This window comes from Camelus dromedarius, chromosome 1 (genome assembly GCF_036321535.1).
Source record: "Camelus dromedarius isolate mCamDro1 chromosome 1, mCamDro1.pat, whole genome shotgun sequence".
Classification (NCBI taxonomy): Eukaryota; Metazoa; Chordata; class Mammalia; order Artiodactyla; family Camelidae; genus Camelus; species Camelus dromedarius.
The window spans coordinates 112,720,954-112,865,132 of record NC_087436.1 but is presented as its reverse complement, the minus strand read 5'-3'; the positions used below and the strand labels follow the sequence as shown (position 1 = coordinate 112,865,132).

General features: G+C 42.4%; 2 protein-coding genes and 1 long non-coding RNA gene across 5 annotated transcripts; 2 read left to right on the top strand and 1 right to left on the bottom strand.

The window, feature by feature from the left end:
* Positions 1-20,712: 20,712 nt before the first annotated feature.
* On the top strand, positions 20,713-43,649 carry BST1 (bone marrow stromal cell antigen 1). 3 transcript variants are annotated; one of them, XM_031437075.2, is made up of 10 exons: positions 20,713-21,116; positions 22,102-22,228; positions 23,801-23,936; positions 27,331-27,413; positions 30,251-30,327; positions 30,651-30,743; positions 33,345-33,431; positions 36,306-36,365; positions 38,275-38,333; positions 42,297-43,649. In XM_031437075.2, the coding sequence occupies exons 1-9, from the start codon at positions 20,923-20,925 to the stop codon at positions 38,297-38,299; spliced, it is 882 nt and encodes a 293-aa protein (XP_031292935.1). In that variant the 5' UTR covers positions 20,713-20,922; the 3' UTR covers positions 38,300-38,333; positions 42,297-43,649. The 3 variants fall into 3 exon arrangements, with proteins under 3 accessions (XP_031292935.1, XP_031292932.1, XP_064343993.1); XM_064487923.1 differs by lacking the exon at positions 38,275-38,333 and adding an exon at positions 21,689-21,836 and having other exon boundaries at positions 21,006-21,116; XM_031437072.2 differs by lacking the exon at positions 38,275-38,333 and having other exon boundaries at positions 20,716-21,116.
* Positions 43,650-82,344: 38,695 nt separating this feature from the next.
* On the bottom strand, positions 82,345-87,157 carry LOC116148390 (uncharacterized). Its single transcript, XR_004131867.2, has 2 exons — positions 87,022-87,157; positions 82,345-83,230 (listed from the first exon to the last, which is right to left on the bottom strand). It is a non-coding gene; the product is annotated as an uncharacterized LOC116148390 (long non-coding RNA).
* On the top strand, positions 86,948-134,895 carry CD38 (CD38 molecule). Its single transcript, XM_010991012.3, has 8 exons — positions 86,948-87,315; positions 116,753-116,882; positions 118,497-118,632; positions 123,856-123,941; positions 126,999-127,072; positions 127,179-127,271; positions 127,617-127,703; positions 131,295-134,895. The coding sequence occupies exons 1-8, from the start codon at positions 87,062-87,064 to the stop codon at positions 131,356-131,358; spliced, it is 924 nt and encodes a 307-aa protein (XP_010989314.2). The 5' UTR covers positions 86,948-87,061; the 3' UTR covers positions 131,359-134,895.
* The last annotated feature ends 9,284 nt before the right edge of the window (positions 134,896-144,179 follow it).

Sequence of the window (144,179 nt, the reverse complement as noted above, 5' to 3'; positions counted from 1 at the left end):
AAAGCATTGTTCCTAGCATCCAAAGACTGGAAATAACACAAGTGTCCATCTATAGGGGACTGGCTAAAAATTGGACTATATCCACAACATGGAATATATGACAGCTGGAGAAAAAAAAAGAATGTGGATGTTTAATTAAATGGTGATAAGGAAGAATATCCAGAATATACTGTAAAGTGAAAAAAGTAAAGTGCAGAACAATGCAGAGAATACTGAAGGAGGAATGAAGGGAAATAAGAACGTATATTTGCATTTGCTTGTATCTGGTTGAAGACCAAAAGGATGAACAAGAAACTAATCAAAAATGTTTACATGTAGAAGACTATGAGGAACAGTTACTGGATGGGGAGTGATCATCCCAGTGCATTTCTTTTTATGTCGTTTGAGCCATGTAAAACAAGTATTTACTAATAAAAAAAATAATTTTAAAAAATCCAGTAGGAGAAGCAAAAAATAAATTTAAGTGACCATTTCCTTTTTTAGTTTTTTTTTTGAGGGGGTGGTAGTAATTAGGTTTATTTATTTATTTATTTTTAGTGGAGGTACTGAGGACTTAACCCAGGACCTCATGCATGCTAAGCATGCACTCGACCACCGAGCCATACCCTCCCCACCATAAAATGGTTTTTAAAAATCTTTTTGTAATCTGCAAGTAAAAAAGGCAGTAGTTTGAATACTGACAGTCATGTGAAGTCTTAGAGTTGAAATGAAAACTTCTCTATTTAACTTTTTCTATTTCTTATACTAAATTATAATAAAAGGCAATAAATACAGGTTATCCCTTATCTGAAAGCAGAATGTTTCTATGAAACCTTTCGTAAGCCAAAATGGCATGAAATGAAGAAGCAATTACCGTTAATTTATATGGATAAATTTTGAGCATTCCCAGATCCAAAAATTAACCTACCAAATCATACCAAATAACACATAAAACCTAAAATAATACTAACGTATGATAAAAGCAAGAATGATATGATAAATACACAGCCTATATAAAGTAGAAATAGTGTACATAAGGTGCAGTTTTGTTAGAGCAAGCAGGTAGCTAGTATGAGCAGAGAAAGGGGGACAAGGGCCAAATGGCAGAAAACCATTTAAAACAGGATCCTCTGGACTGATAACAAACCATACATTCTGGGTTGACAAGTGTCCTGGAGGCAGAGGGTGGGACAAGACAGGAATCCCTACCATTTGAATGTAACCTTTTGATCATTATGACCGCTGTCCAAATGTAACTTTTGCTTATGATACCCCCATGCAAATGTAAACTTTTGTTCATTATGGCCTCATCCAACTTCCTGATCAAGACTAAATAAGGACAAAAAAATACCTCCTCCCCACTTGAGATCAGGAAAGATGACCCTAAACCCCTCCCTGACAATAAACATTCTGCCCATTCATTTTACACCCATATAACCAGCTTGCCAAGGAAACTCAGAGCAGCTCCCCACCTGGGTCTGCCTGCTCTTTCCTTGAGAGCATACTTGTCTATCCCTTGATACATTCTTGCTTTGCTTTCTTGACCTCTGAGTCTTGTTTCTGAATTCTTTCTGCGGCAAGACAAGAACCTTGGTCGACAACAGTTTCACTTACCAGAATCGAGAGGACAGTGAGCACACTGGAAGGCTGAGACCTGGTGATGTGATGTGTTAGGCTGAGTTGCAGGAGGTTGTGGTAATGGGAGGTATGGAGACAGGGCTGTAGAATAGAGATCTATTAACATCTCATCATCATGTGAATCCATCACCACAGGCAAGTCACTAAGGTCTACAGGTTCTTCTGTCTGCTTGCCTCAGTGTTGAAGGCTGAGGTTTGACATTTGCGGTGGCTGATGTGGAAGGCTTGAAATTTGACAGCATGCTTGACTGCTTAGCCTCATGTATTTTTTCTATCATACAGTTCTTCACAGGCACTCAAAACATCCTGCAAACCTGCCCTAAACTTAAGTGTCCTTTCAAAATTAAAGTCATACTTTTCTGCAACCAGTGCAGTATTGTCAATTGTAGTGAAACTCTGTCTCATGCAAGTGAGTTGCGTTCAGTTCCTGGAGGTCTTCACTTTTGAGCTGTTCACTACTATGTTCAGTTTCAATTAATATTTGATTAGTATCCTTTCCTCTTGCAATTGCATCAGCTCTTCATCTGTCAGTTCTTGGTTATGGGATGCCAAAACCTCTTCAACATCACCTATATTTGCTTATACAAATAACCACCTTCTGTAATTATTTTCTTCAGTTCTTCTGGCAGCTTTTTGGCAGCTTCAGTATCAACTGAAGCACTCTCTCCAGTAACCTTTAAGCTATGAAGCTGCTCTTGCCTCAAAAACTGATCAAACCACCCATGACTACCTTTAAATTCCACTTTCAAAACATTTTCATCACCACAGTCCAGTGCTTTCTGTTTCAGCTCGTTAGACTGACCAATTTCTGCTTAAGTATAAGATAACTTGAATACTATGCTTTGTACACCCATCAATCCACTTAAGCAATAAACTTTCCACTTTATCCGTAGCTGAATGCCAACCAAGAGACCACTTTGCTACTAGCAGAAGGCAGTAATAACTTTGGCAGCTTTCAAGAGTCTTTCTCTCTGTACGGAAATAGTGGTCCCAAGCAAGTTAAACTCACAAAATGTCCATTTCCTTCACCCTGATCAAAACATTTAAAAATTACATCATTTTATGTTAAGCTTTTCTGATACTTTGGACACATCATGCCATCAGATGCACAAAATGAATCAAGATGAAACACGATGGAACTCACAGACCCAGTTCCAGGCTTTGGGAGCTTGGTGCTTAGATGCTGAGCGTGGTTCCAAGGAAGGAACTTGGTGGTGCCACTCTGGCTGCGCATGGCCTCTGACCGCTCCCTGCAAAACAACCACTGAACACTGTGCCAAGTATTTTTGCTTTCCGTCTTTTTTGGTAAAAGTGAAAATTCTCTTCAGATTTCCTTCTGTTATCAAAAACAGATACTAATACACATGTGTTCTAAAAGCGAAGTGGCGTAAAGTGAAATTTTGAAAAGAGAATACCTGTATATCGACCTGAAAAATAGTTGGTTTGTAAGAAAAATGAACTTCTTTGCACTGACTTAGTTTGTTACTAAGAAATGTGTTTTGTTAAACTCATTACAGGACAGGAATGAAAACATATATTTAATATATTTCTTAAATTTATTTAATGAAATGCATATTTTTGTTAAAAATGGGTGAATTGCTAACCTAAGGAGACAAGAGCCTACTGCGATTATTAAATACAATTTGGTTCTCCAAGTAAGTAAACAAGGTAAAATGATACTAGATGTCAAAAATCTCTATAAACCTCTTAGAAAGGTGACACAGTTAGAGCGGGCTCCCGGGTGCACGAGCGGGGCCGGGAAGGGGCGGCAGCGCAGGCCCGGGGCCGCGCTCACCGAGAGGTAGGTGCGGCTCAGCCCGGTTCGGGTGCGGCTGCTGCGCCAGCTGGAAGGCCTCCTTAATCAACAGCAGCTTCTTTTCCGCCCCCATGGCGCCAGGACACATGCGGGACGAACCCTGTCGGCGCTCAGCTGCGGCGGGCCGGGCCGACCACGCTCAGGGTCTCCACAGCCTCCCCTCAGCGGGCAGCGGAGGGCGTCGTTACCGCCAGAGCGTTCAAATAACTCCCGCGGGAGAAGGAAACACCGCGAGATGGCCGCGGGGGCAGGGGCGGCTCCCGGCTTCGCGCATGCGCAGAGGGCTGAGTCGGCCCTTTCCCGGCTGGCCGTGGGATTTCCGTGGGTGCTGGGGTTAGGCCTGAAGTGGTGTTGTGTAGGGAATGGGGGGTGGGGGGAACTGAACCGCCGGTCCGCAGGCCAGGGGCGAGGTTTGTGGCGCTGGGCTGGAGGTGAGAAGGAAGAAAGGCAACTTCTGGTGGGAGTGGACCAAAGTCCGCTAAAGGGAGGCATTCCGGGGTTCGCTGGAGGGAGGCACGTTTCGGTTCTGCTCAGGGAACTAAAGGATGTCTCCCCGGAGAAGGGGCTGTGATCCAGGATCTGAGGGGAGATATAGTCTGTGTCAGCTGAAAGGGTCAGGCTGAGGTTCTTAGGCCTATTTAGGTCGCTAGAGGGCTTGAGGAAACAGTCAGGAATCTCCTGGGAAGAGGGTTACATTCTAATCTACCTAAATCTCATTCCTGCAAGTTCCAAACCTGAAGGCCTAAGTACTAATGACAAGGAAACAAAGGAGAGAGCGAGAGATAGAAGGTAATTTTAAGTTACTGGTTATGAGACAGATTTGCAGGACCTTCAGAAAGGAATCAAGCCTTAACCATCCCTTTAAAAAAATGAATATTTTAGACAGACAAAAGGTAGAAATAAAAATAGAACTAGCATTTGTGTATTCACCTAACAGGAGAAATAGTTATATAATTGAAGTCCTTTGTCTTCTCCGCCCGATCCCATTCTGTTCCCCCTTGCCCAAGGTAACCACCTTCCCCAAGGTAACCACCTTCCCCTTCAAGCACCTTTGATTACATATGTAGTGCTGTTTTGCATAGTTTTGACAACCAGAGATGTGTATATTCTTTGGCAGCTTTCTTTAACTTAGTGTAAGATTTCTCAGGGTTATGTGACTCTAGTTCATTCATTGTAACAGCTGAACAGGTATTCCCTTATAGGAATATATATCACTGTTTATCCATTTTCTTGCTTTATGTCCCCAGTGCCTGACACATTGTAAATACACAAATGTTGGTTGAATGGATGAATGCTGTAGCATCTGAGATGCTACATGAAGAATGAGTAGGATGTCAAATGACTTAAGAAGACAAAAAGAGTATTTCAGGCAAAGAGAATACCAGTCAGAACAAAAGCAGAAAGTGCATGAGGTTTTTCAAGAACCTCCACAGTCTTAGAGCTTAAAATGTAGAATTGCATGGAGATAGAGGATGAAGGAGAAACTGAGAGAAATAGGATGAGGCTTGAATTTAAAGGCTATTATCTTGAGTAGATAACACTAGCCCAGAGCCATTAGAGGTTTTTCAGTTATAAGGAACTGATCAGAGCTGTATTTTTAGAAGATAATACTCATAGCACCATGGAGATATGTCTAAGAAGTAAAAATGAGGGAATGTGGCAGGGAATTAAAGACCACCTATCAAGCATAACTATGATCATTGCATTAAGCATGTAAGGCAATCATGCAGACTTGCTCAAGACCCTGAAACATTATCCCAGTCCATTCATGTCTAGAAAAGTACTTGTCACTTTTCTAGACAACTGTTTCACACCTTCTGTCAAGCTGGCCACATTTTTTACTCAGACTCCCAGTTAGCTGCTACCTTGCACCCTCTTTCAGCTAGAAAAGGGCTTCCCTGTGCTTTCATCCCCATGTCTACCAGATCTTTCCTAATACACTGTGTCCACTATTACTGTAGGTTAATTGTCTGATTTAGGAGAGGGAGACTAGGCCCTTTAAGAAAACTTTTTTTAATACAACAGTCTGAAGCATAGACAATTATAAACTCTCAAGAAAGATTGGATTGAAATGGGAATAGTAAAAATATAAAAGAACAGAATGATTTAAAGAATTGTTTTTGCCTAAAAGAATACATAGTATTTCATACCTATAGTAATATAAATAAGATACCATTTTTTATGTGAATTTCTTATTTTCAGGTAGATTTAAATGTTAGTCTTTATAAGCTAAACCTAAATATAGTTTACATTTATGTTTTTATAGGACCATTATTTCTACTGCTTAACATTATAAGCATTTTATTTTGAAATAGGACTTTGTTGATGATCGAATTTTAAAGAATATGTTTTACTAACCTTCGTCTTACATATAGCCAAATTGTTCAAATATAGTTTGGTTACTTATTTTTTACTGACTAATAAAAATAGAATGTTCATGGTACAGTTTACTACAGGTGTCATTCATTCTCTCTTATCTTTCAGATACATTTATTAACGTATGACAAACACTATTCTAGAAACATGTGGATAAAAAGATTCATTAATGGAAAGTCACTAACCTGAAATCATATCACTTGACTATATTAATGCCCCTTGGTATATAAGAAATTTTTAACTACAAGTGCTTGGTTACCTTAATTGAAATTCTCTCCTAAAGAAAGGCTAAGCTAGATGCACAGCTGATTAAAGAGCATTATTGCTCTGAAATGTGGTTATATATCCACAGCAGTCAACCTTAATGCATACATCTTAAGCAGCCGTGCACACATCTATAGATTTGTGAAGTTTGGGCCAGAAGGGCTCTGTCCCAGCAGAACCCACCTGGGTTATGGAATTACACATGTACTTACTCATGTTAATGTATGTATAGGCCCTGATTTACATTGAGTTTTAATTGAGAATATCTCTGTTTAAAGTTCCAAAACTTACGTTTAGACCAAAAACCTCAGGTTTGAACCTACTCCCAAACTCCTGTGACTTCCCAGTAAGGCACGTTTCAGAGACAAAGGTAATGAAAAGAGGGCAAACAAAAGACTTTGCAGCATGTTTTGTCTAACGCCATCTTTCTTTAGCTACACAGGTGAATATCCATAAAACATCTGGAGAGAGGAGGCATATAGGATAAAATTGTAGTGGTTTGAGATCTCTTGTGGGGGAAAAGCATTAAAAACAAATGAGCATCCTTAACTATGACAGGAAGAATCAATAAATGTTCTCTTTCACTTATTAAGAGCAGTTATATGTGAGTCAGATTGCTTCAAGTCTATTGTGAATTGCCCTCCAACTCTTCTGATTCATTGAAAAGATCTATGTGCAGTTGCTTTTCCAGCAAGTTAGTTCTGGTTTAATACATTGACACTGTCCACCATGCTCTGACATCCCAGAGGAATCTGCCATTAACTCTTTAGTCCTACTAACAACTTTGGCAGACAGGCCATAAGAAGACCTCCAAAGAAAAGCATTGCCTCTTTCTCAGACCAACTTGAAATACTTAGAACATGTCATCTTTTAAGGAAACATCTAATGAAGATTAAGTCAAAGGCACCAGACCCAGAATTCTCTCCCATATGCACACTTTTTAAAGTATAACCACGTACTATGTACAGTCGCTCTCTAGCAACTGATCATAGTTTAAGAATTTATGATAAGTTGATATTTTTAAGCCCCTCCTAAGGCAACCAACACCTAAAAATGACACCACCCTAATGAATAAACCCTGACCTCTGCCCCTATTTTTAGCTCTTCCTGATGACCAGCCCTTTATATTACTAGACAGAAAACTACGCCAAGAGATTGCTAGTCTAGAAACAGGGTGATGTATTTTGCTCTCTTGCATACTACAACTTAATCCTTCTCCCTGTAGTGGTAGTTTTCTCAGATGGCACCTGCTGGCACATCCCTGAATCTGCATTCCAGCAACATTGCTCTGGGATGCGCTTTAAAGCTTTTAGAGTTTCAAATAAAGTTTCTGCCCTTAAATTTAACATTTAACATTTGTCAATGCCAAACTAACCAGATAGGAAAATATTATCTTGACAGTTTCCCACATTATTCTTTCTCACTGAATTGTGCTAAATTGAATAATCCATCTCACCAGCCACCTTTATCCCTGACTATTCAGGTGTATACCCCCAGTTCTGACTTGGTTCTGTTTTCTGACAGTTCTTATCAGAGATACCAACAGGGTAACTCATTACCAGAGTAAGGCTGTCACAACTCGTAAAATCTAAGTGCAGTCCTTTTGGCATTATTTGAAGCCTGTCAGTGTGAATGAATTACATTAACAAAAGTTGGCACCGTTGCAAAAAAAAAAAAAAAAAAAAAAAAAAACAAAAAAAAACTCGAGCAACATCTATGCTATGTCTAGAAAGCATAATGTGTGTGCATGGTTTTGGCAAGCTCTAATAACAAAAAGATACACAAACTTTGCAAGGATCCTCGGTAAAAATGTAATGTACATACAATATAGCAATCAGGGGCCTTAGTATTTACCCAAAGGAGTTGAAAACTTTTGTCCACACAAAAACCTGCAACCAATGTTTATAGCAGCTTTATTCATAATTGCCAAAATTTGGAAGCAACCAAGGTGTCTTTCAATAGATGAATGGATAAACTGTGTTATAGTCAGACAATGAAATATTTTTCATTGCTAAAGAGAAATGAGCTATCAAGCCATGAAAATACATGGAGGAACCTTAAATGCATGTTACTAAGTAAAAGAATCCAATCTGAAAAATCTGTATACTATGTAATTCCAACAGTATGACATTCTGGAAAAGGCAAAACGAGCTGAGCTGATTTAAAAAAAAAAATCAATGACTGCCAGAGATTGGGGGGATGGAGGAAGGCAGGGATGACTAGGCAGAGCAAAGGATTTTTAGGGGAGTGAAAATACTCTGATACCATGATGATGGATACATGTCATTATACACTTGTCAAAACCCATAGAATGTACAACACCAAGAGTGAATCCTAATACAAATTTTGATTATGAGGTGTCAGTGTAGGTTTATCAGTTGTAACAAATGTACCACTTTGGTGGAAGGTGTTGATAACAGAGAAGACCATGCATATGTAGGGGCAGGATATATATGGGAAACCTCTACCTTTTGCTCAATTTTGCTATGAACCTAAGTTCTTTTAAAAAGTTTATTAAATTAAAAAATGCATTATACATGGCATACTGTAAGTCTCCTTCAAGTTTACAGTTAAGAGTAAAGCCCATATAAATATAATTAATGAAGTCTCAAGGAACAATCTCACCAAGGCTATGGCTTCCTCCCTCTGGCAACATCTTTCTTGTTTCAATGTCACTATGCCCTATGATGGCTCTTTCAAAGGCTGTCTTTATTATTAAAAGACTAGCCTCCACATAAATACAGTGGTGACAGGCTGATGAAAATTGATGGCACGCAGATAATTTGTAGCACAGTTTTGAGTACTGCCTGGTATTACCGAAACCCATACTTATTTATGTACTGTACTCTGTTCACTCATGGAGGATGGGTGATAGCTAGAATGAAAAATATTTAATATGTCCCCAAAACTGAGGGATTCCAATCTTCTTATCAAGTGATTGGGGGAATTTATGCGCCAGGCAAGTAATAAAAGTAATCTCAAGATATGGGTGTTTCAGCTTCAACACTGACTTCCTAGAAGAACCCATGGAAGGCAAAATTTGTTCTAAAAAATAACAGACCTTATGGGGAAAATAGGATTAGGGCCAAACTGTACAACTTTGTAACCAGAGCAATAACAAAATAAAAATGGTTTACCCAGGATTTGTTTTAATCAGGTGTGATAATACACACAGACACAGAAATGGCTCTCATGAAGCAGGTGGTTTTTATACTTACCCCTAGATACAGAAGGAAGAGCATGCCATTGCCACGCCACACAGCGGAGGACGGGGGGCACGCTGGGGAGCCCTAAGATTGGGCAGGAGGGAGAGGGAGCAGAAGGGGAACTGTGGAAAAGCCTGTATCTGGGTTTTCTGGGGAGAGAATTGGCCAGACCCAGCAAACAGGTTTCAGATTGGCTTTTTGAATAATTTTACTGGGCTTCGGGGCATGGGGGCTGTCCCTAGTTACCTGGTGCCTGGCCCCGGGGTGACCAGGGCAGGGGAATACCTGTGGTTTGAACACTGTGTTCCTGGGCTGTGTTTACTATCAGTCAAGTTGTTTGCCCTTAGGAATTAGCTAACCTTGGAAGGAACAGTCCCTCTCTGTTTAGTGAGAACTCAGATGCCAGAGCATCAAGAATACAGAAAACAAAGAAATACAGTTAGCGCAAGTAGTCCTAATAAAAGTATTCATCGTTAAGACCTTTAATTTCTAATAAACACTACGGTAAATGTAAGACCTGTCTCCTCTCACAAACGGCATGACTTGATGGAGAGGTTTGTAAGGAAGCGCTGTGTGTTATGCTGACAGGTTCAGAGAGCAGTGCAGTGAGTACTTCCACGAGGGGCATGGCCAAACTTGAGGAAGTACATAGAGCGAGTGAGCCGTGCTTCTCCGTGGTGTGCTGGATTTAGTTTTGTCAGCGTACTTTACAACTCCTGAAACTGACTTCTGGGTCTGACTGACATCATTTTTTCTATCTACCAATCTTGGCCGAGGGGGTTTTGCCGGGAGCCATTCCACCAATGTCGATGCCCCTTGACAAAGTTGGGGCAAAATGGTCGTGCGGATGGCAAAGCAGTCGCCACTCTGGAAAATACTAGCATTTCCTTCTGTTGTTCATAGTGCCTATAATTGGATTGGGGATATCTTTGGGATACATGGGCTTTTTGAAAACTGTACAGGATGATTCTCAACCTGGGGAAATAATAGGGGCTATGATGATGACTGTGCAGGGCACATTAAGTACTTGGGAACAAATCAAAAGATCAGCGCTCCCATGGTGTGTCATGCCTTAAGCCTTAAAGACAGTGTGTGCCGCCAGCTCTGTAAAAAACATAAGATAGATATCTATAGCTTTCCTTGTAGGTAATAAGAACAATAATCAGCCCACTGTTTGGGTTCCAGGCGCCAGTTGGCTGGGACCTTTGTGACCTTTTCTTTTTGTGCTTGTTTTTATGACATAGTCTTCAGTTAAATAGAATTGAAAATAGGTTGAAAGTTAATGATTAACTAGGTAGAGGGCTAGGAGGAAAATTTAAGAAATCATAAGGGTGATGACGTTCAACCAAGTCGAAAAAGGCCCATGACCACATCCGGGTATGGAAAATAGGTCAACAATGTAAACAATGAAGGTGTAAGAGTCAACTTGGCCACAATGTGAAATCACCTGTCTGATAAAATTGTATAAATACCACAAATAAAGAAAGCCTTGCAGAGCTGCCTGCATGGTGATCAAACTTTGACTGGCTCTGTCCCTCTTTCGCCAACGCCGTCCATCCCTGGGTGCTCCTGGACCTGCTGGAACGGGACTCCGGCAGGGTTTGGCTTAGAGAAACAGGCCTAAGCCTATATGACGTGGTGTTGAGGACGCTGCAGGCTTTTTGCTTCAGCACCCATGACCTTGGATATTGTAAAAGCCTCTAAAGCTGGCAATAATATTGCTCTGTGTTGTCATGCTTAATGTCATATCTCTAGTCTTATTCCCAGGTCAAGGATGCATTCCAAGAAAATTTAAAAAATATGTCACCAGCTCCAACCTTATAGCTGACCTAACCATGGAAAACCTCATTGGATCCTCTGTAGATCAGACTATAACTGGCACTCTTAAAAATACTCCCCATCAAAAAGTATCAGGGATGAAAATCTGAGATATATATACCTTCCACTTCAAGAAACTTCCTGTAGCAGCCAACAGTTTCGCAAGTCAGCTGGTTTCTTTGATCATCAAACAGACATAGTCAAGCTACCAACACAACAGAGGAAAACATGTCTGTATGAGTGTTCTTCACATTATGTGTGTGACCCATTTAGTAGGTCATGTGATCAATTTTGTGAGTCACGACGAACATTTTGTTGAGACAAAATAAAATATAAAATATCAGAATGAATATTCTCTGCATGAATCCTTTGCCAGAATTGTGCACATTGCAAGGAATACTAAGGTCAGTTCCACTATGAGGAAAGATTTGGTCGAGGTGATAGGATGCCCAAGAAATGTTTTTTTCAGTCATTTGTCCACTGATGTCTTGTTTGGTTTTCATAATAACAAGGTCAATGTGCAGTCTAGTTTTTTATCACCATGACTTGCAACCGGATGAAAGTCTGAGATGTTCAACTGAGATTCAGTTGTAAACTGCATTTTTTAGAAAGATGTTATCCAGGCTATAAATAAATAAATAAATAAATAAATAAATAAAATTTGAGTTAGTGGCAATTAAAACATTTTTTCAAAATTGCTTTTAAAATGGATCATTTCTTTTTTAAAAGAAAGAGGAGTAATGAAGCGAAATATACAGAAGCAAATTCAAGTTCAACTGTTGGGCCTGCAAGTGTGAATAGAGACCATACTGAGAAAAATATCGACTCTACTCTGCAAACATCAACTTTGTTTGAGCCACATTTCAGAAAGAAAAAAATAAGTGCAAAATGTTATAATGAAGATTATTTAAAGCATGGTTTTATCAAACGTGAAAAATCTTTTGAAAATGACAGACCTCAGGGTGTTATTTGTAATAACATTCTTGCAAATGAAAGCTTAAACCTTTGAAATTAAAAAGACACTTAGAAACCCAGCATGCTGAACTTCTTGATAAGCCTCTTGAATATTTTCAAAGAAAGAAAAAAGATGTGAAGTTGTCAACACCATTTCTTAGTTGTCCCACTGCTGTCAGTCAGAAAGCCTTATTATCATCATATTTAGTTGCATATCGGGTGGCAAAAGAGAAAATGTCTCACACAGCTGCTGAAAAAATTATTCTTCCAGCATGTCTGGATATGGTGCGTATAATTTTTGATGATAGATCAGCCAATAAATTAAAAACTATACCTAGTGACCACACAGTATCTCTTCGAATATGTACGATTGCAGAACATTTGGAAACAATGCTTATTACTCGGTTACAGTCTGGTATAGATTTTGCAGTCCAGCTTGATGAAAGCACTGATATTGGAAGCTGCACAACACTTTTAGTCTATGTCAGATACATGTGGGAAGATGATTTTATGGAGGATTTTTTGTGTTGTTTAAATTTAACCTCACATCTAAGTGGATTAGATATTTTTACAGAATTAGAAAAGTGCATTGTTGGTCAATATAAATTAAACTGGAGAAACTGCAAAGGAATTACAAGTGACGGAACAGCAAACGTAACTGGAAAACAGAGCAGAGTAATTAAGAAATTGCTAGAAGTCACTAATAATAGCACTGTGTGGAATCACTGTTTTATACATCGTGAAGCTTTAGCATCCAGAGAAATTCCACAGAATCTCATGGAAGTATTGAAAAATGCAGTGAAAGTTGTTAATTTTATTAAAGGAAGTTCACTGTATAGCCGACTTCTTGAAATATTTTGTTTCGAGATTGGAGCTAATCGTTCGCACTTGCTGTATCATGCCAAAGCTCGCTGGTTATCTCAAGGGAGAATACTAAGCAGGGTTTACGAACTCAGGAATGAGACCCACGTGTTTCTCATTGAAAATCAATCTCATTTGGCAATTACTTTTGAAGATGATATTTGGGTAATGAAACTGGCATATTTAACTGATATTTTTGGCATTCTGAATGAACTAAGTTTAAAACTGCAGGCAAAAACAGTGATATTTTCCACCATGTCGAACGTATCCAAGGATTCTGAAAGACATTACTGTTGTGGCAAGCAAGGCTTAAGAGCCATCATCCTAGCTACTACATGTTTCCAAGACTTTTGCAGCACATTGAAGAGAATATTATTAACGGACACATTTTGGAAGAAATAAAATTAGAGATGTTGTTGCATCTCACTTCTCTGTCTCAAACTTTTAATCATTTCTTCCCAGAAGAGAAATTTGAAACATTAAGAGAAAACTGTTGGGTAAAAGATCCATTTGCTTTCCAAAACCCAGAATCAATAATTGAGTTAAACTTGTTGCCTGAAGAAGAGAATGAATTATTGCAGCTCAGTCCTTCATATGCACTGAAGAATGATTATGAGACATCAAGTTTACCAGCTTTCTGGATTAAGATAAAGGAAGACTTTCCTTTGCTAAGTAGAAAGAGCATCTTGCTATTATTACCATTCACAACAACTAGTTTGTGTGAACTGGGGTTTTCAGTCTTAACCCAGTTAAAGACAAAGGAAAGGAATGGACTGAATGGCGCAGCCGACATGCGGGTAGCGTTATCCTCCTGTGTTCCAGACTGGGATGAACTTATCAAGAGGCAAGCACACCCATCACGTTACATAAATCTTACCTGGCTTTTGTTTTTGCATTTCTTATTTTCTGATATTTTCTGTGTTGTATTTAATTGTTAATACAGCATTGTATGTGATAACTTTTTGTTTTTGTTTTTGCTATATTTGAGTATGAATAAAATCATAATGTACTTTTATGTTCATTGAACAAAAATTTAATGAACTTCTATTAGAGCTCAGGAATTGTTCTAGAGACATTTAGGATACAAAGTGAAGGAAACAGATCATTCTCTAGTGGGGCTTATGTTCTGGCAAGGAGAGCGAGAGACAGTAAACATGATAGATAAGCTTTATAATATTTAGAAGGTAATAAGTGTTTTAGAGAGTAATAAGAAAGGAGGTTGGGGAACTATTTGGGGACCACATCGTGAAGGGCTCTAGACCATTATAAGGCCTGTGAGGTTTTGTCAGTGGAATGGAGAGCAATGGAAGGGTCCTGCAGAGGAGACACAGGATGTGAATTAGGTTTTTAAAAACTCACTCTGACTTCTGTTTTGAGAATAGATTGAACTAAATGTTACCTCTTTAAAGAGATCTCACCTAAGGACCGTAGTTTGGGTACATCCTTCATTATTCTTTTATTTCTTTGTTTTCTTGGTAATTTGTAACTTACTTTTTTAAATATTTCTTGGGGAAAGTAATTAGGTTTATTTATTCATTTATTTCAGTGGAGTTACTGGGGATTGAATCCAGGACCTTGTGCATGCTAAGCACGCACTCTACCACTGAGCTATATCCACCCCTCGGTAGTATGTAATTTATTATGTTTGTATTTCTTTCATTACTAGTTCTGTCAGTCTGCCACCCTGGGATGAACGCTCCAGAGAAGCAAAGATCATGTCCACCTTGCCTGATACATATTAAGTGGATATTCAGTTTACATTTGGTGAAGAACCAGTGAATCAATGATATCTTAACACCTGTAACATGAGGTCATATTCCCAGGAACAATTGTTAAATGTATGGCAAATTTCTTTTCTCTTTTTACATTTAAAATCTCTATAAGCATCCCAGAACAGCACTGATTGAGGTTGCTTCCTCACACTATTGCTGGAAATTAAGCAACTTATATGCTTAATTTGTCTTCCACAAACTATTTCAACGTCTGCCTCTCTTTACGTATTTCCTGACTCCACTGGGTAACGTTTCTTTTGGCGTGGTCTTTCTCTAAAATCATATAGGTTAGCCTTTCAGTGTTCAAGGTCAGCCTTGTAATGTTTGATTTTTCAGATTTTTTGTTTAAAGGTAGTAGATTCCCCTCACACACACACACACTTTTTGATTCTTAAAGTGTTGGAAGACAATTCTCCATGAATAGCTTACATTTCTGCCCAGTCTAGATCCTCTGAATGGAAGTATTTGCTTCCAAGTTAAGGACGTTCGTATAAGGAGACATCCCAGGATGGTAAACTAGACATTGTTCCTAAAAACATCCCAGGGAAGTAAAGATAAAGCAGTCTCCTTCCCTCACTGGAGATATTTGCTTGCATTCCAGGAGTAATGAGTGATCTCTCTGTAGGGAAGGATGAGAAGATGGACCAGCAGCCCCATAAATACAGAGTCCCCGGGGGCATGACCACTGCGTGCAGAGGTAATGTCTGTGGGAATTGGGGTGTGGGGGGACCAAATCACAAGGCTGATCTGGGTGACTTTTTCTTTTTCTTTTTCTTTTTTTTTTTTTTCTGCTATGAGTAATAAATTTTATCTCTGACCCAAAGGTCTTGTGTCTTTCTAACAGTATATGTCACTTCTGCAAAATCCTTTTTACCATGTATGGCAATGTAGTCACAGGTTCCAGGGATTGAGACTTGGCCATCTTCAGTGGGTACCATTATTCAGTCTATCACAGTCTACCCCCAGTCCTCAAAGACTCTTATACATCCCACATGAGAAATACCTTTGCCCATTCCAAGGCCCCACAAAATCGCAGCCATTACAGCACTAACTCAAGTCTAAAATCTCATCTGAGCCTCAACTCAAGGGTCTCAAATCTCATATCTAATCATCTAAATTACCCTATGGATGCAAAGACCCTGGGGCAAAGTCCTCTGTGAACCTGTGAAACTAGAAAGCATGTCTGTGCTCCTAAAATACAGCAGTGGGACAGGCATAGGGTAACAGCTCCATTCCCGTCCAAGAAGGGAGAAAATGAAAGAGTCACCAGCAAATCACTTTCAAAGCCTACCTAGGCAAATTCCATTGCATAATTCTCATGTGGCTCATGCCTCTGCCCTCTGGACCGCTGACTCCACTCTCTGGAGCTGCGGCTCCACCCTTGGGGTCATCCTTTTCCATAAAAAGTAGCACATGTCAGTAGTTTTTATCAGCCTGTTCTCTGCCTGTAGAATTTTGTGAGTCTGACAGCCTTTTCGTTTTTGTCCTCAGTCACATTTAGTCCAACTTGACAATGTCTTTGTTGGTATAGCATTCTCAAAACTCTGCGGATCACAGGGATTCACTCCATTAGAAAAGATGCTCCTCTACAGATCTTTGCTGAATAATCTCATCTCTGTTTTTGGTTCTGAGGTGGCTGACAGGACCCCTAAGTCACACGCCCCTTCAAAGAGCCCTCTGTATACTTGAATGCTCTAAACTGTTGTACTTCCCAAGTGCTAGCAGAAGTCTATCCACACTTAAAAATACTTAAGATAATAACTTTTATGTATACTTTACCACAATTAAAATTTTTTCTAATTAAGAAAATATTGTAACCACATCACTGACTTATTCTCCAGAGCATGCTTCCCTGACAGTGGATCTGTTAAATTAAGCATCTTCTGCAATCTGGGTAGGTTGACAATTTCCCAGATCATCAAATTCCAGTTCCTTTTTGTAACAGTTCTCTCCATTACATTTCACTTTTAGCAACAAGAATAAACCAGGTCACATCTTCAGTATTTGGCTTGGAAATCTCAACCAAATATCCAAGTTTATTACTTGTATGTCCTGTTTTCTATATAATTATGGGACACAATCTAAGCTTTCTACCATTATATAACAGAATCCCCTTTCCTCCAGTTTCCAAAAACGTTTCTCATTTCCTTCTGAACCCTCACTAACAATGCTTTTAAAATCCACTTTTCTACAAACAGTGTTTATGATTTCGGTATTAAGACCATACAGGTTTTCTCTATTAAGCTCTTCACTTCCCTCCAGGACCTCACCAGAAGCATCTTTAGCACCCATATTTCTACGAACAGTTTATTAAAGGCAATCTAGGATTTTTCTATCATGTTCCTCAAAATTCTTCCAGCTTCTCTTCAACCCATTACCCACTTCCAAACCACTTTAATATTTTTAATATTTCTTACAGTAGAGTTGTCATAGTTTGGAACCAGAAAAATGTCTTTCTTCTGATGGCTGAGCTCACCTCGCCTGTTCTTCAGTCTCGCTTCTTCTTTGGGGCACACTCCTTGCCGACTCTGGCCCAGATTAACCAAGAGTAACAGTCCTGTGCTAGTGATGTCCGAACCTCAGTCTGAAGGAAAAAGGGAGGCAGAAAGAGGGATACTTCCAGATACCGAAATTTGTGCTCATTTCCTATTGCTTTTGAAAATTTTTTCATTTTATTACTTTTGACGGAGGCCCTGGGGATGGAACCCAGGACCTCATGCATGCTGGTCGTGCGCTCTACCACTGAGCTATACCCCACCCACCCCCACTTTTGCTGCTGTAACAAACCACTACAAAATTATTGGCTTAAAACAACATGAAATTATTATCTTTTGAAGATCAGAAGTCCAATGATAGTCTCCCTGGACTAAAGTCAAGGTATCCACAGAGTTTGTTCCTTCTGGAGCCTCTAGGGAAGAATCTGTTTCCTTACTTTTTCCAGCTTGTAGAGTCTGCCTGCATTCCCTGTCTCCTGGTCCCTTCCTGTGTCTTCAAAGCCAGCAGCAAAGCACTTTCAAATATCTCTCTGCTCCCAACATCACACTGCATTCTCTGTATGATCACTTCTCTATGTGATTGCCTTCACATATGATTATATTGGGGCCCATCCAGACAACCCATTATAATCTCTTCATCTCAAATCCTTAACTTAATCACATTTGCAAAGTCCCTCTTACTGTGTAACATAATATATTCACAGGTTTCAGGGGACTAGGACACGGACAGCTTTGGGGCCAGGACTCAGCTTACCACAACAGAAAATAAACACAAGAAGCAAAGAAGATGATGCTAAGTATTTAAAATATTTATTGAGAGGACACTATGAAACCTGTTCTAAGACCTTCAAATTCACGATCCTTCTTGCTTCATCCCTTAACAACTCAAAATTCCAACCCACCAACAAGACAAAATTTGAACAAGGAAGTTCAGGAATTATTGAAAGCACTTGATGTTCAAGAGAAAAAAGTCCAAATCAGTATTGTGTCCAAGGTTAAGACTGGGCCCTAGTTGTTTTTTTTTTTTTTGTTTTGTTTTGTTTTGTTTTTTTGTCAAGTGTCAGCCTGCACCCTATTTACCAGTCAAATTAAAATTTTACCTTTTTCAGGAGATGCCCCAGGCTTTCCCATTATTCTGCCTTTGCTTAGGCAGTTGGTTCCTTCTGAAATCTCTTTCCTGCCAACTCTGTATGTCAGCATCCTATTTCTTCTTCTAGAACCTCGTATATGGGGAGTGATAAACTGTGTATCTCTTCTATTTAGCTTCTTTCACTCAGTGTGTGTATTTTTTAGATTCTTCAGTATATCTGTAGCTTGTTCTTTGGATTGCTTAGTAGTATTTCATTGTAGACCATATCATAGTTCGTTTATTCTTCTCATGTTGGGCGTTTGCATTGTTTAGGGGCTATTGCGAATTAAACTGCTCTGAACATTTCGTGGATAAAGCTTTGGGTAAACACATTTTCATTTTTTCTTTGGTAAATACTTAGTAGTGGAATATCTCCTTTGGTGAATTATCTGCTCAACTGTTTTGCCCATTTTAAAATTTGGGTTTTTCTTATTTTGGAGTTGTTGAGTTCTTTCTATTTTCTGGACACAAGCTTTAAAGCAGTAATCAGCATTTACATTATTATGACTTGTGAATATTATTCATGGCTGGCTTAGAGTATTCCATGGTTACATTTTTTTTTCTTGTAAACTTCCTGCTTAACTTAGAGATAATAATTGTCTTCCTCTCCCTGACCTCCACCTTATTTGTTTGATTGGTATTCTACCTACATTTATGATTATGGTCAAATTCTCTACAAGACATACAAATCTCTCAATGCATTCAAAAGCATCAATCAATACTTCAGGTGGTATGGGTGTGACATCTTTCACTCTCTTTTTTGTTTCTTGGAAACATCCTTTCTAGAGCTGTCAGCACAATGAATGAAAACTACTCACCCTTATGTTCATCTCTGAAATTTCATACTCTTGAGGTTTGTCCTAAAAACTTCCAGAGAGAAGAAACAGGTCAAATAAACAAGATCACAAAAATGCCTTTAGATTTTTCAACAGTATCATAGTAATCAGAAAACAATGGAGCCCTGCCTTCAAATTTTTGAGAGAAAATGATTTTCAACTTAAAATTCTCTCCAACCAAACTCTCAATTGAATGTGAGGGTAGAATAATGATGTTTTGTGTTATTATGTAAATCTCAAAAAATTTAGCCCCTATGGCATCTTCTCAAGAAGATATTGGAAGATGTGCTCCATAAAACAAGAAAGAGGAAGACATGGGATCTAGGAAACAGGGCATCAGCCCAGGGGAGACAAGAAGGGGCGTTTTCCTGGGCTCCTGCAAGACAGCTATGCAGCAAGTCAAGAGAGCAGTAAGCTCAGACTGTGACAGTAAATTGGACACAAAAGAGTGTTTCCAAGAAACCAAAGAGAGAGAGAGAGGAATCACACACACCACACCTCCTGAAATATTGACTGATGCTTTAAATGCACTGAGAGATTTATATGTCTTGCAGAGAATTTGACCATAATTATAAGTGTACATATAATCCCAAGCAAACAAACAAATAAGCCAGGGATGGAGGTGAGGGAAAGGGAGAAAATTGTTACCTCTAAGGTAAGCGCGAAATTCGCAAGGAAGGAAACATAATCACAGAATACTCTAAGCTCATCCATGAATAATATGCACAAGTCATAATAATGTAAATGCTGATTATTGATTTAAAGCTTTTGATAAAACCACTTGGACAACAAAGAATACAGAAGGATGTCTTTTGAGGATGTGTGGGGTTAAAGAAAAAGTTTTCTTTTCCATAGTGGGAAGTCAAATAATATTATCCAAGATGCAAACATCAAGAAACAGCATATAGGCAATATTATTTGGAAATGTGGAAGTAAATACCAGGGGGGGAAAACCTGTTGAAAGAATTTAAAAGGCTTATTTCTGGAAAATGAACTTGAATTAGGGAGGGGCTGGACAGGAAAGTGCAGGTTTTGGTTATAAACTTTAAAATGGGGGGGGGGATTAAAATTAAAATTAAATATTATAGAACCCTCCGAACCTACTTTCACTGGCCTCCTACACTTGTCACATGTCTGCCAGGCAATCAGGTCACAGCTATCATTACTGTGGACGTTGAGGACTTGGCCCTCCACGTGGAGTTCTGTTAATCTTAGCTCTCTAAACTGATTGTCTCTAGGATTTTGCATCCATCTAGAAGGGAGACTGTGACGTCTGACAAGTGACTTCGGGTCCCTGAATGTACTCACCTGTAGTGGGGGCGATAAGCCGAGCTTGGAAGGATGTGTGAAAAGGAAATGAAAATTATGCTTGTAGAGTGCTTGGTACATAGTAACAGCTCGATATATATTAGCTTATGTGGTCATTATTTCCTGAAAACAAACACCGTCCACTCATCATTGGCCAGTGAGAAAGAGGGCGTCTCTCTGAGTGGTCGCAGTTTGAAGCCAGAAAAATCTTCCTTTTGGTGACTGAGCTCGCCCGCCCCCCCCCCCCTTCTCCAACTTCACTTCTTCTTTGGGGCTCCCTCCTCGTGGACTCCGGCCAAGATTAGCCAAGGGCAATAGTCCTGTCCCCGGTGATGTCCCAAGTCGGTCCTAGAGCTGAAGCAGAAGCGGGGGCAGGAAGTGAGCGCAGCCGGCTTTAGGGCGAGGCGGGGGGAGCCACCTTAGTGCGAGGGGAGGAGGCGAGTCCAGGAGGCACTCCAAAAGTGCCTGCGATGGCTGCCCGGGGGCGCTCGCCGGCCGGGCTGCAGCTGCCCGCGCTGCTGCTCCTCCTGCTGCTGCTGCTGCTGCCGCGGGCCGCGGGCGCTGGGGCCGCGCGGTGGAGCGGCCAGGGCACCGTCCCGCACCTGCAGAGCATCTTCCTGGGCCGCTGCGCCGAGTACTCCGCGCTGGGGAGCCCGGAGCTGCGGTGAGCGCGGCGGGCGAGGGGCCGGGGAGAGGAAGGGGAGAGGGAGCAGGGACGGGGAATCTACTGGGGAGGGGTGAACTGTGTGGGGTCTGGATGTGAGGGGTGTGTGTGTGTGTGTGTGTAACTGAACAGGAGGTTGTTGGGGGTAGCTGAGGATTGGTAGCCGTGAGTTTGGATGACCGCCAGCGTAAGCTTAACCAGAACCGTCACACCCAGAAACATGGTCTCCAGCTGGAATTCTTCGAGTCCAGGTACTCTGGGAATTAAAATTTCAGATCTTCTAATTTAGACGACTTTTAAAGTTTGAGTCTCTCTTGCCAGCACTGTGCTTCTTACTAATTTTTGTTCCTTCTTTGGCCCCACTTGTTCTGTTCTCATAAACTCCTTTCTTGTGCCAATTGTTTTTATTGTGCCTCATTTCACACAAATAAGAGCAGAGAACAATACGAGGAACTCACTGCCCAATATGAGAAATGACAAGTTACAAATGGGGTGGGGAAGTTTTTTGGAACACTAGACTGGACTTCAGGGGTGGCGGAGAGCCCTGAAAGTCATACTTTCTGCCTTAGCAGGAGGTGGAACAGCCTTTCTCAACCCTCGCTGCTCACTCCTGATTTTACAAAGTCCTGCATCACCTGCTCTCACCTGGCCCCCAGCCCCACAATGGACCTGTGTGTGAATGGAGAGGCACCCCGAGCCCGTGCATTTTCTGCTGTCTCTGTAAGCCTGTTATGAAATATGTGTAGCACTTGCTGAAGGACACGTCCACTGTCAGCCTTCTAAATGCATTACCAAAGTTGTTTTTCTTCCTCTTGGGAATTAGGGAATGCCTGAGTCATGACAATTTCCTGTCTTTTTTGTATGCCTAGTTCTGTAGAGCTGATAGTTGGGGAAATTGCTCATGAAAAACTCTTGGAGAGAGAAACAGAAATGTATTACATTGAAATGTGGTCTTTTTTTTTTTTGAACTTGTACTTTTCTGCAGGGACAAGAACTGCACAGCTATCTGGGAGGCATTTAAAGTGGTGCTGGATAAGAATCCCTGTTCCGTGGTTCCCTCAGACTACGACCTTTTTTTGAACCTCTCTTGGCACTCGATTCCCAGAGACAAGGTAAGGCTGCCTCCACCAGCTCTGTCTCCATAGAGACAGGCAGTGCCTCTGCCAACCAAGCCTCGAGCACCCAACTCACCATGTGCTCTGAGCTCTCTGGTGGGAAGGCATTTTTGTCTTCCACAGTGACCCTGGGTCTACTGCCTGTCATGGACAGAAGGAACTTTCCTAAATCAAAAAGTCAGTGCAGGAACCAGAAGTACATCAGGGCATCACCACACCTTTCCCACGGGACCCCTGCACCCGGTCAGTTTGGAATAATCTGCATCCTAACTGGCCCCAAAGACCTGAGCCTTGAGTCCTTCAGAAAACCCTCCATCTCACTATTCTTCCAGGAGACCAGTCCCTCGTTTTAATGGGCTTTGAGATTATATCCATTCAAACATGTGGTTTACATGTATATATTCTGTCTGTACTCTAAGACCTACTTTGGTAAAAGCAATTGAGAGAATGATGTAAAATGCTTTAGAACAGTACCTTGAGGCTTAAACAGTATTTAGATACTGTTTTTATTTCTCTGACATAAATTCCTTCTTTTTAATGAAGGACATCTATTTTTGACAAAAGTTCTTACCTTGATTTTTTCATTGTAAAGTCAAGTAACACTGATGTTTACAAATGAAAACATCTCAACATGGGTTGTTTTCATTTGTTAAGGCAGGTAGATGGAGCTGGGAGGTTCAAACATACCATAGACTGAAAACGTGATTTTTAAGTCTATGTTGCCTTTGGAACCTTGCAGCCTCTCTGTCAGTTAAAAGGGGGGCCATTATTTTTTGTTCTCTCTTCTCATAGACTTTGGTTGATAAACTCAGTAAATACTGAGCTGCTTCCATGTACCAGGTGTTGTTCTCAGGGTTTCAGGGAGAAAAACACCCTCTGCCCTCGGGGAGTATCCAGTCTGGGCAGAGACTGCTGGTTGGAACACTGAGGATCTGACTGCACGATTTGTATTACTATTATGTGAAAACATGGTAACTTTAGAATGGAAACTATAAAGTATAATGTAAAAGTCATGTATTTTTGAGGCATTTTACCTTTTAGGAATTCCTTTTGTGATTATATATTATCCTAACCACAGCTGTGAGAGAGATAGGGCTCATACTCTCCATTTTCCACATGTGGAAACTGAGGCACAAGGAGATGACATGCTTTGTTCAAGATCACACAATTAGTGTGTGACAGACCCAGGATCCCAACCCAGGTCCCTTGATTTCTTTTTAAAAAATCTATCTATAATTTTTTTAACTACTGGAAAAAAATCTATGTCTGTGTGTATCTATCCATCCATCCATCCATCTATCTATCTGTCTATCCATCTCTCTATATTTTTTTACGACTGGGAAAATATTTCACTAATATTTGCATGATACCCTTGGAATAAAGGAAAGAGAGTTAGTGGCGCTCTCCGAATGGGTAAATAAAGGCACAGAAAAAGAAAGTTTGGTGGTTTTGAAGCAAGTCACAGTCGAATGAGAAATGATTTGCCAGACTTGTCTTGATGATACTGTGTCCGAAGAAATCTGTATTGATTTTAGTTTATACTTTCACTTTGTGTTTGTTTTTCCTTAGTCCCTGTTCTGGGAAAACAACCACCTCCTTGTTACCAGCTACGCGGAGAATGGCCGTCGCTTTATGCCGCTGTGCAATGTTCTGTACGGCAGGGTTGGAGATTTCTTGAGCTGGTGTCGACAGGAAAATACCTCTGGTAAGAATTCTGCACGAATCACAAGAAAAGTCAGAGTTCCTATTTACTATGCATTTGCCATTTGTGCTAAATGCTTTCATATGAATTTATCTTATCTGATCCCCCCGAAATCCTCTCAGGTAAGTGATCATAATGATAACTATCATCTGCATAATAACATACAATAATAATAATAACAACAATACTAGATGGAGAGCACCTATCTTTTGCCAGGTACTGTTCTAAGCACTTTACATCTATTAGCTCATTTAATCCCTGCAGCAGCCCTGTGGGATGGGTCCTATCCTGATTCCTATTTTGACAAATGAGGAAACTGAGGCACAGCAAGGCTGAGAAGCTTGCTCGAGAGTGCACAGCACATAAGCAGCAGAGCCGGACAGCCTGACTCCAGGGATCGTCCTCCCAGTTCTGCACAGCTCTGCCTCACTATCCTCATTTTCCAGAGGGGGAAACTGAGGCTTTGGGGGGGTGAAATGATTGGAAGAACTAGGGCCAGGATTCACCCCTCTTCTGACTGATTCTGAAGCCACTCCAGGCTGCCAGCAGATGAATTGAATTTTTGACATTAAAATCATAGTGAAAGTTAAAATCTCAAGGGCTGGCCTGATGGTAGATTTTATGCTACGAGCTGGCGATTCAGTGGTCTCGATCCTCAGGGAGCTTATGGCCTTGGGAGGGGCATTTGGTCTGGAGACATGTGCTCTGAGGCAGGCAAGACTGGGAGCTAAGAGTAGCAGAGGGAGACACGGGTACAGACCAGAGCTGGGGGAGCATCCCAGTGGCTCTTGGCTCCTGGTGAGTCTTGAGCAATGCACAGGACCAAGGCCGGCAAGGAAAGGGGGTGGAGGAGGTGTTCCCTTCGTGAAGACTGGAGATTCTTCATCCCTGGGTACTGGAGTCATGTTAAAAGTTAACCTGAAAAATACCATATGATATCACTTATATGTGGAATCTAAAAAAAATGACAAAAATGAACTTATTTACAAAACAGGAAGACTCAGACACAGAAAACAAACTTACGGTTATGGGGGGCATTGGAGGGATAAATCGGAGTTCAAGATTTGCAGATACAAACTGTATATAAAATAGATAAACAACAATGACATGCTGTATAACACAGGGAACTATATTCAGTACCTTGTAATAACCTATAATGAAAAAGAATATGAAAAGGAATATATCTATGTATAACTGATTCACAGCGCTGTACACTAGAAACTAACACAACATTGTAAGCCGACTATACTTCATTTAAACAAACAAAAAACCCCACAAAATACTCTGGTACTAAAACTGTGGAGTGTAATAAAAAAAAAAAAAAACAAGTTAACCTAAGCTCAGTTCTGTTTCTTTCTCCTCCATTCATTCATTTATCTACCTAAAATTCAGAGTGCCTGCTACATGCCTGTCTTCCCTCTTCTAGGCAATGGGAACACAGATGAGAATAAAACAGGAAAATAACACCTCATCCTTACATTATAGAGTTGGGGTGGGAGTCAGGGCAGAGAGAAAACAACAAACAGGCAAGTAAAATACATAGTCTGCCATAAGATGATAAAGGACACAGAGAAACACAAAACAGGGAAAAGAGGGTAGGAAGGGCTGGAGTGGTGAGAAGTAGTGAGGAAAGCGTTGCAGTTTTACATGGGCCCAGGGAAGGCCTCACTGAGAAGCTGATATTTGAGCCAAGACCTGAAGGAGACAAGGAAGAGCATTTCCTGACAGAGGGAACAGCAAGTGCAAAGGCCCAGAGGTGGGTGTGTGTCTGGCATATTTAAGAAACAGAAAGACAGGCAGTAAGTGAAGAGGCAGTTGGTAGACTATGAGGCTAGAGGGATAAAGGAGGGCCAGCCAGCACAGGACGCTGTGAGGACTCTGGCTCTCACTCTGAGTGGGGTGGGAAGCATGGCCGAGTACAGATCAAATGGACACAGCTGTTTTTCCACTGGACTATGACTAGGAAGCTTCAGTTTGATCATCCTGCAGAGGGTGGGAGAGAATGGAGGAGAGATGTGATGGGAAGATCATGAAGGTAGGGAGACTGTGGCCAGTACAACATAAATATTTATCTTGGTCCCCTGATTCCTGGCACACAGGTCCTGACTCTGAGGAGTGATGAGTGTGTTTTGTACGGCAGTGAGAGGACCGGTGGTTGGGGGTCCCTGGATACCTTCCAATGAGGGGCTGGTCACTGAAAAGACAGAGGCCTGATTAGAGAGCTGGTACTTGCAGCCCCATCCTCTGTCCTCAGGGAAGGGGAGAGGGGCTGGACACTGAGTTAATCACCAGCAGCCAAAGTGATTTAACCAATCATACCTATCTTATGAAATCTCAAAAAAAAGGCCTCTGTGATGGGGTTCAGAGAGTCTCTGGGTTGGTGAGCACATCAGATGCTGGGAGGGTGGATGGCGGGGTGCCCAGAGGAGTAAGGAAGCTCTATGCATTTCCCTTCGGAAAGTTCACATTTATGTGGAATCTGAAAAAATGACACAATGAACTTATTTACAAAACAGAAATAGACTCATAGACATAGAACACAAACCTATGGTTACCAAAGCAGGGAGTGGAGGAGTGATAAATTAGGAGTTTGAGATTAACATATATACATACTACTGCGTATAAAATAGATAAACAACAAGGACCTACTGTATAGGGAGCTATACTCAGTATCTTGTAATAACCTATAATGGAAAAGAAGCTGAAAAAGAATATAGATTTGGTATAGCTGAATCTGCACGCCTGAAACAAACACATTGTAAATCAACTACACTTCAATTAAAAAAAAAGAACACCATAAAAAAAATTCAAAGTTTGACCTGTTTGGTTCTCCCTGGAATGACTAGTCAATTAGCAATTTCTCCCTTTTTTTAATAGACTAAATGGGGACAAATTCCATTATATATCCACTGAATTTTGTCTTTACAATTTTTTAAAATGTAATACATTTTAGCATTTTATATATTTTAAATGTTATAAAATTTCTGTTTTCTGGTTAAGGACTGTTACTTTTGTGGTCTGTTTTTCTTGAATTTACTTCCAAGATCTGGGCTAACTGAAGAAGGCGTTTGTCCCCAAAAAGCCTAAATAAATAAATAAACAAATTAATTAATTAATAACTTACTTGCTAGAGAGACAGTAGAGAAATACCCAGCTGCTTAGTTCTCCCCTTGCTCACCTTTGAGTTGAGCAAATGACAGATGTCTTGGTATCAGGGGTTGGGCGTTCCCTGGCCAGGCTCCTTGTGAAGCAGGTGAGCAGAACCATGAATGTTAAGTCTGTGCACATTATGCAGAATGAGGATCAATATATTTTGCAGAGTCAACAAATATTTCAAGTTAAGTCTTCCCTGGTATAATATTTTGAAATGAAACGTGTTTGCCTCTTTTCCCCGTAGGACTCGACTACCAATCCTGCCCTACAGCAGAAGATTGTGAAAATAATCCTGTGGATTCTTACTGGAAAAGGGCATCCGTCCAGGTAACCCTGGGATGGGTGGCTGGGTGGCCGAGCAGGCGTGGGACGTGTGAACACGGGTTCAGAGGCTGGGCCATCCGGTCATGACTTAACTCCTCTGAATCTCACTTCCTACCTCAGCAACATTCTGATTCACCCTCTCAGCTCCATGAGGGTGTGAGGATTTAAGGAGCTGAAATGCTCAATTCAGTGGCTGGTACAGAGAAAACGTTCTGAATGTCAGCTCCAGGTGAGGTCACTGAACAGTCATTATTATTACTGTCACGTCATGGTTGTTGTTAGCATTTCAAATCAGTGATTTTGACTTTGATGTGAAATGGGGTAACCCCTGCTTTACCGGAGACCCTGGGACACCTGAGACCTAGATGTGGGGGTGAGAAACATCCCGTAGATGGCTATTAGTGGGAGAGGAGGTGATAGGAGACTGGAGATAAACAGGAGACATGGAAATGGTCCCCTAAAGGTAGGTCTGTTCTTCAGAGGACATTGTCACCAGAGTTGATGATAGCTGTCCGTAGCTATAAAATGCCAGTGACTACTGCTTAAATTTCTGTCACCAGTGTCAAACCAAAGATTACAAATAAAGAGGGTGAAGTCCTTAGCCTGGGGTGGACACAGAGCAATCGACTATTAAGTGTTGTCTGTATTGACCAGGAGGCCGGTGGACACCAGGGCCTTCCACCCACCACCGCCAAGCCCTTTCCGGGCTCTCTGTGTCTCTTTTGGTCCCATTTCCTGTTCTGGACCCCAGGTGGCCACTGAGTCTACTGTTAATCAGGGTGAAGGGGACTTTCATCAAATCCTCCACCATAGCCGCAGTTTGGAACTAAGCAGCGGTCCGCACCAAAGACATTCTTATTTCTCTTATCTCCTGCCCGCTCTGGGGCCGGGTTGCAGGGGAAGGAGGGCTCCATCTGCGCCTGCTTCCCAGAGCTTCTGTCTGGAGTGCAGGCTGCCTGAGCCCCTCACTGAGGAACGGGAGGCTGCAGATACATCAACGGAGTATAGGGTCCCAACGACAACTCAGGGGTGATGTCAACAGTATACGTCAAAACCCGGATACTCTACCCAGCGAATCTGCCCGACTTCAAAGCGGCTCCAAGCCATCATCCATACTTCCTCCAGCTCTAGAGTGGGAATCCAATAATCCTGCCCATGTTTTATGAACCCTTAGAATCTGCTGGGTAGTCTGAGCACGAGGATAGGCGGTGAGAATAGTGATGAGGGCAGGGTCTGAACCACCGCAGAGACGTATTCAACAAACGTTAAATGTCATTTAAATGACTTGATCTTTACAACAATCCTGTGAGGTAGGGACTCTTGCGATCCTTGTTTCACAGATAGGAAAAATGAGGACAGAGAGGCCAGGAAACTTAACCAGACTTATCACAGAGCTGGTAAGCGCAGCAGCCGGACACCAGATTTTCAGCCACAACATTGAACAGCCGCCTTCTATCTGCGTGCATTTTTTTTTAATTAAAACTTTTTTCTTATCAAACATGTAACAGCTGCTCATGACAGAAAATGACAAATTGTAGAAAATGTAAAAAAGAAAATGAATCATCTGTATTCCTGCTACCTAAGGGGACCCTCTTCAGCAGAGCGGTCATTGGATCTTGGCATTTGCAGATTTAACCGTGACTGTTCGCGTATCTGGAAGCAGTCTGAGAGGAGCATGGCGTGGAGCAGGTTGCCGCTTTGCTGTGGCTGGTGCTGGGTTTCTCTCTGCTAAAGAACAAGCCCAGAATTTCAAGTGCTCCGTGACGCCCCTTCCTCTGCCCCTGCCTTCAGTCTAGAATAAACATTTTATCAGGGAAATTACATGTTCCAGGAGTGTTCTGAACTGGAGATTTGGAAACTTCTCGGAACCTCTCTCTCTCCCTTGGAGATTTCAGGGGTTGACTCATAGTCCCAGACTTCTGTCCCTGAATTTTTAACAAGGTAGAGTTCATGCTCTGTCCACCTAGTCTTGCATTTTGCTTTGACTATAAGCACCTTCTATGCTATTGCAAATCTTATGGCGACTTTTATCAATGGCTGGCTAGTAGTTCAGACATGTGACTGCCATGATGTGCTTACCCTTCCCTGTTGTTGACTGCTTCTTAGATTGGTTACAAACCGTGCTGCACTATCCACCTTTGTGCACATCTTTGTACACCAGATGGTCCTTAGTGCTGTTTACCAAGTATTCCTTGCTCATCTTCTGAACACGTGATTTATACACATTCTGTCTCATGAAGTTACTTCTGTGTGACTTGCACGGGCCAGTAAGCTGTGAGAAGGAAGGACTGTGTGACTTCTGGGTGGAAGCCTTTAAGGACTGGTTTGTGATTTGCCACTGTCTTCTCCCTTCGCTGATAACCAGTGACTCTGCAGATGTGGAGACTTCATTGGCTTGGGTCCCGGAAGGAGGACACGGGGAGCCACATCCAAGCCTCAAACCCCAAACCTGTGAGAAACATATAGGGAGTGCAAGAAGTAAATCTTCGCTGTTTAAAGCCACTGTGATTTTGAGGTTGCTTGTGATGGCAGCATAAGTTAGTTTTCTCCAGCTGATACAATGCTGGAATCTGATACTCATTTGCATTTTTTTCTTAGGGTAGATTCCCAGACATGGAATTACTAAGTTTATGAGTTTTTGACATTTCAAAGCAATTTGCTTTCCAGGATATACCAGTTGGCATCCCTTCTAGCTCCACAAAATACCAAATTTATCACATCCTCTCCAGTATGGAGAATTGTCAGTTGAAAAGACAATTGACCATTCCCTAGCTGAAAAAGAACGTCTTATTGTACTTGGTGTTTTGGTTTTTTTTGTTTTTTGTTTTTTGTTTTTGCAGTATGCAAAGGATAGTTCTGGGGTGATCTACGTCATGCTGAATGGTTCAGAGCCAAGAGGAGCCTATCCTGTAAAAGGGTAAGAATGAGCACTGACATAGACTACAAAGATGTCAAAATGGTTTTTAGTTGTTTTGAATGGAGACTTAAGAGAATCATCCTAACCCCAGCCTAATGTTTGTTTTGTATGTTCAGATAGAGCAAAGCATTTGAATGACCTGGAGATCAGAGCCATATCTATACATTTATACCCCTAACAGCTAATGAATGCATGAATGCAATATAAAAATGAAAGTTAAAAAGTAACCCTCAAAAGCTTTAAAATGTAAATCAACTAACAATGTGATGGGAACAGTATCATATTGCTTTAAGACTTTAGGAAATGTCTTTCCTGTTTCTCAGTTTTTTTGCAGATTTTGAAATTCCCCACTTACAGAAGGACAAAATCACACGAATTGAGATCTGGGTCATGCATGACATCGGGGGACCCATCATGTAAGTTACGGTGCTACTGGCGATGGTCATTGTGCAAACATGCTTTTCTTGGATGTGATATGATCGAGTCTGATTTACATGTTCATTTCGAGGGGAACAACGGTCGCCTATGCTTCTAATTTGGTGGGCAGAGAAAGGCAAAGGCTTGACTTTCTGGAAATACCACTAGCCAGTCCTGAGCCCAGAGGAAAGCTCCTTTATCCAGATAGTCCTCTCAGCCTTTCTGAGCGACCTGGGCAGCTCTGGAGAGGAGAGGTCCTTATGCATCTGTGTGGGTCAAAGCCAGTTTCTCTGCCTGGTCATTTGAAGCTCCAAAACCTCACCAGGAGTTCTCAAAATTGACTCATGGGCTATGTAATGAAGCGGTTCTCCTCAGAGAACAACCAGTTTCACAACTGGGTCTCAGATAGCTGGCCGAGGAAACTTTTACAATCCTTGATTTTTCTGGGTAACCACTAACTTAAGTGGTTCTAAACATGCAAGCTTAAACTCATCCTTCTCATCAACAAAGGGCACTGCTGCAAAACTAAAGCTAAAAAACTTAAATCCAGCTGGTTCAGAGACAAGCCAACGAGATCAAGGCTGGTTAAAGCTGTGCAGCCATGATGGTGCTTCAGAGGTGCTGGGGCCTCGTTCCTCAGAGCACCGAAGCTCAGTGGAGGACAGTATTGGGTAGATGTATTATTAAAAGCATGTTCTGGGAGGATCTTAGCAAATTCCCTGTTTCAGACCCCCAGGACTCCCTAAGACTCACCATATAATGAGTGATATTTTTTCCAGTCTCTTGGGTAATAGATTAAATTTACAAACGACTTATTACATAATCATACCAGAATCTGCTTTTCTCTTCCCATACGTATTGTTGCGTGAAGAACAATGTGCATTATTTTTCTTGTTTCTGGGAGAAGTTTCTTTTCATCTAGAAATTACGCTTGCCTGCTGTTCTAATGTATCTGTCAGAGGAAGCTTGTCCTCTGAGTCTACTTTTAATGAGATAAGGACATTGCAATGCTGTGTCATCTCAGCCCATCATTTCTGTGGCAGGAGAGATGATAAAAGGGGCCAGAACCCCAAGTTGTACACATTTGGGCCATAGGATGGAGATGTGGGTCATGAACTAAGAAAGTGGGTGTCCTAAACTGCTCAGATTTTAGGGGAAAAAATCATGGACAGAGAGCTAAGAACAATGCAGCTCATAACTGTGTTTAGTGCTGCTTCGGCGGCCTTTATTTTAAAACAAAACAAAACAAAAAAGCAGAATAACTCATTGACTGAACACTGTGTCTCGGTGTCTTAAAACCTCCATGTCTCTGCTCACCAAAAAAATTCAGTAGTGAGCTTGGCCCAGAGAAGGGCATCGTCCCAGATTTGGCAAGGTTCCCAAACCCCCAAACATGATGTCACTCAACACCTTGCCCTCTTCATTCCTGTAATGCCTGGAATTCCACTTTTGTGAAAACCTCCTCCAATGGCTCATTTTCCCCGTACACTCCCTGTTAATTTTACAGTGAGGGGGCTGTTTACCTCCCCAGTCCAGGGAAACTGAGCCTGGGCCTTGCCTGTGATCTGAATCCATGCCTGCTCTCCCCAGCAGGCAGCGTTGTATCCACCTCTGTTTGCCTTGATAAATCTCCCTGCTTCATTATGACCATCAGGAGGGTGATCATGATGACAATGTGGGGAGAGGAACATCTTCTACTCTGTTGGGGGTGGTCAGCATGGGGTTCAGCTTGACAGGGCCTATTAAGAGCCTTAAAATGCATTCAAAACCTTGGTGCCAGAAAACCTACTTGTAGGAATTTAATGCCAAGGAAACAATTAAGCACGGGTATGAAAATGAAGCTTCAACAAAGTTTGCTGTCATGTCAATGACGTTGAAATGTAGGAATGAACCTTGGTCTTTAACAAGAGGGGCTGCTTTTATGAATTATGTTCTGATTATGTAAAGGAGACCAGGCAGGAATCAAAAATAATGGCAGAGAGGTATATATCTGTATACACAGACATGGGCAAACACAGATTACAAAAGGCATCAGACAGCAGAACAGCATTGTTATATTTTAAAAATCTCATGAGAATAAATGTATTTAAAAAGTCTAGAATGATGTCCACCAAAATGTTAGCAGCAGTCATCTCTAGTGGTGTGCGAATTGGGGCTCTTTCCCCCTTTTGTTCATATGCATTTTCTAATATTTTTTGGTTTGCATGTTTCTGTTTCCATTTATAGCTTAACTTAATACACCGTGGGCTAAACCAGTTGGCAGGCAGCACTGGGCGGTCGGTGCACAGCACGGGGCTGTGTTGGGGGGTGGGGCTGTGATGCACCGTGTGGCGCACCGCGCATGCGCCGGCCCAGACCCTCCCAGTGAGTGACTCGCATACCTGGGACGGGTTTGAAGGCCCAGAACATCCCCTCCTGGGGAGCCGAGCGTTGACTGCTGGCGGCGCTTTTGAGTCTAAAGAACTTCCCGCATAGTTCTCCAGAGAAGAGACTATCTCTGGAGCACACAGTCAAAGTAATTTTCGCTTAACGCAGAAACAGCTTCCTCCATCCGCTTCTCCTTTTATTTTATTTTTTATATATGTATTTCTGTGTTTCAGAGAATCCTGTGGAGAAGGCAGTGTGAAAACCCTGGAGGAGAGACTGGAGAGGCTGGGTTTTCAGTACAGCTGTATCAATGATTACCAGTAGGTGGCATATGATAATCTGTGCATATATTCAAAGCAGGGGCGGTGATTTTGGAGGGCAGAGGGCAGTTGAAAGGGTTTTTCAGGGATCAGCTCCAAAGGCCTTGAACTGTGCCTTTTGGGTAGTCACTGGGTTTGGAGACCTGGAGTGCCTTCTGGCTGGAGTTCTGCCTGGCCCCCACCCACTTCTGTCCGGAGTCTTAGGGGACAGACAGCAGCTGTTTGTCATTTGTGTGTGTCTAGTTTCCTCCTTGCTTGCTTACAGCTTGGTGAGTCACCTGAGAACGGAGACTGTGCTTCCAGTATCTTTGGATGCTACACTGTCCACCATAGGTGCTAAGGTGGAGTTTGAGATACAGACAGATGCATCGTGCCTGTGGACCCATAGGAAAATCGTCACAGCTGCCATTTAAGGAGCACATTATGGGCCAGGCACTTTATGTACTTACAATCAGATATTGTTTGTAGGCGTTCCTGATTCTTGGAAATGTAAATAAGTTTGGCTCAAACCCTGGGACAGTTCAAAGCCCTCCCCGGGGCTGGGAATCCCTCGCCTAGCAACTACCTGCTTCTCTCTGTGTCGGCCCCTAGGTCTGCAGGCCTGTTTACTCCCTCAGGGTCTGGAGTCCAGTCCGGCAAGGACTTCCATTTGTGGGGTATGGCCTGGTGCAAATTACATATGCAGTCTTGTCCAGCACCTGTGACCGTCCCACAGGCTCTGCTGCCTTCTGCCTTCTCAGAAGTTCCGGGATCCTGATAACCCTCCCACCTGAGCCAAGCCCCGAAAGTGTGGGTCTCCCCTACTCAGGCCTCCCCAGGAGAACCAGCCCCTCTGAGCTGTTCTCTTTTTCCACAGCTTGAAGCTGTACCATTTCACTCATCTGTTCCTGCTAATGCTCTCAGGACACTCTAGGTGTTGTTATCACCCTCTTAAAAACAAAGCAGAGCACATTTTCTTATTTGGAAATATAACCTACGTACACAGAAATGCAGAAACCATAAGTGTACAGTTGCGTGACTGTGCATACACCCGTGCCCAGCGTGCAGATCGAGAAACGGCACAGCCAGCAACCTGGTCTCCCCTGGCCTCTCTTTCAGGCTCCCCGCCTCACACACTCTCCAGATGTGTAGGATCATAGTTTCATTTTGTCTGTTTTTAAGATTTATATAAACATCCCCTTTTTATGATTGGATAAATTAAGGGTCAGAGAGGTTAAGCAAGTTTCCCAAGGTCACCAGCCAGTGACAGAGCTGAGTTTTGAATCCAGCATTGGGTGGCCCTGAAACTTGCTCTTTTCTTTCTCCTACAGGACTCTTTTCTTAATCCAAGCACCAGATCTTAGTAAATTAGATAAAGGGTAGTTCTTATTCGAAAACAGCTCAGTGATAGAGAAAATTGTGGCTGTAAGTTATGAGCACAGTTATGATTGATTTGCTTTGGCCCAGAAACTCCCCAAGGAGGGTGTATTTTTATAAGGTGTCAGGCCAAGTGTGGGGCCCAGCCAGAGCCCAGGGTCTCCTTTCCGGCTCACAACTGTCCTCAGGGTCTCAGCCTGCTTTTCTGGCTCTGGTTGCCTCCACCAAAGCTGGCTTCAGGGCTCCTCCCTCGCACGCCCAGCTCAGTCCTCCGGTCCCGTTTCTGTGCTGCCCGTGGGCTCTCTCTGTGTTCAGGTGGGCTTCTGTGTTGCTCTGGATCCCAGAAGAGGTGACAACAGGCTTACACGGGAGAGCCACAAAGGGTGACAAATCCAGCTGCGAGCTGGATGTGAGTGAGAACCCCCTGCCTCTCAAAATCCAGGTGACACTGACCTCTGTCCTGTGGCAGTCACAAGTTCTCCCCACGATTCTTACACATTTTGGCGAGGTCTTTATTCCAGAGCCTCTCTTGTCTCCTGGTTGCTTTCTGCTTAGCGCTGTGTTGAAGCAGACTCAGTGAAACTCTGGTTTTTGTTTTTTTTTTTTTGAGGTGGGGGGACATAACAGAGCAATAACAAACTGCTCTAGTGAAAAAAAACAAAAACAAAAAAAACTGAGTAGCGTAGGCTGGACTGGAAAGTTGGCAGACGAGTCCCAGGAAGGCATCACGATAACAAGCCATAGACCGTACAACGTGTTTCCTGTTCTTCCAAAGTCCCCTCCGGTCGCCCTGCCACCAGACAGCCTCTCTTGGCCTGCCGCCCACCGACCTGGCCCCTGTCCCCACTGCTGCTTTCCCTTCTCTCCTGGCTGCCTGGAACCCCACAGCTTCTTGGTCTACTGTGCAGATCAACTTAGCTTTCTCTGCTAAAGTGTGGCCACCAGCCATCACTCATGTGCCGACGTCCAACCTTCTGCCCAAAGTTCTTATCAAGAGGTTTTTCCAAGCAAAATCGTACATCTTTACAGAAGTGGTCCCACGCTTGGGCTCTGGCATGGAGGTTCAGGTTCAGCTCCCTGGCTCGCTACTGTAAGGACTTGGGCTGGTCCTTCAGGGCAGCTTTCTCAGCTGTACACTGGAGACACAGTAGTACCCGCTCCATCTGGTGGTTGTGGAGATTGAATGCCATAATCTGTGTGAAATACCTAATTAGACTTCTTGGTACATAGTAAGTGCTCAGTAAATGCTGGCTAATATTTTGGGGGTAAAAAACCAAAACTGTGTGTTCTTTGAGGTCAGAAACTTTGTATCCGCAGTACCTTCCAGGCACTCTGTAAATGTTTTATGAATGAAAGTCATTTAAATAATCTCTTAAACATTACTTACTTTCTTTTTTTTTATTGAAGTATAGCCTGTTTACAGCGTTGTGTTAATGTCTGGTGTAAATCATAGTGATTCAGATGTATGTATGTGTGTGTGTATATATGTATATATTCCTTTTCATATTCATTTTCTAGATCAGTGAAGCTGTTACAGTGCGTGGATCACAGCACTCACCCGGACTGTGCCTTAAATTCGTAAGTAAAGGTTTTAACCCAGCTTCCCTGCTTCCCTAAGGTAGCCAGTCCTTACTATTTACAGAACACTGGTGAATTGCAATATGATTTTGCGCCCACCCCCTAAAATGCCCAGCTGCAGAGTCAGGTTGGTACTTCTGCACTGCACTTCCCTCCGGCTCTGAGCTGCTAGGTTGGCACAGCTGTGCTGAACATCTGTGCAGCTAAGCTGAACCCCTGCCTGTACTGCAGAGCAGAGGCTGCACTAGCTTCAGCACAGAGTCTGGGAGTGGAGCGGCAAGAGGACCTTCGAACATTGATTTATGTTGACCTTAAAACTAAGTTAATTTTTACTAGCAAAAATGGGTTTATTTGGGAAGAGCAGGGAATTGCAATTCGAGACAAACAAGCTATAGCAAAAGCCATAGGCAAGTCCAACAGACAAAGGAGAGGAACGTTATTTTATAGAGAAAAAGGAGGAGGTTGGGAAGGGGTGTTTTGAATGAACGTCCTTCAGAGAAAAACGGGAGTTCAGGGCGACGACGACGGTTTCCCATTGCCTGAGTTGCTGGGGTGGTCAGTTTCTCAGGGAATATGCCACGTACATGTCTCCTGCTGTGGCCTGTAACAGATGATTCATTCCTGTTGATGCTTCTTCTGCTGGGGTCTGCAAGGACCCAGTTCTTCCTGTAACTGATGTGAGTGGTCCTGCGTGAGGGCTCCCCCTTCTGGCCTCCTGACTCCATTTTAGTGGTGAGGTTTCCTTTGATCAATTTCACATTTCTTAATCTTAATATATTTTTAAGTCATGTTAACGTTTTTGAAAAGGTAGTGCATGGACATGGGGTGAAATTCAAAGTTATAAAAGGGTAGAGAAAGTGAAAAAAATCTTTCTTCCTCTATTTCTAGTCACCCGATTTCCTTACCCAGAGACAACCACGATTTCTAGTTTCTTGTGTATCCTTCTAGAATATTCTGTGTCTGTTACACACGCACACACACACACACACAGAGGCATATTTCTCTTATACCATTCGTATAAGTGGTAGTCTGCATAGGATTCTGCAACGCTCTTCTTTCACATAATGGTGTTTTGGTGCTGTGTCTCTGGAATTCTGTTATAGGTACATATGATTTATTTAACTCATTGCCCATAGGTGGACATTTGGATTGTTTCCAGTATTTAGCTACCATCAACAGTGAATGAGATGATTTCTTCTCCCTCTACTCCCATTTCCTCAAAGTAATTTCTTTCAGCATTCTGGTCCATCTCCTCCCATACGTCCTCAGTGCACTCACAGACACAGGTGTAAGTTTGTTCATCCATTTATTTTTGGTTTGGTCTTATTTTCATTTATCCCTTTGCCTTTGTTTTTGTACAAAAAGCAGTCACTGTAGACAGACTCTTCTGCTGTGGGCTTTTTTCACTGAGCAGTATAAGGATGTCATCCTTCTCAGTCTGTTCACACTTTCTGACTCGGTCTTTTTTGTGGCTGCGGAGTATCCCGTCGGAGAGCCACTTGCCATTTATTTAACCGTTTTCTAGCCGCAGGCTGACTTAGCTGTAGGTTGTGGTTGCAGTTGTTTTGTTATTATAGACTATGCTGAACTGCAGTCCTTGATTCCATACCGTGAGCCCTTGGGCAAGGATTTGTGTGGGATGGATTACCGGAAGGGGAGTTGCTGGGTCAGAGGATGTGTGTAGTTTGAGTCTTGATATGTCTCAGAAAGGCTGCCCCTTGGATGCGCTCCCGCCAGTGATGTGGGCTGGGGGCTCCCTCCGCCCCTCCTGCAGCCACCCTGGGCACTGTCTGCAGCTGTATCTGAATCTGCATCTGTGCCTGAGCTTGCACCTGTATCTGTGCCTAATTTTAGTCAGTCTTATGGATAAAACATGATGCTTTATTGCTCTTTTGATTTGCATTGGCAGGAAGATCTCTGATGCTGCTGCCTGAGTTCTCGTCCCTTCCTGTCCTATCTGCTAAAATCGTATGTACCCTTGAGGGCCCAGTGCCTCTTGTCCCTTCGTCTGCAAGGCTTTCCTGATTCCACAGGCGGATCTAAGAGTCCCCTGTTCTGTGCTCCGTGGACTTTGTCCACAGCCTGACTATAGTGCTCCCCTCTTCCCAGCCACGTTGCAACTCATTCGTCACCATCTGTCTCCAACATTCGACTCGGCGGTTGCATCAGTCTCCTCTTTACTTGTTTCATCGCAGTGGCACATAGTGGGCGCTCCATAAATGTCTGTGGGAGACAGAGGGGGAAGGAGGGGCTGCTCATCGACCCCGCCTAGTTTTGCTTCCCTTCTTCATTTAGTGATAGAAGCCTTGAGTGTTAGTTGGGCTCATGGCTGCCAGGAATAGCCAGAGTGCTCCCTCACCTCCCTTTCCTCTGTGGCCGAGTGATGTGTGTGACTTGAAAGGGAGGCACGTTCGTTCCCTCTCCTGTTGGCTGTTGTCAGGTGAGCCACCCTCCCTGGGCATGACAGGGCAACACCACAGGGGGAGCTGCATGCCCCCTACCCTGGAGCCACCAGCTCAGCCCAGACAGTTACTGAGAGAGAAATAAACACGTCTTGTCTAGACGACTGGGACTTGGGCTCATTACGACAGCAACCAGACCTGTGTCCGAACTGACGTGGGCAGTTTCTGCTACCCTCACTTCAGAGGTGAAGAAACTGGCCCAGAGAAACTGATAGAGGCCTTGCCCAAGACCACCCGGCCTGTGAGGGGGTCTGAGGCGAGTCTATGAGGTTTCCAGATTCCACAGCGGCAACCGTTAAGGCTCTTCTGACTGGAAATTAAGACGACAGATCCACCGTCACTGGGCTGTGTCTCAGGGTGGCTGGTGAGGTTAAGTCCTCTCTCATGCTCTGTACTTCACTCCCTGTGAATTAGGCAAGCGTTGTTTGTTTGTTTGTTTGTTTTGAGTCTTCTCACAGAAAATGAAGTAAGTCTATGGACCTGGGCCTTTACTTTTCTCACCTGAAAAATCAAACCCACCCTCCTGTCCCTGCTGCTCAGAACCCTTCAAATTCCCGGCTACCACGTCCAAACTTCTGGCCTGGCCTTCTGGGTTTTTCATCCTCCTTCTAAACACACCACCCACTGCACCTCACCAGGAACTTTCCCTTCAGGCCAGCTTTGATCCGCTTCCCTGAAGACACCCTGTGCTTTCCTGCCCACAGTCCTGTGGACCCTGACCCTTTGCCAAGTTCTTCTCCACTTTCATTGCCCTGGAAGGAATTTTACTAATCTCTTTTTAACAACTTAGCAAAGAATATTGGTAGATAATTTACAAAAGACGGACCACCAGTGGCAAATATAGAACATTATTTCACTGCTCTAATAAGAGTGACATACAAATTTAATAAGGTACGATTTCCACCTCAACTTCTTTGACATACCGCGGCAAAAAAACAGCTGAAAAAGATTTTAAAGATGTTAGTCAGTGCTTGCTGGCGTGGTAAACTGGGAAAATGCTTTGAGAGAACACTTTGACAACATGTACCAAGAATTATAAAATTATTCATAATCTTTGATCTAAGTCAGACCCCAGGGTACTCCTGGTACCCTATTCTAAAGAAATGATTTAAAATGTAGATGCAGTCTACATGGTCACAGGTGTTTCCCCAAAGTGTTCTTTTTAGTATTGAATCAGAAGTGCAGACACTGGGAGCTGGACCTAAATATTCAAGGAAAACTAAATGGTTACATGGAAGGGTTACGCTTATGACATGGGATAGAGTGGAGCCGCTAAAAACAATGGTAAATGGTATATGGCAGTTATATCTCCATAAAGCTGAGGGAGGGGAAATAATCATGCATCAATAGGACAAAATTCTCACAATCACAGTGAAAAATATGTAGAAAACAACTTTATATACTTACAGGTTACAATATTGGCCAAAAATTCTGATAATCTACAGAATTGATGAGGATATGAGGAAACATACTCATGCCACTCACACAAGGATGTGCTGTGTCAGTCAAGGCCAAGGCAAGACATCAGATCTCTCATCTTGGCTCAAATCCTCTGTCCAGAATGTGTCCCCTGACTGTGTCCTGGCCCTAGGCCACAGAAGTGGGACACCAAATTTCACTTGCTTAGCAATAGGGGGTAAAGGGCTTTTACTCAAAGGTTTAGAATCCAATAAAAAACAGTTTTTATATAAATCCAACTCACATTATGAATAGTTTTCTGATAAGTTTCAGGACGATCCTTTTTTGTTGTCGTTATTTAATTCATTTGCAACCTTTCAGAGAATTTAGCATGTAAGACTAGCTTTTGGATTAGCCCTGTGATTCCATTATAAGTGTATCTATTAAATAACTTATTTTTAGACTTAAGATTTTTAGTGGAAAGTTATCAAGAGAATTTTGCCAAGTTTTAAATCAGGAATGTTTAAGAGAATTAAGATGAAATGTTATACATTTATTAGGTTTACTAGAATCAAGTATTTGAGAAGGTTTTGCTTATCTGAAGTCATTTAAAATATAAAGAAAATGTAATATTTAAAAACTTAAGTTTAAAACAATGTAACCTAAAATAACTTGAGTTTAAAATATTCAGGGAATTTGAGTAATTGTGAAGCCCCCTCAAAAGTTATTATCAAAGTTCATTAGGCTTCATTATCATACTGCTCATACATCAAATGGAAAGTATGGGAAAATCAAGCTTTTGAACTTATAAATTTAATATCTGAAATTAATTTTTAAAACCAAAGTAACTGCGTGCTGTACACCAGAAATTGACACAACATTGTAAACTGACCATCCCTCAATAAAAAAGAAGAAACCAAAGTAACTGCGAATAACTATTTTTCTCTGCATAAACGCTGTCCTCAAGCACAACCTCACATGGACATGAAAAGTTGAAGTTAAAATGTGAGAAGTCAGTGCATAGAACGGGGACCCAGACATGTAAAGCAGAAGAAAACAAGACTATGTTTGTACTTGTGCATGATAATGGATGTAAATGATAGAAATAGTTCTGAGAAGATAACTCCAAATTGCTAACAGTGAGAACTAGAAAAAGATGAAGGGAGACTCATTATTACTGGGTTTAGTTCTACATAGTTTTCTTTTCTTAAAAAAAAGTACAATTATCTTCATATTAATTAGTGAATTATTTAAAAGCAAAAACAATTTTGAATGAACTAGGTCTGGGAACATTAACTGAATCAGAAGCGCAAGTACAGGAAATGTCCAGCAGGAGGAGCCCTAGTACAAATTTGTGGGCTGCTCGAGGTTTCTTTAGCAAAAAAAAAAAAAAAAAAAAAGAGGTGACCAGAACTCATAAGGAGTAAGGAACTTTCAAGGACCTGAGCCACTAGTCGGGAGTCATGGGATTAAAAACATCAGATTATTTCATAATTTTAAAAAATCACCTTTTAATTGGTTTCCAAGAATTCAGTAGTTTCTGTTCTTAAAAATCTGATGATCAGACCATTTGCTATGACCAGAGTCCCTACTCTGGCCAGGTCCTCGCTCAGTGTCTATGACTAGTGTTTCCTCACCAGTTACACTCTGATGATGCAGTGTCCATCAGGGAGGAACTTGGCCAAGTTTTTGGTACATCCATCCAATCAGAATTCATCCATGAGGAAGAATGAATAAATTCTGTGTGTACCAATAGGGAAGTATGTCCAAGATAGGGTGCTGGGTGAAAAAACAAGTGGTAGATTCCATTTGTGCTCAGATAAGAGGATATGTGAGTACGCATGTGTGTGCGCCTGTGTGTGGGAGTGTGTACACATTCCTGGGAGGACAACTCAGACTACCAAGAATGATTCTCTGTGAAAAGTGCAAATAGGGAGGCCAAGAAGCTTTTCCTTTTCACTTTGTAACTTTCTGTGAGATTTAAATTTTTCTGCCGTGTGCATGGGTATTTTCAAAAGTAGGTGCCATCCCGCAATACTGACATTTTTTCTGTTTCCTTTTTAATTTGCAGGGCAGCAGCCTCTACTCAAAAAGAAGTCCCATCCCCTTATGGATTACAAAGTGCCAGCTTTGTCTTTCCTCTCTTAGTGGCTTCAGTTTCAGTGGCTCAAATGTAACTAGAAACTCAGCTTTGCTGCCCTGAGATGCCCGTGGCCCTGAACCCTGCCCTTGTGCAATCATCCTTGTTCTGTGCACAGCAGGCAATTCCATTGTCTCAGGAAGCTTCCTGCTGGGAAAACAGTGTCCTAAAGTGTGTCTTTTATAATGATATGCATGCTCAGGATTTCAGAAAAAGGAAATTAATCTAGTTCTGTTTAACTGGTTAAAACTGCTGCGTTAGAATTAAAGCTGGTTATTATTTTCTTGTTTTTCATAATGCTACAATGCATTGAGACCCAGAAAGTTTGTTTTACAGTCAAATATTATAAGAGAATTCTAGTAGAACTGTATATATATTTTTATATTTTCCTATACCACTGCAGGGCATACTGTTTGTTGATAGCTTCACATATGTGTATACTATATAAATGTACACATATATGTTTCATAGGCAAAGAATTTTGTATAAAGATGTTCAATTATTGGTTATTCGTAATGGGGGGTCTAAAAATTCTAGTCATAGAGAACTCTTCGCATATGGTTTGGTATAGCTGTAGTATGAAATGTCATTCAAACAGTAAATTATCAACCCAAACGTCCTTCAACTGGTGAATGGATGAGTTAATCTTAGTATATCCACATAGTGGAATATTATTGCGCAATCAGAAGTTACCAGCTATGGATGAATGCCACATCATGGATGAGACTCAGATGCGTGGTGCCAAGTGAAATAAGCTGGACCCAAAGGCCACATACTGTGTGATTCTATTCATGACGTTCAGAACTGATCAGTGTCGGTGTCGGAGCAGGGGGAGGGGCTGACTAAGAAGGGGCAGTGGGAGGGCATTTGGGGGAAGTGGCAGAACTGCTCTGGGTGTTGATTATGGTGTGATGGTAACAGGAACCTATGTGTGTGTCGACGCTCAGAAAAAGGTCATTTCACTGAATGTAAAGGAAAAATTTTCAAAGAACATTTCCTGGCGTAGAACCCAGTCGACAATAAGTGTAAGACATAGGACATGCAGCTGTGTACCGTATGATCCAATTGTCTAAGCTGTGATACAGAGGTAACGTAGTATAGACGTGTGTTTGTATGATACACACGTATTATACATGAAGGAAAGGAAAGGAAATCAACCCAAAGGCAAAGCAGCTATCTCTGGGGAATGGTCTAATCAGTGATTCCTAGTTTGGCTTTTGACTTTTTGTATTGTTCGAATTTTCTCTGATGAGTGTGAGAAATAAACACACACATAAACACGCATCCATCGTCTATGGGTGGTAGTTGGACCCAACGCAAGATGTTTCCAGAAGAGAAAAACAAAACCAAAACTTGTCACAGGCACTCCTCTGTCCTCACTCCTTTCTCACCTAAAGCACGCTCGGGTGGCTCAGACCTGAGAACTTGCAGACTGTGGTGTCCCTGCAGCCAGTAAGGGGGCAGTAGGAGCGTTTGCACTTTCTGGAGTTTCCTATACATCTCCAGGGAGAAAAAGAATTACCCATCGAGGGCAGAGCCGTTCCTGAAATGTGCCGCTCTGAGTGCAGGGCTCCTTCCTCCTCCTGGCAGCGCCTCTACTCCAGTTTTTGTAAACACCACTTGTCATGCCTTCCAGCTCCATGCCCAGCAGACACTCAGGCACCTGGTGGAACAGTGGGTTCCTTCCTCCAAGCCAGGACACTCTGGGGACCATGACATGGGTGCTGGCTACACAAGGAGTGAGTGGGGCTGGGAACCAGGTCAAGCTCAGAATGGGCTAAGTAAACAGACTATGGGAAGAAAGACTAGAGGAACAAAATCCAAGAGGACCTGGCATGTGGTAGGATGTTCACTGATGTGGCCTCTGGTATGAATTATAAGAGTGGTATCAGCTTCTTAGAGAGGCTGTAACCAGCTGGGCATCATCCAGCCGAGCAGCTTGCCGTGACCCAGACGTGTCCTACTTTCTCATTCCACGGGGCCTTCAGTGTGCTGCTCTCTCTGCACTGATTTTCCTTCCTGCTCTGCCGTCCACTTGTCAGATTTCAAGGCCCACCTTAAGCATCACCTAGTAGTGGAGCAAAATTTTCCACCCCAAATTATCTCTTTGGCATACGGGTTCTTCCAAGCTGAAAACAATCAAGGCCCCAAAGACTCAACAAGAAACTTTGACCTTCCCCTCAACTGCCTAAAAGAATTCAGATAGAGGGCCTGTTCCCCAGAAGAGAGCTCTCACCAGGGACATCTGCAAAGAACGTGGGCTCAGTGCGGTGGGGGGGACTCGGCAGGGCTAAGTGACCAGAGCCCACTCTGTGTCCCACTGTCTCTGCAGGGCCCAGCAAACACTTCTTGACCAAACATTTGCTTTTCTGTCTTCGTGTGAAATTGCATTTTTCCTCATTGACATCCCCTACCGTGACCCCCAGCATCCTCTTTTGTCTTCCACTGAGGGTGGCATTTGAGGTGAAGGCTTCGGTCATTTTGATGAGTTAGTTCATCAGGGTCTCTGCTATGTGTGCATGTTATTATTAAACTTGTGTTTAATTTCCTCCTGTTAATCTGTTTCATGTCAGTTTCATTCTCAGACCAGCCAGGAGCACCTAGAAGGCTAGAGGAAAATTTCTTTCTCCCCAGCGACCTCCCAAGTCCCCTGGTACCTCTGCCCAGGGCCTTGGTTGTTCACTGCCCCTGTGCTGCCCCCACCCCATAAATTTCCCCATTGTGGTCCATCACCACTGTCTTGTCGTCCTGGGACTGTGGCTTCTCTGAAGACTCGCCCATCGTTTGCTCCAGGGGCCAGCCAGGTGTGGATAGAGTGGATATTCCACATGTGGTTTTAATGAGAGAATCAACATGTGAATAAAATGGAATTCAGAGAAGAAAACACAGGATGGGTGATTCTTTAATTTTCTTTCAATGTAAATTTTGTTGGAGGAGGTCAGGGTTGATACAAGAGAAGAGGAAAAGCATCACATGTCATACTTTTCTGTATTTATGCTCCACTTCAATAAAACACTTGAAAGGCGTGATTTATTCTAGTGTGGGCGAGAGGAGCAGGGAGGGAGGGAGGGAGGGTGACAAGTGGCCTAAGAGCTTGGGGTTCCTAGAAAGGAAGAGAAAGGCCCCAGCTGACTTCCAATTCACAGTTTGTCCCAGGGCCAGCCAGCTCCTCAGGCTAATACCCTGGAAGCCCCAGCCAAGGGCATCTCTTAGGCCAGGCTTGCAGAACATAGTGTCCACTGCCTTTCAGTTGCCTGGGTTACCAGTGGATTTACACAGTCACTCACAGCACACCGGCCTGGGACTTAATTAGATGCTGCCACTTTGAGCTCTGTGGAAAAGAAAGTGCTTTATTTAAAAGAAAATAAAAATTGCTTTTTTTCTGAGTATAAAAGTAATAACTTAAAAGACTCTAAACAAAACAAAAAAAATAAGGAAAAAGGCAATAAATATCTTTTGTTATATTACATGCAAATTAGCCAACTTTTCTCCATGTATAGTCAAACGCGTACTCATGCTTTTGAATACACGAGGCTGTGTTTGAGGTTAAGAACACAACAGAGAGCAGAATCATTAAACCACAAGTTCTAGGATTTTTACACGTTAAAATGCTGATTTCTAACAGTTTCTGATCCATTTCCTTTCTAGCCTAAGTTCTGCAATGCTGCCAGAGCCAGCATCTAAAGCAAGGGTTCTAATTGCATGACCCCTGGTTCAAACTCAAAAGTGCAAAATAAAATTTATATTTTAAAACCCAGCAGTTGAGATCATTCCATTTGCCGCCAAACTGCCTTGCTCACCTCGTGTCCCCAGAGACCCTCCGTGCCTTCCAGATGCCTTCTCTCAGTTCCCCATTCTCAACAAAACATTCCATGTCCGGTCCCTTTGCTCAGCTTCTCCTTGAAGCCTCGCTTTGTTCCAGTTTCAGATGCATCTGTTTTTATGTCTCTCTGGAGGATAGTGACCTCCGTTGTCTTTGTGTCTGTCACAATGCTCCACCCTGAACAACCGTGGCCCAGTGAGCATTTGATACATGAAGGACTCAGTATTAAATCTGCATTTAAGATTGAGTGAGATGATCAGGTTTGGGGAATAGAAAGAAAAAAATGCACACTACTCCTGAGCTTCCCCCTTGCTCCCCACACAGAGCATTTCACATCTGACACTTCTGGTTACCAGATACGTGAGTTTCTTCCCATAATAGGCAATTCTCCGACACCAGCAGAGTGTCCTACAATTCAACACAACCCAGACGCTGTCTTTCCTGGAGACAGCATCAGCTCCCACAGGTTAAGGGCTCAGTCCTACAAGGCTGTCCCCACCAAAGCCCCTTCAGATGCCAGTCATCAGTCCAGGGTGTCACTGGGACCAGTATTGATCAGAGGTTCCCATCATCTCCTCTTTGTGTTTGATTAATTTGCCAAGTGGCTCACAGGACTCAGGAAACCTGTTTACTCACTGGATTACCATTTAATACAAAGGGTGTAACTCAGGAACAGCCAGATGGAAAAGATGCAGGGGACAAGGTACAGGGAGAGGGCCCAGAGCTTCCACGCCCTTTCCAAGCACCACTCCCGGTACCTCCAGCTCTGCAGCAATCTGGATGCTGTCCTTTGGGTTTTTTAGTGGGTTCCTTACAGAGGCATGGTTGATTGAATCATTGGCCACTAATGACTAAACTCAAACTCCTGCCCCTCTCCCCTCCCTGGAGGTGGGGGTGGGGGAGGTGAAATGGAAAGTTCCAATCCTCTAGTCATGAGGTTCCCTTGGAAACCAGCCCTCTTTCTGACCTATGGGCTTTCTGAAAGTCACTCATTAACATCACAAAAGACAACTTGACTGCTCTCCTCACATTGGAAATTCCAAGGGTTTTAAGAGCTCTGTGCCAGGTACAGGGATGAAGACCAAACATACATTTCTTATTTTGAACTGCAGTATCAGAGGGGAGCATTGTGGTTAAGGGCAGGTTCTGTTAAGTCTGGCCCGTCTGCCTTCGTCACTTACTAGTTGTGTGGCCCTGGGCAGACCACGCTGTCTCTGAGTTGCATCGCCTTGTTGTAAATAGGGATTACGAGCACTCAGAATGGAGTAAGTCCAGGTGGTAAAGGACCCACGACAGTGCCGGGCAGGTGGGAAGTGAGGCCTGCGTAAGTATTTGTTGCTGGTATTGTTACTACTATTGGAGTTTTTGATTATTATCTAACCTCTGTCTACTACCACAGTACTTTCTAGTGCAGGTCAAGGGGTGACTGTGCAGCAGGCATTGTGCCGAGCGCTTTCACGCACACCTTTTTTAGTTCTCACCTGCCCCGTGAGGTTAGTTTGATTGCATCCTGTTTTGCAGAGGAGAAACCAGAGAGGTTGAGAGCTTTCATTATGCGGCTGAGATCACACAAGTTCAGCACCTCTGAGAGTTCCTCCTGGTCGGGGCGGCGAGGGCGGTAGCCAGCCTCCGCAGAAGCACTGACACACCTGTTTCTTCATGATCTGACATAGGCAGCGCCAGCACCACGTCTGGTACTTGGTGGGTACTCGCTGTGTATCTGCTGAGGGACTGAACATGACAGACATTTGACCACAAATGAAATGCTCGTCAAAGGCCCCAGACCACGACAGAGAGAACTGGGCAGGCACATGGGGGACCCGAGCTCTGGCCTTTCTCCTGTTCTGTGTCTCCAAGGTAGCCACCCTAAAAGTTGGTCATTTTCCCTCTAGCAGGACGTACGTGATAACAAGGGACTTTCAGAAACTGAAGAGGAAATGGTAGAAGCCAAGACAGTGAAGGTTAACCTAAAACAACAAAACAGGCAATTATTTTACCTGTGAAATGGGTTTATTTGGGAGCAGTCGAGTTGCAATTCAGGTCATGCCGCTATGGCAACAGCATGCAAGTCCAGTAAAGCAAAGGAGAGGAAACTCTTTTATAGAGGAGAAGCAGAAGCTGGGAGATTCCATTAGAAACAAAAAGTCTGTTGGAGGAAACTGGGACTTTGAAGTAGGGTGGCTTTCCATTGGCTGAGTTGCGACAGTCTCCCATTGGCTGAACTGTCTGTCGCCAGGCAAGGAGAAAAATGTCCTTCCTCCTGCTGGCGGTAGTAAAGTGGTGACTCTTCCTGCAGGAGATGTGAGTACGTCTCTTCCTGTTGACACCTGTACTGACTTAGAGTGGTTCCTGTGTGAGAGCTTCCCCTCCGGACTTCCCGACTCCATTTTAGCGAGGTTCCCTTTAATTAATTTTCACAAGATACTGACAGCTTAGCAAGTCTGAAGACACAAATGCCTTTGACTCCCACAGAAAGGAGGCCAAAATCTCCATGGGTCCTGGCTGAGTTCGGTCCATGTCAATGCCCCCCTCAAACTTCAGAAGCAGCAGGACAAAATAGAAGCCCAACTTGAAAAGGAATTTCAAATCTTTGGGAAAAAGTATAAAGTCTATGAGCCCTTCCTTGTGAAGGCATCCAGTCTGTCTGGTGTATGTATTAACGTAGTGGAGCGGCGTGCGCAAAGATCAGAGACTGAGGAGATGTTAAACAGGGAGGACCTGGGTTCTGAGGCATCTGATGATGCTGGTAAATGAAAAAGGAGAAAAAGAGTTAGAAAAAAATCCTAAAAACATTCCTGAATATTGATCAATTTAAAAAATATATTGGAAGGCCCAGGACTTTGATCAAAAAACATGGCGACCCTCTTCTGATGGTCTTCAGACATGTGGAATGGGAATGATCACATCTTGGGCGGCTGATTGGTTGCATGTCTGACATTCCCCTTGAACACAAATGTTAGACACTGAACTGTGTTCCTCCCCAGTTCATATTTTGTTATGGCTGCCTTAGTAAACCAATCCAGCAATGAAGATGTCAAAAGTAAGGTGTAGAGGGAGACATGTGATGAAGTGAAAACCAGCTACCTTGATTTCTTCTTCCATGAGATAATAAAATTTGTGGTTTGCAAGGGTGGTAAGTAGATGTGGGTGAATAAATAGGGTCACTTAGAGAAGTATTCATGGCACTGCTCCATGTAGGACAGTCCAAAACAGAGCTGGACCAGTCCTGAATGCTATTCTTCCATTTATTTTGTTTTTCCAAAATTCTTCAGTGCCTGAAAGTGGAACTCATGAAAATGAAACTTCACTGAAGACTTTGCAGTTGCTGGAACTTAATTAACAGGCTTCTGAAGCACAGGGCTCAACTTTACACTTCACAGGAGACTTCTGGCGCCAAGGAAAAGGGCGAACTCAAGCTCTGCCCTGGAGAACAGGGTTCAGCTATTGTTGAGACTGGGAAGCTGCCTTTTTAAGACCTAGCCAGGGTTCTGAATATCCACATTAATAACCAGTGAGGCAGGTGGCAGAGTCTGAGCTGCGCTAATTTCAACACAATTCTTCATTATTTATAATCTTATGTTTTTGTGTTTTCTTGGTAGAGTCTATCTCAAAATATGTCCCAATAATAAGAAATGTGTATATATCAAATCACTTAGAATTTTAGGAATATATTTTGCCCCCAAAGATGTGTGTGTCTGTGTGTATATGTATGTGTGTGTGTTTGTATGTTTTCCCCCAAAGTTGTGTATGTCTGTATGTGTATGTGTGTGTGTCTGTGTTTTTGTTTGTATGTGTGACAGGGGTGGGGGAAGCTATAATTAACACCATTATTAAGAATACGTATCAATGGCCCACAGGGGCCACATTTGACCCATCACTTGCTTTTGTACAACCCAAAAGCCACGAGGGGGGTTTATACTTTTAAATAGTTGGAAAAAAAGCAAAAGAAGAACAGTATTTCATGATGTGGAAATTACATGAAATTCAAAGTTCAGTTTCCATAAAGAAAGCTTGGTTGGAACCTTGCCAAGCTCATTCATTTGTGTGTCATCTTTGGCTGTTTCTGAGCTGCAGCAGCAGAACTGAGTAGTTACCTCAGTGCTTGTACTGTTCGCAAAATTGAAAGTACTTACTATTGAGCGTGTTACAGAAAATGCTCACTGACCTGAGGAAGTCAGTAGCCCCCGTCCCAGTTGCCACACTGGGAGAGTCATGTCAATCCAGTTGGGGCATGATGGCTCCACTGTCTTCTTCCTTCACTGATACATGATACAAACAAATAGTAGTACATTTTCTTCTAGCATCCTCAGCTCTGCTGTCACAGAGACAACCAGTTTCTCAGGTGGAAGGAGGAGAGGCTCTAAAAGAGAGCCCCCAGGCTTTTGCTGAGCTGTTTTCCTCTGAGAACTTGAAAATTAAGGAATCCCTTTTATTACTCAGGCCAGAATAAGTTGACTGACTTAATGACTTACAAGTTGTTCTGACTTTCCTAAAAGCAGGCCCCACGACAGAAAATAAGTCCAGGTGTTTGACTTGAGAGATGATCTCAAGAGTTGCTGGTGAGGGAGTGGGAAGTGAGGCAGGAAGGCAGGAAGCCAATCTGGGGTTGTCGAGTGAGGCATCTGGAGTTTAATCTTGGAGGCAGTGTAGAACATACTTCAGAGTTTTTGCACCTGAGACAGGAGGAGGTTGAGATATTTTTCTACCCATTGGTTATGGTGACACTGGAGGGATGGGGGCAGGGCGCAACCATTAAAAGAATGACATAACCATTAAGGACACGACAAAAACTGGTTAGAACCTACTAAGCCCAAGATGGTGGAAGATTAGAATTCCAGTAAGAACTTGAGCCTCATTATTCTTTCATTGTAATAAATTAGCATACTCATGACATGCCTGCAGGTTCCATGACACTTGGGAGACTGACCATAAAAGGCCAAAAACTGGATGGTTGCCAAATTCCTGGAAATCCCAGCCCTTTCCCTAAAGTAGTTGGAATAATCCTCCCATTGTTAACGCCTATGAAATTACCCAGCTCATAAAAACTAACAGCCCCACACCCTGGGGCATCTATCTCTGGCCTTCTGAGATGGCTCCACTCTGTAGAGTATGTATCTCTCTAAATAAATCTACCTTTACTCAACTGTGACTCACTCTTGAATTGTTTCCTGTGCAAAGCTAAGAACCCCCTCTTGGCAGGGTGTACCCCAAGGACTCACCTGAGACCTGGGACACGACCATCCTCTCAGGCTCCCCATTTTTCTGTAACAGTGGGTTGAGGGCTGCTCCCATGAGGACACCTGGCCTGCACTGTAGTGGCGGCCGAGTAAAGACGTAGAGATGGGATGGTGACGGCAGCTGTGCAGCAGCACTTGCCCTGTGTCCCCAAGCCTGTGCTTGTGTCACCTGCACAAATATTAACTCTCTGGCTTGCGGTCTGTGACAGAAATTGCCAATAGTAAATAACATCAGTAAATTATCACAAAACAAAGTGCACACATGGACATAACAACAAAGCACATCAGGGAGCTACTGGAATTTTTCAAAGAATTTAGAATCTCTGGTTTTGAAAATGGCTGCAGCACTCCAAAGCAGATACCCACAGACTTAGAGATAAAATGAAATTTAAAATTTGCTGCAATGGACAGAAAAGAAGTGGTATGTTCATGTGAAGTTTCAGATGAGCCAGTATTAACAAGGAACCATTTTAAAATTAATTTTTTTCTTTTTAAGAAACTGTGAAAGAATGAATAAAGAAGACTTTTGAATTATGTGAAAATCATGAAGCTACTTCTGGCTTGATGCACAACCTCTACAAGTTACGGAAAATATCAGAGGAAATGTCAAAATGCCATAAAACCAAACTCAGACTTACCAGACTGACTTGTGAGAAGAGTTTAATCTTTTTAGAAAAATTACTCTGCAAATTATCAGTTCTACATGTACTAAAACTTACTCTATGAAATAAACTGTCATTATTTATTCCATTGCTGTCAAAGCCTATAAAAGACATTTTAGCTCCAGTAACAGAGATATCAGCAGAAAATCCTTTTCAAAACTTAGAATTATTTGTGATCTTGAATTTGCAAAGAGTGAGTGACAAGCTTCAATCAAATTGATTGAAGTTTCTAAAGATATGAACTTTGATGACTTGACACATGAATTTGCAGAAAGGTGAACCAGAAAAATCTTATGATCAATTAAGATATCACATTAATAAAGTATTATTATTTATTGTATTACATAAAATTGTATATTATATATTGTGTTATGTAAAACTATGGCATCAAAGTACTATATTCTTGCAATTTGTAAGTTTATGTTATTATTCATAACCGTCATATTTTGTAAGTAATAAAATATTTTTAAAGGAAAATAGTTTATATTTTAGTAAATTTAGCTGCACTTTTCTCCCTATTTTTTAGATATTTTGTACTCGGCTCCACAGATTATGTAGCCGGCCCTTCCTCCAGAACTGTGATTTCTTTGGGGTCATATGGATGAATGTCAAAGAAGATCCAGGACCTCTCTGCAGCTCCATCTTAAAAATATTCTGCTTTGGCGCAATTATTTTGAATTAAAGTTACTTGAGAAACAGCCAGTATAAGAAGGACACTCTGATGGTCCTCTGTAAGCAGGAGTTTAATCACTCATGTGAAATGTACCCTCTCTGTTCCAGGAAATTTGGGACAAGGAGGCTGTATAAACAAACCCTGCTACTTCTTCACTAGTTTACTGCCCTAAGCCCAAACCCCTTTTTCTTGTTAGTTCTTCCCAAATTTACTGCCTCTGTCTATTTTATTTTATTTGAGTTTGTTTGTTTGTTTTTTTAATGGAGGTACTGGGGATTGAACCGAGCACCTGATGCATACTAAGCATATACTCTACCACTGAGCTCTACACCCACCTTTTTATGTGCATTTTATTTTATTTACTGCCTCTATCTAAAAGGTATAAAAGCTTTCTTCTTTGATCACTTCTTTGAGTTTCATAATTTTATGCGGCTCCTATATGTATGAAATTAAATTTGCTTTTCTCCTGTTAATCTAGTTTATGTCAATTGAATTATTAGACCGGCCAACGAAACTAAAAGGGATGACTGGCAAATTTTCCACCCCTCCAATGCCCTCTTGTTCTTGGAGACATTAAAAATCAAAAGTCTTCTGAGTTACACAATTAATGGATCAGAGCCATATTCCCAAGTGTGGTTTGCGCTGTCCTAAAAATCCAGTGAAGTCTTCCAAGGGCCATACTTCTCTCACAGCAGTGGGAGGTACAAGGTACAAGATGTAATAACATGTTCTTTATTTTGGAGGGGATGTCTTGGCGTGCCCCAGACCCCTGGCTCACTTTAACTTTACTCTTGAACCTTTGTAGGGTTGGTTTATCTCTCACATTCTAGCCTGCATGTGTTTTACCGGGGCATCTAGGAAACTTGCTACTTCACGACTACTAGTTTTAACTAACATGATATCAATACAAGGGGCCAGACTGATGTTATGCAGAATGTTTAGACAATCAAGGCCTTTCAATGAACTATTCCAACAGTGTCACTAGGACTGGCTCTAGGTGTCCTTGCCAGATGGTTAAATTTTGAGTTACGGGAGATTGCTCCTTGTCAATACACTCCTTCTTATCTAGCTTTGGATGTTCCATACCACCATCTCCAGTCCAGTACCATTCTCAGACATGCTCTTCCAGTTCCAGGCATATAAATTAGGCAGATACTATAATTATTTTAGTTAAAAATCCCATTTCTAAACAAGTCAGAGCCTTTCTGCACGTGCATGGTGCTCATGTGTGAACCCAGTTATAGAGCAACGAAGGGAGGCAGGTCCTGAAGAGGGCAACCATCGCCTGGCAATGTGAAGACTGAGCAGGTCTCCAGGCAAAGGGAGTTGCTGTTCTCCATTGGGGTGAAAGCCAGCCCTACGAACTCTGGGGGTTCAAGGTTTTTCAATCACGTGTAGAAAGAGATCCCCATCCTAAGTCTCAGGGTCCCAGTTCTTCCCTAGAAGGGAAGGAGACCTACCAGGGCTGTGAATTCAGATCTCCTGTCACTCTGCTCTGCTCACAGTGAAGATGCTCGCTCGAATGATGTTAGCACAGTCTGCCCTTTGGCTACAGGAGATGAGGGTCTCCTTAAATGCACCATAGAGGTCTTCCAGCCTCACATCATGCCCAAGTTGATAGCTGGCTGACCTGATTCTGTCATTTTCTTCCTTTAGCACATCGGTGGTGCAGAAAGCAACTCGACGAGGGGGCATCCTGTACTACGTATAGGAGTATCAAACTGTCAGATTGTACACTTTAAATATTTGCAATTTGTCAGTTTTATACCTCACCATAGCTGAAAACAAAATCACAAGACTATCTTATCAATGGAGAAAGTATTGACTTAAACCTGCACAACACTTCTTGCCCTTACTTACCATGTTTTTCCTGGTAGCTTCCCATACTTTTCTCCCCCACTCCCCTTTACCTATTAAGAAGGAATTTAATCCTGAATTCTAAGCCACTTCAGGGAGTTACTTATTTTCTTCTAGGCATCTCCCATGTATACATGAGGGATATATATGTTAATAAATCTGTTATTCTCTGTCTTTTATTACAGGACCTCCACCAAGAAATTGAAGGGGCAGAAGGAAAATTATTTTTCCTCCTCTGCATCTGCCTTTAGCAAAACCCCTGAAGTCAGTTTAGCCAGAATCCCTGCTTATTATTGATGTCTCCTGTTGGTAATTTTCTACCCCCTCCACCCTGTGCCTTGGCTGTAAGTCCCCACTTGTCCATGTTCATACAGACTGGAGCCAACTCTCTACCAAGGTCTCTCTTCCCCTATTATAATAGTTCCTTAAAAAATATAGCCATCATTGTTTTAAATTCTGTCTGGTTCTGGTTTTCCTTTGACACCAGTGACATCTGGAAGAACTCTCTTTCATTCTCTCCAAGATCCACTGATCATCAGTTCTCCTAAATGTACTCATTCAACTCTTTTTATTTCCATCTGGGATGCTTCCTCTCACTCATTCAGGAAGTATCTTCTATTTAGAAAAAAGAAGCAACCTTCAGAAGAAAGGTCGTGCTGGTTGGGGAAGGGAGGGTGCTGAGCAAACCACATCACCCACAGACCTGGCACTCACCTTCCCCTTTGGCATGTTGCACGTCTGCCCTGGCTTCTCTTTTCTTAGCACAACACAGAAAACCCAGGATTTCTCATTTTTCACATATCATACTAGTTCCTATCTTACAGCAACTCATGGTGATGGGGGAGGGTGGCTTGTGTAAGATCAGAGTATGAATTGCTGCCAAATATGCTAAAAAAGCTTTAGTTTTGCCCCTACAGCGATGGGGAACTACTGGAGATTGAAACACTTCTCCCAGGGGGATGGCTGCTGTGTGTGCCTGTCCTTAACTCATTCCACAAGTACTACTGCGTGTCTGTAGGTTCCAACCCCTGTTGTAAGTCTGCAGTGAGCAGACACACATGCACGTCTTCTCGCAGTGCACATTCTAGTAGGTGGGGGAGACAAACAGCAAGTAGTCTGTATGAAGAAGTAAATTGTATTTGAGAAGGTGATCCATGCTATGAAGAAGAATAGAGCAGGGAAGGGTGACAGAAAGTGCTGGGCCGGGGGCTATGGTGTTACGTAGGAAGGGCTGGAAAATCTCCCTCAGCAGATGATAGCTGAACAAAGATTTGAAGAAGTGAAGGGATTAAGCCAAGCTGATCTCTGCAGAAGGAACCTTTCAGGTAGAAGGAACAGCAGGAGCAAAGGTCCTGTGGTGGCCTCATGTTTGAACTATTCAAGGAAACGCAAGGAGGCCAGGACAGCAGGATCAGTGTGAGGGAGGGGAAGAGGCCAGGTCAGGTTGGGTCTTGTAGGCCATTTTGCAGACTTTTCTCTGAATGTGATGGAAAGCCACCAGAGGCCTATTGAAAAGAGCCCTCTAGCCACAGTTTACCGACGCCTCCAAAGACTGGTTGAGGATGTAAATTAAATATAAATCACTAAGAAGGTGAAGTGCTATCCTGGTGGAGTTTCATCTGGGAATGGGTGACTCTCCACCTCTATGGCTGTGAAATAATGTCATATCCAAGATACACAACACTGTATTCCTCTAAAATGTCACATTACATGTGTTCGAACTTCTGTCAAAGCTGTGTTTGTCCCTGGGGTCAAATAGATCTGGATTGATGGCACAGGGTTTTTGGAAGTCCCTTGTGGAAGGGGTTATCAGATAACAGAGGAATTCTGGAAAGTGAGAAGACTTAGAAGGTCATCATTATATCTATAGAGGGGATTGGTTGTGTCTGAGTGTGTGCACTTGTGTGTGTGTAGACACCAACCATCCTGGTGGGTCCCTGACAGTGCCAAGTGGTGTCCTTTGTCCCGGTGCCACTATTTATTTAGTTATCTATTTATTTATTTATATTGAAGTACAGTCAGTTACAATGTGTCAGCTTCTGGTGTACAGCACAATGTCCATACAGTCATGCATATACACATATATATTCGTTTTCATATTCTTTTTTATTAAAGGTTATTACAAGATATTGAATATAGTTCCCTGTGCTACACAGAAGAAATTTTTTTTTTAAATCTGTTTTTATATGTAGTGGCTAACATTTGCAAATCTCAAACTCCCAAATTTATCCCTTCCCACCCTCTTTCCCCTGGTAACCAAAAGCTTATTTACTATGTCTGCAAGTCTGCTTCTGTTTTGTAGATGAGTTCATTGGTGTCTTCTTTTTCGCTTTTTTCTTTTGATTCCACATATGAGTGATATCCTATGCTATTCTTTCTCTTTCTGACTTACTTCACTTAGAATGACTGTCTCTAGGTCCATCCATGTTGGCGCAAATGGCATTATTTGATTCTTTTTTTTATGGCTGAGTTGTGTCATTATTTAATAGCATCGCTCTCTGTTAGGGAGAGCCTTAGGGAGAGAAGGCAGTGTGAGACACAGAGCCACGAACTGGTGGCGGGGGTGAGGGGTGTCCAGCTACCAAAGAGCGACCCAGCCACGGCCCAGGTGTAGGTTCCTAGCGAAAGTGGTCACTGCAGGCAATGATGGGACAAACCCATACTGCCTTTCAGACAGTCAACATCAGTCAGGGTCCTAGGAGGACCTGGATAACACATTCAAGTTTGGATAATTTGAGGAGGGTTTAATAAAGGACCATTGACCAAGGTATCGATAGTGTGCAGAAACACCAAGGCCTGAAGGACCAGTGGATGAAGTGGCTACCAGAATCTGGAAGGGAAGAGTCCCATGGAGAGGTCACCTTGAAAGGAGCAGTGACCTTCTGTCCATGAACTCAGTAGGTGTGAGACAAGCCTGCAAGGAGGGAGCCAGCTGGGGAAATGGCTGTGCTCTCAATGAAGGTGTGCCCCTCAATTCACCTGTTGAAATCCTAACCCCCAAAGGTGGTGGGATTAGGAGGCGGGGCTGCTGGGAGGGGCTGATGCCACGGGGGTGGAGTCTGATGAATGGGACGGGTGCCTTGTGAAAGAGGCCCCACAGAGACCTCTCAGCTCTTCTACCACGTCAGGACGCTGCCGCGAGAAGGCGCAGTCTGTGTATCAGAAAGAGATCCCTCACCTAAACATGGCCCCGCTCGTGCCCTGATCTTGGACTTCATCATGGATCTTGGATCCCAGCCTCCAGAACTGTGAGAAAGACATTCCTGCTGTTTAGAAGCTACCCGGTTTTTGTATTTTGTTATAGTGGCCCGAATGGACTAAGACAGGAAATAAATAGCTCACTCTCCTTCCTCCCTCTGGAAGAGCCTGCTGGGGCCGGATGGGGGCAGAGAGCCAAATGGAGGCGGGTGGAGGATCTGGAGGCCCAGGTGGGGGTGTCCAGCACTCAAGCTCTTCAGTACACATCACCAGTGAGGACTGAGCAGGAAGGGAAAATCCTGACAGAAGCCGCGAGCTGTGGGCAGCCTCTGTGACCAGAAATGAAACGCCCACCACGAGGACCCACAGAGATGGTGACGTTGAGACCCTTTGAAACAGGCTGACGTTCTGCAAAGCAAGTGAAGACTTCAGAAGACAGTGAAAGAGAGGTGACTGGGGTTACGGTGACCCCATTGTGAACTTTGGCATCACAGGACTCAGGGAAATGGGTGTGCAAAACTTGGAAAGATTTCTGAATTTCCAAACAGTCTTCTTTTAGTCATGCACTTACCTACCAGGGCTCCTCTCTAAGAGCACTTCCTGTCTGCCAGCTCTGTTCTCAGGGTCCCCAGGGTGGCACAGATGGGTCAATGCTGAGAGGAAGGATGTTGTCATCCGCTCTGTGTGGCTGTGAAACGTGAAATGACAAGGATGCAGCTGTGTACACACTTGATTATGTTGATTTCAACTGGAGGGTGATTGGATAAGCAAGCCTGATAAGATGAGAACTAAGAGCTGCCCCGATGGTCCATCTTATAACATAAGCAGCTATTTTTGTTTTAGATCATATTTGGTGATTCTTATATTATTCCTGAAAAGGCAATACACACACATGGTTCAAAAATAAAAACAAAAAAATAAAAATAAAAACAACATAAACAACCTCACTCCCATCCTTGTTACCTCTTCTGTCCCCACCTTTCACTCGGATAACTATTTTCATTCTTTGTGAAAATGCAAACACATATGAATAAATATTATTACTTCCTATTTTTCTTTTTCTTTTTCTTTTTCTTTTTTTTTTTCGTTTTTTGGTGGGGAAAGCAATTAGGTTTATTTATTTACTTGTTAACAGAGGTACTAGGCTTTGAACCCAGGACCTCATGCATGCTAAGCATGCACTCTACCACTGAGCTATACCTTCCCCTTCACTTCCTACTTTTTCTTACACAAAAGGGAGTGTTCAACACACAATACTTTGTATCTTGCTTTTTTAATGCTTACTAATATATCCTAGAGATTACTTTGTATCAACACAAAGAGTGATTTCTCACTATTTTTTATGGCTACATAATATTCCATGGGAGAGATGTTCATAATTTATTTAACCCATTCCCTGTTAGGAGCATCATTTGGTTTGTTTGTATTCATTTTCCCTTATTGACAATGTTCCAGTGAGTAATCTAGTATTCTCATCACTTCTTATGTTGGCAGGGATATTTGTAGGATAAGTTCCTAGAAATGTGGTCAAGAAGTAAACGCATTTGTAACATTGATGTACTGATATACTAATTCTTCACTGGCTCTCTGTAATCTAAGCAGTGAAATGAACAACCACAATTATTATTTCCAGGTGAAAATCTCTGAGGAGGAAAATAAATGCTAGGTCCAGATAGAACCTTCAGTCAGTGTAGAGTGCTGCTTCCTGCTTTTGATGAACATTTCTGAGTGTTTATTCGTGTCTGAGTGCCAGCTCCATGTATACCCTGAGAATCCAGCTTGAAAAAAATCTAGCCATTTGGTTATTACTGTGGATAAATACTCTACCCCACCTCCAAAGAAATGAATTTCTTAATTATTTAAGAGACTCCAGGTTTTAATTCCAGCAGTCTAAAAGCTTCAGAGAACAAAGTTAAGACAATCTAAGAGCTGGAAATTCCTCCACCAGGGCAAATACTGTTAGATTGATGGATGTACTAGGGTTTCAAAGACAGTCTGAAAAAATCCTCTCATTCCTTGCAACAGAGGCTTAAGCTTCAAAATTACATGGTAAAAAAGACCTTTATTTTGCAAGTAACCACGGACTTCAGGGGAAAAAAAGTAAAAATTAAGCAAAACACACCATTAACAACAATAACCAGGTGTGAGAAAAACAAAACAAAACAAACACCACGTTCCAGTGTTTTTGCTAATACACAGCAAGGTGGGCTTGTAACCAAGCAGGACCCTATGGGGCCTTCCCGGGACAGACCCCTCCATGTCCTCCACCTGCCTCTTGTCTGTAGAAAAACTCTAGCCTCCTAGGCCTTGCCTAAGTTCTAAAGAGTAAATTTATTCAAAGAAGTGAGAAAATGCAGAAAGAAAGGACAAGAAAGTCAAGCAAGACAAAATAAAAACAATTCAGTCATTAAACAAAGTCAAGGACCTTTAGCCCCTCCTCATGGGCTATCAATAATATTCTGAGCCATGTCCTTTGAACTGTTTTGCAGAGGCTGAAACCCCCACCAGATGGAAGAAGATGACTGTATGCTTCCCCCAGGTCAGTTGGAACCGGAAGTTTGATGATATTGACTCCCAATTACATCATCACCAACCAATCAGAAGAATGTCCACAAGCTTATCACGAGCCCCACAACCCTCTCCCTCACCCTGTCTCTAAAAACTTTCCCCTGAAAGCCAGCTGGGAGTTCAGATCTTTTGAACATGAGCCTCGCGGACTCTTTGTTTGGTGCCCTGAGCCAATGCTCCTCCTTCCTTCACCACAACCCGACGTCAATCCATCTGGCTTTACTGTGCAAAAGAGTGAGCCCGAGTTTGGCTCAGTAGCAGATTGGGGAAAGCTTTTCTCATTAAAGAAAAACACAAGAAAGCCTGGCCTTTTAATGAGTTGTGAAAAATAGACTGTCCAGTAAAGCTTAACTATTAAAGACCCTCAGGGGGAGAAAGGGTGTAGCCCCACAAAATACCCCGCTAACTGAGAACTTTCTTATCAGTCTCCAATATTTTGGTTTTAGCCATTTTTGTTTGTGGCTAAAGGTTTGCTTCACAAGGCAGGGCTGGGGTTGGTGTGCATCTGAAAAACTGTATTGAATTTGTATTTTGCAGTACAAGCCAAACCCAGGAAGTGACACTCAACATTTTCTGGGGCTGAGAGTAGACATGGTGAGAAGGTGTTGAAATAGGTTAAGAAAGACTGAAAAACTACCTGGTCTTGCAAAGACGATGCCCTGGATTGAATATGAATCTTTTCTGGGTGAGCCAGGCCGTCATCTTGAACCTGGGTTATTGTAGCGTCCTGCAGGTGCGTCGGGCTGTTAATCCTGCTGGTGGCCTTGGAAGGATGAGATTTGGAGTGATTTTCACAGTTTTTCTGTGTGCTGTATGGTTGTGCAGTGGCCAGCCAGGTCTCTTTCCATGATGCTCAGTCTTCAGTGTGTCTTTCTGGGCCCAAGGTCAAACATCAGTTCCACAGCATCTCTGTCTTGTGACCTTGGCTGACAAGATGGTGCTTCTCCTGTCTGTAAGAGGACAAAGCACACAAGTCCAGGACTGTTGTAAACAGCGTTCCTCCTGTTAAGGAAAACAACTCTGCAATCCCACCCTCTCTTCACCACCCCTTCCTGTTAATGTTACAGAGAATCATTTTCATCTACAGGGAATTCCTTAGTAAATGTTTTCTTTCTTTTTTCTTGTTTTATTGGAGTATAGTCGATTTATAATTTTGTGTCAATTTTTGGTATACAGTGTACTGTTTTAGTCATGTATATACAAAAATATATTCCTTTTCATATTCTTTTTCATTATAGTTTACTACAAGATATTGAATAAAGTTCCCTTTGCTATACAGTAGAAACTTGTTCTTTATTTTACATATAGCAGTTAGTATCTGCAAATCTTGAACTCCTAATTTATCCCTTCCCACCCCTCTCCCCTCTGGTACCATAAATTTGCTTTCTGTGTTTGTGTGTCTCTCTATGTTTTGTAAATAAGTTCATTTGTGTCCTTTATTTTAGATTCCACGTGTAAGTGATATCATATGGCATTGGTCTCTCTGTATGACTTACTTCACTTAGAATGATGATCTCCAGGTATATCCATGTTGCTGCAGATGGCATTATTTTATTCTTTTCTATGGCTGAATAGTATTCCATAGTATAAATATACCACAGCTTCTCTATCCAGTCATCTGTCGATGGACGTTTAGGCTGTTTCCATGTCTTGGCTATTGTAAATAGTGCTGCTATGAACATTGGGATGCAGGTGTCTTCTCCAGATATATGCCCAGGAGTGGGATTGCTGGATCATAGGGTAAGTCTATTTTCAGTTTTTTAAGGCATCTCCATATTGCTTTCTATAATGGCTGCACTAAACTACATTCCCACTAGAGAATAAATATTTAATTTTTAAAAATCCAATAACACCATCACTTTGATTAACAGTGTTTAATATCAGTTAATGGTTTTAATATGTATAAAGTATTTGGTGTCAATACCTATATAGCCCCAAATTGAAACAGAAGAAAGTGTTTCTCACCTCAGCCATGTGTTGTTCATCGGGACTGGCATGCTGGTGCAGCCTTCACTGTGGGTGCCTACAGCATTTGCAGCTCAGTGTCTTTGGTACAGCACTGTGCACAGGAGTCAGTGCATAGAACTGGGTGGGTCTTCAGCTAAGTTACTTGATCTCTGCCACAATCAGGGTTCTTAGTATGTACAACAGAATCAGCTCCAAGTAATATATTACAGGATGGTAAGTTCCAGAATCTCTAGGAGATTGGAAGAATAAATATTGTTAAAATGGCCATGCTACCCAAAGCCATCTACAGATTTAATTCAATCTCTATCAAATTACCCAGGACATTTTTCACAGAACTAGAACAAATAATCTTAAAATTGATACGGAATCACAAAAGATCCAGAATTGCCAAAGCAATACTGAAGAAAAAGAACGAAGCTGCAGGAATAACCCTCCTAGACTTCAGACAATATTACAGAGCTACAGAATCTCTAGGCAGATGGAATTAGGAAAGAGCCAGAAATAATATCCAAATTATATCACTGATCCAGTTGAGAGCCTAGCACCCAGATCTCGGGGCAAAGGAACTGAACCATGGATGTGCAGCCCAAGATGTGACCAACCGACTCTTCCTCTGGAAACTGGATGCCTATCACACTCAATTTCCAAATCTATAAAATGGGTATAACAATCGTATTTACCTCATGGAGCTATTTTTAGGATTTAATAATGTGACATATATAAAGAGGCTATTATGGAACCAAATTTGGGTAGGCTCACCCACTGTGCAGCAAAAACAATCTACTGACACCAGGTTATGGCAAAGGAAAGAACAGCATTTATTGCAGATGCTAAGAGAGGGGAATGGCCAATACATGCTCAAAAGACCCAAACTCCCCATGGCTTTCAGGGAAAGATTTTTAAAGGCAACATTTGGAGTGATGGTTGTAGCTGGTAGACTTTCTTCTGGTTGGTTGGTGACAAGGTAATAAGATAATGTTTCTGGAATCTTAATCATCAAACCTTCTGGTTCCAACCAGTCCAGTGTCCACAGGCTGGTGTAGTTATCTTCCTCCACCTGGGTAGGGGTCAGGGGTCTTAATTTCTGCAGAACAACTCAAAGATGTGTGTCAGATTGTTGTGCACCTCCCTTGGGAAGGACCCAGGGCTCTGTTTATCACTGGACTCTTGTTTCTTGGCTGCTTTTCCTTTGATTCTGCATTTTCTCACTTTCCTCATTAGTTAACGGCTTGAATCTGTTCTTTGGAACTCAGGGAAGACCTAGGACACTAAAGTCTTTTTCTACAAATAAGACACAGGAAACATGGAGGGGCTTTTGTATCCAGGAGGGCCCCACAGGATCCGGCTTGGTTTCAAGCCCAGTACAGTGTTTGGCACATACTAAGTGTGCAGTTAGTGTTTCCTCTTCATTTCCTCCTCTTCCTCCTTTTTTTCTTCCTTTTTTTTCTCTGCCCCTGCCCTCTTCCTTCCTTCTTCCTTCCTCCTCCTCCTTCTAAGAATGATAAGAAACAGCATGTAAACAACTCTGCTCATGGAAATCATTTTCCGTGTTTCAGGGCCAGGAGGAGTTAACAGGGTACAAGAGCCCAAAAGCCACCGTTTTGTTGGATAGTACCACAAACTGAAAATGCTTAACACACCTCTTTCTCCATTTCTCGCTCTTTTTAGTGTTTCTCTAGTGATATCAAATATGAAATGAGCTAGCTTCATGTCAAGTCCAGGAGAAACAGTATGAAAATGCACTAGCGAAAGTAAACTCCATGCGGACAAGGTTTGTATTAAAAAAACTTTATTGAGATATAATGCATATACCATAACATTAATCCTTTTAAAGTATACAGTTCAATGCATATTCACAGTTTTGCAACAACCAACCACACAATCTAAGTTTAGGACGTTTTTATCAGTCAAAAAAGAAACTCTGTATTCATCGGCAGTCGCTCCCCATCCCACCGCCAACCAGCCCTAGGCAACCACTTTCTGTCTCTACAGAGTTGTTTATCTTGGACATGTCATATAAATGGAATTATACAATGTATGGTCTTTAGTGACTGGCATTTTGAGCCTAGCATAACGTTTTCAGGATTCAACAATGTCTTAGTGTGTGTTAATAACGTCATTCCTTTTTAAGGCTGCAATATTCCATTGCATGGGTATACTACATTTTGTTCATAGATTCATTGACTGATGGATATTTGGATTATTTCTACTTTTTGGCTATTGTGATAATGTTACTATGAACATTAGCAGGGCAGGGATTTTCATCTGATTTGTTCACTGCTGATATAGTGCTGGCATACGGTAAACCCAATATAAGTATTAATTGAGCAAAGTGAAAAAATGAAATAATAGTTGTCTGGTGAAGACATAATTTTTCCTTACATAGTAAGCATGCATAAACTATTTTTGTTTGAATATTAAATATGGTATCCAGTTTCCTCCTTCCTTCCTCCTGTCCTTCTTCCTGTCCTTCCTTCTTTCCTCTCTCCTTCTCTCTCTCTCTCTCTTTCTTCCTTACTAGAAAATAAAAGTCCCCTGTCTTACATTACTCACAAAATTAACTCAAAATAGATTAAAGGCTTAAATGTAAGATCTGAAGCCCTGAAGCTCCTAGAAGAAAACACAGAAAAAAGACTCCTTGACATGGGTCTCGGCAATGATTTGTTTGGATGTAACACCTAACGCATACACAATAAAATAAAACACAAGCACATGTGACTACATCAAACTAAGAAGCTTCTGCACAGCAAGAGACTCAACAAGGTAAAAAAGAAAAAAATCCATGGAATGGGAAAAATACTTGCAGACGACGTATTGGATAAGGGGTTAATATCCAGAATGTATAAGTAATTCATACAACTCAACAGCAAAAAGTCAAATGACCCAATTTACATTGATTTGACTTCCATGTGGAATCTAAAAACAAAAAACAAACTCATGGAATAAGAGATTAGGTCTATAGTTACTAGAGGCAGGGTCTGGGGAGAGGGGGAATTGGAGAAAGAGGGTCAAGATAAATAGGTACAACTGACCTTCAAAAGGCACGGTTTGAGCTGTGAGGGGCCACTTACACGCAGGTTTTTTTCAATAAATATAGAACCTGTATTTTCATTGTACAGATCTTTAAATTAATAAAGTGTGGGGGAAAAGTCTGTTTTCAATTAGGGATCACAATATGTAGAAGAAAAAGAACCAGTGTTTGAGTCCTGATTCTATCCAGACTGTTCCAGCTTCCTGCCCTTGGGGGAGTCATTTATCAATTCATTTGTTTTACTGCGGAGAAAGCAGTATGTGGATATTTGACTACACAGCAGTTGATTTCTAACCTCCACATTGTTCAAGTGTCAACTGTGCTAGGGACGTAATGCACAGCATGGTGACAACGGTGACAATAGTTAGCACTGCTCTACGATATGTATGAAAGCTGTCCAGAGAGTAAATCCTAAGAGTTCTCATCACAAGGAAAACTTTTTTTTCCCTATTTTTACTTTCTCTTTTTATTGTACATATATGAGATGATGGGTGCTAACTAAACTTAATTGTGGCAGTCATTTCACAAGATATGGAAGTCAAACCAATATGCTGTACACCCTAAACTTATACAGTGGTGCATATCAATTACAGCTCAGTAAAACTGGGAAAAAAGACAAACACACTGAAAACAATGGGATTTTGAAATTCCACTCTGACTTGTGTAATTCTGAGAAAGAGCTTTTTTTTGGTGCCCAGTGTGTCACCCTATGATTCTAACAGGAAAGACGATGAACTGAATGTGAAATTTAAACGAGATAATACTGCATATGGTAATACATGTGTGGGATAATGTAGGCACACATGAAAGTACCAAAAAAAAGATAGTTTCTTTACTCTTACTTTTTTAGGCTGTTTGTAGATTGGAAGCTGGAAAATCAAGCTTTAAGGCCATATATAAAACATGATAAAACGATGTAAAAATGAGGATCCAGTGAAATTCTAATTTGAGTTTTTTCACCATTCACTCACTCCTGCCGCTACATTTCTGTCCATGAGCTTGTATCACGGTGTGTATAACAATCAGTTATTCTTAGTTAATAAGAATTCTTTCTCCAGGGTCAACTGTAGATCTTACAGGGCAGACACCTTGGCTGGAAGGTCTTTATGTTCCTAGAAGCTAGTCCACAGCCGGGTACACAGAGCAGGTTCAATGCATAGTTTTGAAGTTTGTATGTGAAGGAACAAGTAAACTCTTGTGACATTACTTAGGTGTTTATAGGCCATTTTCTTTTTTGTGCATAGCTTTCAGACTTCATTATAAACTACACATTTATATATGTGTGTGTGTGTGTGTGTACAACTCTATATTTTGCATGTATCATATGTATATATGATTGTCCATGTGCTTTTAGCAGTAGACTTAAAACAAGCAGCGATACATGTCATGAGTAGCTTGGTGGCCAGGAAAAGAGTAATAATATATATTATGACAGTGATAATCACCTGTCAGGTGAAGTGGAAAAAGCAGTCTATTCCTGAGGAAAGCCAGCTGCACAGATCATTTAAAGGGTCAGTTTCTCTTACATCTTGTAACCATCTTGCCCTTTGGGAAATTTTTTCTTGGTGCATCACAGCCTCTCCAGAGGTACTGACATAAGGACCACAAGTAGTATGAACAACAGCACAGCCGCTCCTTGTTTAGCTGGCACAAAGCCCGAGGCGACCTGTTACTCAGTACCGCCTGGGCTAAGGGACTGAGGGATGCCTGCTGGCTGCAGTGCTTTTTGCAGTCTCCTCGGCTGTTTGATCAACGCAGCTGGTACATCTCTAATCATACTTCTGTTTACGTCTACTCCTGCCCAAGGAGCCAAGATTCCCCAAAGACTTTGCCACCAGGTATCTTGTTATCCTGCTGACATGGATCTCTTGACTCTGTAGTGAAGAGAAAAAGGAGGTTCATCTGTTTCCTTACGTACAGAAAATGGGTAATGTAACGTCCCAGTAAACATAAACCGATTTCCCAGTTTATGTGCCCATCCTTGGGCAAATGGGGCAATTTCAACATCACACATGAAGACAAAACCTGGGGGAGTGTAAGTGATCCCTCCCGGAAGGCCTTCATGGCTGGTCTCCTGAACTGGAAGTTTTGTGAACACATTAAACCATAGGTAATTTCTCTTGCAGGCTTTCCAAAAGTCATCTGTATGGCATTTAACATATGGGATTGCTGGCATAATTTTCTTGCATTTTTCTTTAAGATAATTTTCAATAAAGTAAGGGACAGAGTGAGGGAGCCCTCGGGTGTATTGTGCTTGGTCCCTAAGGATGGAGGATGGTATCAGACAAGGTGTGGACACATGAGTATGTTGAAGAATTTGAACCTGAAACGTTAGGTCAGAGGTCGGTTGGTCTAGGTGAGTGGTGACCTTAGGAACATCTGAAAAGTTGGTGACAGGTGTTACGAGAAGCTTATACCAGTCTTGTTTCGACTGAGGAATTTTACGGCAGATCCAACAGCCAGTTAGATTGCCCCAGTAGCTATGCATTGTGACCACCTTACTAAAGAATTTTCTTTCCATTCTAAACATTGGGGCAAAAGCAGAACTAGAAGTAAAACAATAGCTTTCAACTGTGATAGGGAAATAAACACTTGGCCAACAGTTCAACTGAACCTAGAGGGTGAGTCACAGGGGCCTGGTCCAGTTCTTGGGTCACACCAGTCTGTGGCTGCTTCTCATCTTGGTGTGGGTGTTGTTTCTCCTGGAAGTGTTGTTTTAAGGTGACTTTGAAGTCAGCAGTCTTCTCTATAGGCCAGTCCAACGCAGAGGCCCCTTTGAAGTGGGAAATATACATCCAAGAGTCAATTCCCTTCGGTTCTGCTGGGCATGAGCTAGATAAGCGTACCTGATCAGGGGCCTTCCATCTAGGCTGGAGAGAGGGTCCCTTAAATAATGTCTTTTCCAGTAGCACAGCCTCCTGGCTGCAGGTCATGGGCTACCTGATCTTCATCCAAAGATAGATGACTGTGGTAAGCTTCAGGAATCAGCTTGGAATATCCTTTCAGTAATTCAATTAAGCCTTACACTAATGTAACAAAGCAACAAGCCGTCACCTAGGAAGTGGGTTTTAGGCAGTAGATATCAAACCTCAGAGACAATTAGCAACACCAGACTTTAATATCCACAAAGGTATATTGCTGAAATATTTTTTTTCTCTAGAAAATTATACTTCTTTCTACCTAATACGGCCAAATTAAGACTAATTTGTTAGCAAAATAAGTCTGGTTTCAGTAAACTTGGCCTGATTATTTGCTTAAGTGTGATTGATCCTATAGGCTCTTTTAAATTTGACTTTGCTGGAACTTTTCACAAGGAATCTCAAATTCAATTTTTAAAAGGCTTCACAAGGCCAGGAAACCACACTAAGGACTCATCGGATTCTGCCCGCAATACTTACAGATTTGGGTGGATTCCTCTCTTCTTGAGTTTCAAGATATCTTGAGGTTCCTGCATCTGCCAGGAAGTGGCTTTTCTTATTCACTTGGTAAGGCTTCTGGGAACCTTGTAAAAGAGATATCAGGTTGTTTTTTCAAGGAGCTTTATGGCTCCATAAAGTCTACCATATCTCTTTAAAGCTATCTGGTAATATTTGCTTTTATGTTCAAAGCCATGGTAATATGACCAATATTTCCAATTGTTCCTTGTTATAAGCAGAACAGATCCTCACTGAACTCTTGCAAATAACTATATTGCCATGAAAATCACTCATTAAGAGTTTCCAAATTCTTGAGGGTTGAGGTAGAGAGAAAGATAGCTGTTTAAATTCTGCTTACAAAGGTATAATTTGCCAAATCACTGTAAGTCATAATTAACTCAAGAGGAATTAGGTAGAATAAAGATTAAAAGCCAGTAATGTTTGGACAGTTATAAAAATTATAATCATATTTACCAGTTCATTCAATCTCATGTGATTAACCCTTGTTCTGCTTGAATCCAGTCTCCCTATCAGTTCTGCCATCCTTGCCTGATGATTGGGGGTGACAGTGGCGGTGGTAATTTCAAGATGTTTGCAAGGTTTTTGTTAAGCCTCATATGATTTGCCCAGTGAAGAGGATGCCTTGATCGCTGGAGATGGTAGAAGGTATATCCCAAATGGAAAGTACATTTTCTAACAGTCCCTTTGTCAGTGTTGGGGCATCGTCCTTGCAGCAAAGGAGGGCTTTAACCCACCAAATAAAAAATGGGGTTTGCCAGGGAGCCAGGAAGAGCCCAGGAACCATCTCGGGTTTCCCAAAGCCTGGACTGTTTATTTTACAGCTTTTGTTTATCCACATTCATTTCTCTGATTTAGGAACAGAGTGTTGCCATGTTACAAGGACATCAGCATGGCAAAGGTCTGACAATGATGGGTTAATTTTTTGTAGAAACAGGATGAACTTTGTCTACATGTGCCAAAATCTTTACAGAGTTTGTTGTTGCCTTTGCATGAATGTCAGCTAGGGCATTTCCCTAATACTCAGTTCAGGTTCAGTTCCTTTACTGTGAGCTTCAATTTTGATGACAGATAACGTTATGTCAGGACATACAAGACTTTAAGGAATTTCACGTAATTTCCAGAACAGTTATAGACTACATACTTATACAGACATAACACAAAAAAGGCTTAATCTTACCTTTTATTTGACAGTGCTTCCTATGTAATTTAACATGTCAAATAAGCATAATTAGTTTAATATCTCTCCTTGAGATGCGTCAAAACAAAATCGCTTTCTTTTCCTTTAACAAACTGCATTTCCATTCCTCATACCTTCTTTTATTGAATACACACATCCTATTTTCCTTACACACTGAAATGTTTCCTTTATTATTTCTTGTAGCTTTAATTACATATATATTTACAATTTTTAACCCTTAGAAAACCTTAATCTCTAGTGAAAACCAAGAAGAAATAAATTGTGACCTATTTGTTATACTATAATTTCCTGATTGGCAAATTTATAAACATATTCCATAACCTCTAGTAACATATTATTTCTCACAGTATAATTTGTTTCCTCAGTGTGGTTGGTATAAGACACATGTCCAGTAAACCCAAACGTCTTTAGCTTTTCTCTAATAAAAGGACAAAACTAGGTAAACTTAGACTTGCTTGGCAATTGATGTTTTAGTATTTTGTCTTATTTGGAAAAGATCTGGCTATTCAATGATTTCCCATCACTTAACTTTATTTTTTTAAAGCAAACGCTAATGTTTCAAGTTACCAAAATCTGGAGAAGCTATTTTTAAGTATACATACCATAAGACGTAATTATTCTTTAAGAGTTCACTTAAAAGCTTTTGTCCCCTTTATCTCTATTTCATTACTTGTGAAAATGTCATCATGCCAAGTTAATTTTCTTGTTGATACATTTTGTAACAGAGATAACATGAGCTAATTGACTTTCAGTAAAGCTAGGTAAAATAAAAATATATTCAATATTGATGACTCTAAAGACATGTCTGTATTAAATAATCCAATAACTTAAACTTGTTTTCAGTCATTAAAGATTAATCCTAAATCATGTGGTCCTTTAAAAAAAATTGGGCTTGTTCAAATATTTAATTTGTAAGCACTTACTTTTGAGACAATTCAATAGAGCTCTTTTAAGAATTAATTTTGGCAATACCATTTCAGAGTTAGAATCACATTGTATTTATAATGTACAGACAGACATCCAGATAGACACAGAGCTCCCACAGCTTTCGTTTTAAAACTTAGTCATGAATCACATATTGCAATATCAAACTCAATCGTTCATAAGTAATAGAAGGAATATGTTAAGGTTACTTGTTTGAGTTTTAAAAGTCCCTCCCCCTCCTTTTTTTTCCTTTCAGCTTTGGCGTCTCCTAACAGAGTCGAGGCCACAGTCAGGCATTGTGGGCTGTGTTTGCATTTTAAGGACATGATGGAAGAGTTACACCTTTCAGTTTTTGGCTAGGAATACTTTTGTTCCCTCAGGGTCAGAATTTTGCAAAGCTGTTTTAGCAGGCTCTCTTTCTCTAAATGCATACACAAAAGCCAGTCTCGGAATGTCAAAAGGGCCCATCTTGCCCTTTGGTGGTGTGATAAGTACTTGTAAGCACTGGCTCCCTCCCAGCTGCACAGGAAGCCGCTGGAGTTCCGGGGGGGGGCTGCACGTCTGGGAGCTGGGAGGCTTTCGAAACACACTTTCCCATTTTCTTTTAGTTTCATTTTACTGTAAAGTACGGGTCCTTCTAATTTGAAGTCACATTTAAAAAAAAAGGTTAGCCAATCCATTTCACCCCAAACTTCCTTCTAGGCATTTCCTGCCTAGAAATGCCCTCTGGGTTCTTGGCCTAGGAATTTCCCCCTAGGTCCCCTGTCTAGGAACTTCCTCATAGGTCCTCAGTTTGGGGAGCTCCCCCTGGGTCCTTTTCACCTAGGAAATGGGACTAGAATCCACTAGACTCCAAGCCTTAAGATAGTAGTTTAAGTAAAAGTTGTGGGCCATTGCTTAACTGAGAGAGATCCAGATACCGGGAAAAACTCGCTGACACACCTGAAGAGTGATGTGAAGCTGGGGAGAAGGGGCGCTCACAGGGGGCCAGTGCTTGGTACTGAGTGCTGCTCCAAAGTGGACTCCAGGCGAGTTTTTCTGATATCCTGCCAACTGCGTCAAGTAATGTCAGTGGAAACAATCAATAAACTATCCGTAATAGGAATATAAAAGAGTTTTATCTGAGCCAAACTGAAGGCTATAACCCATGATACAGATTCAAGAAGCGCATGAGTTGTGCTCTACTGGGCTACAAAATGGGGGAGGCTTGTAAAGGCAAAACCCACAAAGTCACATACGTTGTTTGCCAAGAATTACAATTGGAGCTGGCAAGAAGCAAGGGTGCTTGCTGTGTAAGGACTGGTTGGGGTCTGAAATGGTTTCGAAGTTACAAGGGGAGACCTTGAGATCATAGGGTTGTAGCTGGCAGCTGGCAGCAGATACTGTTTTGAGATTGGCTAGTCTTGTCCTTGAGTCTGAGACAGCTCAGAAAATTCAGGTTCTCAGTTGTGGGAGCCCATGATTGGGTTAATCAATTGTAACAGACCCCAGCCTCCTGTGACCTTTAGGAAGAACAAATGAGCTTTGCTGTGACATGTATGAGCAGCCTATGATTAGACCCTGGGTCCCTTCAGGGAAAGGGCCAGAGATTCCAGTGGAGGTGGAGTATATACAACCTTGTTCCTTGAGAATTAATCCTGAGGTAGAACATAAGTCCACTGTGGACGCACTGATGAAGGGGTTTCTGCAGGACCGGACCGAGGAGGCTGGGTCTATCATAAAGACCTGTGTTTGAGCTGACTGGGCAGGATTACTCCACTTGGGTTTTGGGGCACAGGAGCTGGCATCCCGTTTCCCATTTCCTGAAATCAGATTGCCATCCTTATCAAATTTAGAGTGACACTGGCTTGCCCAATGTCTTCCCTTGCCACACCGAGGGCAGTGTTTGTCAGGTAATTTCTGAGGCGGACCTCCTTGCCCTCCCTTATTGGACAGGCGGCATTCCCTTTGAACATGGCCAGGTTTACCACACTTAAAGCAGGTCCCAGCAGAAGGGGATCTCATTAAAGCCACAAGGACCTGAGCAAAATGGGTTTCAGTTCCCACATTCTGGAAAGCCTTTATATAATCAGCTATATTTTTGTTTTGAGTTTGAATACTGGCAAGCGCTGCCTGGCAATCTGCATGAGCGTTTTCGTAAGCCAGTTGTTGCAAGAACACTTTCGCTGCCTCCTGATTATCTGCTAGGTGAGAGATGCTCTGTTCTAAAAGATTAATAAAATCAACACAAGATTTTCTGATGCCTTGTTGAATGGTAGCAAAGGAGCCAGTAGCAGATCTGGTATGGGGAAACTTGGACCGTGCCATGAGGGCAATATCAGTACATTGCTTGAAAGTCAGCCTATCCATATGGACCTGTTGCTGAGTGTCAGCATAGTGACTTGTTCCTTCAAGCATTTCTATAGGTATATCAATATTAACATCAGCGTCATGAGCAGTTTGTAAGAGACAGCCTTCATGATATTCTGAAGCCCAGACAGCAAACTGAGCAGGAGTTAAGACAGTTTTTACAAGAGCTTTCCAATCCCAAGGAATGGTAACACATAAATTTCCAATCGTATCAAGAATACCTTTAGTAAACGAACTCGGAGTCCCATTTTCCATAACACTAGTTTTTAGTTCCTTGAATACCGAGAAAGGGACAGCCTCATGCTTAGTACCTTGCTCCTGCCCTGCAATCACCAGGTAAGCATGCAGCTCTCCGGGATGTAAGCCTTCTTTAAAACACTGTTGCAAAGCAGTTTGCTTATGATCATACTCCTCAGGAGAGGGGGGAGGAGGCGGTGGCAGCGGCAGATTGATCTCCTGTGAAAGAGGGGCAGATGGAGCAGAAGGGACTGGGGGTGAAGAAGCAGGAGGAGAGGAAGGGGGAGAACGGGATTTAGGTTCAGCGTAATTATTCTGCGAGGATGAATACACGCTCGCGTACCAAATGGAAGTGGGGATTTTCTCCCCTTGCTGATGCCTACATTTTCGATTCTTACCAACCCGTTCTCAGAGTTCCAAATTGATTGTTCCATGGTCTGGAAACCAGGAACAAATCTCCTGTACCATTTGTAACAATTTAGTAAGTTGCTCTTCTGACCTAGAGCAGAGAACCGCTTTCAGCAGCTGCTGCGATGTGCGGAGGTAGATCATTTGTTCCTTAGTTAGTTGTTGGCCCATAATAAGAAAATGAAAGAAAAATAAGGGTTTCGCTGAATTCTAGGCACGTTGGCAACTATCCGTCAATCGGGATGAAATTTATGGGGATCCAGATGCAGTTTCTCTCTCCAGCTGAAGCGTGCCGGTTCCGTTGCCGTGCAGTGGATCACGTTGGGGGTCACCAGTCGTGGGTTCTGTCCAGCAGAAGTCCCACCGAGATGGAACGAATTACTCGAGACTATGGAAAGTCAAGAGAGTGGGAGGGAGGCGGAAACCAACTCCTCGATCCTCTCAAACAAACCCGTATTTACTGTGCACAATCAAAAAAAAGATCACAAACAATTGTGTCATGGAGTGCAGGAGCTTAAGGAAAAACAGGATCCGGTAGAGATCATAAATTCCACAATGAGTACAAAGGCTTAATTTATCTTCACGGTAGTCATGGGGAGAGGGGAACAAAGTACGTTCTTCAGACATACGATGTTGATTACAAAACAGACCACCAGACCACCAGTTCCTTGTCTTGGGGGTTATAGACTATATAAACAGCAGAAAGCACGCCCAGCATTTATAGCTGAGGGCCTGGGTTGTCGCTTTGCAACGAGCAAAGTAAACCCTGAACTATGGACCTATGCTTAAAACAAGCCGTGTCCTGCGTTTATAGCAAAGGACGCACAATGGCTTTGCCATTGCGGAAGCAGCCCTAAGCTAGAACCTCAACTACGCTCGCAAGGCGTTGTCTCTGCTCTTTATGGCACGGAGACAGGAGTGTGGATGCACGGGCACCTACCAGCAAAGCACATTTGTTCTTCCTAAACGTCACAAGCGGCTGGGGTCTGTTAAGTTTATTAAACCAATCATGGGCTCCCACACTCAGTGATGCAAGAACGTGTCTGAAACCACATTCACAGTGGCCACCAGGCTCTATTTTGGGTGCCTGAAGCACAGTTACTCCGTTTTTATTTTTAAATGCATTCTTTCTTTAATGGTTAAAGCAAATGTGCAATATATGTTTACTAGGCCATATAACAGGCCATTCTAGTAAGCATAAAGTTTGAGTTAAGTCTTGTATAAAGCAGAATGACATGCCCCCCTAACCTCAATATGTGAAAATTTCTTCCATCAAATTTTAATGATTATTGGTTTAGAATATGTTTTAATTCCCAGGTTCTTCTGATTTTCGTCCTTTTTCTTCTAACATGAAGAATAATATTTTAATTCTAATCCCAGAAATTATTGTAAGAAAATTGTAAGTGATGTGCCCAGAGGATTTTTGTATTCATATGCTATCATAGCATAGCAAAAGACTGGAAATATTTGGATAATGATCAAATAAACTATGGTATGACAATTCTATGGAAGACTATGCATTATTAGAAATACTATTTATGAAGAATATTTAAAGAGGGTAAAATATCTAAATGCTAAGTTAAAATCCTGGGATATAAATATTGTGAAAATCATATGTATATGTATATATAACACCAAGTTATTAATGCTAATGATATTTATTTCTGAGTAAAGTTATGAGCAATTTTATTTTCTTCTTTGTAGTCTTCTTAATATTCAAAATTACATATGAGCACAAATTGCTGTCATAACCTGAAAAAATTATTTTTAGAGCTGTTGCTTTTCAAGAAGGGATATCTTTCTAAAATAAAAATTTGAATTTTGCTTTGACTACTAATTACTTAGTAAAATAAGAAGGCTTTTATAATTTATTAGGTTGAAATAAATTTAATCTCAGAAAACAAAACAATACAACCAAGATGTCCTTCAATAGGTGACCAGAAAAATAAACTGTGGTCCATCCAGACAATAGAATATTATTCAGTGTTTTTTTTTTTTTTTTTGAGGTGGATTGGTTTCTTTTTTTTTTTTTTTTAATATTTTTATTGAAATATAGCCAGTTTACAGTGTTGTGTCAATTTCTGGTGTACAGCACAATGTTTCAGTCATATAGGAACATACATATATTTGCTTTCATATTCTTTTTCACCATAAGTTACTATGAAGTATTGAATGTAGTTCCCTGTGCTATACAGTAGGTCCTTGTTGTTTATCTATTTTATGTATAGTAGTTAGTATATGCAAAGCTTGAACTCCTAATTTATCCCTTCTCACCCTCTTCCCCCCTGGAACCGTAAGTTTATTTTGTATGTCTGTGAGTCTGTTTCTGTTTTGTAAATACGTTCATTTGTCTTTTTTTTTTTTTTTTAAGATTCCACATATGAGTGATATTATATGGTATTTTTCTTTCTCTTTCTGGCTTACTTCAAGCAGAATGACATTCTCTATCTCCATCCATGTTGCTGCAAATGGCATCACTTTATTCTTTTCTATGGCTGAGTAGTATCCCATTGTACTATTCAGTACTTAAAAAAAAAAGAGCTACCAAGCCATGAAAAGATGTGGAGAAACCTTCAATGCAGGTTACTAAGTGAAAGAAGCCAATTTGAAAAGGCTCTATGTTATATGATTCCAACTATGAGGCATTCTGAAGAAGAGGAAACTGTGAAGACAGTAAGGAGATTAGTGGTTGCCACAGGTCAGGAGGAGAGAGGTGTTGGATAGGAGCTCAGAGGATTTTTAGGGCCACGAATTTATTCTGAGACTATAATGGTGGTTACATGTCATTATACGTTTGTCAAAACCTGTTCAATATACACCAAGGATCAGTCCTACCGTGAACTATGGGCTCTGGGTGATTACGATGTGTTCACATAGGCTTATCGATTGCAACAGATGTACCTCTGATGGAGGAGGGTGACGGTGGGGGGGGGTGCTGTGGGTGTGGGCGGGGGAGGGGCATATGGGCACTCATCACTTTCTGCTCAAATCTGCTATGACTCTAAAACTGCTCTAAACACTTGTTTACTCAAAAAAAAAAAAAAAAGAAAGAAAGAAAAGAAAAACAAAATTAAAGAGTCAGTGAATGATATTCAATGCCCTTCCTTTCCATGAATTCTGTCTGGGGCTTTCTTGTGAGTTTTGGGTTTGTTTGATTCGTTTTTAGCTGCTCTGAAAAATGCTAGGTTGAGAGAACATCACAGCACGGCTGCCTCTGCGACATTCAAGGCTGTGTTCCTCCTCCCAGCTGAGATTTTTGACCTTTAGCTTTCTTTGTGTTGGAACCTAAGAAAGGAAGGTACAAGCGTCTCTGGGAATCAAGTAAACATCTTGTAAGAAAACGTGTTGAGAAAAATTTGGCTTGGATTTTGGGGCTGTTCTGGGTGGTTTGAAATGCGTATGCGGAATGACTAATGTATAAACTTTGCTCAAGTTGCTATGAGTGGGCTCCACTGGAAGTCAGTGAGCGTGCTGTTCTATTGTTTTTGAAATTCAGCATCTATTCACCCTTCTCCTAGTGACGAAATCCGATTTTCCTGTGAGGAACTTCCCTGGCTCTCCTCTCACCCGCATGGGGCTCCACTCCCCAGTTCAGGCAGCAGGAGACTCAGACCTAACATAACCTAAGCGTGTGAGCCCCTGGCCACGGTGATTAGAGCTTAATGGTGACGATTTTCTTAAGCGACTGGAATGAAGTGGAGTGTGTGTGTGTGTGTGTGTGTGTGTGTGTGTGTGTGTGTTTTCTCAGCTGAGAGACAGCAGAGCACGGAGGAGCACGCATTCTGGGACCTGTGGCCTGGGCTTGAATCCCAGTTGCCCAGTTCTGCTACCCGCTGACTTAGTGACACTGGGTAAGTCACTTACTCTTTCTGGGTCTCAGTCCTCCCTTGTAAACGAGGCTGAGAGCCACCCTACCTCATGGGGTTGTTACGGGGGTTGAACAGGTCAATAGTTGCAAAGCCTGGCATGATGTTTATCTCCTCGACATTTTCACTTGGGTGTGTAACGGACATCTAAATTTAACATGTGCCAAATGAATCCTCCTTCCGTTGTCTTCCTCAACTCAATTAATGATATCTCCATCCTTCCAGTTGCTCAAACCAAAATCCTTGAAGTGGTCTTCGACCCCTTTCTTTGTCTCTTTACCCCAGACACAAATGCTGTCAGTTCTACCTTCAAAATACATCGAGAATTCAACCAACAGAAGCTGATGTCAACCTGTTTCAAGCCACCATCTCCTCTCAGCCAGAGTAGGGTACTGACATCCTCTGGAACGGTCTCCCTGCCTCTGCCCTCGCCCCACTTTAGTTTGCTCTCCACAAGCAGCCAGAGTGAGCCTGATAAAACAAAGTCAGAAGATGTCACTCTTCTGCGCTGTGAGTGGCCCCTCTCCGCGCCCTCACACGTGCCATCACACCTCTAGCCTCTTCCCCTACTTCCTCCCATCTTGGTTTTTCTGCACCAGGCACTTCTTAGTTGACCTTTGCTCTTCTTTCAGCATACTAGGTGTTCAGTGGTTGATCTTTTCTTCCTTCTCAGGGAAGCCTGCTTCCCCAGAAGTCATGTGGTTCCCTCACCTTTTACAGATCTTTATTCAAATTCCACCTTCTCAGTGAGACCTTCCCTGTCCCTCACTCCAATGTTTCAACCCTTCCTCCCCCAGCTCATCCCCTTCCCTGCTTATTTTGTTCCTCAGCCTTCATCGCTACCCCACATAGGCTGTAGTTTACTGACATATCTTGTCTGCTCTGTCTGCCCTCCATTAGAATATAAACACAGGGATTACTGTTTAAACTGCGCTATACCTAGTGCCTAAAGCAGTGCATGGGGCCTTAAACTTACATAGTGATATAGGTCAATTATTTCTCAATAAAACTGGAAAAAGGTAAAATAAATGAAACAGTTCATGGAACACAGCGAGTGCTCAGTATGCTCAGTAAAGGTTTCATGCATGAATGGAAGAGTAAACGAATGAAAGAAAAAAGATTTGCGTTAAAGTGTGACATTCATCAACACACAGTTTGGTTGCTAGCCAAGAAAAAGACTGCTTCATATTAAAGTCTAGTGCAGGGGAAAGAAGAATGAGGAAACTGACTCCCCCCCAAAAAAACAATCAGGAAGTACAAGGTGCCCTTGGAAACTCACACTAAGCATGAAAATGCTTGCAAGAGATTCTCGACATAAGGTGTGGAAGCTGTCACCTGACAGATTAAGGAGATCACATAACTAACTATGTGCAGGAGGTGGAGGGTGAGGAGAACTGAGATGCTACTGAGTCTGTTAGGCTGAGGTTAGCCCTCACTGAGGAAGTGTCTGAGAAGCTGATTTATCACAACAAGCGAGCCAGTGCACACTACCAGGAAGTGCAGACAGCCCAGGTGAATTAAACACATTTCAAGGCATTCTGCCAAGTTCATTGAAAGTAAACAATGAAGAGTGAATGACTTGGCCGTGCTCAGTTTCAGGATGCGGGAGGAGATGTCATGCAGTGCTCCTTTTCACAAGCCTGCTAGAAGGAAACAACAGCCCAGATGAGAGGCTGTGATGTGTCTGACATCAATGAGTGTGCTTTTCTGTTGTGTTTGGTATTCAGCGTCAATCAGCCTTCTTCTGATTGGAGGAGGTACAAAACCCGTTAGGGAAACAAACGTCTTTCTAGGAAAACAGGTCCACCCTGAGCTTCCCGGGGGTGCTCAGGCTGCCACGGGCACATGCCCAAGAACGTGTTTCCAGAAGTTCCCCCTCTGGACCACAGATCCTCTGCAAGGACAGGTTGAATCTGTCAACTCTGGGCCAGCGCATAGTGATATTAACTATCTGTTGCCACTATCTGTTGCCTAATGACACAGAGGTAGACAGGCTTGAGATGAGGTTGTCTAAGTCATGGCTTACCTTTCTAAGCCTCTGATTCCTCATTTATAATATGGGAAGAATAACATGCTTCCACGAAGGCAGCATAACAGGGCGTTGTACACAAAGTACGTGACACTAACTGATGTTAGCAGTTACTGCCGGAGGAGGGAAAGAGAGAACTATGTGGTTGACGGTAGCCTCTCCCCTCCCCTCCCTTCAACACTGCGCTTTACCACTCAGTCGATGAACAACAGATGCTCGCCGATGGATGGGCTTTAGCTGGTCAATCTGGTGGAGACCTTGGACCAACTTGTTTCTCCATCCTCGGCAGATGATCAGTTGTCACCAGGGCTGAACTGTGAGAGAGGGAACTATCCATTCTGCAGGCATTGCCTGAGTGCCAGCAGCATACTAGGCACTGTTCTGGGGCAGGACTAAGAGGGGCAGGAGCGCTCACGGAGCTGGCCTGCTGGTGAGGGGTGTGAGGAGAGGAGAAAGCCCCATTTCTAGAGGCTCTTCCTGGGAAGTTGGCTGCTCTTTGCTTCACACTCACAGGTTCTTACAGCCAGGCCGAGCACAGGGAGATTACAGGATAAGATGACGCAGAGCTTAAAGAGCTACCAAGGGGTGGAGAGTTGGGATCTGAGCCTGGGCTCTATGTTTTGGGAGAAGAAATACAGCCTGGAAGGGGCCATGTATGGACGATGAAGTGGAAAGAGCAGAAATTTTTATATATATATATATATATGTATGTGTGATATTATAGATTACAACTACTTTTAAAAGGGTCAGAGATTTTAAAAAATAAGGCTGGAAGGAGAGATACCAAAATGCTAGTGGTAGCTGGGTTAGCATTTTGACCTGCAAGTGGAGGCAAGTTTCTTCTTTCCTCTGTTTCCAATTTTTACGTGAATGATTTGAAAATGACTAATGAAGTTGACCAAGGAAAGACAGCTTGAAACTCGCGTTCCAGGAGCCGCACTTTCACTAGGCAGCTGTGCGGCCTGGAGGTCGACACTACTCTGCCCCAGCCGTCCTGACACCCACGCTCAGTTCACCCTCCAGTTCTGTCTAAACGTCTTTCTTCTCTTTTTGTGAACCTCGCTTGCCCTTCCACAGCCTCATCTGGTGTCACTGTCTTTTCAAAGTCTCCCTAAAATCTGCTCTGACTCACCGCCCTCCTCCTGCCCGCTTGCAGCTGCCCCAGTATCAGTGTCTGTTTGTTGAATACTTGCTGGCGCCAGACGCTCAGCTAAAGCCTCTTTGTACGTTCATTACCTGATTCCCTGCTCAGAAGAAGTCAGTGATGCCAACAGCTTTTTTTAAGTTCACTCTACAGGAGAGGAACTTATCCTTTAGAGAAATTTTGTTAGTTGCCCAAGTGGCAGAGCCCACTCAGGGGTGCTTGACCAGAAAGCTTGTCTTCCTTTTTTTTTTTTTTTCCTTTTGATCTTGATTTCTATTGTTATAACTATGGTTAAAGAATATGGGCAATTAAATTTCCACCCTGCGAAGTACATTGAGATCTTTTTTCAATTTTTTTTTTTGAGGGTGGAGGGGTTGGGCTTTTTTCCCTCACTGAAGTATAATTGACAAACAATATTGTGTCAGTTTCAAGTGTACAGCAAAGTGGTTCAGGTGTATACATATAATTTTTTTCAAATTATTTTCCATTATAAAATCAATCCCCACTTTAACCTGATGAGTAGGCATTATACTGTGTCCATTTTACAGATGAGAAAACTGAAATTCAAAAAGGTAATTTGCCCTAAATCATAGGATACCCAGACGGTGTGCAGGGATGGTGCTTACTTTCTGTGCATTTGTCATCTTCTTCACCAAGGGCATACCAGGATGCTCGGCCCTCACAGCTGAACACTTAGCTGCAGAAAGATGGACTAGAAAATTTATTGCAGAAAGACAGACTAGAAAGTGAGAGGGTTCACAAACCCTGTGACTTAGCAGGGACACGGGACTATAAGGTCCTTTTAGAGATTATTTTCTCTAGTGTTTGTTGCACTTAACATGAAGAAATTAAATGCTGAATTGTCCCCAAGTCACTCCTGATTCATAATCAGAAATTGAGACAAAGGAAATCTGAAACTGTAACTGTGTGGGGGTGTGGATGTGAGTGCCAATTGGTACAACCTCTTCCTCTCTTTGATTGGCAATTTATCTTGCAAAATTTTAAATGGTTGTGCCATTTGATCCAGAAAAATCTCCTTTTAGGAGTGTATGTACTTGGACATGTGAAAAAATATGCTGACACAAGAACCCCAATATTTAATGCAGTCAGAAAGGATTGGAAAGCCTGAGTGTCCACTGATGTGGGCCTAGTTGAATACACCGTGGTATCCTATACAGCGGAATACTAGGGGTCATTTAGAAGAATTATGTCGAGCAATAGGTGCCGACAGGGAATGTCTTCCAAACACATCACTAAGAAAATATGCTGTATTTTCATGAAAAAATGAAAGCCTGTCTCTGTCTGGATGTACCTAAATGAATACTGCTTGTGGGAAGCCCAGGACAGGAGAAAGAATGATTTTCTACATATTTCCTTTGTTTTGTTTGACTTTTATTCCATGTGTACTTATCTCATTTATTATTGAAAACAAACACCATTTTAAAGGGGGTTGTTTTTAGCAGGTCTTAAATGCTATGATACCACTGAAGGTTCAGTTCAATAAAGAACAGGTGGCAGTAACTGATTTTAGATCTTGGACAATATTCACTACAAAAGAAAGTCCACACCCAGGAGAAGTGGGTGGAGGAAGGCAAGGAACACAGCAAGGTCAGAGATCAAGGAAATGAATCCACAGGCAAAACCAACATTTCTCATCCAATAACCATATTACTTCGTGTAGATCTGGGATTGTGAGAACAACCTTATGAATCCAGTTTGGAAATGGTGGAACAGTGGGTGCCAGAAGTAAGACTCTGGTCTGTAATTCATGCATTGATTTGATCAACCAGCACTTGCAGATGCCAACTTGAGTCTCAAGATACTGACAGAATAAACTCTAATTCCTGTAGACCTAGCTCTGAGCAAATGCCTGGTCTAGCTGAAGAAGACATCTTGAAGAAATTCTCAGAGGATGTGTTCCTGGGCTGGGCGGTCCAGACCAGAGCCTTTGGGCTCTGTATTGCCCCAGGAGATCCACTCACCTGTGTCATTCTGCTAGGAGAGTGTACAACTGGGAGACCTAACTCAGTTTGAGAGCCACGTGGGGTCAGAAAGGCTTCCTGAGGAAGCTCATTGAAGGAGACCAGTAGGAAGCAGGGTGAGGGTGGGAAGGAGAGAGCATCTGTGAAGGCCCAGTGTCAGGCAAGAGCTTGTGCTGCTGGGGACGGAGAGAGGGTTCCCAGGACTGGAGTGTCTTGTGCGTTGAGGAGCGAGGTCCCCATGGAGGCTCTTGGCTTACGTGCCCGCTTGCTTTGTCTAGAAAAGAGGAAGGTGAAATAATCAGAGTTAGGTTTCAAAAGCCACATCTTCATAAAGGGTGGCTTAAAAAGAAAGCCACCACCCTGGCTGTGGTGGAGAGAATGGTTGGAGGAGGTATGGGGGAGCGCATTTGGGGAGGATGGTGGGGCAGCCCTACCTAGGTGAGAGAGAACGTGGACTTTCTCTTGGCCTAAGCTCATGGTGGAGATGAATAAGGTGAATATTTAATGAATAATTTCCAGAGGGATGTGTAGGGTGAGGAAGAGGGAAGGGTCAACGAAGAGTTGGAAGTTCCTAGCTTGAGCAACAGGGGTGGGGCGGTAGGGAATAGGGAAAAGTGGGTTCTTTGAACTGAAATTCAAAAGACCACAAAAGGAGATGGCTGGAAGGAGGAAGAGGAACAGATGAGTTTTGGATGGAGTGGTCTGCAAGTAGAGCTGTTCCCTCCTCCGTCAGTTCTGGCCCCACCAGGACCTCCCAGCCATGGCTCTCTCAGCTTTTCACCGTCTCACACTTTCCTTCGCCCTCCCTTCAGTTCCTGTGGGGCTCAGGTGCTGCGGCCCATGATTACAATCCTTTGTGTAACCTTTCAACTTCTTTGCCTTTCTCTTCCTCCATTGTGCTTACTCAGTGTTATGGGCTAGATGGTGTCCCCCAAATTCATATGTTGAAGTCCTAACCCCCACTACTTCCGAAGGTGACTGGATTTGGAGATGGGGCTTTAAAGAGGTAGTTAAGTTAGAACAAGGTCATTGGGGTGGGCTCTAACCCAACATGACTGACATTTTTGTGAGAAGAGGAAGTTTGAACATGGACACGGGAAACACAAAGGGAAGACCCTGTGAGGACACAGCGGGAGAGAAGACAGCAGCCACCCGCCAGGGCCAGAGTCCTCAGAGGAAATCAACCCACCAACACCTTGATCTCAGACTTCCAGCCTCCAGACTGTGGGACAATAAATTTGTTGAAGTTTAAGTCACAGTAGACTTCTTGGCTTTGCTCAGGTAGCCCTAGTAAAGAAATGCCCCCTGCAAACCACAGTTCCATCAGATCCAGCTCCCTGCCTGCATTCCCGCTTTTATTCCAACCAGTGGGGAGTGAACCGAAGAAAGGACACACCCTCGCTGACTGGCCTTTTTAGATTCCTGAGCCTTTGACGTCACCCTGGGAGCCTCTCGGGTCCCCGCCCCATCCTCCCTCCTGGTCTCCGAAGCTGCCCCGCGCCCACCCACTCCCAGCAAGCGACCTCCTCCTTTCACTGAGAGCAGTCAGAAGTAGCAGTCCATGCGTCGCTGTCAGTAAATCCACTAACCCTCCGGCCCCTGAAGCCCCGTCCTCCACCTTCATTCCTCAAAGGGCGGAGCTCCCACCCCCACCCGCCTGTGCCCGGGATTCCTTCCACCTACACACGAGCTTTTCACAGCAGCATTTCCCTGTCTCCCACGTTATCAATTGTTGTCTGTCTGCTTGGTTATCCCATCATCCTACAAACAGACTGATACAGGTCTCTTCTCAATACAGTGTCCTCTGTTCCTTTTTACAGATCAACTCTTCAAAAAAAAAAAAAAGTCATCCAACTTACTGATGCCACCTTGCTTTCTCACATACACTCCTCAACCTACTTGCATCCGGCTTTGTCCTCGACATTCCAGGAAAATGGCTCTTGCTAGTAGCACCAATAACTCCCAAGTGATCCTCCCTCTGGTGTCAGGGGTTGCTCTGCCCAGTTCTCTTTGCTGGGGCTCTGGTCATCTTTCTGAGCTCCATACAGGCATGCCCCACTGTCGAGGCTCTGGGACTCTTTCCTTCCATCTCTACGCACACTTTCGAAATGGTCTATTTATCCTCTTGGCTTTAAAAACTATCTGCACGCTAAAGGCTCCCATACGTAAGGCTTCAGTGCTGATTCCTTGCCTGAATTCTAGATGCTTATATCCAATTAGCTACTTGATGTCTCCACTTCGGCATCCAACAGGCATTTCAAACCTAACACCTCCAAGACCAGATTCTTGCTTCAAGCCTTTTCCCCCCAGACCAAATCTATTTCACCCTGGTTTCTCCCATTGCTATAAATGGCAGTGCTGTCTTTTCTCCAGTGAGCAACTCAGACCACAATTCCTTGAGTCATCTTAGACTCCTCTCTTTCTGGTAAACTCCACATCCAACTCATCAGCAAATCTTATTGCTTCTACTTTCAAACTATACCTGGAATCCAGCTTCCTTTTTTCTTTGATGCTTTTTACCACTCTCCTGGTTAAAGTCACCATAACTGGTTTCTTTCTTTCTTTCTTTCTTTCTTTCTTTCTTTCTTTCTTTCTTTCTTTCTTTCTTTCTTTCTTTCTTTCTTTCTTTCTTTCTTTCTTTCTTTCTTTCTTTCTTTCTTTCTTTCTTTCCTCTCTTTCCTTTCCTCTCTTTCTCTCCTCTCTTTCTCTCTTTCTTTCTTTCTTTCTCGAAGTATAGTTTATTTACAATATTGTGTTAGTTTCTGGGGACAGCACAGTGATTCAGTTATACATTATATGTGTATGTGTATATATACACATACAATGGATAAAGGATACATATATCTTTTTTTCATATCCATCTTTCTATCCTTACTTCCCTACAATTTATTCTCAATACAGAAGCCAGATTGAGCCTTTAAAATGCCGTGCCTGTTCAAGTCACTTAGTGACCTTGAATAGGTTAAAAATAAAATTCACAGTCCAAAAAGTCCTTATTTTGACCTTCTGGGCCATAGGCGACCTGGTCTCCTGCTGCCCTCTGAACTTCTGCTTCCTTCAGTCCCATATTCCAGCTCCAATGGCCTCTTTGCTGCTCCTCAAACATGCCAAGGGGTTTTCTACTTCAGGGTATTTGCACATGCCATTCCCTCTGTGAGGAAAATGTTTGCCCCAGGAAGTTGTGTTGTTTCAGCTTCCACTGTCTTTTGATCTCTGCTGAAATGTCACAGATGCTCTTAGTGCTGAGGAACCCTAAGAGAGGAGATGCTGGGATGTCTGAGAAAAGCCACTGGTTTTATTGAACCACTACTGTGAGTGCTACATGCCACTCTTCCAAGCACACATCATGCCCTCCACACCTCAGGGAGCAGGCAGTCATAGCTAACATTTACTGAGTGCTTTCCACATGCCAGGCATTCTGCTAAACACTTCATATGTATAAACTCAACTAATTCTCATAACAACCCCATGAAGTGAGTACTGCTATTGTCCCCACTTTCTTTCTGAAGCACAGAGTTCAAGCGACTTACCCAGCCAATGGGTAGCAGAGCTCAGTTTGAACCCAGAGCTTACACTGATGCCATGGGAGAGAAGAGGCAAGGCTTAAGTGGAGCCTTTAAAGTTAATACAACAACGGTTTAAGTAGAGGTAGAACATTCTTTTGCGGGCAGAAGGTGTTGCTTGTACATAGGTACAGAGGCAGACTTTCCAGGAAGCAGGTGTGTGTGACAGCTGCTTATAAGCGCAGCTTGAGAAAGTGAGCCTGCCGGTGAGTATAAGGCTATGCTGTCTGTTACTCGAGTGTCTGCCAAATAAGGTCAAGGTAGCGGTTTCTCCCTGAAGATGAAGGGTCTGGGTCCCTCTGCTCAGGAGTCTAGGCTGTAGTAGGTTCTGAAGGCTTTTAAGACCTTTAAATCCTTATTGGTCCAGCGGCCACGGAACTTTGAAGGGGGTGGGGTTGGGGTGGGAAAGGAAGCGGAGAAAAGGCAAATGACAGATAAAGGGGAAGTGCAGTTTCAGAACCCAGCTAGCTCTCTCCTGCCTGCCTCCCCAGGCTCCACCAACCTCTTCTCCAGCTTCGTCCCGGGGACCCGCCTTGGACCCCATGGCCAACCACAGATTCACCCCGGTGTCCGAAGGGGAGTCCTGCTGCGGCATCTCCAGGAGAGCCCAGATCTGTCTCTGCGTCTTTCTCTGTCTCCTGGTGGGGGTGATCATTGCGGTGGTGGCGGGAGTTCGGCTGTGGCACCAGCCGCTCAAGCACAGGGAGTGGAACGGAACCGGCAGCACTGCTCATTTTCAGGATATCTTCCTGGGGCGATGCTACATCTACACTCAATTGGTGCAGCCGGAGTTCAGGTGAGTTGGCGTCTGTGACGCTCCGCTGGGCACCGCGCGCGGTGGTTACTGCGCACGGCTGGGAAGGGCTGGGCAGGGCTGGGCAGGCCTGGGCACAGCTGGACACAGCGCGCCCAGCAGCCGTCTGGATGGCCGAAATAAAGCATCTACTGTTCCGAGTCAGCTGAGAGCCCGCGGGGCAGTGCTGAGTAAGGAGTCGGGGCTCGCGATTCCGCGCGCCCCTCGCTAGAGCTGCGGGCGGTGGCACCCTTCGTGCCCGCCGCGAGCGCGCTGCTCCTTGGCAGCGTCCGCTCAGTTGGTGGACACTTGGCGGAGAGGTCCTGAGCCCGGCCCCACTCGGGGCCGCAGTTCACCTCTGCGCCCACAGCCCCGCCGCAAGGACGAAAAATACCCGGGAGCCTGGGTTGTTGCTGGCGTTTCCCACTTTGCATGGGGTTTCTGTTCGCCGTCTCTGACCCAGAAGTGCGAAAGTGCGCAAATGACACCTGGTTAAGAGGCTTGCGGAGCCAGAGCGGAGTCAGACGGGCCAGATCACTGAAAATAGTTTCACATTAAGATAGAACACACAGTAAAGTGCACCCGCGGGATGAATCTGTACAGACCCTGGAAACGCCATCCATATCGGTGCCTGGAATCTTGCCCGACTAGCTACTAACCTCTCCCCAAAGTGAACCGCTTCCTTGATTTCCATTCCCAGGGCTTGGTTTCACTCGAAGAACTCTTTTTTTTTTTTTTTTTTTTTTGGAACTGCACATGAAGTAGAGTAAGCTGGGAAGTAAAAAGTTGTTTTTCGGGCTGCCAAGGTGAGCAGGGCAGCCGCGATTTTAAGCTGAGTGCTTGAGATCTCAAATTTCTGCCTTCGAACGCCCGCACTTCCCGGGGAATGAGCCGAGAGACGCCCTCCGCTGCCCTCTTCCCCAGCCCCGCCTCCTGCGTGCGCCCAGAGGGTGGTTCTAACGCAGATACTGGACGTTTTACTTACAAATTGTTCAAGTCCAAAGATTACCGTGGTCTCTTAATTGTCTTGCTTACAAATACTTAGTTAATTGAGAGAGAAAGTAGGCTTTCCTACAGATTACATTTAAAGTATCGGTTAAATCAAGTGATGTCCAATCTGAAATGGTAATAAAAGAGATCTTTTAATTTTCGCTTAATTTAACAGTCTTTAAATCGCTGTTGTGGTTCAGTCGTCTTAGGGAAGTTCACATCCACGTAGCAAGCAGTATGCGCCCTAGAAACCACGTGGCGTTTTAATGTTTGTCGGGATGGCTGCTTGGTGTTCAACACACAGTATGGGAAACACACAGTATTAAAAACATGTGTGTGTATGTGTATTCAAAATATGTGTATGTACATATATTCAAAAGTGTTAATGGGGATACTGTCTAGTACTATTTTTAACATTTTTTCAGATATCTCACAATACATATACACACACACTTTATTTAAGCAGGTTAATAATTAATATGGTACTTACTGTGTCCCAGGCACCTTAGAAACATCAAATCTTTTAGTCCTTTAACAACTATCCGAGGCAGTTAGTATTTCTATCTCCATGTTACATATGAGCAAACCAAAGAAGAGAGTTTGAATAAATTGTCCAAAATTTTGCTCCAGAGGCTGAAATCTATGCTACACTCTGCTTCCTGTAGGTAGAGGGACCATAATTTATTGACCATGTCTGGAACTTTTTGAAACGAAAGGGAATGCTATTCATAATTATGCTGGGCTTAATCAGAATGCACGGTCACTTTATCCCTGAGTGGTTTAAGAGCGCAACCTCTGGAGTCACGTGACTGGGGTTTAGACCTTGGCTCTGTCGCAGTGTAACTTTGAGCAGATTACTTACTTTCTTTGTGCTGCAGTGTTCTCAGCTTTGAAATGGGTTCTCAGCTCTCACATGGGGAAATGGTGAGGTTTAAGAGGAATCAATACTGATATACTGTAAATGCTCGAAATGCTATTTTTTGGGGAAGTGCAATACCACAGACATCTTTCAACAATAATAAACAGAGACTAAAGTCAACATCAAAATTGATGCTCAGTGTTAGATTTATTTAAATCCCAATCCAGTAAATCAATTCCCCAATGAAATATATGTTTTTTTTAAACTGTAATTTTTTATTTTTTTTTTTTTAACTAAACACCTGGTCTTGGAGATCTTTTGATGTCAGTACATAGTATTCCACAGGGTGGATATAATCATTTCCTACTGACAGAAAATTAGTTTCCAATTTTCAGTTATCATTCATTTGTTCAATAAGTATTTGTTGAGCATCTTCTAGGTTCCAGCCGTGACATAGCTCTGACAATCCAGGAGTAAATGACAAAGTTCCCATCCTCTTGAAGCTTCCATGCTGGTTAAGAGAAATGTTCTGCAATGACCATCCTTGTATATATATTTTCATGTACATATGGGAGTGTTTCCGTAGGACAGATTTCTAGGGGTGGAATTATTAGGTCAAAGGGAGTATTAGGCATATTTTAGATTTTGGTAAGTATTTCTAAGTGCCCTCCAAAATAACTACCATTTTAGATTCCCATCACCTTCTCCCCGAGGATATACTTCCTCACAATCTCTTTGTTGCTGAATAGTATGAACTTGTCTTAGTTATGAGAAAAATGACAGCTAACTGTTCCCTGATTAGCAGTGATTCTTAACATATTATCTATGTTTACTGGTCATTTGTATTTTTTTCCTGTGAATTTCCAGTTTCAAATCCTTGCTAATTTCTGCTGAGTTGCTTATTTATTTCTTTTCACGGGAATTCTTTATATATTGTAGACTACATATATATATAGTGTTTTCATATACATATATATATATATATATATATATATATATATATATATAGTATATACACTATATATGTATAGTGTTTTCTTTCTCTCTGTCTGTTATTCTTGTAGCCCTTCTAATTTCTGTTGTCCCCCAAGAGACTTTAACTTCAAGGTCTTGACTCTTTGATGAATAAATTCCTCCTTCTACGTTGTTGGAAGCCTGGCATGTTGACTGTTTCCCTTGTAATCATACCCTCTTGACATCAGCCCTCTTTTCCCTGATGAATTCTGACTGAGGTCATTTCTTGTGACCTTCCTTTCACATCCATCCCTTGATAGACTGTTCTCTCCTGTCTTGGTCGTTTATATTGGGTCACAGTGGTCATTTATGCCAACTATTCAACCTGGTATTTCTACTTTGATCCAGTTTTTCTTACCTTTGCATGACTTTATTAAAACTATGTATTAGTGTATAAAAATGTGACATATAATACCAAGCCAAACCAGCATAAAAATTACACATGTAACAATTGTATCTACGTAAGATTTAATATAAAGGAAAAAAGTAGAATACGGCCCTGTTGGGTTAATGGGATTATTAACCACTGATTATTATTATTCCACTCGCCTCAGTAGGTTTATTATAGGTTTCCCTCCTTATTATTCTTCAGTTTCAAATTATCTATAATTGGTATTTTGTTTACCTATCACTACATAATAAACCACGCCAAAACTTTGTGGCTTGAAACACAAGCCATTTTATTGTTTTCCATGACTGTGGATTGACTGAGCTTGGTGGGTGGTCCTTCTGTTCCTTGTGTTGTTGGCTAGGGCTGCAGTCATTTGGGGTCTCCCCTAGGCTGGAATACCCAAAATAGATCAGACATCACATGAAAGGCACCGTGGAGGGGTCAGCTGAAAGGCTGGACCCCCCAGGTCACTGGAAGTGCTGAGTTTCTCCTTCGTGACGTCTCCACGCCTTGCAGTCACACCTCTGAAGCTCTGACCCTGTGAACGTGTTTTGCTGGCAGCACCTGGGATGTGATCATTGCCTTGAGGCCACTTCTTACTCTGATATTCTTTTACTAAGAAAGACTGGAAATGAAAAGCAGTTTTATTTTCAAACCTCACAAATCTTGACTTGGAAAGGTTTGCTCTTGATTCTGCTTAGAAGTGAACAGTTCTTTTTTGGTTCATTTCTCTCTTTCTCTGCAGACCTTATCATATGCAGGTAAAAGGAATGAATTGGCACTTCCAACATTCTATGTGGAAATCCCCTTGGCCACAATCTTAAGTCCACCAGGTCTGTTTCTATCGGTTCCATGATGGCAGGTGGCAGTGTTACCCAGCTTTCCATCACTATATAACATGGGTCTCCTTTCCCTAATCTCCAGTAACAATTCCCTCCACGTCCATCCAGCCTCTGCAGTCTCATTAAGACCTTTCTAATTTTAGCTGCCACTCAGTCCCCAATGTCAAGGCCACATTGCAAAGGTCAGGGTGACAGAGGGGAGTAGGGGAAAGATACGTGTTTAAGGAATTGGCTCACATGATTGTTGAGGCTGACACGGCAAAATCTGCAAGGTAGGCACGCAGGCTAGAGGCCCAGGGAAGGGGTGGTGCTGCGGCTCCAGTCTGAAGGCCATCTGCTGGCAGAATTCCCTTTTCCTTGGGGGAGGTCAGGCTTTTTCTTAAGGCCTTCAGCTGACTGACTGAGGCCCACCACATTGTGGAGGGTCATCTGCTTTACTCAGAGTCCATCCATTTAAAGGCAACATCCAGCTGCATTTGACTTAATATCTGGGTACCCTGGCCTAGCCAAGTTGACATAGAAAATGAACCGCTGTACATTCATTTTAGGTTTTTGTTACGCAGCACCTCGCTTCCAGGTACCACTTGCTGTTTTGGTTATCTATTGCTGCAAAATAAACTACCCTAAAATGCAGTGATTTAAAACAACAATCATTTATTATCTTTCATGATTCTGTGGGTTGTCTGGGATCTAGGTGGTCTGCTTCACGGGATGTCAGCTTGGGCTGTAGTCACCTGGGGGACCGACTTGACTGGAGCATCCAAAATGTCACATTCACCTGATGGCGCCATGGCACCTGAGCTCCAGTGGGGTGGAAGCCTCTTTCTCTCTGTATCATCTCAGGGCCTCTCTTCTCCTTGGGGCTCCTCCATATGACCTCTCTGTGGTGCAGCTGGATTTTATTCAGCATTCCTCAAGTCTTAAAAGTGGAGCCTGGAAGGCCTCCTTAAAGCTTTAGACCCATAACTGGCATAGCATCACTTCCACATTGGTTAAAACAGTCACCAATTCAGCCCAGATTCAAGAAGTAGTGGAACAACACAGTCCCTCTATGGGAGGAGTGAAAAATTTTATGGACAACTTGACTTTTCATATATATTTATGTCAGCTTTAAAGTTGTCATTTTTTTCTATTCTTTTTTATTCTTCTGTAACATCTACTCTGCTTTCCATTTTATTGTCTTTTATTAACTAGATTTAAAAATGGCAGAGCTCTGACACAGGCCTCTTGGAATTTAAGCTCATTGAATCTGGGAACTTAGGTTGCATGATGCATCTCAAGGACCTAAAAGAATAAGCAAAAATATAGTTGAATTTGAAATAAACTGTACACAAGCCAGCATATTACAAATAATAGAAGTGAACAAAGCCATAATAAGTATCTTCCCCAGTGAAGTTTTCAAACCCATCACTCCCAAGTCCATCAACTTCTATATTGAGCTTATAAATTTTTTTTTCTTTTGTATAAGAGCTTCTCAGTATTTCTTTATCTTCTTCACGTGTTCTTTTTTCTTGGCTTTTCTTTGCCAAAATCTCTTATCCCTGCAGAATTCACTTTCTACTAGTCTTCAATAGAGCATCACACGGCCTCATATTCACCTGTGCATTCTTTATGATTGGCAGGCTTCCTTCAACCTCACCTTTCATTCTGAGCTTCTAAGACAGAGGCCAGGGGCCAGAGGGTCTCAGATTCACCTGAATGAATGCAGAAGGTGAAACAGGGAAGGTGAAACAGGGCTCCAAGACGTGGGGCTTGGGTCCTGCTATGGTTACAAAGAAGGAAGTCAGCCCCTGGAGCTGAGTTATCTGTGGAAGGAAGGGTGGAGTGGAGTACATATGCAAATAAACTGGGTTTGGAGCCTCTGGGGCTGGGGTGCTCCCAGGACATCCGGGAGGATGTAGCTCTGGGAAGAGAACCTAGTTGGTCACCAGGGAGCGTATCAGCTGGCTGAGGGAGAGAGGGCAGAGACAGGAGGAGGGAGGGAGAGATGCTACTTCTGGGCTCTTTGGCTTCGTGCTTTGCTTCAAATGTCATCTTAGAAAAGTCGGTGGTGTTCACAGCTGTGGTCCAGCCCACATCCCTCATTCTGGTGTTGTTATTAACAGCTAAAGGAAGTGACAGTGTTTCGCCCCGGAGAAAACTTTGGTTCCTTATCACAGTGAGCACTTATGGTCTCTCTGCTTCTGCCTTTCCTCCTTGGAGGGAGAACCCTTGGAAAACAGCTGCCAAAAGCCCATTTAGAAAATTTGAAGGGGGAAAGGCTGGGAACCAGTGTTTATGTGTTGTCTACAATGTACTAGGAAATGTATATAGTAGGTTCTTTTTAAATGTTACCAGAATCCTGTTAGGAAAGTCTTAGAATGTACATTGTATAGATGGGGAAATGGAGCCTGGGAGAGTTAGATAATTGATATCCAACAGTTAGTTACAGCTGGCAAGGTAATTTGTGGGGTCCCCATGCAAAATAAAGATGACTTGTTTGTTGTTGCAAAAGCAAGAGAAAGCTTTCTTCTGTGATCTTTCTCTCTATCTGCCAGAGGGTTTTTACTTTCTATTTGAGGTTGAGTCCCCCTGAGCATGGGGATATTTACAGAGAGACAGCAGACCCCTCACAGGTGCCCGGGGCTGCACCCCACAATGTGGCACACAAAGGAGGTACCCCTGGCCCCAGCTCTCCTGCTGTCAAGGTCATCATGGGTGAGAACCTGCCCCAGGGAGGCTGGGAAGCTGCTGGAAGGGGTACTGTTTGTAAGCCAAGGATTCAAAGCCCTGGGGCACCCTCTGGTGTCCCATTGGCCTTCTCTCCTAAAATGTAAAAACAAAGATAAAATTATTAAGAATACCCAGACAACAACTGCAAAGCATTAAACTCTGTGAGTGTGGGACCTTTCTGGGCCCTGTGCCCTGTGTGACTGTGTTGGTCATAATTAGCCCATGGAGGGGGGAGGGTGTAGCTCAAGTGGTGGAGTGCTTGCTTAGCATTTTCAAGATCCTGGGTTCAATCCTCAGCACCTCCTCTAAAAATAAATAAATAAACCTAAGCGGGGATTGAAACTCATCTCTTTCTCTCCGTGGAATCATCAGACTCATCAGAATGACAAGAGGACTGAAACACGGAGTGATTTTCCCAAGGTCAGAGCCGGTAAGTGGTAGAACTGGCTTGTGAACTGACTGTGTATCCTGCAGCTATCCCATCATATGGTTTCCAAAAGAGTGTGTTCTGAGCAATCTCAGGGCCTGGAGCAACCTATTCCAGCAGTGTTAGCATTTCTGCAGTATCCAGGTGGAGGCAGCTTGTATTTTTTTGTCTCAAATGTGAGTCATGAGGCTGCAATGTGAGGTCATGGGTCTCCTTTTAGTGAGGCAACGTCCTAAAGCTTGTGCTGCAGGAAATATTATGAATCTCCACAGGTGAAGCAGTGGAGTATCACATACCCTTCTGGTTGCCAGATCCGTTCTTCGTGGTTTATTTCACCTCTTGAACCGTTACCTCTTACAGCTGGGTCAGGAAGGAGGTGGTGCACACTCTGCACCCTGAATCCCAGGGCCATGCAAGACATTGCTGACTGGTCACAGCACAGTGGGTGAACCTGGGTCGAGCCTCAGCAAGCATCACAGATGTTACCAGCTGGGTGGAGTTGCCCCAAGAGATGACATCTCTTTGTGCTTCTGTGTCAGAATCATGTTGCTTGTCAGCTGAAGTAGGTAATTATAAAATGTAAAAATACTTCTTGGGGCTATTCCAGCATCTTTCCATTCACTTTCAGTCCTGGGTGCTGAAGTTCACGAGTGAGTAACAAATGAGAGGGGGTCCTGTAGTAGGGGCAGCAGGAGGAGGGGCTGGATGAAGAAGTTCAAGGGCCTGAGGCTGCCCAGCTTGGAGAAATCTGATGGGAGGGAGTGTAGGTGACCAGATGTCCTCCACTGGTTGCGCCCTTGTCTCATTGCAAGGGAATCAGGTGTGTGCTGTTAGGCTCTGCAAGACAGAATCAGAGCCTCCAATAGCAAAAAGCCAGAAATAACAGCCGACATTTGCACACCTCATCACAATTTGAATTCATCTGTCAAAGCAGAAATTTCAAAAAGTGAAGAGCATGACTTTTATAACATACAGAATCAACACACATCAAAGATTTATTTATTCGCTTATGAGAGAACCTGTAAAATGATAAAAGTCTTTTCAGAGAACATTTGGAAGCACTGACTAGTTATAAAGTACTTTAAAAGGAATATTAGAATTAAATTGGTAGCTTAGATACAAAACCAGACGACAAGGTAATGAAAAGCCATACCTTTGGGGATATCTTTTCTATCAGACAGAAATTACTTGCGTCTCTAACAGACAAGATCTACAAGTTATCATATAACTTCACAGGGCTTGATAGTCAATAGCAGAGACAAAGATATGTTCCGCTGGATAATTGATTCATTCCTGGGTAAACTTGTCAAACAATGACCCAACGTGACATTCAAATGGCAGGTGCCCACCTTTTTGTTATATTTCTAAATTGTATACATTTTTGTAACACACTTATTCAATAAGTATTTATCGAGTTTCTATTATGTCCCACAAACTCTTTTAGATCCTGGGGATATAGCCGTGGACAAAGCAAACTACATTCTTTCTGAGATGCAACTGGTATTCTAGTGGGAGGTGGGGTGCAGATAATAAAGAAAGTGGCACAATATGTAGTTTGACAGCAGCAGAAAGTGCTAGAAAGCGTGTTGGGATGGGGGGGCTGTTTAGAATTTTAAGTGTGATAATGAAATAAAGAAGGTTTCACTGAAAGGTGACATTTTAGCAGAGACCTGAAGAAAGTGGGAGAACAAAAGCTAAAATGTCTGCGGAAGAGCATTCTAGGCAAAAGAAAGAACGTGCAAAGGCACTGAGGCAGCAAGGACACCAGTATGGCTGGAACTTTTTGTTAGCAAATTGTCAAAAATATGTAAAACTAGAGACACCAATAATCAAGCTTCATTTGCCCATTACCCAATGTCAAGAATTAGCAACATTCTGCTATCCTTATTTCATCTATCTCCTCATGTTTTTCCCCCTAAAGTACTTTAACGCAAATTCTAGACTTTATATCATTTTGTCTGTAAATACCTCAGTATGAATCTCTAATGAAAAAAAAAAAACCTTTAAAAAGAACATAATGGTAATATTCTCTTACCTAACAAAATTAAGAATAGTTCTTCGATATTATCCAATATCCACCCTGGGTTCAATTTTCCATGATTTTCTTTAAAATGTAGTTTTATAATTGATTTGTTCCAATAAAGATCTACCCTTTACTTTCAACTATCTTAAGTACCCTTTAAGTATTTTAGAGGATATATTAAGTATCCTTTAATTCATAACCATTTTTCTTCTCCCATTTTTAAAACCCTATTTATTTGTTGAAGAGATTGGGTAATTTCTCTCATAGAATTTCCCGCCTGCTGGATTTGGCACCTGGTTTTATTTTACATGCTCTTCTGTTCCCTGTATTACCTGCAAACTGAGAGCTGGGTTACAGTCAGGTTAGATTTGGGGGTGGGCAGAAGTGCTGTGGCATTCCTTGGGTGTCACATTAGGAGACACACAATGTCACACTGTCCCACGTTTAGGGAGATTAACCGGATTGGCTATTAAGGGCTTAATTCATTCATTATGAAGTTCCACAACAATTTTTCACTTAATTAATTTAGGAGAATTTGATGATTATTGCCAAGATTAATTATTTCCGTAGAGGCTGTGAATGAATATTTTCTAATTCTAGGACTTCTTTTGCACCCACTACTCTGATTCTTCTAAACAAAAGGCTCTCTCTCAACCACCGTTTGGTTACCCTGAAATGGAGTCCATAAAAGAAAGAATAAATGCTTAACTCTTTTCCTTTATTTATCAACTTACAGAATAATGAGTTGGTTAATGCCCCATCAACTTCTAGAGATGACTTACGAGTTTCTTTTTAAAATATCATTATGAACCCACGGGTTTTATATGTTTGGTGTGTATCAGTTCTTCACCTCACTCTTCTGTTTTTGTTTAAATTGCTCCCTCTGGCTGGTGGGAGGCCCTTTAAGCTGGCTCTGTGACATTTTGATATGACCCCACTAGTTTCTGAGAGCTTCATTTCTTTTTGTCACAATAAGATATCAGGCTCATCTTGTGAATGTCCTGCCCTAGAGCGAGGACTGGCCATTTCTGCAGGGCATCCTCCTTACTTTCAGTGAAAACGAAATTTAGAGACTACATTAGAGTGCTAATTGCCACTGGGTTGTCATAACTCTTCGGCTTTTTTAGTAGACGGTTCTCGAATAGAACCTTCCTTTTAGAGAAAGAGAAATCAGGAGTCCATATTGATAATTCCAATGTAAAGTAAAAGGCACAAGGTTTTTAATCTAATATTTTTAAATTTTATGTTTAGATCTCTTTTCTCTGACACTAAAAATCTTGGTTCCTAATAATATTAATGAAATTAATGTATTTGCTTTCGTATGTAATTATGTATATTTATGTCTATTATTATTATTATTGCTAACAAGATGTCTACATGTCTTTCTGGTTCTTTTGGTTTTTGGATGTAGGATACATCCCACTAGTGATAAACAGTAATGTATAGAGAGTGTACCAGTATCTGACACCTTATTAAAGGGATCACACTGGCTGCTGGGTGGAGAGTGGATGGTAGCGGGGCTAAGAGAGGGGCGTGGAGACCATATAGAGATTCTTGTGGTAGTTGGGGTCAGAGGAGATTGTGACCTGGATAGTGATGGACAGTGGTGAGAAGAGGACATATTCTGGATGCATTTTGGAAGTAGATTCGGTATGATTTGCTATGGACTTTTCTATGGGGATATTAGAAAAAAGAAGAAACAACAATAACTCCAAGATTTCTGGGCTGAGTTTCCAGAAAAATGAATTTCCATTGTTCAAACAGGAAAGGCTGGGGTGAAGCAAGTTGGGAAAGGAACCACCAGTTTGGCTTGTACGTGTCAGTTTTGCAATATCCATTGTTATTCAAGGGCAAGTGCTGAATAGGAAGCTGGGTTGCATGAGTCTAGAGGATCTGAGAGACATCTGGGCTGAAGATATAAATGTGCAAATCAGTGGTGCACAGAAGTTTAAGAGCAGCTGTTTCATAAGGAGGAACTGTTATCATCTTACTCAAGTGATTCTGACTGGTTCAGTGAAATGAAAACTAAAAGCTGACCGATGGATTGATGACTTTGACAAGATCAGTTTTAGAGGAGTGGTTATGGAGAAAGCCTGTCTGGAATGGATTTAAGAAAAAAACGGGAACAGAGGAATTGGAGACTGGACATGGACCACTCTTGCCAGGGGTCTGCTGGCAAGGAGAACAGAAATGGCATGGTGGTTGGATGGATAAGGAAGGGTCCAGGATGGAAGAAATTGGGAGTGCTTTGAGAGGCAGCTTCTTTAAAGCGGACTGAGAAGTCATCTAAGTAAAGAATGCTTCTGGATTTCTCCAGTCTCCTATGATCTTTGACAATCAGCCTGCCAATGTCAAGTTCAACCACATTTTTAAAGTGACTCACCTTGGTCATTTTTACCAAAAAATTCCACTTAGTTTTCATAGGAAAAAATATTTTTTTCCTTTTCCACTTATCCAATTTATTTATGAACAATTTAATTAAAGCATATAATTAAAGCAAAAACAAGAAGCATAAACATATTTAAGAGTAGGTACATAAACACCTAAGTGAGTAAAAATGAAAGTTCTACTGGAGAGTAGCCTGTTGATTGTGTAAAGGACAGACAACTTGTACAGAGAAATGGATAGTGTAATTAAAACAGGGGTCAGTTAAGAGTTTTTTTTTTTTTTTTTTTTTTTTTTGCAATCAATGAATTTAGAAGTGGCCAGGCATTTTTCTTGCCATTAAAGGATAGTTTTCCTTGTCATTAAAGATCTATGTCTTGCCTTAGACCTAGATCAGGTCAGAAAACTACCAGGACAAAGTTTCGTTTTGTTTTGTTTTGTTCCGTTTTGTCAAAATGAACTGTGGTGGAAAGGACAGATGCAAGATGGTGAGAACAAAACAGGAAACTGAATGATAGATGAAATCAAGAATTACTTTCGTATTTGTGTGTGTACGTGTGTGTGTGTGTGTGTGTGTGCGCGTGCGTGTGTTTCAAAGGCTAAAGTCTTGAAAGGGAAGAAGTAATTATATTTACGAGTTTTTCTAGTTGATCTGAGTGGGGATTAGGGGAGCCTGTTTTTCAAGAAAATGTCACCAGTAAAGACCTGCTCTGGAAGGAAGGGGTGATGGGAACCTTGTTTTTAAAGACAAAAAAAGTGATCATGGAGGTCAGAAACTTGAAGAATAAACCAAGCATGAGAATGACATTCTCACTTCCGTCCAATGACTCAGTTTTTTCTAATTATAAAAGTAAAACATGCCCATTATAGAACACTCAGAAAAAAATTTTAATATAGAGAAGAATACAAAATCACTTAATCCTCAAGAATGGAATTCTAAATAGTAGGGAATACGACAATTAAAAAAAAAAAGGAGGGTCCCAGAAGGACGATATAGACTTCCTTCAGTGGGTGGCCTCAGCTAAGCAGTTTTAGAGACACAATTCACATTTCTTCTACAATGTGACATTCAAAAAATTGCTAAGTTCAGTTCTCTGCTTCCTGCCTGAATGTATCAAACATGGTACAGCCACATAGCAGAAAGCTATCTACACCTTTAGTCTCTGGATACTTTGAAGCAATTAGTAAAGCTTCATTGGAAGGGGTGTTAACAATTCCCGCATCGCGTTCACTTGGCCATGATCTGTATTTGCCTTGATACAGTTTAAATGTTTATTTTCTCTTACGACTGTCAAGCAAACGTTACAAAGTTATTTCTGTCTTTGGTTCCTCTTGGTTCAAATATTGTGAAATTCATAATAAAATTGCCTCCCTCATTACCTTGGCTTCTAGGAGTAAGACTTCATTTGTGAATTAACTTATCTAGAGCAGTGTCAAAGTTGGCAGTAATTAAATCTCCCTGGGAATTATTTAAGACTCAAAAAAGACTGAAAACATACAGTTGAAGTGGAAGAGATTTAAAACTGTAGAGGACTGGGGAGGAGGGGATAGCTCAGTGGTAGAGTGTGCAGTTAGCAGGCATGAGGTCCTGGATTCAATCCCCAGTACCTCCATTCAAATAATTAAATAAATAAGCTTAATTACCTCCCCCCTAAAAAAAAAAAAAAGAAAACTGCTAAGGACTGTGTGAGACATAGACCAAAGACAATTGGTCACATTTTGGGGATCTGATTTCATATTTATTTAATATTTCTTAGTAAAATTTTGAAAAGGCGTTTTGGAAACCAAGGGTATGACTGTGTCAGTTCACATCTGAAAACCGTACTTCTGTTTTCATCATGTCTAGTTTCCTTCATCCTCCCCACCCAAGGCACTTCCTTTTCCTTCTTCAATATTCCTTATTCCTAGTCCGTATCTCCTCCCAATTATTTTCTTTTTAAAACTTAAACACGTTAAATTATGAAAATGTTCAATGCATTGAAATATCCATGGAACAATATTATAATGTCCATTTACTCATCCTGCAGAACTAACAGACAATACAATTTTTGTCATGTTTGCTTCAGATCTTTTCCCCTAGTTTTAAAAGAAATAACAAATTAGAGATAAAATCAAAACACCTTTTCCTTGCATTTTCTTGTCTTCCTTCTCAGAGGCAACTACCTGTATCTTTCTAGAAATGTTCTCTGAATATGTAAGCATACATTCATATATTCTTTTGTTCTCCACACATCTTCTCTTCTGTGTCTCACCTTCTTTTTCACAAAACCCTGTATCTTCATTATCAATGTAGTTCTGTCTCATTCTAATAGGATTCCACTTTATCACCATATTCTAGACTTGTATTGATGGATGTTTAGGTTGTTTTAAATCTTTTGCAATATATTGCAAACACTGTTGCAATAAAATCTTTGGATGTGTAAGGTAGAATCCTAGGAGTGGCAACACTAAGTCAAAAAACATACCATTTTCCATTTTGAAAATAGCCAAATTTCTCCATATGAGACAATTCTCCTCATGAGGCAATGGGAATTGATTTCCTCACGTGTTCACTGCATAGGATGATTTCAAACTTTCTAATTTTTGTCAATCTGATAAGGGAAGATGTTTCTGCATTTTAACTTTAATTTGTATTTATTTTGTGTTTTGCTTTGTAGAATAAACATTGCTTTTTCCACTTAATGATAGGTTTTGGTGATTTTAATTAAATTATTTAAAGGATGTATCTGTGTTGACATATGAGCACTAGTTCATTAATTTTAACTGCTCTGTAGTATCTTACTGAATGACCATATCCTACATTGATTAATAGATTCCCTTATTCTCAGGTTTTTTTTTGTTGTTATTTTTTTGTTTTTTGCTGACCTAAACAATGCTAAAACACACATCTGCTAGTGTGTATAGCTATTCTAAGATGTCTAGCTAGAGGGAGAATTACTGAGTCACAGAGCATGCTGTCTTCACCTCCACTGGGGGTGCTAGTTTGTCAAGGCTGCCATAACAAAGTACCACCAGCTGGGCAGCTTAACCGACAGAAATGTGTTGTCGCATGGTTCTGGACGCCAGAAGTCTGAACTCAAGGTGTCAGAAGGGTGGGTTCTTTCCAAGGGCCGTGGGAAGGATCCTGTTCCATGCCCCTCTCCTAGTGTCTAGAAGCCTCAGGCGTTCCTTACCTTGCAGATGACCCTCTCTTTGTGTCTTCAGGTTTTCTTCCCTCTGTGTGTGTTTTCTGTCTCTGTGTGCACATGTCCCCCTTTTCTAAGGACTCTGGTCACATTGGATTAAGGGCCACCCTTACCCCATCACCTTACCTCGATCATCTGCAAAGATCTTATTTCCAAATAAGTTCACATTCCGAGGGACTGGCAGTTAGGACTTTAACATCTTTTGGGGGACACAATTTAGCCCATGACACTGGGTGTACCGATTAAGATGCTTTTGGCTGCAAGTAAAATAATACTCAACTGAAAGTAGTTTATAACAAGAGATTTTTATAGACACACATAACAAGACATCCAGAAGTGGGGTGGTCCTCAGGTAGGTTCAGCAGCTCACTGATGGCCCAAGGCTTTTCACTCCTTCATCTCCCTGGGGTGGCTTTCATCCTTGAGCTTCTTGTCACAAAATGGCTGCTGCCGTTCCAGACATTATAGCATAATACCCAGGAACAGAGAGCAAGTGGATGGGCAAGAGTGCTCTCATTGCAAATCTCTTTAGTGGGGAATAACATCCTTCCCAGAAGCCCTCCCTCAACTGCCTCTGTGCTTCCTCGTTGAATTTCATTTGCACGGCTCCCCAAACTGTAAAGGAAGCTTGCAGAGTGAGTACTTGATACTTGGAATCACTATGATAGGAGACATGCTTTGCCAAGAGGAAAGAAGGATAGGGAATCTATTTGGGTTGGGAAGCAACAGTATCTACCACATTAATACGGCTAAACTCGTCTCCAAATTTGTGGCATCAATTTCCTTTCACAAAAGCAGTGTGGATTTACTTGTTACTGGACAGCCTCACTGTCACTTGGATTGTCAAACAATTTTAGCTATCTCTTTGTGGCTTTAATGTTTGTTTCCCTGATGACAAATACAATTGATTGTACTTGTATGTGTCTACTGGTCATTCTGGTTTCTTCTGTGAAATGCTTATTTTTGCCTTTTGCCTGTTTCTATATTGGATTGTCTTTCCTTTTTACACATTCAGGATTCCAATTTTTTGTCAGTTATGTGGATTGCAAATACATTCTCCCAATCTGTGTTTTGACTCTTGCCTTTATTTTTTGGGTCCTGTGTCTTACTGAAGATTTCAGTGTACTCTTATTTATATTTTCTTTTATGGCTATGCCTTTTGTATCTTGTTTAAGAACTTATTTTTTACCAGAGGTCACAAAAATGTCACATATTATCTAAAATTTTTAAACTTTTGATTTTTTTTATTAAGTGTTTATCCATTTGGAATATTCCTTTGTGTGTGTTGTTAAGGTAGGAACTTAATTTCATTTTTTTTTTTCCTACAGACAGATAGTCAGTTGTATGAATCCTGTTTATCAAGTACTCCATCTTTTATCACAGGCTTTGTAATGCCGCTCCTGCTGTATATCAAGTGCGTTAGTTCATTTCCGGGCTCTAATCTGTTTCATGATCTGTTTGTCTCTGTATCATTTCCCACATTCTTTACATTATTAACGTCTTGACACCCGGTAGGGTATCTCTACTTTCTTACTAGACATTAGTTTACATATCTTAGAAGTTTATCTAAACAGAATCATATACTGCATATGCTTTTGTCTGTGACTTCTTTCATGGCTTTGATGCGATGTCTTTAGAATTCACCCACGCTGTGGCAGGTGTTAACAGTTTCTTCCCTTGCATTGCAGAGTAACAGTCCACTGTGGTACCTACCACAATCTGCTTATCCACTCGCCTGTTGATGGGCGCTTAGCTTGTCTTCACCTTTGGGTGTTTTGAATAAAGCCCCTGCGACTGCTAGTACACAAGTTACTGTGTGGACACGTGGTTTCCTTCTTCTTGGGTAAATGTCCAGAAGTGAGACAGCTGAGCCGGGTGGTTTAGCTACTTAAGAAACTACTAGACTGTTCTACCAGGTGATTGTACAGGTTTATGTGTTCACTCTCAGGGTGTGAATATTCTAGTTGTTATACATCCTTGCTAACACTCTTGGAGTCAGCGTGAGTGAATTCTAAAGACATCACACCAAAGCCATGAAAGAAGTCACAGACAAAAGAGTATGTAGTATATGATTCTGTTTATATAAACTTCTAAAATATGTAAATCAATGTCTAGCAAGAAAGTAGAGACACCCTACTGGATGTCAGCTTACCTTCTGAACTTACCTTCAGGCTTTTACAAGCTGGACATTCTAATTGGTCTGTGGTGGCTTTATAATGGTGACTTTAATTTGCATTTCCCGCACAACTAATGATGTTGAACATCGTCTCACAGGTTATTGAAATATTTACTCGTGTCTTTTGCCAATCTTAAAAGTTAGGGTTTTGTTCTGACTGTTGGCTTGTAGGCAGTTTAGGTACTCTGGATATAAGTCCTTTGCGAGATGTCTCTGAAAACACTTCCATTTCATGACTTACCTTTTCACATTCTTTAATGCAGACTTTTATAGAGCAGTTTTTTTTTAATCTTTATAAGGTCTAATTTGTTCCTTCTCTCTCTCTTTTTTTTAACTTTTTGGTTTTTTTTATTTTTTTTATTTAAAGTCCATTGAGCATCACAAAAAAATACAACTAAGGAGAAAACAAATGTCCAGCTGAGATCTCAGAACCCAGAGCTACGGAGGAGACGCGGCACTGGACTGTTGAGCGTGTGGGAGTGGGTGGCTGGTGTTTTTTCTTATATAACTTGTGCTTTAGGTCTCTGATCCATTTCTAGTTAATTTTGTGTGTGGAGTGAAGTAAGGGTCAATTTCATTTTTTTTTTTTCACATATGAAAACATATTTGCTATACATCATTTATTGAAAAAGCTTTCCTTTCCCCATTGACTCTCTTTAGCTCCCTTCCTGAAGATCAGTTGACCATGTCTTAGTCAATGCCAGCTGCTGTAACAGAATTAGGGTGGCTAGTGAACAACAGAAATTTATTTCTCACAGTTTTAGAGGCTGGAAATCCAAGATTCAGCTCTGGTGAGAACCCACTTCCCCTAGTTCATAGACAGCTGTGTCCTCACACTGGGGAAGGGAGGTGGGAGCTCTCTGGGTCTCTTTTATAAGGGTGCTAATCCCATTCATGAGGGCTCCACCTTCATAACCTAACCACCCCCAAAGCCCCACCGCCTGATACCATCACCTTGGGAAACAGGTTTCAACATATGACTTTTGGAGGGCCACGAACATTCAATCTACTGCGCCATGTATATATGGGTTTATTTCTAAATTCTCTGTTTTATTTCCTTGACTTATATCTATTATTTTACCACTGCACCTTGTCTAGATAACTGAAGCTCTTTAGTAAGTCTTGAAGTCAAATAATTGATGCCCTCCAGCTTTTATTCCTTTGATTACTTTGGTTGGCTTGTACTTCCACATAAGTTTTAGAATCAACTTGTTAATATTTTTGACAAAGCATGCTGAAATTTTGATTTGTTAACTCTAGAGGTACATCTTAGTGATATTTACCATCTTAATATTGAGCTTTCCCACCCATGACTATGGTATGTTTCTCTGTTTCTTGAGGCATTTAAATTTTTTTTTCTCAGCAATGTTTTATTTTCAGAGTACAAGGCTTGCCTATATTTTGTTAAATTTATGGTTCAATATTTCCTATTTTTGCATTCCTATAGTTCTATTGCCATTATTTCAAAGTAGAATATATACATATGTATATGTAGGATATTTATACGTACCCTACTTTGAGGTAATGTATACTGCATAATACAGTTTCAATACACAGTATGTAATATGTAGTATTTAATATATGGAATATAGTACAATATAGAGTACGTAGGATACATATATATATTTTAAATGTTTTCTAATTGTGTGTGGAAAGTGTATAGGAATGTCTTATGTTTTGAATGTTGGTATTGTATCTACAAACTTTAGACAGAAATAAGCTTGATGCATTTGAGAAAAGGAAAGAAGGACAGTTTGGGGTCCCAGCAGGCAAAGGAGAACAATTTGAGGTCAGAGGTAGCCAGGGGTCACATAGTCATCAAGATGAAGTCACTTAACATTTTTTCTTACGTGGAATTTTAAAAAGATCCAACCTTAAGCGAGAGTTAGTCCCAATGCGCTACACTCCCTTAGCAACCACACAATCCACATTATTGCTGTCTCTTACTTAATAACAATGATTCCCTTCAGACTGAAAGCATTGGAGGTCAGGGGCTGTGTGTATGTCTTCATAACTGCTGACTCCTCAGAGCGTACCTGGGGCTCTGCCTGGCACATTGAAAGCATTCTGTATTTATTGAACAAAAGAATGGAAATATAAAATAGGTAAAGTTGTATTTTATTACTATAAACATATTTTATACATTTATATTTATAACATGTGGTTATTATAATAATGATAAACAGATTTTAATGAGTACAAGAATTTGATCTAAGGGATTACAAATGACTGCTGCAGAATGATTCAAACTTCAACATTAAATTTATTTTGCTATGTGTTTTGCTTTGCAGTTGCAGGAAAACTTTCATCCCAAAAGACAATTAGTAAGGAAATGACTTTCTATTCTAAGAGAAAGCATACTTAGTTTTGAAGTGAGGATGAAAGGAGAGGGCATGGAAGGATAAATTTGGGGAAACTGTTTTCTTAATGATACACTTATAGTTAAATAGAGACAGTGTTTATTTCCCAAAGTCTTCCCCCCAAATAAATTCACAAAACACAAAGACCAATATATATATATATTTATATTATATATATATATTATATATATATATACCAAACCCTAAGAATCAATAACAAAAACATAGGCAAACACCCCTCCCTCTGACCCCATAGTGTTTGGAAGTTAAACCAGCTCTTGACATGACTTCCCTGGGGATAATTCAGATGGTTAGTTCATATTCCTTGACCCGTGAAGAGCATCTGATACTGTTGGTCACTGCCTTCTTCTAAAACGGTTCTTCTCTCTTTTCTATTTTGTTCACTGGTGTATCTTACATGTTCATAAACGTGCCGAGCACATAGTAGATGCTCAGTAAATATTTGCTAGATTAATGAAATAATGATTTCTGAACTTACCTTCAGCCTGAAGAGTCTTCTGATTTTAGGACCCCGCTTAGAAAAATTCTCCTCTCAGGGAATCGCGCCGATTCTCTCTTCTCCCACTAGGTGGCAGTCTTCACCTTCAATGCAGGCTTCTGTCGGCTTCAAATTTGAGAATTCACAGCTGAGTTCACCACCACGTTTTCTTGGGGCCAAAACGAGCTGCCCTGCAGGACTTGACAGCAGGAAAATTCATAGAATGAGTGTATTTACCCCTCGGGATTTAAGTGCTTTCAGGGAAGAGGATTTGGGATGTGAGCTCTTTCCCTGGGGAGTAACGCGTTATATGAAAGTGATGTTGCTTTATTGACGCGGCCTTTGAAATGTAATCATTTGCAGGAAGGATGTAGGTTTCAAGAGAGGTGACGGTAGAGTTATGAGGCCTCAAGTAGGCTGACAACCCACAAAATCGATTTAACCACCAAATATACCTTTTTTTGTTCACATAGCATCAGACTTTTTTTAACCAAGAACTTTAACCCTTTCTGCCCCATTCCCTCTTACTCCACTCACTTCCTAGTCCTTCAACATCTGGTCTTCGACTACGTGCGAGAGCTGCAGGGAAACAACTCCTCTGGGGTCTTAGGCCCTCAGTTCTCTTAGGACCAGCTTTGTCCTGGGGGTAGTTAGGGCCACGATTTAAAATTTCCTGTGGGAGGCAGCATCATCTAACTAAAAGAGAAGGGCTGGGCCCATAGGCAGCTCTGCCACTTGCTGACTGTTTGGCTTTGGGCACTTTCCTAAGCTCTGAGCTCCGGCAGCTCTAAGGCAGGGTGGTGGTGGCGCCCTCCCCGTGGGGCGGGTGTGACAGTTAAACAGGGTGGGCACGAGGTGAGCCCTTAGCACGGGGCCTGGCCCGTGGGGAGTATCCTGTGCTGTCTGTGCCCTCTCCTTCCTCCTCCTGGCATGTCCTCCTGCCTCTGGGCTCTGGAGACCACCTGCCTGCGCCTGTCGGAGGTAGGGAGCAGGGATGAAAAGTGAATAGGAGGGAGTGACTCGTGGGGGTGCGTCATGGGTCTGTTGGAAGGAGCAGAGTGGTAGGAAGGGGGTGGACATCCTTTGACCTTGAATCTTGACAGTTGTGCCTGGCCTGCGTGCGTTGCACTCCCAGGTCACCGTCACTAATTAAAGAGGCAAACAGGAAACCGCTAGCCAACTGAGCCTCCAGGTCAACACAGACACTTGCTCATTGACAAGTCAGGTCTTTCGGAAGCTTGTCAGCCATAAACACTGGTGGAGGCATGAGGATTTTCACAAGCCTCTTGATTGTTCAGATTCAGATTGCTGGTTGCTGTCACTTACCCCTGGCCCCCCACCCCCCGCCTGGTCCCCCAGGACCACCCACTGCTCTGGTTGAACAAGGTGGATTTATCACAATTTGCAAGAAGGCTGACCTCTCTTCACAGGGACCCAGGAAGGCAAGGGGGGCTCCGTTCCACGATGTCAGAAAAGATTTGTAGGATTTGGACTTGTTTTACGAGATTTTGGCCATGATTCAAGGATGCTGGCTTTGCCTGGATGCTGCCAGGAAGCAGAGGGGAAGGGAGTAATTCTGTGATAAAGAATCTTCATAAATCTTCTCCATCAGGCTGGAAGAATAAGGCAAAGCTGAAGCCGTAATTGACGAAGAAGCAGCTGTCCCTCAGATAAGCTGCTATAAACGGATGTTTGGTCCATGTGTGTATGTCTGTGTGTGTGTACGTGTGTGTGTACATGTGTGTATGTGTGTGCGTGTGTGTGTATGTATGTATGTGTGTATGTATGTGTATGTGTGTGTATGTATTTGTATATGTGTGTGTGTGTGTGTGTGTGTGTGTGTGTGTGTGTGTGGTTTGGACATTGCCTTTGTCTGCTCACATCGAAGTCTATCACGATCACCTGGGTCCTTATCTGATGTCGGTGCCCTGGACTTGCGGTCCAGAGAACACAGGGCCTCCTGTGAGTGCCAGGCTGGCTCCATGTTCCTTTTCACCGCCAGCATCTCCACATACAACCCTGCACACTCTGGATCCCAGGCAGGGGGCAGCTAGAGCAGCTGGCTTTACTTAATTGGAGGCGAGGGGTGCTCCCGAGGGGAAGAAAGGAAGGCGAGTGAGTGAGCTGTTCTAATCCCCTTGTCAGCTGGGCCTCCAGGCAGAGAGCCTAGTGATGTTTACTAGAATGAAGAGCCTTCTCTCTTGAATGCCCTCAGTAGGATGTCCTTGGAAAAAGGATCCCTTATAGAATATACATTCAGAATCTGAGAGGCACGAGTCCCTAGGGGATCATGCAGGCTGGAGAGCTCTCTGGGGGCAAAAACGGAGATGTTTCATCTCTTCATCCCTTCTGGCTGAGTAAGGAACCTCGCAAAACCTCACTCAGTAAATTTATCTATTATTCTGGGCCAGGGAGGAAGACAGGCTGGATCCCAGGGGGTTACAGGATATGGTGTCCGGTCCTTGCTTTGTCTGAGTCTCTCAATTACCTGTCTCCTTGACACTGTTCACAAAGTTTGATTCGGGCTACAATCTGTGATACGTGAGGGTGCGATCTGACAATCCAGTTTTGCTTAAGGGTGCAAGGCAGTCTTTAAACTGGAGAGAAAGATGCATTGGAAGAGGGGCCCAGCCGTGGCCCCCACCCCACCCCGTATTTCATGTCATTAGGCCTTGAGACGTGGGTTTGTGCCACCAGCCCTAAGTCTTGCCTGGTTACAAGGTGTTGTCTTTAGCTGGATGAGGGATGAGAAATGACACTTTGTAGCCCAGAGATGGGGGGGATAGGGGCATAAAAATAACAGGTGACGACCACGGGGGTTTGGACATGAGCTCTTCTCATGTCTTAAGACCTTCCGAGAGTCTCAGCCCTTCGTCTAATTGCTCAAGCAACTTGAAAAGAAACTGAAAATTCTGCCATGACTCCCATGGTAATATATGCTTAGTATAGAAAAATTCAAAATATAAGGAAGAGAAGGTCACAGAGCAACCTTTCTACTCCCACAAACCAGGCACAACTATTTTTAAGACATGGTGTGATTACTGTGGGTTTTTTATTCTGTTTTTAAAAATTGGTTGTGATCATACTGTAGCTTCAATTTAAAAAATGTAACCTCTCCTTTTCTAGAGGTTTGGATAATGGAGAACACAGGCATCCATTCTTATCATAAACCAACAGGAAGATACAGGGTGGAAGTGGAGGTTCCCCTTGATGTCTCTTCCCAGAGACAACTCCAGTGTCAAGTCTGATGCATTTTCTTTTCCTATTTCTCTGAGTTGAGGCCTACTTTTTTCACTTAACGTAAAATAACCCCCCCCCCAAGCTATTCCAAGCTCTATATAAAAGCCTTGTTCAAAGGCTGCTTTATATTCTGCTGAGCCCAGACGCCCTAAGAAACATCCCTTTTTGTTGGCTACATGTCTCTAATCACTCTGGAGCCCACCAAAGGAAGTGAGGGCAGAAGGTGGTCAATGAGAAGCCCACGGTGGTTATAAACATAGATCGGCTGGGCGTGTGTCATGACAACCGGGGCAGAAAACAGAAAAATCGTTCCCAAAGTGAGGGTGCTGCCTCACGTTTAATCAAGTTTTTTTTTTTCCTATTTTAAGTCCTGTTTCTATCCTCTGGAGTGTAAAATTCGAAAACCGTCTCCTTTTGATTGTGTTTGCAAATTTGAGTGCTTCGGGCCAGTCACCAGGGCTCTAATTGTAATTTGTTTTGGTCTTTGTCCACCCTTTACCAAAGCATGAGTGCCCTGAGGATAGACACAGTGTGGGTTAATTTTTTCAGCCCCGCGCCTGCCGTGGGGCTTGCTGTAAGCCCCTCATAAGTATCTGCAGAATGAAAGAAAGGGTGGAAGAAGCGAGCCAAGTGTCCCAGACGGGTGAACAGAAAAACAAAATGCAGTGAGTAACCGACAGTGAAATGTTACTCAGACTGAGAAAGGAATTCTGACACGTGTCACAACATGGACCAGCCGGAAGGACACTGCTCAGTGAAATACGCCAGTCACACAAGAAGAATCCTGTCTGATTCCACTTACAGAAGGTGCCACCGGCTTCAGGTTCACTGAGACAGAAGACAGAGGGCTGTTTCCAGGGGCTGGGGGAGGAGGGAGTGGGGGAGACCTTGGAAAACTCCAGGTTCTGCTCTTCCCCTCTCCCCACCCTGCCTTGGTTGGTCTGCAGCCTGGCTCTGTGCATTTCCCCAAGCTCCGCAGGTGACCCTCGAGTGTGGCCGGAGCTCAGGACCTGAGACATCCGACAGCCCTTCTGGGTGAGCGGCCCTGAGAGGGGACCAGAGGCACGGACAGAGCTCCCGGAGCAGCCTCTGGGCTGAGGACCCCCTTCACAGCATGACCTTGAGCAGCAGGTGCCCCGGGGCATCACAGCTAAGCCCTCTGACTCCGGAACGGAGGAGCCGTTGAAGAGACGATCCTGAGCTCCCAGAAATGGCGCTTACCCTCCCTTGCTGCTTCTCAGTCAGAGAGATTCGCTTCCTTCTCCGCTGGACGCAGGGATCCCCGAGGCCCTCTATTTCCTCGAGCCCAGCCAGCTTACTCAAAACAGCTTTTTCTCGGGTACCATTTGAGTTGATGGAACCGTGCTCTATCCAGGGGGACAATAGTGAGGCTTGTGGATTTTTGCAAATAACTAAATTAAGGGCCCACCTTTTTAGAGCCACACTGGTGAACTTGAGGCCCATTTCTGCCAGGACGTGTGTGAATAAGTACTGCAAACATATCTGTACACGCGGCCCCAATTCTTTATATATATATAAATATATATACACACCCATAAAATGCTTCCTTGCACATCCAGGGCGAAATGTTTACTTTTGATTTTAAGGATGAAAAGTAGCTTCCTAAAGCCCGTCCCAGCCTTCTCATCACCTCTCTCCATTTCCTCTTGCTTGTGGGGCTCTGGTCTGAGAAGAGGAAAGGAAGATGGTTGAGTTATAAACTCATCCAAAGTCTGTTTCAACTCTGACATTCTAAACTCTGCTCCACCTCAACAAGGAAGTGTGTTACATTTTTAACCTGGATCTCTTGAACTCTTAAGGTAATGTTTCTTGAAGGAGGTCTATATACCTGTCGATTAAAATGAATGCACAGCCTAAAAGTTGAGAGTTATGTTTTATTTGGTGGGAGGACTCAAGCCGGGATGACAGCCTCTCAGATGGCTCTGAGGGACTGCTCCGAAGAGGTAGGGGAGGAGCCAGGATATATAGGAGCTTTACAACGGAGACCAGGTAGTTGGAACATTAAAAGATTACTTGTTAGCTAAAGAAAACCAGGCATCTCAAGTTAAAGAATTTAGTGCTTTTCTATGTATGGGAGGGAGCAAACATTTGGGCTCATTGTATTCATAATCATTTGACAAGCACCTAGCTATCTAGGGCCAGTGTCCTGTCCTTTTTTATTGAGTCCCCTCAGAGGGCACCACTGTGAGTGGCTGCAGAGGCCGGGCTGCAGGCTTGTCTTCACTGGGGGGTGGCGGCAGCCGCTGAGGACTTGATGGCTTCAGCATTCTTTGTTTACTGATACGGTTTGCAGTATTTATCCTTCACATACCTACAAAGCATAAAAAATTTTGGAGGTTTGTGAGTTCTCCACGAGACTCTGGTTTTTGGTGATGAAAGCATCCGGTACGTGGTGGGTACAGGGCATGGCTATTTCTCTTGACAGCCAGATCTTTCGTGGTGGGGCATTCCCTTGTCCTTCATCTCAGGAAGACGTCTCTCCTTCACCCTTTGTTGCTGAGGACAGAGGCCTAAGACTGCACGAGGGAGGTAGGCTGAGAACAGGAAAGCCCTGAGTAATGCATTACATTAATGGAATTTAATTACATGATCCCCTAAAGTGAAATAGCCGATAAACACCTTTCTTCTAAATGTCCCATAACGGTGGCCCATAAGTGTTGATGGGTTTCGAAGTTCATAATGCAATGATGGTTTTCCCTTAAGTCTATAATGTATGGGCGGCTCCAGGGGGACAGTGGTTTCTTGGCCCAGTTTTACAGGTGAGCTGGGATACAGTTGAAGTGTCCTGTGCAGGTTGGGGAAGCAGAGGGGCCTCCCTGAAAGAGGCCTCCCCTCCCGGGGGCCAGGGGCATGTCACATGTTATCTCATTTAATCCTGGAAAACTTCCAGGGCATGAAGTATTACTATCTCCATCTTACAGGTGAAGACAGGAGGATGGGCCAGTGTGTAGCAGTGCCGTGGGCATCTGGCCACCAGGCTCTCACCGACCTGGGGTCCAGTCCCGCTTCACCACTTACTCATCAGGTGACCTTAGGCACCTTGGTTAAATTCACAGCCTTAAAGTTTCCTCTTTGTGCCTAAATTGGGGCAATGGTGATATCTACCTCTGACAGAGCCTGCAGCCTGGCCCCGTCTCTAGAATTAAAACTGTGCTTTTATTTTATTTTTTAATTTTTTTGTTTTTAATGAATAAAAAATGTATACCATTTTTAAAGGTTACTTTACATTTACAGTTATTACAAAATTTTGGCTATATTCCCTGTGCTGTACAATACATCCCTGAGCATATCTTGCACCCAATAGTTTGTACTTCCCCCTTCTGCATCCCAATATTGCCCTTTCCCACCCCAGTATTGCCCTTTCCCCACCTCCTCACTGGGACCACTAGTTTGTTCTCTATATCTGTAAGTCCACTTCTTTTTGTTATATTCACTAATGTGATGTATTTTTTAGATTCCACATATAAGTGATATCATACAGTATTTGTCTTTCTCTCTCTGACTTATTTCACTTATCATAATGCCCTCCAAGTCCATCCATGTTCCTGCAAATGGCCAAATTTTGTTCTTTTTTATGGCTGAGTAGTATTCCATTGAATATACATACCACATCTTCTTTATCCATTCATCTGTCAATGAACACTTAGGTTGTTTCCATATCTTGGCAATTATAAGCAATGCTGCTATGAACATTAGGGTGCATGTATCTTTTTGAATTAGAATTTTTGTGTTTTTTACTTTTTTGGAAATATACCCAAGAGTGAAATTGCTGGGTCATATGGTAGTTCTAGTTTTAGTTTTTGAGTAAAACTCCATACTGTTTTCCACAGTGGCTGCACCAATTTACATTCCCTGCAACAGTGTATGAGGGTTCCCTTTTCTCCACATCCTCACCCACATTGTTATTTGTGTTCTTTTTGTTGATAGCCATTCCAACAGGTGTGAGGTAATACCTTCTTATAGTAAAATCGTGCTTTTAGAAGTGGAATGGCCATCAAGATTAAAGGCTGCATTTCTCATCTTCCTCTGTAGCAAAGTGTGCCCCTATGACTACATTTTGGCAATGAAGACAAGAGCAAATAATAAACATTTTCTAGTACCTGTTCTTACAAGGCAGCTGGCAGGTGTCCACTGCAGCTGTTGCTTTTCCTTCCTCTTCCTTCTCCTTTCTCATCCCCTTTCTTTTCTCTAACCTTTCCTACTGGCTGGAATGTAGTCATGATGGCTGGAACTGGAGCAGCTATTTTGGACTGAGCAGATGGGTCTCCAACAATGTGGAATGTCTTACCAGTTCCAGATACTGACCTCTAGATTCATATGTGAGAGAAAAATAAAATTCTATCTGCAGTTATAGGTCTTATTAACTCAGATCAAATCCTGATATACTTGTTCATAGAAGTTGTATGAGGTTAAATGAAATGTGTATGTGACACATATACGAAGCCCTTGATAAATTCTGCCTGTACTGTTGCTATTATTACTTCAGCTTGCCGAGCTAGTGGGTGACTGGTCTGGAATTTTGTCCTGCGGCTGTTTTACATTGAAACTGTTACATTTTCTAAGCTGATTTTTACTAAAGTGAGGATGGGTGCCCATGCAAAACTGAGAGCAAGGAGAAACACATGTTGCTTTTGGACAAGGGGACAAGCGTGGTGCTATCCTCTAGCCTGTGTATGTGCCCCAGACCCGACCCCGAGCACCTGCGCGTTCCCACCACCCCCGGTGTGGGATGTATTGACCATATGTGTCCTTCAGGACCCTGTGAGGATAAGCCATGTTCAAGGTTAACCCATGAGCCACAGGCCGTGACTGCCTCTGCTGGCTGGGGATGTCTGCTCACAGCCAGGAATGTCTGAGCAAGGGTCACAAAAAGAAAGGAAGGAAATATAATGCTGATATCGACTGGACCCTTATTCTGTGCAGAGCACTGTTCCGAAAGCGTTTGACATGTGCTTTATTTAATCCCAGGACATCTGAGTTCGGCAGATACTTTCTGGATGAGGAAAGAGAGGCAGGGAGAGGCTGAGTGGTTTTCTCAGGGATGCACAGTGTAAGAGGCAGAGCCAGGGTTGAGACGGGCAGCCTAACCCAAGGGCCTCCCTCCTTGTCCTCAACAAAATGGCTTTCCCTCGTTTCCTGTCCCAAGAAGAGAAGGTGCGCAGGGTGGTTTCCTTGTGAGGGCCTGTGACCTCACTGATAGTCTGTGATTTCTTGGAATAAGCCACTCGACTTGGCCCGTCTGAGTCAGGAGGGCTTCCAGAAGACCCTCTGGAAAACCGCTTTGCATGTGCTCTGCTGGGGTTAGGGCTCAGAGGGATAGAAAACTCGGGGCTTGTGTTCATGCCCCCAAGTCAGGCTGCCTGACCTGTCCTTAGGATACTGTCCTAGGGTGCTGGGTCCAAAGGCTGGAGTTTGTCCTGGTAATGATGCTCCCTGAGCTTTCCCAGTGGAAGCCCACCTTCTTTCCCCTAGAAGTGACGGCTCATGCTCACTTGTTAACACAGACACAAAGGAAGTTCTGGCTGCAATCTGCCCTGGCTCCCCTCCCTCTCCTCAGTCTCTTCTACTTGGCCTGCCTGCCTTCTCACCACCAGGAGCTGTTGGAAAGGGACATAGATCTGAAATTTCTGCTTCAGAGACTTTTCTCCATCTTTGGGGCTAGCACAGAGTTTTTCAGAGTGGTTCTTCAAAACCACCAAAAAGCTGAGGCCACATTCATGCTTAAAACCATCCACTGGTTTCCCATGGTAATTAGGGCAAAAATCTGAAATTGTTTCCTTGGTCTGAAAGACCTGAGGGATCTGCCTGTCAGTTATTTTCCTGACTTGATTTCTCACCACTGCCCACCCCCCACCCTCCCCGTTCTTCTTTCACTTCCTCAAAATCAGCAAGCTCTTTTCTGCCTCAGGGCCTTTGCACTTGCAGCCTTCTCTCTGAAAAGCACACCCTGTCAATGTTTAGTCTCAGGGAGCCCTCTCCTGACCAGCCTCCCTAAAGTGGTCATTGCTTCAATATTCCCCACTGATTTCCTGCATTCTCATCATAATCTGTACTTACTTTGTTAATGTATTTGCTGGTCTGTATACTGTCTGCCTCTCTAACCAGAGAGTGAGCCCCGTGAGGGCAAGGACCTTGTAGGGCAGGGAGGGTGATGCTCATCTCATAAAAATGCTGCACACACTGGATGAGATGATGTGTATGAACTACTTGGCACACAGTGGGTGCTGCTTCAATGAGATTTTTTGGGGTAGTTATGCTCTAAGCATACGTTTGAAAACAAATTACTCATTTTTACTTCCCATGTTTTATCTCTCAGAGATAGAGACTGCAAAAAGATCGAGGAGGCCTTCAGGAATGCATTTATTTCTAAGGACCCCTGCGAGGTGACAGAGGAAGACTACCACCCACTGATGGAGCTGGCGAGTCAAACTGTGCCTTGTGACAAGGTAACTGAGTCAAATTACGGATTTAAAACTGAAGATAAAAGCCAGAGGGAAGAGGTCATGGGACTGAATTTTGACCAGAATGAAGAAAGAGGAAAATTTGGGTATTAGGGTGTAGGCATGGTTGGCGGGGGTCGAGGTCAGGCTGAGGCCATGGGGAGACCAGATGTCATCAGGATTTAGGACATCTGCAGACGGGAGGTAAGAGAGAGAATTGGGGACATGGAAAGAGGAAAGGCGAGTCGGCCAAAAATCAGACAAAACCCAATCCAACCCAAACAAAAATAACCCACCTTATATAACTGCAAAACCCTCCCTGACCTCTGGTGGTGATGATGATGATGATGGTGACAACGATGCCATTTTGCCTTTGCTAAGTGCCTTTTCTGCTTACAAAGGACTCTCCTGTTAGGTTTTCACAGTCAACCCGTGGAACAGGCAGGTCAGCTATCAGCATCCTCATTTCACCAGTGAAAAAACCGAGGCTTGGAGAGTTTAGGTGACCAGTGATTTCTCACGTTTGATCATCTGGAAAGTGAGCAGTTGAAATGTAAATGGCTCAAGATTTAGAGCCAGAGAGTCTTGGGTTCTAATACATTAGTTATACTGGAGAAGGTCTGTAACAGAGTACATGTTCTCTAAAGTCAGCACTTGAGGTGAAAATTTAATGTGCCTCAAATCATCTTTACGATGCCCTTGGGCCAGCCACAAATGACAGTGTCTCCTCCCGTCGTTAGAGCTGGAGCTACTGAGCTGGAGCTGTGGCTGGTGCACTGAGCACAAGGTCTCACAGAGGAGCCGCTGGGCAAAGCATCACCCAGGGACACTGGTCGAATAAGTGACCGTGACACAGACACGCACTTTATTTGCATTGTCTCATTTCATCTCAGCATCTCAGGAGTTCCTTGCAATGATTATCGATACCATTTTACAGATGGGGAAAGTGAGGCTTAGCAACTCTGTGGTTGCCCAAGGTCAGACGGCTAGTAAGCAGTGATGCCGTTTCTGAAGTCAGCGTGACTCCAGGACCCAGGCTTTTAACCGTAGCCTCCACTGCCTCCTATGAGGAGTGAATAGATCCATGAGACAGAAGATTGTTCTGAAATTTGACTTTCTATGCCTTTACAAGGGACCCTGAAAAAACTCACTGTATGTGTTCTATTCCTGTTTTGTACGGCGATGGGAGAGTTTTGAGGGGAAAGCTGGGATTATGGAGCTCTTTAAGAATCAATAGCACTTCCCAGAAGTAGCACACAGACAAAATTATTTGGCAGATAACTTTAGGAAGTTTGGAACTTCCTAATGCCTCCCCTAGATGTGTTTGAGCTTAGATTTATTGTAAGATTTTGATCAGGGGCTTTCAGACCTTTTCCCCTGCCATCCTGAATAATACATTCATTTTACATTGTGACCTAGAGAATGCGCGTGCGCGTGCACACACACATACACACAAAGCAGTAATGCACTCAACAACACTTACCCTTACTGTAGGTGATTTACTCTTATGTTTTCCATTGTTTAAAAAGTGTGGATTTTATTTTATTTTTTTTTTGACTTAGTAAATGGATACTAGATGACAGATGATCTCAACAGTAGATGGTGTTCATTCTCTCTCAGACGGTCTTTTGGAGCAGAACAAAGGAGCTGGCGCATCAGTACACGTGGGTCCGGCAGGAGATGTTCACGCTGGAGAACACGCTGCTGGGTTACGTGGCCGACGGCCTCACCTGGTGCGGGGACTCAGGCTCTTCTGGTGAGGATCTGGGCCCTCTGGGGATGCCGGGGGGCGTGCAGGGCGCAGGGGGCGTGCAGGGCGCAGCGGCCCTGAGCTCTGCCAGGGATCCTAGAAGATCCATCTGGAGGAAGGAGCCGCGGGTACCCAGACTGATGCCACCTGTATCCTTATTGATGTACGGTAGCGTTCTTCAGACTGACTCCTGTTTTCTAGAAAAATGGACCCCAGGGTTTGGGGGTGCCAAGCTCCCTGGCCCCCTCCTTTCTGAGTGCAGGAACAGCCTGCGTCTGAACTGTTGGGGTTTTGCTTTCTATATGCACCTCATCCAGGACCAAAGAATTCTGAAGCAGGTTGAGGCTTCGGAGGGAATAAGGCCAAAGTTTTTTTTTTCAGTATTTATGTATTTTTATTGACATATAGTCAGTTTGTAATGTTGTGTCAATTTCTGGTGTACAGCGTAATACTTCAGTCTTACATGAACACACATATATTCGTTTTCATATTCTTTTTCACCATAAGTTCCAACAAGATATAGACTATAGTTCCCTGTGCTGTACAGTAGGACCACGGTGTTCATTTTATAGATAGTAGTTAGTATCTGCAAATCCCAAACTCCCGATTTATCCCTCCTCACTCTCTTTCTCCCCTGGTAACCGTAAGGTTGTTTTCTATGCCTGTGAGTCTGTCTCTGTTTTGCAAATAAGTTCATTTGTATCATTTTTTTTTAAGCTTCCACACATAAGTGATATCATATGGTATCTTTTTTCTCTTTCTGGCTTACTTCATTTAGAATGATGATCTCCAGGTCCATCTGTGTGGCTGCAAATCAGGCCAAAGTTCTCGTTCCGCAGAACAGCCACAGCAGCCACGCGCTGGGCCTCTCTGCGTCTCAGCCAGTGTGTGGCTTTGCCCTTGTTCAAAGATGGTCTTACCTTGCCCAGAAAGACCCAAAACACCTCACCTTGGGAAGGTGTTTTCTACTCAGAAAACCCTACTGAGCTCATTTCACTCTTTTTTTCTTTCTCTTTTTATTTATACGGTGGATCTTTTTACTTTATATTGTTATATTCTTATTTTTGTTTTTGACTTTATTTAAAATTTTATCGTTGTAGGGTCTTCGACCCAGATTTGCATTATTTCCGATTACAAAAATGATGCACTCAGTTGAAAAATACTTGCATATACAGAAATGCATAAAAGCAAAAAGTAAAAAATGCCTTTTCCCCTCCCTCCTCAATTTCCAGGCTACTTCCCAAAGGGGGACTGTTGTCAACAATTTGATACATATCTTACATTTCCTCTTGCTCATATAAGCACATACAGATCTTCCTCGATTTATGATGGGGTTAAGCCCCAATAAACCCATTGTAAGTTGAAAATATTATAAGCCAAAAATGCATTTAATAAACCTAACCCACTGAACATCATAGCTTAGCCCAGCCCACCTCAAACTCAGAACACATGCATTAGCCTACAGTTGGGCAAAGTGATCTAACACAAAGCCTATTTTATAATAAAATGTTGAATATGTCATGTAATTTACGGAATACTATACTGAAAGTGAAAAACAGAATCATTGTCTGGGTACCAAGTGGTTGTAAGTGTATGCGTTATTTACCTTGGGGATGGCGTGTCTGACCGGGAGCTGTGACTCCCTGCCACTGCTTAGCATGGCGAGAGGGTGTCAGAGCACGTATCACTAGCCCAGGAAGAGATCAAAATTCAAAATTCTAAATACCACTTTTACTGAATGCATATCGCTTTCACACCATTGTGAAGTTGAAAAATCCTAAGTCGAAGCATCGTTAAGTCGGGGACAGTCTGTTTGTCTGAAAGGTACACATACTGTTTTGCAACTTGACTTATTCACTTAATAGGTATTCATACAGCCATCCTTTTTTTAAAAAGCCTCATTGTATTTCCTCTGTGGACACATCATAATTTATTTGACCAATCTCTTATTGACGGACATTTAGGTTGTTCCAACCATTGTTACAAGGAGTGCTTCTGTGCACATATACACCTGCAAGCTTGTGGAAGTATGTCTGAAAGATAAATGTCTACAGATGAAATTTCAGTGTGGAATAAATTATGGTGGAAACTGATAAGTTGTTATTCAAAAGGTGGTAACAATTCATACTCTCAAAATATATGAGATCATCTATTTACCCACACCCTCACCAACGCTGGCCGTTAATACTTTATAATGTCTTGCCAACCTGAGAAAGAAATAATACATTGGCTTATTATGCATTTTTTTATTGTAAGGTGAGCATACTTGTATATTTAATGATCGATATTTCTATTTCCATTGTAAACTGGCAGTTTGTGTATTAATCCTTTTTTATCGGGTTGTCTGTTGTTTTCTTACTTATAGAAGTTTTATATAAAGTAACAATAGTAGTTAATGCTTATTGGGTACTTACGAAGTCCCAGCCATTGCTCCATATGCTGTATGAATTTTCACTTGTTTAACCCTTCACAGCCCCAGGAGGTCCTATGATAATCCCATGTTACAGGCCAGAAGTCTGAGGCACAGGGCTGTTATGTAACTTGCCAGCTAGTAAGTGACACAGCTGGTTGCAAACCCAGGATTACTGGCTCGAGATCGTGTGTTCTTAACCACGTGCCATCCTGCCTGTTTTCTGCCACAGAGGTGGCAGATCTATCTTTCTCAGTTTCCATTTTTCTTTTTAATACTGTTTATATTCTGTCTTTGGCCACACAGAAATGCAGTTAATCTGTTGACCCCTTCCTGTCTGGCTGCTGGTTTCATGTTTGGCTTAGATTTTCTTCACTCAAGATTGAAAAGTCTTCTGTATTTTCATCTAGCGTTTTTATTTTTGTAATTTTTCATTTAATCTTTAATCTGGACTCTTTCCACCCAGACATATGGTATAGGAATATATCTCTCCATTTATTCATTTTCTTCTTGGTTAAACTTTATAGATTTTTTTTGCCATATTTTTTACTTTCCTTTTTTTAATTTCCCTTTTCACAAGTTAGCTTTTCTTGGTCATTCATTTAATTCTTTTAGCTTTTAAATGTGTTTTCTGTAAAATTTTCTCTTTTGGCTTTATTTTTCAGTTTCTCACCTCAAGTCTTTCTTAGAATAAAATGGAGATATATAAACTTTTAAAGATCTATTTCTTATCTATTTACCTTTTAGAGTTCTTTATTTTTCTTTCTTTTTAATTGAATTTTGTATAGGTTGTTTCATTTTGTCTACTTCCTTTTTGGCCTCAGTTTTTACTGATTAAAAAAAAATCGTTAAAAACTGACCTCCTTATTTTATTTGCTGTCTTTCAGGTTCCTAATTTTTATGTTTTAACCATTCTATAGTCTGGCTTAAACTTTTTTCTTTCAATTTTTTTCTACCTTAGTTTTGCCTTGTTTATTTGTTTTATTACTAAAGTCTTAATTTCTGTTATAGCTTTCTAATCTCTCTTTTTAAACTTCTTATTCTGCTTTTTTATGTACTTAATTTCTCTTTCTTTAATGAAAGATTTCCCCCCTTTTCTTTTTCCCTCTGATTTTAAAATTTCATTTAATGGTGTGTGTGAATAGGGCAGGTGGCAAGGCAGACACCCTTCTGGGGAGAGGGGCGGTGATAAACTCAGAGACTGCTCTCTGGATGTGGCTGTTAAGATGAAAAAGCTTTATGTTTATGAAAACCTATGAACAGGAGCACTTTGTAGCCCCTTACAAAATGTGTATTCATTTCATTATCGTCAACATTTTTGCCTCTGTGGGGAGATGATTCAAATTTATCTTTGGACTCCACAGTAATTATTTATCTCCGTACATGGAAATTTTAAAAATTTGTGCAATTTTGGTTATACAGCATTCAATTATTATTAAAACTCCCAGGATTGCTTCCTCATCCCAGGAAGGGTTTCTGATCTAGAATTTTCTTTCCTGTCATTGGCCGTCAAGCCCACATTTGTGGTTATACTGGTTTCCTGTGGTTACTGTAATGAAGTGTCACATACTCGGTAGCATAAAACAATAGAAATTTATTTTCTCACAGCTCTGGAGGCCGGAAGTCATAGATCATGGTGTTGTCTGGGCCATGCTCTCTGAATGCCCCTAGAAAAGAAGCCTTTGCCTGTTGGCTTGTGGATACATCACTCCAACCTCTGCCTCTGTCATCACATGGCTGTCTTCTCTTTGTGTGTCTCTGTCATTTTCTCTTTGTGCACGTCTGTCTCTGTGACCAATCTTCTCCTTCTTATAAGGACATCAGTCTTACTGGATTGAGACTCACCCATCCTAACTGCATGGTGTCACTTATATGTGGAATCTGAAAAAAAAATGTCAAACTCAGAAACAAGAGAGGAGATAAGTGATTTCCAGGGGCTGGAAGGTGGGGAGAAGTTGGTTCCAACTTTCAGTTATAAGATGGATGTGATCCGAGGATCTAATGTACAGCCTGGTGACTATATTTGCTGACACTGTATTGCATAACTGATATTTGCTATGAGAGTAGGACTTAAATGTTACCATCCAAAAAAAAAAAAAAAAAAGAATATGAGGTGATGGATGTGTTCATTAACCTGATGAGGGAGAATCTTTTCATAAGGTGTGTGATATCAAATTATTACATTGTACACTTTAAATATCTTACAATTTTATTTGTCAATTATACACCAATAAAAAATAAATAAAAATAAATGTCTGTGCACTAAGGCAGATATCCTTGGGAGAAATAACACAGAAACTATGTATTCACGCCTTGTGTCTGTGGTTCCTCCCCGACAGCTGAGCCTGTCAGGACGGAGAGAATGCAGAGAGACTTTGAGGGCATCTGAGCCTAAGGGTGTGGGGACTGAGGGAAGTGGGAGGAAGGCTGTCAAGAAGAGGGGGTTGGCAGGGAGCAGAGGGGAGACTGACAAGAGGGGCCCCCGTGGGCCCAGTTTTATCTGCAATGCTCCCTGGAAGAGGGAGTAATGTTGGGGCTTGTCTCTGTCAGATGAGCTTTAGCTGCATTTCCCAGAATGATGACTCAAAGCTGGTCACCGTGTTCCTGTCTGGGATTTGGAGGGTAAGGTAAGGACTTGGAAGGGATTCAGGGGGCACTTAGTTAAATTGGGCTGAGATGTGTCCATTCTCCATCCTCCATCTTGGCAGTGCTGCCATTGGAAAGTGGCTCCACTGTGATCCAATAGCTGGGAAAGAACAGAGATGAATTAGACCCTTTCTTTTCCACTTTAATTATTTCTCTGTAACTATGTCTTTCAGAAATGAACTATCAGTCTTGTCCAGACTGGAGGAAAGACTGCAAGAACAACTCTGTGACTGTATTCTGGAAGGTGCTGTCCAAAATGGTAAGTAAGTGAAATCCTAGAACCCTGGAGACCAAAGAGCTTCAGAGGTCATCCAGTCAGTGATTGGTTTTAATTCATTTGGGATCACAGGCCCTCTTAGAAACAAAGTTCAGAATTCTTTCCTGAGAAAAATGTTCGTAAGCACACGCCAGAAGATTTTCACATAAAAATTTCGGGCATCTATTGAAGGTCCCTGGGCTTCCATTAAAGACTCCTGCTCTTGCCCATTTTTTGGCTTTGGCTGCCAGGCATCTCTGGCTTGGTTTAATCCTCTGCTGTGAGGATTGGCCGACTTTAGATTCCTGGAACAGTCTTAATTATCTACATTTGCAGACCATTTACTGTGTGTGCCAGGTGCGGTCCTCAGGTCTTTAACGTGGATTAAAATCCTTTAGTCTCACCAGAATCCTGACATAGGTCCCATGAGCATCACATCCGTTTTACAGATGACAGGTGGAGGTGCAGGTAAATAAGGATGCTACTAAATGTGCCCAGTAAGGGGCAGACCTGGGTGCTTATCCCAAACTGTCCGACTCTAGATCCAGAATCCAGGCTGGGAAATTCTCCCTGACCTCCCCTCTATCTACTTCTGATTCTAGCTGCCTTTGTGCATATTTATCTATTTATTTTAATGGAGGAACTGGGGATTGAACCCAGGACCTCATGCCTGCTGAGCACATGCTGTACCACTGAGCTATACCTTCTCCCTGTGCACATTTATTTGTCTTCTGAGTTGCTTGCTTGCAAGTGGACTAGGAAAAAAGGGGAGAGAAAGAAAAAAAGAAATGAATAGAAAAAAGAGGAGAAAATAAAACTATACTACTCAGATTTCTCCAAAATTAAATTTAGACATCTGAGGAGCTAGGGTGGGTGAAGACTCACATTTGTTAAGCGCATATTTATGAAAAGTCCTGGGCCAGGTCCCTGACCTGTGTCGTCTCATTCAGTCCTCACCATTGATGCTGTGAGAAGGTACAGATCCCCTTGTTCCAGGTAAGAGGTTAAGTGACTCATTCAAGGTCAATGGGCTGGTAAGTAGCAGAGCTGAGAGTCTAAGCTACCTTAAGGAGATTCAGGCAAACCCTGGGATGGTTGAGAGAAGGAGATAGCCTGAGGTTAGAAAGAAGGAAACTGCTTAAACTTGAACAGATTCTTTTAACTCTTCTGCCCTTCAGATTCCTTATCTGTCAAATAGAGATAAAAATAATGCCTGTCCTGTAGGGTTGCTGCAAAGCTTAAACAAGATACCGCCATCCCATCAGCCAACTCAGAATGCATTCAACAAATATTTGTGGAGTACCTACTATGTGAACAAATATTTGTTGAGTACCTACTATGTGCTGTGAAAATTAGAGGCACTCCAGATTTGTTGTTGTTTTTTGCTGGCTTTGCTGGAGAAGAGTTTCGATTTATGTTATCCCTCTATGATACGTTTTGTGGCAGTGCTGTTGCTGAAAGCATTTAAAGCCAAGTCACATTTTACATGTGTCAAGCACCTACGTGTGTTCTCCACACTGTCCTTGGGGCTGGGAGTCCAGCGAAGGGGATGGCAGGCGCCCTACCTCTGTGAGCCCCCTGGGACCGCTCCTTTATCTTGGCCAGATGCTCATAGATGTATGTAAGTGGGCTTCTTTCGTCCAGCTAGATCCTTTCTTTTCAGGCAGTGCTGCTTGGTGGTTTGAATCCTCGTCTCATTTTCTCACTTCCAGGTGACGTGACTTTGGGGCAAATCGACCCAATACTTACTGTGTGGGGCTGGTGAGAATTCTGTACTGCAGGGTCAGTGTTTGGACCTGCTAAGCACTCTGCTGACTCAGCACTTGTGATGGATAATCATTGGACCTCTCTCCTCTGCTCATAACCCCTGGTAGAAAGACGGACGCCTCATTGAATTTTCACAGTTCTCTTTCAAATTGTTCAGTGGTGCTTTATCTCCTGCAGAGGACAGGCCAGATTCCTTGGCAAAGCATTCATGGTCCTCCAAGAACTGACATATCTACCCAACTCCAGCATCTACTGAATGTTTCCCCAGGATGACACTCTTCTCTCACGCTCCTAGGCCCTTCTGTTTGCAGCTGCCTCAGCCTCTGCCAGGTGGAATCCTGGTCATCCTTCCGGACTTGGCTTTCGTGGTCCTCCATGACACCTTTTCTTGGTCTTCCGCCATCTCCATCATGGCATATTTGGACTTCCTACTTCCTCTTTCCCTCCCTCCCTCCTTCCCTCTTCTCGCTCCACAGGTTTTCACTGGGCGCCCACGCTGTGCCGTGTATGGGCTACGGGGCTCAGGGCTGGGGTGGGCAGTGGGACAGCCAGGCTCACAGCTCTCACAGGGCTCTCAGTGCCCTCGTGAAGCTGGTCTTCACAATGCGATACAGCTGGCGGATGTGAGAAGGCTATCTGACCTAGTCCCAGCCGTGTGGCTGGGCCTTCTGGAAGAAACACGTAGATGGCTTAGTTTTGCACATTTCATTTTCCCTAGTGACTCGTGAAGATTCCAGCTGAATGTTTGTTGCATGAAGAAATGAAACCGCTGCTCAGAAATATTCACTCACGCATTCATTCATTCTCCATTTCTCCTTATGCTAGTGTAGCCTTCAGTGTCATCTTCTCTCCAGTTTCTTTTTTCTTGGTGTCCTATTTGTTTTACCCCTGAAGTGTCCAGTCTGCTCCCACTGGGTGAAATGTGCAGTGTCTACAGTGCATGGTACCAAGAAAGTGCTTTCATCCTCCTCCCCCAGCCGTGATGTTGCTCTTACTGATCTGGACTTCTGACTTCTGAATCACCAATTTGGCAACCATGACGTTGAACTTCATTGTTCAAATGCAGATTGGAGCAACTGCTTCCAGAACTCTTTTGGGAAGCATGATCCCTCCAATGGCTTGGGATGAAAGTCACACAAATCTGGCATGACTGAGCTAGAACCGCACAGACTGGTCTGTTCCTCCTTAACCCGCTAGCCGATGCTAAGAGCTGTTTTGAATGGAACTCCCGGTGCATGGCAATTAAGTTTGCATGCTAAAGAATGGTGTTTTTGTTTTGTTTTGTTTTTTAAGTTTGCAGAAAATGCCTGTGGTATGGTCCAAGTGGTGCTCAATGGATCCCTCAGTAACGCCTTTAGTAAAGACAGGTACTTATTTCTTTGCATCCTATTTGCAAGGGTTAGCACGGTTTCCTATTGAAGGCTGTGGATGCCTGAATAGGGTTAACGATGTTCTTGGTTTCTTCTATCTTAGCACGTTTGGAGGCGTGGAAGTCCATAATTTGCATCCAGAGAAGGTTCATACACTGCAGGCCTGGGTGATGCACGACATTGGAAAAAGCCCCAGGTGTGTATTACTACCTTGTACCATATATTCTCAAGGTCGTTTTAGGAATCAATCCATGAAAGAATCCAGTCACAGGAATTCACTGAGAAAAGCCTGGCTCAGGAAATGAATGGGGCCTCACTCTACACTCACCCCGTTGCAACAGTCTCTTAATTTTATCTCCATAGTAGGCATCTGCCTAGTTACACCTTTCGCTCCCCCGCTGACCTGTGAGCTCTTAGAAGCTACCTCTGCTTCACCTCTTTACCCCACGACCCTGCCTGGGGCCTGCTACCTAGAAGAAACTAGGAGACAGCGAATGTTTGTGAGATCTTGTTATTTTAACACTTCTTCTTTCTTTCCCAGCGACTCATGCTCGGGTTCCTCCATAATGGACCTGAAATCGATTATGAGTAAAAGAAATATAAAATTCACCTGCCAGGATAACTACAGGTAATTAACTACTTCTTGAAGAATAAATGGCCACCTTGCCACCTGCAGGCACCCTGATGGTGACCTGGGATGGTGAGCCATGGTGACCTCTGTTCCTCCCCAGCCCAGCTCTGCCCAGAAGGCGTTTCCAGACAGTGGCCTTCAGTTGGCCACCTTTCTCCACCCTCTTTCCTCTTCCTGCCCCATACCACTCAAGCGGTGATTTGCCTCTAAAGCTGACCCAGGCTTGGAGGCATCTTTCCCAGTTTCCCATGCGAGAGGCCTGAGCTGGGATCCTAGCTTTCAGGGGAGCAGAAGCCGATTTTGCCAAATGCAAAGGATTTATAAAATCCTTGTGACCTGGCATAATTTTGCATGTGAAGTTTCCTTAGTTGGGTCTCAGGGTAGATGCCTAGCACTTGGTAAGTTGCCAAATGGCAGTTAACTAAGCTTTATCTTTAAAAAATTAAAATCTATAAAATCTTTTAAAAGGTTTTATCAGTAACACATGTTTATTAGAGCAAAGTTTACATTGCATATAGGCATATATTTTTAAAGTCACCTGCAACTCTGTTATCAAAACTGGGACCTCCCTCCATGATTTTTATAGTTGTGGCCAATTACTTAATATAGGCAGGGCTCCTTGCTAAAAGCATCTTTGGAAATTCTCCCATATAGGATAGTTACAAGACAGACGCAGAGAGAAAAAGTGTTGCAAAGAATCTAGAAGCTGGAACGCTAGGACCCTCTTCCCACCTCCTTTCTGTCACCAGCCTTTCCCACTGACCATGTCAGAATGACAGAAGGACAGATTCAAGGAATAGTCACTGAGGGCTTTGTCTCCCGAATGACCTGAATTCTCCGTCAGTCAGCTGGCTTCTCTCTGGAAACTGCCAGAAAATAACACAAGCCTTCTACAGCGGTTCGGTGGGAAAACAGACAGAACAAAGGAACGACTATAAAAGAAACATGCCAGACAGCTGACCAGTCTAAGTTATTTAGAGACGTTTTGTGTTGGGAAAAACAGAATACTAAAACCTAGGAGAAGACTGGGGGATGGAGATGAGTCTTATCTCCAAGACTCTTTGATCTTTTTTCTTACATTAAACATTCCCCCCTTTATTTTTTCACAAATGGCCCCAAACTGCACGGTCCTGGTAAACTCCCTCAGTCTCCACCTGGGAGGGATAATTACACATCCCTACCACCTGGACTTGCCGACTGGCCCATCTAGGAAGGAAATGATTTGTAAGGCAGCGCCTGTCATTCAGAGCATCAGCTCATGTGACCTTAAACTTGGGGATCATATCTGCAATCACCGTTGGTCTTCCTCAAACATGAGGCCATAATATATTTAGCATGCCTCTTTGAATTGCCAGGCCCACAGGGTCCCTTGTTGCATCTAAGAGTTCTGTGGCTTTGCTAGAAGCCGCTTGTGTCCAGGGGAGCCCAGAGTGAATGTCACAGATACAGACATAGACTGTAATTTAAATAAATCCGTCCCAAACATACCTTCCAGTTTAGCCAACTTTTGTCCAGCTGTTTCGCTGTGGTTGTTTAATAAGCAAAACAGAAGTGTGATTACGTTTATATGGATTAGACCATCTACTGATTCAGCTCTTCCCCTTTAGTAAGTCCCACCACTCGGAGACAAACACGATTAACATTTGGGTGTATACCTTTAAAGTCTTTCTTTTTCATACATCAGTCTTGTAAAATGTATACAGAATTTCTTAACATGTGTTTTAATCAGTGGAGTGAACAGAACAGGACAGCACTTTTTTGGGGGATTACTTTAAAAATAGCAAATGGTCAGAATGCTTTCTGGCTAGTGCCCCCTAGTGGCACATTAAAAAAATCTAGAGGGTGCATTTCTCCTTTTACATTACTTCAAAATACAGTCTCTTATTTCATATATAATTTAAACACAAATTGTAATAGCATAAAATAGACTGCTTTAAGCAAAGTACTACATAATTAAAGGTCAAAGTTTGCAAAGAAAAATCTCCCTTGGAATTTTAGAGTCATTCCATTCAAGGTGTGTTTAACACCTTCAATTGTTATTCCTACCCGATGGTGTATCGATGAAAAATGGTAACAGCATTTTTTAAAAGTTGTAGTAAAGAGGATGTAAGCCTTAGGAAACATCATTAGGGCAGTGGCTAAAAACTCAGTATTTTAAGTCGTATTTAAAATTTTCATTGTGAACTACCTTAGTTTTAAATTCATTATTTCTGTAAATTAGTAACTACACTCAATTTTTGTATTTGTTTACTGGGAATCATACCCAAAAGCTTGATTAAAAATATAAAGTTAATTTAAAAAAATACACTGTTTCTATCCATCAGTGTGTTATCCAGCATATCAAAAGTGTGTCCATTTTACTGAAACATTGAATGTGAATATTTACATATTAATGGAGAGAGATTCTTTTAACAGCATAATTCCTGCCTCTTTTCTGAAATTGAATTCCCAATAAGTGACAAATTAAGAAACATATTCATATTCTGTTCATTTACTATAAAGTAAAGGTGGCTTCAAAAATCCTAAATAACCTTACAAAGATTCCTTTTTCATAGCATTATTTCCTTAAGGAAGCGGATACTACCCACCCTTCTCCCCCTCCCCTTCCCAATATATTCATGTGGGAGCTCCAGGCTACCATATTGGTGAGGATGGAGTGACTATACTTAGAGCCACTGTGATCAGCTGGTCATGGCAGTTGGCTAGATCCCAGAAGCCCAGGGGGTCAGGTAGCTGCCTTCTATGGATCTCTCTCTTGACTCACATTTAGCAAAATCAGGTTCAGCTGCAATTTAAGGAACCACTTCCCCACTCTCCACCCACCTCTTCCATGTGCCAGCATTGCCATTGGACTGTGTTGCTTTGTTATCTAATTTTTATTAAAATGAGAGTCATTCACCTGCTAATTCTTATCTAGGAATTGTTCTGTGCAAAGGTTGTGTGGTCCCCTTGCTGATGGCGGCCAGCTGCCAGTGTTCCCCCAGTGGGTCTATGAACCCTTCCCCCAGGGGGTCTATGACCCCTTCCCCCAGGGGGTCTATGACCCCCCTGTGCTGCCAGACCCTTTGACCTAACACTTCCTCATTTCAGGGTGCTGCTCCTGCTTTTTCTTTCTTGACCCTCAGCTGACATTAATAACACATATCTGTGATGTCTGAGCCAGACATCTGTTTTCATCTCCATGTATTCAAGCATCCCTTCTCCATATTTCTTTGGCTTCCCAAGTGAAATGAAATTCAATTGGGCCATCCTTTCATTCACTCTTTTTTTGTTTGTTTTGATTTTTTTGGTGAGGGGAGACAGGTAATTAGGTTTACTTATTTTTAGAGGAGGTGCTGGGGATTGAACCCAGGACCTTGTACATGCTAGGCATGTGCTCTACCCCTTGAGCTATACTGTCCTCCCCCAGTCATTCACTCTTGGACTTGACCTTTCTCCATGATGTTGTCAATGTAGGAGAGAAACTTGTGTGGATGCTAACAGTTCACGCATGCTTTTGTTGTTAACGAAGGGGCATCTGTCCTTGGTGAATTGACCATAGGTGTATTGTATTGCCTCTTAATCTCCTTTTTTGTTTTTTCATCGTAGACCTGTCAAGTTTCTTCAGTGTGTGAGAAATCCTGAGGATTCATCTTGCTCACTCAGGACATGAGCCAATCAACACGGTGGATCCCTTGCAGTATATGTCAACATGCATGACTCAGGGGCCACGCTGGTGGAAACCAGAGGATTGGGGAGGATCCTCTGTCATAATATCTACACTGCAGATGGAAGCCTTTTCCTCCAAAGTCGTAAACTAACTTACATGATTGGTGTAGTTCTTATTTTGATCTCCTAATAGTCAGGAAAAAAATAATTGTTTTATAAAAATAGAATGGAGATTTTATAGTAAGTTATTTTATTTTAGTTTTCATATGATGCTTTCATGATGTTGATATGTTGGTAACATCCATTCTACTGAAGAATGACCACACTGAACCTCTCTTATTGGCAGGTCAAGAAAAGTAAATGCCTAGACTTTTCAGAAAAGGTTACATTTCTAAATGAATGATCTTGTCTCAGGATATATTTCTGTATCTTTCCTACAGATAAACTATGAATGCCATGGTAATGGGTCACTTTGGGAGAAGTGTTCTGTGGGATATAAGCTACCCATAAACTTGGTGCTTTAACTCCAGCCTTTCCAACAGCACTATGAGTTAGACATTATCACCTCCCATTTGTTAATAATTTCCCTGGAGTCATACATTTAGTTCAAGGTAGAGAATGAATTTGAACTCAGCTTTATGCGACTCCAAAATTCATGTGCTCTCTCTTTCTAGACCTAGAACACCAAACTGACGGTGCCTTATGTTCTCTTCCAATAAATACATGTCGGATTTAATCAAATACAACAGGATCTGAAATACGATTATCCTTGGATGGCTTCAAAACCGATATATTCTTCCCTCCTCTTGCTCGTCCTTCTCATCATCTTATATATGTGTTAGGCAATTAAAATACGCATTTGTTCCTGATACTAGCAATTTGTTTCTCCCTTGGGTTTGTTTGTTTCTCCTTTGAATTTTTCTTGATTAGTCTTGATGGTCACTTTTATTACTCATGCCAAGAACCAACCTGTAGCTTTGTTGATTTCCTGTTTATTTGGGTTTTGCTTTTCTCTCTTTTTAGAGATCTAGAGATTCCTTCTCATTTCTTTGGGTTCTTTTATTCAGCTTCTTAAGGTGGAAGCTTAGATCGTTGATTTTTCAGCTCATCTTCTTTTCTTATATGTATGTTTTAGTCCTGTAAATTTTTCTGAGTGCTGCTTTAGCTGCATCTCTTAGATTTTGATATGCCTGTTTTCATTATCATTTAGTTAAAATGTTTTCTAATTTAATGGTTATTTGGAACGTTGCTTAATTTTCAAGCATCTGGAGATTTTCTAGTCTTAACAAAAAATAGGTGCATTGAATGAAGAACTAATAAACTAATTTGAGATTCCTTCAGGGAACCCACTAGGTTTGTTGAAAACAGCACACATTTTGGGGTTAGACATTTCTAGATTCATAGTTTGGCATCACTCCGTGATCCTGAATGAAATGTCTAACCTCTCTGAACTTCAGCTTCTCTATCACTCAAATATGGATTATGAACTTACCCTTATCAAAGTGTGGTGAGAACTACAGGAGATGACAGAAACTGACAGTCTAGCACAGTGTCTCAAATGTAAGCAGTCGCTCAACCAGTGTTGCCACCTTCCTGCTGGCCCCTGGCTGACAATCCGGTGTCCTTCCGGGGCCCTTGCAGCTGCAGCCACTACAGTCCATCTGCAGATTCTTCACTAGCCCATTCTTCACTTAGGCACATCCTCACGGGATGCAGTCTCGGCTGGACATGAGGATGGATGCTTGGGACCAGTTCTGATTAGGATTCAGGCTTGCCCCAAGTTTCAGTAAACTCCATCTGCAGATTGTCTTCAGAAACAGGTCCCTGCTAATCCACTGGGTGGCCTGGCTGTTCTCCTCTCAAGGCTCTGCCTCGTTGTTGGGCTCCCGTGCTGATTTCTGGACCCTCTAATGTCCTTTCCTTGTTCACCAGGACACCCCTTGAAGTGGCTTCCCCGGGTCAGAAAAATTTTGTTCTTTATGTCCCCTTTCAAAGATGAAATGGACAGAGTTAAAATCAATCTGTGAGACTCTTCCCCCAACAAGATTCATTTGAGTGTTAGGGGTTACAGCTGATGGAGACCAAAGAGGATGTTGGTCCCAGGTTTTCACCCCACACTGCAGAGAGCAGTGGGCAGCCCTGGAGGTGGCCGGGGCCTGAGGTGCTGTTTTCTCCTGGCACCACCTGGTACCCTCATTGCCATGATGCTCCATCCCTGCCTCCACTCTCTCTGTAGTCCAATCTTGTACCTTTGCTGTTGACCATGCATCTCTAGCCCTAAGGACTTCCTGGCCTGCATCCACAAACGGATGTTCCTCAACCCTCTCATAAGTGACACCTCTACTAAATTATTGGTTGCTCATAAATCTCATATCTTACTCACAAATCTGCTGTTGCCAGTCTCCCCACTTCATTCTTGTTTGGGCTAGACAAATCCTCTTACCATCCCAATTTTTATTCACCATCATACTTACCTAAAGGGCACGGGAATGACTCAGAGCCTGACTTTCCTTTCTGAACTCCCACGGCTCAGTATTTTCCTTCTGCAATGGTTCATGACTTTATAATATGTGAAGCACACTCTCAAATACAGTTTTGAAATCACAGGCTGAATACTTGAAAGGACACACACATACCCCCCCACACATACTTTTGTGTTATAAAAAGCGGAGTCTTTTAATCCCCAATGGGTCTTTCTTTAGCTCTGCTTCACTGTTTGCATTGACCTGTTTGGTGCCACATCAGTGTCTCTTATGTGCCTGACAGACAAAGCCAAGCATATATAAAATATTTTGGCAAAACACATTCTTTCTTCGGCTTGACAGCTTTGTTGGAGACGAGCTCCACCCACAGCCACACATTCCCCGATAGAGGGGATGCAGCTGGGGCCACGTTGATTCATTTCCTGGAATCCCTTTCCCCCTTAAACCAGTTCCCAAGACTGTGACTTGAGTATCTCAGGTAGAAGCTGTACTGCACAGAACGACTCTGTTTTTGTGGATTTTTAAAAGGCAAGTAGTTACATACATGGTTAAAATTATGTATGGCAAATTAAAATTGTATGAAGTAAAATGTTAAAGTCAGCCTAGAGTATGATACATCTTTAAAGGGTATTTTATAAATGCAGTGTTAATCTGACATTTCCTCACCATGTTTTAAAAATATTTAAGTGGTTAATTTATTTTTATTACCTTAGTCATCATTTTAATATACATATTTTTATCAGTCTATCAGGGACTCAGTAGCTGGGTGCTACCCGAGAGGCAGTGGTTAGCTGGCCCTCAGCTCACACACATAAATGCATAGAAGGGCTTGAATTGGTCCCTGACAGAGCATTTATCCTTGAACTTGATTCACATACGTTCACTTTGCCACTTTATCCTCTGATCAAAGTGCAAACAGCACAAGGTAGTGAAAACTGTGGGATTAAGAGACAAGTGATCCAGTGAACTGGATCATTAACATCTGTGAATCTTCAGTTTGGAATCTATTTGTAACAGATATAAGTGAATTACACAAATAATAAATGATTAATAAAAGACTTTGTGGAATCATTATTTTAAAAACAATTGTGCCTGCAAATGTTGCTTGATCTCACTTGTGTGTAGAATCGAAAAGAGTCAAACTCATAGTAACAGCAAGTAGAATGGTGGTTACCAGGGCTTGGGGGGGTGGGCAGAATGGGGAGATACTGGTCAAAGGATGTTGTAAACTCTTAGTTATAAGATGGATAAGTTCTGGGGACCTAATGTACAGTATAGTGAGTATAATTAATAATACTGGATTGTGTACTTGGAATCTGCTAAGATAGCAGATCTTAAGTGTTCTCACCACACACACACACACACACACACACACAAAGGTAACTGTGAGATGATGAATGTGCTAATGAACGTAATGGTGATAATAATTTCACAATACATACATATACCAAAACATCACATTGTACATGTTAAGTATATATTTATTTGTCAATCATATCTCAGTAAAGCTGGAGGAAAAAACCTACAGAACCTTCAACAGTTATCTATGGGGTTGGGGGAAGACTTAAACAAGCCTGGAGATGCACTTCCAAAGGCAATACGTCTTCTCACCTACCCCACCCCAAGGTCAAGTGAATTGGGCAGCAAGAGAGAGGACGGGTCATCATCCTGGGTGTGACTCGTGGGTGGGGGAGGTGGATATAGATGCCCAGAGGAGTCTGAACTCACAGTCTGTTGAAGACCTGAAAACCCTCACCCATTTCTCTTTGTCCTTGGAGACGTTAAAGAAGGAATAGCGCTGTTTGCTTTCTAGGAAGAATCCCAGCTTTGAGAAACACATGATGACGCACCTTTGTTCTGTCAAGAAAACTCACTTGAGACCTCCCGGGAGTCTATTTGATGACATAGTGAAATGTGTGAGTCTTAATAAGAAACATAAATGTGAAACAACACTTAAAATCTTGATGCACTGTGCAGACCTGCAGGAAACTAACACATGTTGTACTTGACAACAGTCACATGTGTATCAGCCAGTGATCTCAGCTGCAACAGCTGATACAACTCTGGCTGGAAATACATTTTCTAGGGAATATCAATCAGAGGCTTCCAGGTTCTCCGGGGAGAGGGGGGCAGGAAAACAGTTTGGAAGCCATTTAATCAAGAACAACACCCCAAATCACTCCACAGACCAGTCAGGTAGAGAAGCTGTTCTTGCCCTAAGGAAACTGAGCTGTCACTTTGTCTCTCCCAAACATGACTACTGTTGTTTCTGGGAGCAGAAAAACCAAAGTGGATGGCACGTGGTGGAGGCACCTGCCTCCTTGTCCCCCCAGCCTCACATTCATGATCTCACAGCTCCATCTGATGTCCAGGACCTGATTCTGTAAAATGCTTTGAACAGAGCTCAGTTTCTTTTCCTGTAAAACGGAGGTGGTGGCTGAGCTCACCTCTTTGGTTGGTTGAGCATTAAGCAAGATGACAGAGGTACAATTCTCAGAGTGGTGTCTAACACGTACAGCACTATCAAGGTTAGTTTTTTAAATTAAAAAAAAAATGTTGGAACCTGTTTTTATTCTGGAGGAAATTGCTTGACAAATCTACCTGGTTTGGAAGCTGAGACCTGAGACACTGGGGGCCAGCTGAGAAGAGGCTAGGGAACGGCCCTCGTGCAACCAGCGGGTCCGCCACACTTTCTCTCATCCTAGATGAACCTTGAATGGTCTAGATGGGTGGCACTTGCCCACCTGAGAGGACTGGGCCAGGGATCCTCCTAAGACTCTCCCCTAAGAGCTGGCTCCCACCTGGACCTGGATCTCGACAAATGGGATCAACAGAACCACCGCCGCCCAATCTACAAATCAACATATGTAATTTTCACTTTTCAGGCCCACCCAGGGTTCAACAACTTCCGCTGCCGCTGCCACTGCCAATCCAAGCCCTGCTCTCCTGTCCACCCCCTACTCTGCTGGCAGGAAGGGTGGGCAGCTCTCCCCGGTGGGATAAAAGCAGAAGACAAAAGTGCTGGAAGGACAAGTTCCCTCCCAGGGTAATCAGGGAATGGAAAGAACATGGGAAAAGGGCAAGACTGGGAAGAAACAGGGTTCTTGAAGCTAACTGGAGCCTTCCGAGCAAGAACAAATCCCTTTGTGAAATCCCCCATCTCAGTTCCATGGAGTCGCATTCCAGGGAGTTTCCCAGAATGGATGGAATAATCAGATCCACGTTGACCGCAGGAGGAGAAGAGCCCTTTTGGAGCTCTCAGGCCCCTCTTAGTTGCTGGGAACCTCTGACTTTGTCTGGTCCCCGGGGCCATAGAAACCACAAGATTCTCCAGGGGCAGCCTGCATCACCTAGAGCTGGGAGGATGGAAGCTCTGAGAAGTCTGTTAGGCGTCCGTCCTGAGTCAGCTCTCTAGAACAGGTACATGAGTTGTGCTGGCAGATGGGGTTATTATAAGGACGTGCTGTTTCTGAAGTGTCACCTGTGACCATTAACATGCCAAATACTTTCCCAATAAAGCTAACAAGATGGACATTTCGGTAATAATGTATTATTATGGAAGACACGTTCATCAAAGTATCAGAACATTCTGGCTGCAGAGCAGAGACTCACCTCCTTCACATGACAAGTGATGACATGGAGTCCCTCTCCTGGGAGTCACAGAGGGCAGGTGCTGAGTTGTCGGCAGCAGCTTAGGAGTCAAGGTTTTCCTCACTCCATGTCTCCCTTTCACATCGCAAAGCCTGAGAACCCACAAACGGGAGGGGTGGAGGTTGCTGACTGTCGTCAAGTATCCATGATTTTCTTCTTCTTCTTTTTTAATAAATAGTATTTCCCCACCCTCGCCCCCAACCCCCACTTTAAATTGGGAACATGGTTTCCTGGCCACAGAATGGAGATGGGGGGGTGACAGCAAGTGATGAGTTTGACAAAGAGCAGGAAAGTGCTGGAACAGCGTGGCTGGGAACTGAGACAGCCGCTCCAACAGCTGGAGCGTGCGGCGTTCTTGAACTTAATTTTGGAATTTTGGAATCTTGGAATTAATTAGGGCTGAGCGCATGGCCCTGGAATGGTTGAAAAGCATAGCTGGGGCCCCACGCTGGCCCTCCCTGGGATACAGAGATCAATTAGGTTGAGTCCTCACCTTGATTACTCATAGTCTAGAGGGAAAAAATAAAATGGCACATTCATTCATTCATTCATTCATTCATCATTCAGTAAGCTTTATTAAGTAACTTTTATCTATCAGTCACACCACTAAAACCCACCTAATACCCCTCAGCTCTCCATCCACACCCTCAAAACTCAGTTTGTAGTAATGGTCTGTTTACATGTCTATTTCCTCTCCCATCTCTAAGCTTTTAGAAGACAAGACACTCTTTTTCCTTATTTTAATTCCAATAACATTGTGCTTATTGGTTGAAATTTAAGTGTAACATGTTTAAAAACAAAATTAAATCGTAAACAATGAAGTAAAGCAGATCCTATAATCAATACATACAGCAGCAAATTAACCCAACTGTATCTCTTATTGACAACTCAACTACTCAAACACAAGGAATTAATTCAAGTCTTGTCTGAACGTAATATCGGGACCGTGCACCTTTATTGGAGTATATTCTGAGGGCGAAAAAGCCACAAATAAATCTTGAACTTTAATCAGTAGGTTTGTATTGACATATTTTCTGTTTTGTAGGTTAAATCAAATGAGTACAAAGAATGAATATATAAATAGAAGATAAAAAACACTGTGGTGTTGTATGGCAATTGGAGGGATCACTGTGAACTCATACATATTTGCAGGTGCAAAATCATTTAGCTGTATTAGTATTTTGCCATATTTATCATATCTCTGAAGTCCTAATTCAGCAGTTGTTGAATGCTTACTATATTCCAGACCCTGTACTGAGCACTTTACATGACATATTTCATTTAATCCTCAACATTGCACTTTGCAACATGTCCAATTGTTATTAAAAAGACGAGAAACTTGCCCAAAGTAATGGTAGAGTTAGGTGTGGTCTGACACCAAATTATGCTTATAATCACAGAGATAAATAAGACACGTCTATCTTAGCCCCATCTTAAAGCACTACATTCACTTGTGACACTAAACCTGATCTGACCACTGAAATAAATCAACCTTATGGGGGAATACATTTGGAATCACCTAATTGGTCAACAAAAGTATTTGTGCTCATCTGCCATAAAGCATATTCTAAGGGGCCTGGGAGGTAAGAACTCAGGGTTTTAGACGCAGCTCTGCCAATCCCTGTTACATGACTTTGTGCAAGTACACCAGTCCTCTCTGGGTCTCTGTTTCCTCTTTCCTAAACTGAAGGAGCTGGAGGACACAAGGAGTCACAGACTCCAATGTCTGCAGGGGTTGACAGGTAACACAAATGGTAAAATGCCCCTGTGACCTGTGTCCTATCTATGGTGGCAATGACTGCCCACCTCCAGCCCCATGTTGGGGGGCAGAAGTGCAGGCTTGAGGTCACCTGCTTGTCCAACTTCTCAACAGAAGCCAGGAGTCCAGACTTAAGTGATATTTTACAAATCTTCAATTATATAATAATAAAAATAATAATGATGATGATGATGATGATGATAATAATAATAATAATGATGGTGATGATGATGATGATGATAATAATAATAATAATAATAATAATAATAATAATAATAATAATAATAATAATAATAATAATAATAAAACTTATGTGAGAAAAACAAACAAACCAGTATGCAGCCCTCAGGGCAACATTTTGTAACTTTTGGGGTCAGATAAACTCTGAAGTCCCTTCAAGGGGATTCTTTGTAGACAATAAAGTACTTCCTTCAGGTGTGGAGCAGTTGGTCCATGCCTTAAATGGTGATGCTCAAAGCTGATTACCTGGTTCAGCTTCTCAGAACTTTCCGAGGTTACATTAGGATAGTGGACAAGTGGACCTGTTTGGGCTGCCATCTTCTTACCTGTAGAATGAAGAGGCTGAAGGTCTCTGGGGAAGGGAGAATGAAGCTAATATCCATTGAATACCTGCTGTATGTCAGGGACTTGTCATGAATCATACTGTTTGTATTAGCTGGGATTCTCCAGAGAAAGAGAATATCAAAGAGAGAGAGAGACAGAGAATATCAAATGAGAGAGAGCAAGATTGAGATTTATTTTAAGGAACTGGCTTATGTGATTGTGAAGGCTAGCAAGTCCAGAATCTGCAGAGTGGGACAACAGGCTGGAGACCCAGGGCAGCTAATGGTGCAGTTTAAGTTTGAAGGTCATCTGCTGGCAGAATTCCTTCTCATTCAGGGGAGGTCAGTCTTCATTTCACTCAGGCCTTCAACTGATTCGATGAGGCTCACCCACATTATAAAGGGTAATCTGCTTTCCTCAAAGCCCACTGATTTAAAAGTTAATCTCATCTACTAGAAAAAACAAAACCCCACAAATACCCCCTCAGAACCATCAAGAATAGTGTTTGACCCTGGAAATAGACTCACAGACATAGGAAACAAACTGTGGTTACCAGGGGAGAAGACGGGGACGGGGTAGATTAGGAGTTTGGGATTAATAGATACACATTTCTATATATAAAACAGATAAACACAAGGACCTATTGTATAGCACAGGGAACTATATTCAATTTCTTGTAATGAGCTGTAATAGAAAAGAATCTGAAAAAAATACACATATGTATGCATGTGTGTAACTGAATCTTTTTGCTGAGCAAACAAAACTAACATTGTAAACTGACTATACTTCAATAAGAAATAAGAATTAAAAAAAAAAAGAATGTCTGACTAAAACTCTGGACGTGGTGGCCCAGCTAAGTTGATGCATAAAACTAGCTATCATATCATTTCATTTTCACCATGATCCAATGAAGTAGATTACTGTCCCCATTTTACAGATGAGGAAGCTGAAGCTCTGGGAATTTTGATGATTTATATAAAAAACAACTAGGGACAGAGCTGGCATTCAAACTCAAGTCTGTCTGACTCCAAAATTGATCTCTTCACCCCGTTCTATCATGATCCTAGACATTAATGCTACTGTTTGATAAAGGTAAGGTCTACATTTGATAGATTCCAGCATCAAGGGAACTGACTGCAGAACCCCGAGCTCCTACTTGGACCCCCATAAGCACTCTACGAGGGGACAGTGTCATCCCTATGTGGCCGGCTCCTTCCTGGGGTCAGGCAAGGCAGCGGCTTAATGAAGCAGAGAGTCATTTTTCTACACTTGGGTCTTTTTCAGGTTCTTCCTACATTCTATCCCTCAGTGCTTACTGGGCATTGTCTACATGCAGGACATGGTTCTTGGGGGTTGTGGATGCAGAAATGAGACAGACATGTCCTGAGGTTCAAGCTGCTGTGGGTCTGTTAGAGAATAAGGCAAGTGCAGCGCTGTGAAGGGAGCTGGGTGGGGACCCAGAGGGGAGAGACTTGGTTGTCGGTCCCTCCGACTCTGGGGTCCTAGTCCTTCCCTGGATTTTGTCTCCACAGCCTAGCACAATGCCTGCATACAGTAGATGTTGAATAAATGCTCACTGAATGTCTGCATGGATGAGGGAGTAAATAGAAACTATCTACGTACATGTCTGTACCTCTATTAACACACTTACCTCCTTCAGGGCAGGAACAGTAGCTAAAAATGTGGGCTCACGACTTGGACCATCTGACTTTAAAGTCCAGCCACCCCTGTTTCTGACTCCGGGATATGATCCGTCCCAGGCTCAGTGCCTTCAGCTGTGAAATAGTGCTAAAAATAGGATTTACTACACTTAGCATGGTGTCAAAGGAGGTCATGAAATGAACGTGCTCAGTGGAACACCCAGCACAGAGTGAATGCTTTGTAAACAGTCACTATTTCATTTAAATAGTCAGCATTAATTTCCATCTTCCTGGCAACAGCAGGGCTCGATTAGTAATTGATGGTGATAAATGGGAGAATGAATTCATTTATCTTGGGCCACTGGGGCAGGACGGCAGGCAGGTCCTCCCCTTTCTCTTCCTCTCTGGGTTGTTGCATCTCAGCTCACGGTTTTGCCCCCTTTAAATGTCTTGCAGCCCTTGAAACTTAGGAAACCAGTAGAATATGGAAGCTTGGTGCTGTGAGGCTGCAGACCCAGTAAACTTTCAAGGATCCTTTTCCCCATTAATTTTCACCTAGTCCCTAAATTATTTGCATCTCAAGTGAGTTGAGAGTGGATGGGGAATTAGTCTTCTTCAAAGCTACATAGATTCCCACCCTCCCTAATAAGGACAGCCTAGCTTTAGCAATTCTCTGACGAACACTCAGTGATGCTAATTCCCCAAAGTCCTTGCGACACTCTTGTTTGTTCCCAGACCAGAGAAAATCAGAAACCTTGTTTAAGGGAACCAAATCTGCTGACTTCACGCTTCCATCTCCTTCGTTACACAATGTTCTACAAATCAGATGGTAACACTCTGGATGTGACTTGGCGTAGTCACCGGAATGGCCAGACATAATGTGAAAGGTGTCGACTTATCTTTACATCTCACTCTTTATTTTGGCTTGGCAGAAACTCAGAAGCAACTGGAAAAGCTTACAGAAAAATATGTCTGCATTTCAATTAACCTTTAGGTACCCTTGTTTGAATTCAGTCAAAAGTTTTTGCCAGAGAGATGTAATAAAATATACTTATTTGAGCCCCCCAAAAAGCAAAACAAATATATGTGGGGGGAATTAGTAATACATTCTCTATTATTAATAACACACAACATTATTCAGATAATATATAATGTATATTAGAGGGACCATATTATAGTAATCATATATAAATTATCAATATAACTATTATTAATGATATTTATCTAAAATATTTTGCCTACATTTTATTTACCTTACATCGCCTTCACTTACTTAGCCTTAGAGTGACATGATACTGAATTTTCTCTCTGAGTTGAAGACCAAATGTAGTCAGTTAATAACGTATTCCAAATTAACATGTGAAAGAAAAATAACGAATATAATCTTTGGATGACAAATTACAGATTGGACTGATAGAGAATATCAGGGTGCTTAGGGTTTGGTTCAAACTCTCAAGTCGAGGCTCTGCCTTTCTTGATGATCATAATGTCTTTATTAAAGACTCAATGCTGGGAAAATTTCACTTTCCTTTTGTCATGTAATCTGAGGTCATCAGGGAAGTACCTAAAAGTCCCTTTTTCTCAGCTTCAAAATGCAGATGATTCAGAAAACACTCAGGCTATTTATCTCAGTACTAGAAAATTAATGACAACTCAGCATATCCCAAATTTTGAAATTTAATACAATTTCTGTTGGATTGACACATTTTATTTTTGTAGGTCTTGGGCTTTTCAGAGAGTAGAAAGAAGATTTGGGGGTTACTTTGTAATATAAAAATTACAGCAAACATTTATTGAAATCCTTGATGAAATGAAAATGTACTTATGTAAGGTTGATATGTAAGATAATTTTTAGAACTTTGTATCTAATTACAAAACAAAACTTGTGAAATATGCTACAAAGAAGATGACGAAATAAAAATCACTTCTAATTCCATTACCCAGAGATAATCGCCGATTTCGTGTTTTTGGTGTAATGCTGAATTGAATGGCTGGCCAAAAGTAAGTCCTCAAAAATTATTGGTTCATTGACTATATTCTCAAATCATTATTATTATGAATGCATGTATTTTTATATTTTTGAAACATTATAATCATAGGATGTGAACTGTCTTGTAATCTTTCTGTTAACATGTGCCTCAAAATTACAAGCCAAAATGAGGTTTCTGTTTCAAAAGAGTGCCTTCAGAAACACTTTCCTGACTTAAAGCAAGTTGGTGGAAGATCTCTGAATCAGCTTAAGGCACGTGTGTGTTGTAGGTCAGGTTCTCTGGGAAGCAGACTCAGAAGGAGGAGATTTGAGAGTAGGAAGTTCATTGGGGTGCTCTTGGGATCAGCACTTCAGGAGGGGAGGCGAGAGAATCAGACGGGGGCAAAAGGAGAAATCAGGCCTCCATTCAGTCTCAGCAAAGACCTCAGCGGATCCCTAAGGGCGCTGGGATGGCCCTTCAGGTGGTCTGTCCCGGAGGCAAGGGCTGGAACATCGCACAGCCATTGGAGATTGTGACTTTGGGTCTCCTCACCAAGAGCAGTTCTGGAGGGGGCTCAGCTGAGAGCCATTAGCTGCCAGCACTGCCAGCAGCTGGGAGAGCGAGTAGAGTCTGGAGCCGGCAGGGCATCTGAGCATCTGCTGGGCTGTGCCACCTACGCCAGGGGTGCTGGGGGTCCATCTCAGCATTTCTTCCTTTATATGTTCTGTTTATTAATGCCCTCTGCAGTCTGTCAATAT

Excerpts from the sequence above, each read along its gene's own strand:
- BST1 (XM_031437072.2), top strand. The coding sequence starts at position 20,923 with ATGGCTGCCCGGGGGCGCTCGCCGGCCGGGCTGCAGCTGCCCGCGCTG. Across the intron at positions 30,744-33,344 it reads GACATCGGGGGACCCATCAT|AGAATCCTGTGGAGAAGGCA; the intron begins GTAAGTTACGGT and ends TCTGTGTTTCAG. Across the intron at positions 33,432-36,305 it reads AGCTGTATCAATGATTACCA|ATCAGTGAAGCTGTTACAGT; the intron begins GTAGGTGGCATA and ends TTCATTTTCTAG.
- CD38 (XM_010991012.3), top strand. The coding sequence starts at position 87,062 with ATGGCCAACCACAGATTCACCCCGGTGTCCGAAGGGGAGTCCTGCTGC. Across the intron at positions 118,633-123,855 it reads CGGGGACTCAGGCTCTTCTG|AAATGAACTATCAGTCTTGT; the intron begins GTGAGGATCTGG and ends TATGTCTTTCAG. Across the intron at positions 123,942-126,998 it reads GGAAGGTGCTGTCCAAAATG|TTTGCAGAAAATGCCTGTGG; the intron begins GTAAGTAAGTGA and ends TTGTTTTTTAAG.